Here is a 144179-nt window from a genome sequence, read left to right as displayed (position 1 = left end):
CCTCATTTTCAAATTTCAAGTCCTGCTTCAACCTGGAAACTGCCTTTATTCTATGAGACACATTTGAGTTCATTCTATGCTTCCTGGTCCTATACAGGAAGTTAAGGATAAGTTCGGTACATTGACAAAAGTTGTTGCTTTTTCTATGAAAGCAGCTCAGCAGAGCCATGCAAACCATTGATGCACTCCTTCAAAGATGCTCTTGAATTCCTTCAGAACTGCTGGCTCCTCATGGGAATTAACCCCTGATGGGCTATATCCTTATAATTTAAGGTAAACAGATGTTGCACACATCCTGTCTTTGGAAAGTTAGCTTTTATTCTTGTTTGTGTGGACACTGACTTCTCATTGTTATTTATGCCTCTTTCCAACCTGGGGAAATGTTCAAATATATGATACAGTATTTTTTATGTTTTTATAATCTTGGAAATGCCGAGGGGTTAATAAAAATGTCCTTGTTTATAGTTCAAAACCTTTTAAAAGTTGGTAGTCGACTTTTAAAACCTCACACTCCACTGATATTCCTTACAGTTCACAGAGACACATTATTGTAGAATAAGCCCATCACACCTTAAAGACATAGACATCTAAGTTACACCATAAAATTATAGTTACTCTTCTGCTTATCATGTTTTACAGAACAGACTATAAGCATCCTTTTTAAAATTTTCAAGCCTCTAATAAAATAAAAGACCCACTACCTGGATAATAAAAGAGACTGGATGTTTTATTCCAAGAGAATCTTTGTACGTTCCCACAGGACACTATAGAGGCCAGGACAGAGACTTCTACACCTGATATTTCCTTCATGCCCACTTGAGCCATCAACAGCTACATGTTCTTCAACTGTGTCACATGCACCATCACAAGAAAACACTGAGGATATGGTTCCTGATACATCTGATTGCACACTAATTCTATGTTGTTCTATACCCAGGTGATACAAGGGATATAAATACTGCTGAATATGGGTCTATGTTTAACTTTTCCTTTAAGAATGTTATCTGATTAATTCTATGAATTCCACTATTTTTCTCATTGTATGTTAGCCACTTTATATTTGTGCTACCTGTTAAATTTTCCCAGCCGTGGTGTAAGTCTCCTGCTGTGGTTTTCATTGGAACAGGCTACTATTTCTCTTTTTTGACCTGGGTGAGATCATCCTAGGCACTACAGTATTTATTGATACAGTAGATCTATTGCAATTTCAGCTGACTCTCAGATCCAACAAATAACCATGCAAATTCATTTACCAAACAGTGTAATTGTTTTAGCACATCTGCAGATTGTCTGGAACAATTCACAACTTGCTATTAACATGTAAACTCACATCCCTAGACATTTCTGCTATTAGCCATTGTATAGTACAGAGATTCTTTGCAGAGGAACTAGCTAACTACATTTCAAGTAAAATTATATATTTGTTTAAAAATCCTTTGTATAAATTTCTTATAAATTATTATAGAATTTACTAATTTGCTTCTGTTTCTTCTTCCAATCATCTTGAAGCACCTAGGATTTGCTATCCTATCTACTCAATAGAGAGATTCAGATTTCATTTCATTTTATTCAAAGGGAGGAGATGTCAGGAGCCATCTAGGAAAGGCTAAAGACAAGCAGGCAACTTCTCTTGAGATGGCCCTCATTTTGCATGACTGCAATGGTTAAATTCTGAATGGCAGAGTCTTCAGAGATCTCATCTTGGGATTGATTTTTGTTGCTGATATGCCTTTCCTGTCATTTTTACATAGTCTAATGATTCCCTGGCAATAGCCCACCCTATTGGGCAGATTTCCTGTAGATATGCATATGACTTCATAATTTCTAATGATTCTATAAATTCGCTCAATTTATACAAGTAATTTTGACCACTCTATATTATAAAAGCTGTAATTAGGGCTCTTTAAACCTTCATGTATCATGGGCTAATTGAACTAAGATAAGAAAGCAGACATGGAACAAATTTATGGTCAAGGAAAACATTCCTTCTACACTAGCTATGAAACCATTATCTGATATCTAAAGGTCATAAACTCTGAATGGGCAATTTATTGTTGATGCAAAGACAATAATATTGACTGGATTTATCTGTACAAAACTTCATAACTAATGAGCCACAAGGCAGATGCTTCTTCTGACCAAACTGTGCTTGTAACAAACATTATTGCTTTAAACTTTTAATGAACTTATGGAGCTAGAAGATAGATGATGAATGTTTAGCTACTTATTAATCTTAATGGAAACAAATATAAACATTTCTGCTGTAACTCCTTATTTGGTATATGATTTGAATTTATATCTCAAAATTGCTATGAACTTTCAGAATGTAATGATGCTTGGAAAACCATGTGATCATTTATCCTGAGAAAGTATCAGAGCTAAGAACAACCATAAAGGAGAGGCTTTTTTCTTTCAGCAATAAAGAGGAAGTGTTTTTTTTCTTTCTTTTGCCAATGGAGAGACAGAGTTCTTTTCTTACTTAGGTGTCTTTTATTACTTTCAGCACTAAAAAGGTAGAAGCTTTGTCCTTCTCTGAGTAATAAGAGTTAGAGCTCCTTTTTCATTCAGAATATAGAGTCCTTTCTGCTCTGGCATTTTCTCAATGGAACTTGTTCATGGTGGCTTTTGCTCCATCCACTATATATATGTAGATATATATATATAGATATATAGAGAGATATAAAGATATAGATATGAATATGTAAATATACATGTATGTAAGTATGCATGAACACCTGGGCAGTTGATGAGACACGTGGTCAGGCCTGACCAGAATGTGTGTATGTGTGTGTAAGAATGTGTGTGTGTGTGTGTGTGTGTGAATGTGTGTATACGTGTGTGTGCATATTGCTGGTGTAAGATTTTAATTCTTTTCTCTCTGGTTCACAAAGAGTTAATGAGTTTCTAGCCTCTCCTCTGGCCAGTAAGGGGTGGGTCCAGGGAGTGGATAAAGTGGGAGTCATAAAGAGGATCATTGCTGGAGGAACATGACATGGATAGTGTGTGGTGGAAAGGGTAGAGGAAACAAAGTGTGATTGGGAAGATCATTGCTGAAAGGAGGGAGTGGAACGAGGGCCTTAAGGGTTAGTTAAGGGTTAGGATATACTAAAGCTTGAGCAAAATAGGGCTATAGGAGTTGAGAGTTGCTAACTGCCTGGCATGGGTACAGTGAGTGTGGGGTAACAAGTCATGCAATGGAGTAGAATGATGTAGGGCAGGGTTTCAGAGTGCTGGGAAGGGAAAGGTGTGTGGAACTGTGTAATGAGAGTTTTGGTTCCTTTAAAAATCCACTTATGTTATGTGATTATGTTTTTGTTTTACTCCCAGGTGTGCAACAAGAAGCTAGTCTACACGGCTATTATGATTTGCCTCATGCAGTAGCAACAACCTTGCTTTTTCAGCTTTGGAATTCTGTGAACTTTGGAGAGGTTGTATAAGGGACAAAGAACATCACAGGGATGCAGGTGGACACTCCAAAAAGACTTCTGTTCTTCCTTGCTGTTATTGCAGTTTGTCAAGGGGTTGTGAGCAGACTAAAAGAGGTTGGAGATAACCTGTTGATGAAGATTGGACTTGCCTCAAGGAACTCATTGTCTGTAATCAGCAAGAACTAGTTTATTTTGTTGACTGAAAAAGGTCTACCCCCTCTTTCCCCCTCTAACCTCATTTCTCTCCTACCAAGTGCTTGTGTATTGGGAGGAATCAGAGTGGAAAAAGGGTTGAAAGGGAGGTAGAGGTATAAAAAACTAAATAAAATAGAACGGAAAACAGTGCCTATAGGACTGGTTTGGCATACGTCCTAGAGACCAAACTATTGAAAACTACTCCAGATACTTAGAATGGAGACAGAGTCTCAAAGGACAGCCCAAACTTTCCTAAGGTGCTGCCCACTGGAAAAATGCCCTGAGTCCTTGGAGCACAGGTATGTGCTCAGTTGAAGCCCGTGGAATAATTTCTGTATCTTGGGAATTTTACAAGCTCTTTCTATTGCCACTGACTACTGCCACTCAGAGTGAAAGGTAAGTCCACTGGTGAAGAAACCATGCACATCAGATGCTGGGTCCAGAAACCTCTGAGCTGAAACTGACCTAAAAGCATTCCCCCTGAGGCCTAGCACTCATGGGACCATAAGGACATGCAAGTTTCCAATGGATAGAAGCAACCAACAGTCCTACCCATTTATGATACCTAAAATTCACACCAATCGGCATGGCATGGTAACCCTAAGGGTATATAGTTTTAATACCAGTCCTTGCAGTAGCTGAGTGCTCTTTAAATGGATTTAAAGACTCATTAAACAAGTGGGAAAGCATGGATGGTACTTTAAACCTAGCCAACTACCAGGTCTAATGGTGCCATGGATCTTGGAGAAAAATCTACAACTTACCAAAATTCATCCCTAATTGCATTCTACATGTTTCTTTTTATGTCCCTAGTTAAATGAAGACTCAAGTTCTCATCTAGAAAACTCCTTGTTAGAGATGGAGACCATTAACACCACAAACAATCAAAATATATATTATTTAATCTGTGTGGGCTAGTTTTATGTCAAATTGACACAAGCTATAGTTATCTGAAAGAAGAAACCTCAACTGAAAAAAATGCATCCACAGATCCAGTTTCAAGGCATTTTCTTAGTGATTTATAGATGAGGGCCCAGTGCATTGTTGGTAGTGCCCTCCCTTGGTTGGTGGTCCTGAGTTTAATAAAGAATTAGACTATTAGACTGAGCAACCCATAGGAAACAAGCCAGTAAGTAGTACCCCTCCATGGCCTCTGTATCAGCTCCTGCTTCCAACTTCCTGTCCTGTCTGAGTTTCCATCCTGACTTCCTTCAATGATGACCAGTGATATAAAAGTGTAAGGCAAATAAACACTTTTCTTCCTAACTTGCTCTTAGTCATGGTGTTTTGTTACATCAATAGAAACTTTAAGCAAGACAAACTAATACCAGGAGTGGGGTGTTTCTGTATCAGATTTGACCAAGTTATTGCCAAGATTCTGGAAAGACTTAGGAATGTTGGGCTATAAAAGCCAGTGAGTATTGAGAGCTTAATGAGATGTTTTCTAGGTTAGAAGATAGGAGTGTTGAGAGCAAAGCAGAAGATATAGGACTAGATTGTGAAGTTTTAGAGGGTAGTTTAAAGACTCTACCAGTCTGTGTGAAGAAACTGTAGTTCTGGGTCACGGGGGTTGAAGAATCAGTTGTGCTGCTAAAGTGAAACCTTGCTTAGCTGAGATATTTATGCTGATCAATTGAGTCTGAGAAATTAATGCTGAGTAAGAGGAGAGCAGAATTGATGAGAGCTAATCATCTGGTGTTTCCTGAGAGTTATCACACAGATGTGTTTGCTGTAGAAGTAGCCAAGATTGTGCCTCATTCTGGCAGCTAAAGTTGATAGTGTAAGAGTCCCTCAGGTGGTACTAATATTGAAGGCATGAAGGGGTCATGGAGAACAGCTGAGGTTTGGCATAGTGAGAGGCCATGGAAGGCCATTGGTGAAGGTGCAGGCTCAGTAGCAGTTGAAGACCCAGGATTGAAGGGGTCATGCAAAAAAAGTTGAAGCTTGGCATCATGAAGAAATCTTATGGCACATTATTGATAAAAGGGCAGGCCAGATGCAGCAAAGGACCCTAGCAATTTTGGAGATGCCTATATCATTGGAGGACCACCAAGAACAGCAGCAGCTGTAGCAGGGAAGTGGAGCCAATGGGAGCCTAGAGGACAAGCTCCTTGTACTACAAAGTGTGGAGTCAGAGCCATGACCCAAGCTCTTTGAGGAACCAAAGGATTGTGAGTGGATCCAAGACATTGGATATTCCATTACTTACACTGTTGGGAGTTTGGTTTTGCTTTGTTCAGATGTGAGTGTGCCCTGATTTTTCCCTCTTGAAATTAGAGAGTATTTAGTTTGCTTTTGAATTTACTGGAGCCCACAGTTGAGCGACTTGAAATTTTATAAGACTTTGTATTTTAAAAGAGATTGGCTATTTGAAAAGCCCTGAAGTTTTAATGTGTTTGAGTTTGTAAATATTGTTTGAAAGTTGTGTTTTTAATTTGAGATATTGGGGACAAATAAGAAGTATTGAGGCTTAATAGTGATGTATTTGTATGTCAAGTTGACAAGGAGTCAGTTGTGTTGACTAGTCATATGTCAACTTGACACAAGCTACACTTATCTGAAAGAAGGGAACCTCAATTGAGAAAATGCCTCGATAAGATCCAAGCTTAAAGGCAATTTCTTAATTAGTACTTAATAGGGAGGGCCCAACTCATTGTGGGAGGTACCTTCCCTGGGTCGGTGGTCACAGATCCTATAAAATGTCGACTGAGTATGCTGCTTTGTCCAGGTTCCTGCCCTGCTTAATTTCCTGTCCCGACACCTTTAGATGACAAACAGCAATATGGAAGCCAAACACACCCTTTCCTCCACAATTTGTTTTGGTCACGGTGTTTTATTGCAACAGTGGGAACTCTAAGACAGGATCTCAGTCCCAGTGAATCCATCAAGAAACCAACTCCCACATCTAAATTTCAGGAAGCATTAGGGAAGAAGGACATGAAAGATTTTAAGAGCCATAAGAATGTAGACTTCATTGTGAGATTGTGTCCCCCTATAATGTTAGAAGCTAAACCCACAAAGTTTCACCAATCTAACTGCTAACAAAAGACCTAAACAAGGAAGTCACCAATGGATGAGCTAATGTGGACAGTGAACACTTAAGTGCGCTCAACTCTTCCCAGAGAACTACAGTCAACAGAGGAATATTGAGAGAGGTCAAATTCCTATTCCCCAGGGAAAAGCACACCATTTGTTTCTGACAAAGCAAATGGTCACCCCTGAAAACATATACTAAGAAGTTACATTAAACAGACAGTAACTCCATTGATGAAAATGGAAAAAAGACAATAGAATCCCTGGGACTCGCTAGACAGTCAATGTAGCCTAATTAATGAAACACAAGTCTCAGGGAGAAACTTCTTTGAAAAAGCCAGGTGGATGGCTCCTGAGGAATAATACTCAGGGTTGTATGTGTATAAACATGTACAAGAATACCTACACACACACACACACACACACACACACACACACACATATATGCTGTTGTGTGTAAATAAACATGCTCCTCCACTTTTATAGACAGACTTGTATACATATTGTACACACAACTTCTGGTGGGAAAAAAGCAAAGGAAAAATGATCAGTTACACAGTGAGTATTTGATTCCTATATTAAGCAGAATCGGTATGTTGTAAGTTTAATTTTCATTTTATTTTTAATGGTAGTTCTTAAATGTTTTAACTTCCTCTTTAGCCCACCACCCGCCAGAAGTGTTGGAACGGAAAGGATAAAGTGGAAGTGGACCTCTTTAGAAAGGGTTCTTTGGAGGAACTCCTGTCTATGATGTCTGGAAGTCAGCAGTTTATTTCAGGCAGGGGCAGCTCTATCCACTGGCAAACACTTCATGGATACACCAGCAGTCCAGTTCCGTAGCAACAGCGATAATTCCACCTAGCAAAGATAGCCAGGCCTCAGCCTCAGCTTAAGTCAGCGTGAGGGACCCAGAGGGCTACCAGGAGAAGTTCTAGGTTGTGCCTCTCTCAGAGAAGTGAAGATCAGCAAGGATGCAAGACCCACAAGCATCGCACAGCTCGCTGAACCATCAAGCCAAGCGCTGTCTCCGTCACTCTGCGGAGTCCTATTTATACCCTCTGAACATCACATGTCCTCCATGTGCCTTACCTCAGCAAAAGTCTTGCCTCAGCACGTGCATCAGCAAATCATCCCAAGCCCTTGGAAGTGGCAGCAAATTGTAGTATACCACCAGAAGTGTTTTAGTGCGCCTGTCTCAATGGAGTTCCAACAAACGCAGTTCAACTATGCAATGTAAGGCAGACCAATATTATTTGTCTGTCGTTAGCAAAGAGTCCTTCATCACGTGTCCTTTCATGTGCTTGCTTTAGCAGAACATCCTCTTTCCTGTGTCTGCTTCGATGAAACATTCCTTCACAAGTCTGTCTTAGCCTTTCACACCTGTGCCCATTTCTAAGGAAACATTCCTTCACGTGTTTGCTCCAGCAAAACACCATCCAACCAACTTTCCAAAGAACTCTTAAGTTTCCACTTTAGTATGCAGTTTTTTTACACTAATATGTTTTCTCAAGCATCTCCAGCTGGCCTGTGAAAAATACTGTATATTATTCTGCCCCGGGAACAGCACACATTACCCGGAAAAAGTAGCACAAAGCACCAAACAATCCTGCCTTGTTTGGTGGCATACTATAATAAATTCGGACACTAGAGGGCAGCAAAGACAATAAGAAAATAAGGGGCAGCCTGTGCTGTATGGCCGGATCTTGTCTACAAAAACAGAACAATCAAAGACCTGTATTTGTAGACTGTATTTGTTCAGAAGTCGGGAGGAGCTTAGTTGGCAGAGTGCTTGGCCAGCATGCACAAAGAACTGAGTTTGATCATTAGTACAGCAGACCACCAGGAAAAGCAGCACCCGGCTTACATCCCTGTCATCCTGGCTGCATTAGCCAAAGGAGACCAAATTTGGGATGGCAAGATGCTGTTTCACAAACCATACAATGGCCATTAAAAAGCAAAAGCAAAAACCCACTTTTTTCTTTTCCTTTTTTTATGAAAAGGAATTTTTATTTAAAAGGATATTTTTTATGTATATTTCAAATGTTATCCCCTTTCCCGGTTTCTCATCCATAAATGCCCCTCCCTCTCCTTCTATGAGGATGTTCCCCCACCCAACCACCCACCCCTTCCTGCCTCACTGCCCTTACATTCCCCTACATTTGGTGGGGTGGGGGGGTCCAGCCTTGTCAGTACTAAAGGCTCCTCTTCCCATTGATGCCCAACAAGGCCATTCTCTGCTACATATGCATCTGGAACCATGGGTCTGTCCATGTGTACTCTTTGGGTTTAGTGGTTTAGTCCCTGGAAGCTCTGGTTGGTTGATATTGCTGTTCTTTATATGGTTGCAAACCCCTTCAGCTCCTTCAGTTCTTTCTCTAATTGCTCCAATAGGGATCCCATTCTCCGTTCAATGGTTGGCTGCTAGCACTCACCTCTGTATTTGTCATGCTCTGGCAGAGCCTCTCAGGAGACAGCTATATCAGGCTCCTGTCAGCAAACACTTCTTGGCATCAGCAATATTGTCTGGGTTTGGTGTCTGTCTGTATATGGGCTGGATCCCCAGGTGGGGCAGGCTCTGGATGGTCTTTCCTTCAGTCTCTGCTCAAACTTTGTCTCCATATCTCCTCCTATGAATATTTTTGTTCCCCCTTCTAAGAAGGACTGAAGCATCAGTGCTTTGGTCTTCCTTCTTCTTGAGTTTCATGTGGTCTGTGGATTATATCTTAAGTAATCCGAGCTTTGGGGCTAATATCCACTCATCAGTGAGTGCATACCATTTGATGTGTCTTTTTTTGTGATTGTGTTACGTCACTCAGGATGATATTTTCTAGTTCCATCCATCTGCCTATGTATTTCACGAAGTCATTGCTTTTGATAGCTGAGTAGTACTCCATTGTGTAGATGTACCACATTTTTTGTATCCATTCCTCTGTTGAAGGGCATCTGGGTTCTTTCTAGCTTCTGGCTTTTATAAATAACGCTGCTATGAACATAGTGGAGCACGTGTCTTTGTTATAGGTTGGGGCATCTTTTGGGTATACGCCCAAGAGAGGTATAGCTGGGTCCTCAGGTAGTTTAATGGCCAATTTTCTGAGGAACCTCCAGACTGATTTCCAGAATGGTTGTACCAGTCTGCAATCCCACCAGCAATGGAGGAGTGTTCCTCTTTCTCCACATCCTCGCCAGCATTTGCTGTCATCTGAGTTTTTTATCTTAGCCATTCTTACTGGTGTGAGGTGAAATCTCAGGGTTGTTTTGATTTGCATTTCCCTTATGACTAAAGATGTTGAACATATCTTTAGGTGTTTCTCAGCCATTCGATATTCCTGTGTTGAGAATTCTCTGTTTAGCTCTGTACGCCATTTTTTAAAATAGGGTAATTCGATTTTCTGGAGTTTATCTTCTTGAGTTCTTTGTATATTTTGGATATAAGCCCTCTATCACATGTAGGATTGGTAAAGATGTTTTCCCAATCTGTAGGTTGCCATTTTGTCCTAATGACTGTGCCCTCTAAGAAGTCTGAGCATTACAAACATGTTGCTGACAGGTTTTGTCCTTTCCCAACTGTCTTAAGTAAAGTTTTTGTTACAGGGATGAGTCCTCATGACCAAAACCAATTGAAAGGAAAGGGTTTATTTGGCTTACTGTTCACCACTGAAGGAAGCCAGGAAAGGAATCCAAATAGAATAGGAACCTGGAGGCGAGATCTAATTCAAAGACCATGAAAAATTGTTGCCTACTAGCTTGCTTATCCTGGCATGCTCAACGTGTTTTCTCATAGAACCCAGGATCAGCAGCCCGGAGTGGCCCCACAGTGGGCTGGCCCTTCACCATCAATCACTTAAGAAAATGCCCTACAAATGGATCTTAGGGAGGTGTCTTCTCAAGTTGACATAAACATTAGCCAATACAAGTCATCCCTGTAATCCTGAGCCTACAACTGCTACTGTCAACAATGGGTTCTCCTGGCCTCCCACAGTGCCAAGCCTTGCCTGCTCTCCATGAACTCTTCATGCCTTCAAAACCAGTACCACGTGGATGACTTACCTATCACTAAGGCAGGCTGCCCGCACTAGAGACAAACTTGCCTGCCACTGGAACACATTTTTCACTGTGCTCTCAAGAAACCTTTTCCAGAATATTTTACCTCAGTGATGCTAAGTTCTCAGTTCCGGCTGATCAGCATCAAGTACCCCAGCAAAGCAAAGGTTTTCCTTTGGTAGTCCGGGTATCTTGTTACTTAAGGCTGATTCTTCAATCACAGCTAACCAGAACCACAGAACCCTTCTAAATGACAAATGTTCCCCCAGAGTCTTTAAATGCCCTTCTGAAACGTCACAGGCCAGGCCTTTATCTTCTGCATTGCCATCCACGATCTTATTTCCCGAGCCTCTAGAGAGCAGCTCAGTTCATAGTAAACACTCAATGGTTTTGCTTGTACAAAGTTTTAAAGTCTTTCCACAATCCTACCCAAAACAACTCGGCCAGGTCTATCACTGCAATACCAACACAAGAGTTGAGGAATCAGGGACTGGAAAGGGAATAGTTCCACTCATTATTACCCCTAGTGATCCACTAAGAAAACATTTGATTTCTGGCCTGGGACCAAGCTTAAGTTTTGCTGGCCTAGAAGTTTTGGTTCAAGGGTGGAATCTCAGCCTTCCCAGTGTCCACTTCCAATGCCCTTAAAACAACAGGCTAAGTAAAGAATAGCAGTGTTAGATGGAGTGGTTGATCCAGGTTAATGTGGGGAACTGGATTGCTTCTCCAAAAAGGAAATAGGAAAATTATATCTGGAGTGTAGGAGACCTTTTAGGCCCTAAAATTCACGGTATCTATTGGTGCTACCATGTCCAGTGACTAAAGTCAAAGGGAAACTACAACAGCCTAATCCAGGCAGGATAACAAAGGGCACAGTCCATTCAGAAATGAATGTATGGTGTATGCTTTCTCCAGTTAGAGAGGAAAGACCTACAGTGATTCTTGCTGAAGGTGGAGGAAATACCACGCCGTCGAGGAAGGCAATTATAATTATCAGCAGTGGTCATGTGACCAGTAACAGAAAGAATAATTACTGTTGACATGAGTGTTTCTGTCATATTTCCGTATGAACACACTTGTGCAGATATTTGTGGTTTCTTTCCTCAATGTCTTTATCATTCGATGTAATATCAATTAAGATAATAATAATGGTTATCGCCTTGAAGTTTGAGATACTAATAGAATGTCCCCCAAAGGACATTTTCACTTATTGTTCACATTTAAAATGTGTTGTGATTGTGTGAGGGATGTTATTATGTTATTACGCTTAGGTATTATTATGACCTGGTTATTGTTTTCATTGAAAATTAATCACAACGTAAGGTATGATTCTATGTCAAGTTGACAAGGGATGGACTTGTGAAAGCAGCTTCCAAGTTGACAAGCAGTTTCCAAGTTGACATTTCACCCTGAAACCTTTGCAGCCTGACTCTGCATTCTACTACTGTGGTTTTTCTTCCTCACCTTAGGTTAAAAGCAATAGATTTAACTCATGTAGAGATAACATCTCTGAAACAATGAAGCAAAGCAAATCTTTCTTCTCTCCCTCCATCCCTTGGTCTCCCTCCCTTCTTCCCCCCTCCCCCTCTCACTTTCTTCTGTACGTACATGTTCGTGGATGTGAAAAATTAAGTATGTGCACATGGAGGTCAAAGATCAACTTTGATTGTTGTTTCTTGGGCCCCATCTGCTTTTTCAAAAGTGGAAAAATACACATGTGGTGATTTCTTTCTTTTAAATTTTGTGACTTTAAATACCAAAAGCTAAATAGGAAATAGCCTCATTTAATGATGTATAATTATTTTTGCATATCCAAATTTTCTTTGAAATAAATGTATCAAATGGCCGTAGTTGCTTGGTGCCCAGGGTTATAATGTATTCTGCATCTATTTTTGGCTGTTACTTTATTGCTCAACCTTTTTGTTTAATTTACTATTATTCATTATAGTCCTAGTACTTGACCCCAAGACTTCTTGAGCGGTAAGCTCAGATTTTCCCACTGTGTTATGTCTACAACTTCCATTTTTCTCATTTAATTTCTCATATAAGAGGTATAATTAAACAAAAAGCATTTAAAAACCAAATAGAGCCCATGAGATATGGCTCAGTGGATCAAGCTTACCACTGCATGTGAAGACTGGAGTGTGGATTCCCCCTGCATAAAGTCGGGATATGCACACTAGCCCATCTGGAATCCCAGCTCTTTAGAGGGAAAGATTAGAGGGCAAACTGGCTGGCTACATTAGCTCAGTCAGAGAGCTCTGCATTCAATGAGAAGCTCTGCTTTAGTAAATAAAATGGGGACGAATCTAGAAAGCCATCTGACAGCCATCACTAGCCTCAGTAGATGATGTACATGGACCAACTAGCGATTTGAAAATGCATATCCACGTTATACACATAGACATGTGACTTAGGGTTTTATTCCTTTGAGTGGACACCGTGGCTAAGACAGCTCTTATAAAGAATAACCTTTAATTGGGATTGGCTTACAGGTTCAGGCGTTCATTGCACTATCACCTCGGTGGGGAACATGGCAGCATCCAGGCAGGCATGGTGCAGGAGGAGCTGAGAGTTCTACATCTTCATCTGAAGGCTGCTAGGAGAATACTGGATTCCAGGCATCGAGGATGAGGGTCTTAAAGCCCACACCCAGAGTGACACACCTACTCCAACAGGGCCACACCTTCTAATAGTGCCACTTCCTGGGCTGAGCATATACAAACAATAACAACACGCAAAAAACAAAAAGTAACTATATTTGTCAGGATGATAACAAGTTCTACCATCTCCAGGAGTGGCATGTTATGCTGGAATGGATAAGGGATTCAATAGAAATAGCTGGGTTTTAGTGTCAACCAGTCCACTCTTAAGGCTGTGGTACATTATTTACCTCCGATTTTCAATTTCCTCATCAATAACTGGCACTAATGGCTACCCTAACGAATTGTTAGGATTAAAGTTAATGCATATAGAAAATTTAGTATGCTACAGGTGCTCATTAAACACCAACTCCTATTATTATTGCTATTATTTATTACTAGCAATATCTTCACCATCCCCTTTATGAACAATCTTACAATCTTATTGTTTCCATGACTCCGGCAGTACACAATTATTCTTTATGAACTTTTAAAGGACAGTTTCAACTACTTGGACATTTTTCCTTGTAAATCTGATGACTATTCCAAACTCCATTCCAGCCTCCATGATATGAGACCTTCTCCTTGTCCAATGGATCTTATTTTGTCCTGTTTGGAGGCCTGCTCTTTTCTGAAGAGGAAATGAAGGGTGTGTGGGGGTGGGGACAAGGTGAGGTAGGGGTGGATCTGGGAGGATTTGGGGGAGGGAAAACTGTGCTTAAACGACAGGAATCTATTTTCAAAAAATAAATCACATATATCCAGGAATCAGATAACTCCCACTGTCACTCTCCTGTGCCTAGCCTCTCTCATGATCAGGTCTCCTATCTTCTGTAACATGAACCATTCAAAAAGTCTTCTATGCCTGTGACTCTAGATTGCTCCCACTCCAAATCCTCATCTACATTCCTTTTAGGGTTACACTGTCAAGTTTGTATTGAGTCACATGAAGCCACCAACTTGTAAAGTAAAAATTTGCTATCAGGAATTTAATGTTGATCAACAGACACATATATAAGTACACAAGTTATAAGACTACGATTGTGTGAACCTTCTGATTCTGGTATGGTGATACCTTCCTGAGATCTTAGCATGCCGCTGATGTAAGGCGGGGGCATCAGATGTTTAAAGTGTCAAAGAACTCAGAAGGTGCATGGTGAAATGTAACACAGAGAGTTCAGGAAGTGGAATGTAAAACGTAACGCAGGGGCCTCAAGGAAAATGTGGACAGACTTTTCCTGGTCTGCCTTTTTGGTCTATAAGCTCTGCGTGATGTCATTTCGTCGCATTGCCTTTACTCAAATGTCCTGTCTTCGTTTAGCCTAAACGTACAAACTTTTTGTAGTGGCTTTGTTTCCTTCTTTCTGAAGGCTCTTGACCTTTCTGTCCTGAAACCTGTCTAATTAGAGGAGTGTGATACTGATGATTGATAGGGGCGCCATTCTGACTTTCTTCTTCTGTTTCTCTGTCCCTTTGCTGAGCCACATGGCTATGCTTCCTGTCACAGGTCCCGCAACGAGGATACTTGTACCTTTTTTGTCTACCTCCAGTCAAATCCGTTAATGACACTTTCTAGAAACTTTGACAGTCTGCAATGTTAGAAGGGTAAAAGTCTCTCTGAAGGTTTTAGATAAAATGGAAAATGTAACAAATGTCACATTTCAAATAGTTATTACTTAACAATTTCATTTATTCTCAGGCTTGTTTTTAATACACACACACACTTATCCATACACATAAATTTCCTCTTACTATTTTATGGTTAAATATAAATATATGTCTGGGTTTGATATAGTTATAAAAATAGATTTTGTTAAAAATAATATATAAAGTAATTTTAAGAAAATGAATGGCTGTCTTGAATCTGTCCCTGTGTTTTTATCTGTCTAGTCTGCATCTGTGTCTCTATCTATATCTGTGTCTGTGTCTCTGTGTCTGTTTCCCTTCCTGGCAAATGGCTTTGCTCTGTCTGTATTGAGCAACACAGCAAGGATCACATGGGGGAGAGAATGAGGGACACTTTACAGAAACCTTTGACAGAGTTCCACAAGGGATTAATTCAGTAACTCAAACTGACCCCAACGGAGCTAGATAACAAAATGTATTAAAAACAAAACTTATCAAGCACTAGCTAAATGTGGTGTCCAACCTTCAGAGTGGATGTTCATGTGGAATATTGCTTTTCTAAGCAAATGCCATGCATGTATAACTCTGAGTCAAGGGCCTGAAAGGGTACACGACTTAAGATTACAGTAATGCCTTAGCTTCACTTGTAACATTCGATTACATGGGAAATCAACCGCAAACAAGATTAGCTGTTACAATGCTCTCTTAAAGGCAGGTTAAATAAACAAGCTGAATCCATGGTATGATGTCTGTCTTATGTCGTAAGTAACTTCAAAACAGTACTATTATTAACTTTGTGAGGTCCACCAAAATTTCCAGTGTTTTAGAGTGTAAAAAAAATCTTTTATATTATTGAAGCATACACACTGACACACAGACATACAGTCTCACATACAGACATACACAACACATGCACGCATGCACGCACACATGCACACACAGGAAATTCATTAGTCTTGAATACAATATTGAATCTATGGTTGACATCAGGTGTTAGCTTTCTTTTATCTAACTCTTCCTTCCTTGCCTCTTTCTTTCTTTCCTTCTTTCTTTCTTCCTTCCTTCCTTCCTTCCTTCCTTCCTTCCTTCCTTTCTTTCTTTCTTTCTTTCTTTCTTTCTTTCTTTCCTTCTTTCCTTCTTTCCTTCTTTCCTTCTTTCCTTCTTTCCTTCTTTTGACAGGGTCCCATGTAGCCCAGCAAGGTCTCACATTTGTTACACAAGCAAATCTGACTTGGCATTCCTGGTCTTCCTGCCTCTAGCTTCCAAATGCTGGCAGTAAAACCGTGAGCTACTTTATCTTGTTTATTTGGTGCTGAGGACAGAACCCAGGGTTTCAGGCATGCTATGCAGACACTCTACCAACTGAGATATACTCCTGGCCTGGCGATGAAGAATCTACTTGTAAAATTAAGACATTAGACAAAGTAGTACGTGTCTGTAAACCTAGGATGCAGGAGGCTAACAGAGGCAGGAGGATCAGAAGTTTGAAGGTCAGTTTGGGTTATATAGCAAGTTGCAGGCTATATTCATCCCCATACTGCCTCAAACAAACAAACCTCGAAAGAAACAAACCTAAACTATAAACAAGCACACTGATGAAGTTGGATAATTTAAAACATCATCAACTTGGCTTTAGATATCATCGTGGATTTAACACTTGAACCTGAAAAATATACAGCTTCATCATATGCAAGCTTCATGATTACAATACATACAACTGTAGGTCTGGGAGACATTGAAAATGGCCTTGTGATAGAAACCTAAAGCAGGAATTATGCACCAAATAAGGCTACAAATTCACCTCAAGTTTGTCGTAAATGCCTTTGACTGTGCTTCTCTTTGTGTGCTGGGGTGACTAAGACCCCCTCACAACAAAATGCTTTACCCAAAGTAACATCTCCACTTCCAACTTATATTTAAAGGGTATTTTGTACTTTTAAAAGAAATAATTTAGGAAAATATTTTAATTTAAATTTCTTTCAAATGGAGGTGTACTGAAAATTGGTTTTAATTACATTACCAAATGATATGAGTATACACTACAATGTGAATCTTAAGAAACCATGTCTTTTAATATATGTGCATTTGGATAATTCAAGTCTACAAATTTGGATTGTTCACTAAAAGTAATTCTGTTTTCCAGAGCTCCTTTTCGTTCAATTCCTTATTGTTGTACATGAAGTAGGCCTTACTCACAAATGAAACTAATAATTATAAAATGGTTCAAAACTTTCCCATGGGAAAAAAAAGTCCAAACATGGTTCAATTCAACTCTGCCATTTTAGGGATCTAAAAAGTGGCTTCAGATCTGAATTAGAATCTTTTTTGCTGAGACCTATCTACATATTGGTAGAAAGGAGAGTAGGGCACCTGGGTCTGCGGGCACATTGCTCAAGGGGCCTCCGCTATTGAATTTAAAAAAATAAATTAACTTACACAGTTTTGTTTTTCCTGGAGCAGAATATAATTTATTGCAGGCTATTTCAGACAGGAGTGTGAAAACGGGAGACAAAAATTAACTACAATGCAAGAAGTGTCTAAGAATGAAATATAGCCCCTTCATAATAATGATTACCTCTAAGTGGAAGGGGAGAAGGTGTGTCTTTAAAGAGAATGTAAGGAGAAAGCGACACACAGGTACCTTCAAAAGTGTTGATAACATTGCATTTCATTGGTTTTGATTCGGTTTTTCTTCCTCTCTCCCCACCAGTCGTCTTCTTCTTCTTCTTCTTCTTCTTCTTCTTCTTCTTCTTCTTCTTCTTCTTCTTCTTCTTCTTCTTCTTCTTCTTCTTCTTCTTCTTCTTCTTCTTATTTTCCTGTTCCTTCTGGTTCCCTCCTCCATTTCTCCCCACCAGTCGTCATCTTCTTCTTCTTCTTCTTCTTCTTCTTCTTCTTCTTCTTCTTCTTCTTCTTCTTCTTCTTCTTCTTCTTCTTCTTCTTCTTCTTCTTCTTCTTCCTCCTCCTCCTCCTCCTCCTCCTCCTCCTCCTCCTCCTCCTCCTCCTCCTCCTCCTCCTCCTCTTTTAATTTTCCTGTTCCTTCCGGTTCCCTCCTCCTTTTCTCCCCACCAGTGGCCGTCGTCGTCGTGGTCCTCCTCCTCCTCCTCTTCTTCTTTTCTTCTTCTTCTACTTTTTTTAATTTTCCTGTTCCTTCTGGTTCCCTCCTCCTTCCCCTACCCTTCAAATTACTTTCTGGATGGAGTTTTGCTACCCCAAATAGGCTAGATTAGAAAGTACTATATGCATTTAAAATGAAAGAAGAAGGACATGGACGATTGCTAGAGTTTGGAGAAAATTTTGTTTTCTAAATTGTAGATACAAGGGAGAAATCAGGCAGTGAAAAGAGTCCAGACTGAACATAGCTGGCTGACTAAACCAGACCGTGAGAGGAAAGATGTGGAGGGAGAGTGAGAGAGGAGCCAAGGACAAAGGCCACCTGGGCCAAGAGGTCAAGAAACCAGCATAGATAAAATGACTGAATTATGTAGAGATTCGGCTGGGGAAAGAGAAGCAGAAACCCATCCCCTGGCAAAGAGGTGTTTGGGGTAGGGGGCTGGGTGAGAAGTGCTGGGAGGAGCCACAGGTAGAGACTGGTGTCAAATAGCTGGCTTTCTACTGCTTTGGTATGTTAATAGGCACTACATTGTTAGGTCTCAAACCCAGGGCAAAGGGCGGAGGTGCCTATTTACCAGATCAAAGTGGATTTAGCTGGCAGGTTCTCTCAGCATTCCTCAACCACTACTTGTTACAGAGTATGGCTGCCTCTCAATCTAACTTAATCTAAACTTCTACTGCCCCGAGGCTGTTCTGCCCTTCCCGGAGCACCCTTCCATATATAATCCAACTATTTTTGGTTAGTTGGCCTTTTCCTCTACTTTTTACCCTCTGGCCTCTTGGTCTGGCCCTTCTACCCCCACCTGTCTTTCACATGGTTCAGGGTACAGGTCCACTGTGGACTCTCCCAGATGTCCCTGTGTTTGACTGTATTCTCTCTTTTACCTACAATAAACTTTCTCTTCCACCATTCCTAGGAGCAGTCACATCCTTTCCTTTCCCTCCCTCCCTCCCTCCCTCCCTCCCTCCCTTCCTTCCTTCCTTCTTTCTTTCTTTATTTTTTTTGTTCATTCACGCAGCCATTTCTTCCGGGCTTCTGTGACCTAACGCCCAGTAACTCAGGCTGGCCTCAAAGTTATTGTGATTCTCCTGTTTGAGCGTCGCCAGCGCTGTGATTACAAGCATATGCCACCATTTCCCAGTTTACTCTTTTTCTCTGATATGTTGTTAGTGTGCCTGATACAATATTTAAAAAATTGTTTTAAAAGCGAGCAAAAGAAAATCAAATAAACTGTTCCAAAGAAGTCAGCCGTTTGCTCTGTAATATTCGACTAGGAACGGTTTGAATAGGACAAGAGAACTGATTTTCTGAGTCCCATTCAATTGCCTTTCAAAGAATCCTTGCGGGAGACAGCTGATGGGTTTGGCTATTTTCACTTTTTAATTTAATTAACTTTATAATGCCTATTGCGATCATCTTAAATGTTGTAAAATGTATCTAAGGAATTTTACTTTCAGATGAAAAATTTGCTATGATTTTGGACTAAGTGCTTTCAAATAAATGAGAGAAGTCATAAGTGTATAAAAGCATGAACTGGGCAAACAACAACTTATGCTTATTTTTACTATGCCTGATATTGATTTGGAACATTAAAATATGCATATCTAAGACTTGGCCTAAGCCTGACTTGAGCAACATGCTTTACATGTTCTTATCTGTCCCAGCGATTGTCTTTGAGTCTCTGCTGTTTCCACTACATTGGACACAGGACTTTGATCCTCCAGTGTCTCTGACCCTGGGCTTTTTCTTTTACTTTTTTCCCATTAGGGTTGCCAGGTTAATGAGTTCCATTATCGAAGCTTACACAGAGAGAAGAGATGTAATTGAGGTCCGTCGTAGAGCGGTCCTTCATCTTTTTCATGAAATGAGTAAGCACAGTTTGTGGCAGAATCCCACTGTGTACACACGCTCTCATGTGCTGCTGGTGAACTGTTTAGCCCTCAGTTAGTAGCCTCGTAGGCATCAACCAGCAGACCTTAGGTCTGCCATCCTGGTGCTGTCATAGCTGTGAGTCACACAGCTCAATGAGGAGAGTGAGAAGAGAGCTAAACTTTAATAAGACTTTACTTACTGTAATAAGACTTAGTCTAGTTCCTTTGTAGGATCACTCTGTTATTTGTAGGAAATGTTACAGTTTAATTATCCACCTAACTCCAGCTGCTGTTCTGTTAATCAGTTAATGAATTGAATTAATCCACTTAGAAGAGAATGTAAACTATCACAGGAAACATATTTTTGAACTTTTTTTTGGCCTTTAGACAACACTATCAAACACTCACATATTCTCTTGCCCTCTCTACATATGCTACTGGAGGACAATAGCTTGCTAAAGATGATAATACACAAAATGTACTACATGCTGAAATGTCAAGAAAGCTTAAGTTTTGTTGCACACATTAATCCAAGAAAGCAGCATAGTTTTAGAATATGTTTTTACCTAATAAAAACTTGAGCAAAAGTAATTCATCTCAGACTGAATTTAATCAGAAAATCAATGAGGTTAAGACATCTTCTTCTCTGTATATTTTGCAATATATTATTTATCCACAAAGTTCCATTAGACATGGTATCTAAATAACTTCATTTCTGTTGAATTGAAAAAACATTTTTGAATATAAGATAATGATTAGTTCCATCATATTTTTTTATTGTGATAGCAAACACCCTGTGTTTGCTGGATTAAGAATAAGCACACATTCCTGTTGGAGTGTTACAGCCCTCCTTACTGTGACCACTCCATTATCTGGGCTGAATTCTGTCTATTGCTCTCTTATAGACAAGTATTAAGGTAAATTCTGTGCTTTTCTTCAACGAGGCCTTAATGTCTGTATGTTTAGGTATATTCAGTGACTGATATTTTCTTAAGAATAAATGAGCTCTTTCTAGACTGGTGGGGGGAGGGCGGCAATGGGGGGAGGGTTGGGAGGGGAACACCCATAAGGAAGGGGAGGGGGGCGGGGGATGTTTGCCCGGATACCGGGAAAGGGAATAACACTCGAAATGTATATAAGAAATACTCAAGTTAATAAAAAAAAATAAATTAAAAAAATAGGCTACGACTGTGAGGCAGGAATGTGTGGGTGGGGAATTACCCTCAAAGGAGAAGGTAGAATGGTTGGAAGATAGGGTATTTGTGAAGAGGAAAATGGGAAGTGGACTAACATTTGAAATGTAAATAAATAAAATAGCCAATAAATGATTTTTTAAAAAGAAAAAAAAAAGAATAAATGAGCTCTATCCTTCTTAGGACCCTTCTGGAAAAATCCAAGAGGGAACACTTTGTGGTTTCCCTGCTATTATATAAGGTACCACATAATACTAATAACAATTATCTTCATTCTTTAATTAAACATCCCACTGAAAAGCCATTCATGCTTAAAGTGCCTTTGTTAAGTAACATTCACCATTTGTTCTGATTTTAGTACAAGGGTTTTGCTATAATTACAGTCTTATACTGTGCAGATATTTTCAAATAGATGCAGGATCTGGTGATTTTAGTATTTCAGACCTTCAAAAAGAAGTAAAAATAAGTGAACAAGACTAGTTCCAAATCTAGCAATGATATGTCTTTAGCTTTTGAATGTAATTTTAAGCTCCTTTGGTTTTATTCTTTCCTTCTGAATGAACTGGTGCTTGCCTCCCTCCATAATGTCATCTCTTCAGGTTTCTGAGTCAATAACTCTACAGTTGCATGGTTATTGCTCTCTACATATGGACTTTAGTGATGTTACTTGGATACGGAAAGTTAACTCCTCCTGGAATTTTCATGCAAGCTTCCCTTCTCTCATAAGAATTGATAAAGTGTTTATATAGTTATCTCAATTGATTTTGTGCTGAAGGTGGGGGTGTATCTAACGCTATATGAGTTTGAGCTCTCTATGACTCATATACTCAATTTGAAATTGAGTGTTCCTTTTGTATTCAAATAAAAAATCCCTGCCATGTATACATATGCACAACCTCTATGCACATGAAGTTCTTTAGTGAAAAAAATTAACAATAGAACTGCATACCTGATGAAAAGAAGTTGGGCTTTGCTTTGGTTATATTTTCATAACAATGTCAAATATCCAATGTCAAAACCTTCAGAGAATTCAATCCTTCCATGGTCCCTTGATCCATGGGCTTTGACAAAATATCATGGTGTTGGGAATATGTAGTGGATGATCTTTATTGTTTTATGAGAAAACACCAGAGCTTATCCCTTCCATGCTTACCCACATCTAGGTACTCTGTTTTTGAGATGGTGCCACCCACATTTATGGTGAGGAATCCACTTTGGTTAATCTACCTTAGAAACACCCTCATAGACATAACCAAAAATTACTAGCCTCCTAACCACTTCTCAAAACAGTCATGTTGGCAGTTAAGATTAAACCTCAGAGACTCACAGATTTCATATTTTCTCTAGATCCTGGAGACAACAGAGTGAGGTTCTCAGGTTGTGGATGCTTAGGGATAAGAAACTAGCATTGCACTGAAGGTATGGTTACATAGTTTATTTAATCTGTTATTACAATAAAAGGGTAAAATGTGAAAGTAATAAGAGGCTAAAAACACACACTCTGGTTGTGTCTATGATGGTGATTCTAAGGGAGATGAAGCAAGGTGTGGACTCACCATATCGACATAGATAAAAACATGCAGATTTCCACCAGGAGCAAATGCATGGAGTGAGTGACCACTGTACTTAGTGTCTAATTAACATTTCAATTGTGCTGAAATTGTTACAAATGTTTAGATCATTTTCAGGATTATGTTTAAGGACAATGCTTGATGCCTCTCACTAGCAGGGTGCATGCTTAATATGTGGGAAGCTCTGGGTTCAACCTATAGCATCAATGTGGTGGAAACATGTTAGGCCGAGGGGTAACCAGAAAGAATAATCTAGAAAATGTTAGCTTCGTAATATGTAGTAAGTCATTTAGCCACAAGCACACATATGGATGTGTGCACACACAACACAGCATGCACACATATGGAAGAGAGAGGAGAGGAGGGGAAGGGAGGGGGAGGGGGAGGGGGAGGGGGAGGGAGGGAAGGAGAGGAGAGAGAGAGAGAGAGAGAGAGAGAGAGAGAGAGAGAGAGAGAGAGAGAGAGAGAGAGAGAGAACTATGTTCCGGGCTAGAAGCATCATATCCCAAACCTCATTCACTCAGCCATCTAATACTGAGCCAGGTTCTAGGTCATTTGGATACTGCAATGAATAAAAAGCAAAAAATTATCTGTCCTGAACCTTTCATTGTAGGTAGAGGAGACAAATTAATCATAAAATACATAGTAAAATAATAATAAATACTGTGTAGAAAATAGCAGTGAAGGGGGAAAATACATCTGTGGAATAGAGAGGTTCTAGTCTCAAACTTAGAGGGGATGGTCAGGGAAGAACTTGATAAGGAGTACATTTGCCAAGTGCTGAAAGAGGTAAGGATATCGGCTGTAGAGAAATTTGATAGAAGAGTCTCACCACAGCTCCTGAGAAGAAAGGAAGAAACATCTAGTGATTCAGGAAGGGAATTGAAGATGGGTCAAAGTAAGAACACCAGCAAAGTCCAATGTAGCAATACAGTGAATTATACTGGGATTGTTTCAGGAGAGTTGGTGAAAGTTACTATCAGGTGCACAGGGAATTCCAAGATAGCTGCACCACCAAAAGCCTTCTCAGCATGGGTGATGGCTTTCTGCATGGCATTCAGGTGTCTCAACAGGATAAGGAGTTGTAGCAGGAATGAGGCCACCTCTATGTAAGTGTTAGGGGCTGGCGAAGTCATAAAGGCATTTCCTGCAGAAGGACCTAACTGAGGACTGCCTGAGAGACCAAGGATTGCTGGTGCAGACAATGCCGGCCAATTGGGAACTGCTGTTTAGAAGAGATGCTTTCTTCGGACCAATGGGGCACTGGTGGAGGTTATTGCAGCAGTGTTCAAACTTGCGGCTTGTTGCATCTGCATTGCTTCTCTCCTGCTCCTGGGAGTCTGTGTAGTTGATTCCACATCCCGTCTCCTCAAACCCGAGTAGTCCAGGGCACAGGCAGCAGGGAGTGCCTCTAACAGGGAGTTTAGCTAGCTTATCTGAGAGTCTTCTGGGTAACAAAGCTTTTCAGCTCGTAACTATAAACAGTAATAAGGGCTTATATATACTTGGGAAGTCAGGGGCCTAATGAATCTGGTCAGTTTCAGGAACTCCATGAGTCATTTGAATCGTTACTTCCTGAGATTAAGCTCTTCCCTGCAGGAAGTAATGTTCTACCACCCTTTAGAATGTTGTGTGTCTTAATAAGCATCCCTCACTGCAGAGAGGGGTATGAGGCCAGAATTTTAAGTGGGAAAAGAAACAGGAATAGTTAAAACTTTATTTATTTATGTATTTATATATTTGGTCTAGGGAATGAGTGTTATAGCATGCCGTGGTGCTGAAGTATAATCTGTGGGAATCAGTTCTCCATTTCCAACATGTAAGTCTTGGTGATCAAACTCAAGTTATCAAGCCTGGTGGCGATACCATTATGTGCTGAATTATCATGCCAGCCCCATCTGGACATACAAACAGAAGAGTGACATGATTTAACTTCTTTTATTTTGTTCCTAATTTTTCCAACATGGGATCTCACTATGTTGCCCAGGCTAGCATAGACTGCTGAGTACAAACTATCCACCTGCCTTGGCCTCCTGTGTAGCTGGGAATACAAATGAGTAGCGCCACACTTGCCTTGGACTTACATTTTATTTTACTATTTAATTTAACTTTATCACGATGAGTGTAGAATCTAGGCTTTGGGGTATACTAGAAAGGCCCTCTATCACTCACCCACACACTGAGCCTTATGTCTTAAGTGAATTATGACGACTGAAATCTTGAGAAAAAAGTGAAGCGGGCAAGAGTGGACAAGTGTCATAGGTCAGTTATGCACCATTTTGATAATGCAGGCAAGAGACGAGAGTAACTTGTAAATAATGAGAAGTGGTTCTATTTGGAATATTTTGAAGAAGCACAATTGGCTATAGAACTTCACCAAAAAAAATCCCAGAAAGAATCATCAATGTGATATGTATGTATGTATGTATGTATGTATGTATGTATGTATGTATGCGTGCATGTATGTGTATAGCTTATTTTTATTTATGTGTATATGTTTGTATTTGTGTGATTACAGGTGCCCTGGGAGGTGAAAGGAGGGCAAAGATTCCCTGGAGCTGGAGTTACAGGTAATTGTAAGTTGCCCAGTGAGTGGACCTGGAAGCCAAACTCGGGTCCTTTGCAAGAAAATATGCACTCTTAACTGCTGAAGCATCTCTTCAACTCAGCAGGCTAAAATTTTAAGGTTATTCTTTAAGAATTAGAAACTATTTTGGAAGTACTTTTAACTGGTTCACACTTAAAAGTTGCAGAAGCAATTTGTTATTTAAGAGAAACACACAGTGAATCCAGTCAGTCAAAGGTTTTTAAAATAAGCTCTTTTTAAGATTTTTTATTCTATGTATGAGTACGCTGTTGCTATATTCAGATACATCAGAAGAGGGCATCAGATACCATTGTAGATGGTTGTGAGCCACCATGTGGTTGCTGCGAATTGAACTTAGGGCCTCTAGAACAGCAACCAGTGAACCGAGGAGCCATCTCTCCAGCCTCAAGCTATTGACTTTTTAATTCCTGTATTCTCTGTGTTTTTTGAAAAGCAGAATATGTCTGATTTTACATAAACTCCTCTTGACGTCTACACTAACTTTTATAAAGCAGAAACTTTTTAATGAGAGAGAGACTCACTGTTGTTAACTGTCTGAGACTAGCCTTGAATTCCTGATCCTCCTGCTTCAGGCTCTAGAGTACTTGGGATTATAGGTGCCAAGGTAGGAGCATTTTTGAGAACGGAATTGTAGAAGTCTATATTTGGAAGTAGTGCAGCCCTTAACATATATCATTTTACGTAAAATGGCATCCAAAGAGCCTAACTGGCTGCTTATGCTATAACTTACGAGCAGTTAGTCAGACAACATACAGGGTGTGGTTATCAGAGATTTTTGTGTCAGTGCTTACAGTGAAAAGTATTACTGACAGGAAAAAACACTCCCTGAATATAGACTGAACAGTGTAGTGCATGATCTTAACGGGCAGGTACAATCCAAGGACAATTAGTGCATCCACTGCTTCTTTTGGAGATGCCAGGAACAGAATCCTTTCTCTTGTATGTCACTGGAGAAAATGGATATTTTGTTACTTTCAGTCCCTTTAAAACATCTCTTAGACATAAAAACTATTTTCCAGTTCAATTCTCCATAATTTATGTTGATTATAGAGCATTGCTGTAGTTAAAATTGATATATTCTTCTATATTTATGCTTTTTAAGACAGTGCTTCTGACATAAAGAATCCATAGTTCAGTGATAGTGTACTTGGAAACCATGCTTTACATTGGCTACTTTCCTGGGAATATTTGGCCAGATGACTATTTTTCTTTGTCTTGCCATTTTTTTAAAAGTACAGACCATCATGTATCCCAGTCCTACTTCCAACTTGCTTTGAAGCTAGTTGAGGATGATCTTGAATTTCATATTCTCCTGCCTCTACCTTCTAGTGCAGGCTTCATGCATGCTAGGCAAGTAGTCTACCGACTAAGCTATTACACCTTCATAGCAATCCAATTTTGTTTGCGACTTTTCATTTTCCAATTCAGACTGTGATATGTTCTGACCTTATCTAAACATTCTGAACATACATTTTATCTTTCTATCTATCTGTCTGTCTGCCTGCCTGCCTGCCTGTCGGTCTGTCTGTCTGTCATCCAGTTCTTTTAACTGAGTACAGTTTACATGAAGACATCTATTCTTTCATGATCTTTGCAAAATTCATTTGAAAGCAGTGAAAGATTCAGACTTTCATATTCTCACTTGGAGTTAAATACAGCCTGAATTTCTGCCGGGTCACACCCACAGGAGGTTATATTGTCAGAGGCTGTTGATCTGGGATTAGTCTCAGCTCACTGACTTTACTTACTGATTAACAAATGCATAAGGGTCGATGACTTTCAGGCAACCAATCAGGTCTTTCCATACGTTTAACCCACTTCTCAAATTGTTAATCTTAAATCTGCCACAGAACGGTCCTTAACAGGAACCAACATAGATTTTCCATGGTTTCAATCCACAAAATTAAATCTTGTCCTACCTCAGTCTAGCCATTTTCTTAATTCTGAAAGGATAAGTAAAAATATATTTTTAAAATACAGCGATACTGTTACTTGAAAATATCGGTAATGCTCTCCCCTTTTTCTTTATTCATATTTTTGTTACAGTGAAATATACTGATATGTTTGAAACTATTTTGCAAATGCTTCTATGTTCTTCCTGTTGTGCTATATTACTTTGTAGTGCCTGAACAATTATAACGTCACAGATTACCTTATTCTGGCTAGTTTATATGTATAAAAGTTCTCTGACAATATGGTGCCAAAATGTAAAATGGTTTAAACTTGTTTGGCAGTTCAGAAACCTAGCTTTGCCTAAGTACTGCGGCTGGTCCCCCATTATATTTTAACGTGCAAGCCTTTTAATGACGAACCTCCAAGCCACTCTATGGGAGTTACCATGGACACTAAGAGGCACTCTACATCCAAATCAAGTGGAGAGAAAAACATAGTTCTTTTCACATATTTCAGGTATCTGCAGACTTTCAAACTGGCTCTACCACTGAATAGAGGGCATTTAGCCTTAATTTATCAGAGATTTTTTTGACAGCATTCCAGCCACACAGTTTTATTTTATTCTTTTCTGTTCTCGACCACTGTCTGCATTTCATCTCTGTGAAAGACCTTATAGTGCAGATACCTGATAATTTCCTAGATGTTAGTTAGCTCTGGCTGTAAAGCCTGTATTGGACTGATTGAAACGGCAGATAAGGAGAGATCTGCTTAGAGTACCTCTCCCTCAACAAGATCCATTAAGTCTAGAGGAGAAAGATTTATTTCTGTCTACACCCTTTTATTTGGTAAGTACAATCTTGCTTGTGTTTTTCTTGCATTTTATGTTTGTTGTTATACATACTTATATCCAGTTCTTGAGGGGATCTTCCTTTATAGAGATTTATTATACTCTGTTGATGGACTTTTGAGAGCTAGTTTTCTATGAGAGGTTTAATGTACTTGGGGAACACATGATTATGTGTTTACTATAACATATTTAATCCTCTAAAACATTTTAATTAAGGGGTATTGTTGGTCTAGTTTTATGGTGAGGGCAGAATTAGGGAGAGTAAAATCTTTATAAATCTATAATAATTTTGTTTTTTTTTAATTTCTCAAACATGTAGGTAAATGTATCTTCATGTGTTACAAATTTGCATATTTAAAAGACTTTCCTCAGGCATCAACCAACCAAGATATTGTAAAAAATGGAAAAAAAACATGAAAGCAGATCTTTTCCTTATTCTAGTCATATATGCCCTTACCTTTGAGCAAATTAAAAATTTTACCAGTAGAAGGCCTACATAAATTCAACTCTCCCTCATATAACCTTCTCTATGTCTTTTTAATATATTGTCATTAAATATGCATAACCAGCAACATGCTGTATGATATTATCATTGTCTTCCTATATTAATTACTTTCATTCAAGCCTGTTAAAGACTATTATTCATTTTCAACTGGAGAGCAAATGCTCAACAGATACATTAGGAAAATAGGTAGACAGGTGGTAAACAGACTGAGTGTCTGCCTCAGGGCTTGCAAAGTAGTCCCCCCAGTCCATCTTTCCCTCCTTCATTTCCTACCATCCAAATCTGCAATCTTCCGTTTTTGTGTTGGAAGTGTTTGAATGTCTCAATTGTTAAAGATGAAGCCAAAGTTACTCTTCATCAGCTTTTGAATTAGTTAGCAGGTTTTCTTTTATTGAATTGTGTAGTAGGAATTCTTTTTAATCTGTCAGAATGAAAAACTGTAACTAGCAATAGTGTCAAGTTTATGGAGTACAATGTAATGATATTTTCAAATATGTATATATTTTGATTTTGATGTGTCTGAACCAGGTCAAATAATATATTTGTGACCTCATATTCTTGCTTTTTTTGTTGTGCGATTTCCTAAAAACCACTAAGATTTAATTGGTTTGCCTTTTATTTTATTTTTTTAAAATGAATACAGTTGTTTATTGGTTTGCCTTTTATTTTATTTTATTTTATTTTTAAAAATGAATACAGTTGTTTTATTGGGGGTTATTGACAGGAAAGGAAACATAAAACAGTGAGCACTAAGGACCAGTTTAGTCAGTATTCACCAAATGCAAAGAAAGTTCCTGTTTACCGATCGCAGAGCTAAGCAGTGGAAGGCAGTGAAAGGTTATGATGAAATTGTAACTAGAGAGTACATAAGTATATTCAGTTAAGAGTTATAAAACATGCAATACGTATTGTATGCTTGATGTTAGCCATGGCTCCAGCCACTTTCTGCATTACTGGCGTTGGGTAAACCATCCACTACTTTATACTTCAACCGTGTTTTGTTCCCTGGAGTCTCTCACTTACACACTTATTGATACATTACCTTTCACTACCACTAATTTACCAAGTACTCACCAGGTATTTCAAACTTGTCAGAATTACTTTGGTATTCTTTTTTTTTTTTTTTTATTAACTTGAGTGTTTCTTATTTACATTTCGAGTGTTATTCCCTTTCCCGGTTTCCGGGCAAACATCCCCCTCCCCCTCCCCTTCTTTATGGGTGTTCCCCTCCTCATCCTCCCCCCATTGCCGCTCTCCCCCCACCAGTCTAGTTCACTGGGGGTTCAGTCTTAGCAGGACCCAGGGCTTCCCCTTCCACTGGTGCTCTTACTAGGATATTCATTGCTACCTATGGGGTCAGAGTCCAGGGTCAGTCCATGTATAGTCTTTAGGTAGTGGCTTAGTCCCTGGAAGCTCTGGTTGCTTGGCATTGTTGTACATATGGGGTCTCGAGCCCCTTCAAGCTCTTCCAGTTCTTTCTCTGATTCCTTCAACGGGGGACCTATTCTCAGTTCAGTGGTTTGCTGCTTTGCCTTTTATTTTTAATTTAATGACATCATTTTTAAACACCATCGTGTTTGCTAGCACACTGAATTATGGTTTCCAGCACTTAATTTCAGTGTAATTTTGGAATTTTGGCAATGACCGTTCTGGATATTCCTCCCTTGAATCCCCTCCCATTTTTGCATATTCATTCTCACTTTTCCATAATAAATCTATATTTATTATGTTAAAACTGCATTTCTACTATTGGTTCGGGATAAAGCATAATAGTTCTAAAAACTGAAGCGGTTTTCAAACTTCTTTCAACCAGTAAGTGAGGGACAATTTCTTTATGCAAGGAGAAGGCCGGAGCCAGCAATGTCCATGCAGGACTATGAACTAGAAAGCTTTTCATATTGGGAGATCAGGTGACAGTCTCTAACGAAAAACTATAAGGCATTATGAAGATAAAGAAGGCCACTATTTGTGGGTCCTCATAGTGTTTGAACCACTGTATAAAGGGAGTAAACAGCATTCTAAGGCACTGCTGTCAGTTGAAGCAATTGACTTTTCTATACACCAAGCAAATTATCAGAAAGAAACCATTTATTTTTCCTAAGCTGTGCTCCTCGGTTAAATAACAAGGCTCTTTTCGAATTGCAAGCCTCAAAGCCACTTTTGATTCTGATCTCATTGCCTGTTATATCGAATTTCTTCCTAATCATATTGATGATAGCTTTTTAATTTTTCACGTAATTCATTTCTTTCACTATTTAATGCCCTTCCATGTGTAGTTTTTTTCTTTTACAATTTGGGAATTTAATCATTATAATTTGTTCTTATAAACCTCGGTGAAAGTCAGTTATGGTTAGGCATGCATACCATACCAGTACTTGGGAGGTTGAGGCCGGAAGATCAGGAGTTTCAATCTGGCCTTTGTACTTAGTGATTTCGAGGTCAGCCTTGGGTAAGTAAGACACTGTCTGATAAAATTCCTCCCTGGAAAACACCCAAAAACATTTGGTAGAACCAAATGTGGTGACACACACATGTAATAGCAAGACTTGGAAGATTAAGGCAGGAAGATAGTTCCAGGGCAGCGGGGTATAAGTAATCTCTCCCTCTGTCTCTATCTCTGTCTCTGTCTCTCTCACACACAAATAATGAGATAAACTACAACCCATTAATGGAGTGGACATTTCCCTTAATATCAAATCCAAAGTGTTTATTTTGATCGCTGTGAGTAAGGGTTTTTTTTTTTCATACTTTTTACTGTTTTGACCTCATTTGGTGTCTCCCGGCACTTTTGTTCTGGTTGTTATAAGGTTCTTTCATTTATTTGAATGAGTGGGTTTGTCTGCAGCCTTTATTCAAGTCCCTCATTCTTTTTGCCTTGCTAGCACCTGCTCACTTTTTAGTTCTCAGTACACATAATTCCTTTCTCAAGAGAGCTTTCTTTGATTCCACATCTAGTTAGGCCTGCTTGTCGCTGTATTCCCTTATAGTCCCTCAATAATTCCCAGCATTCTGCAATTGTGCTTAACCCATTCTGCCCACGACAATATGAATTCGATGACAGGAACACTATTGTTGTGATAATTGTTTCTCGCTCAAGTTTCCCGGAGTGCAGCACACTGTAGTTGTCTACAAATGTATGCTAATTAAAGGAAATATCAAATCAATGAGGATTATTAAGCTTTGTAAATCATGGAATGACTTATCAATGTGAAGTTCAGGGGATAAAATCTTCAGATATGAATGTTAGAAGGAATTCAAGAAGCCAGTTATACTGACCTTCTGTATCACGTTAGAATCCCTACTACATCCCTTCCCATGAAGCCCTCTGTTCTCTTTACGAAAAATTCGAGGGCATATTCTTTTAAACCTTTTATTCTGATGTCTCAACATATAATCATTTATTTATTTATTTTTGTGCTGTGGTTAAATATCGGGTTAAATCTGTGTTCAACCAGTGGGTTTTATCTCAAGCTCGAGTGTGTGTGTGTGTGTGTGTGTGTGTGTGTGAATGTATGCATATGTATGTATATGCATATACATGTCAGTCATATTTTCAATAATATAAAGAGATTGTTATGTCATTTTGCCTTTTTACATTTCATTGACATTTACACAACCATTTCTCACAACCATTTTTAGAAGACATCAAACATTATCGTCTCTTTGGTGTGTGTGTGTGTGTGTGTGTGTGTGTGTGTGTGTGTGTTGACCTTCTGGATTGAATCCAGGGTTCAAACAGCTGCAACCCCAGCCTTTGTGATTGTACTGTTAAGTAAAACCTGGTAGTACAAGAATATACGATTCGAAAGGCATCACCCCAAGCTTACCAATAAGCAAGTGAGAACGAATGGGATGAAATAACACTTTCTGTAGGCATATCCCCCTGAGGAACAGCAATGTGTCCCAGGCCTACCACGCATCCTTCTCAATATCTCACTACTATTCATTTGTGTGAACTGTTGCTCGCTGTCACCAATTGCTCTTCTCTCTGAAGTAGAAAAATAATACATTTCACCACTTATTAGGAATATGGTTGACTTGCTTCCTGGCCCCTTAAGCTGCAATGAGAATCAGCATTCATGGGTTAGAGAGATGGCACAGTGGTTAGGAACCCTGGGTACTTTTTCTAATAGGACTTGGGTTCAGTTCCCAGCAACCACATGACAGCTCACAATTATTCATAAGTACCAGTTCTAGGGGAATTTACACCCTCGCATAGACACAAATGCAGACAAAACACCAATGCCCATAAAATAAAATAAATAAAAAAAACACACCTAGAATTCTATAATCAGCCCTTCCCTGCTTCAGCTGCTGTCAGGAGTTGGGACCTTAGCGTCCTTTGAAAATGTTTCTGTTCTTCAACAGATGATCGAGGATAATCTCAAACTCTGAAAATTATTACTGATGCAATCCTTCCACATGCATATAATTTGAATAGGTCTGGCGTGATGCATTTAAGCTCATAAAAGTGTCACTGAGTGTTATGCATTGGCTTAACATGCTTCAGTACAGCCAGTATACAGATTAGCACTTTCTATTATAACACCCAGACTCTGCCCTTGACTACCAACAGCAGGAAAAATTGATGAGCCAGAAAACCTTTCTTGGATTTTGCCTCAGGGAAGGAAAGAATGAAATTAATTTGTTCATAGGATGGGAGTATGAATCTCTTAGGAATCAGGGGTAGAGGAGAGGGCAGCCATGCTGAGTGGAAATACAGTTGATGAATTTCGTTCTTAGGATCTTTAAATGGAATTACCAGTCTTGAGAAGAGAGTCAAGGTTGCAAATAAAACTTTGAAACATATAAGCTTTGTATTCAATTACAGGAGAGAGCGATGGTCTCTGCTATGATAGGAACAGAAGGGAATTTACAATGTGGTGCTGAGAAAGACGGATCATGCTTTGGTGTATTTTCGAATTAAATGAGTTCATTTTGTACATACATTATTGACTCAAACACTGTCTCTAGGAACAAAATATATAATGGAGCAACCCTGGAGCTTTGATATAAGTTACCATTTCATATCTATTTAAGAAAACTATATTTTCAGTATCATATGTATACCAGAACATAGAAACAAATTTGATGCTGTATGTGCCTTCCACGGTTCCCATTCAAGGGAGAACATACAGGACAAAAGAAAGGTGGAAATAGCAGAGTGTGGTAGCAGTCACTTGAAAACAGCACGTGGGAGGCAGAAGCAACAGAATCACAAATTTATGCGCAGCTGTGCTGCACAGGGAGACCGTGTCTCAACAAAACAAAACAAACAAACAAAAAGGATAATGATAGAATCTGTTAGAGATAAGCACAGGGTATTTTTAAGGAACACACTGATTTTTGAGGGGAGCCAACCAATGAGAATTTCATGAAAGGCTTTTGGAGGTAATGACATATGTCTTGAATCCTGAAAGACCCCACAGAATGGGGAATTCCATAATGGAAAGACTCTGTGGAGGTCATTTGGAAGAACAGTAGGATGTATAATTAATGCGGTATGGTGCTACCTGGCAGAGGGAACAAAGCAGATGTATGGTAGATGAGATCGGATCAAACGGGCCTCAGCAGCACCGTGGAAGGCCCCCATGCCATGCTAATGTAGTCAGACTTTCTAAGCAGTAGGAGGAAAGAAGTCACCATTTGTGGTAAGTCAGTTGGCAGCAGCATGACATCAGGTACTGCCAGAAGAAGGGAGACTAGTTAAAAGCTCTTTAATAACTCAAGAGATATTTAAAAGTTCTTAGCAAAGGTAATAAAAGGATCGTGCCAGTGAATGAATTTGAGAACGATGGGAAACATTGTTCTTTTTGTCATTATTTTGTTTTACTTTAACCCAAATTTTATGTAACCAGGAACTCCAAATATTTGATAAGACAGCATCTGACACAGTGGAATGGAAAAAGCTTGGGGTGGTTGTTAGTGTTCCTAATCCCAGCTGTTGGGAGGCTAAAGAAGGAATTTACCATAAGTCTTATTTTTTTGCCAATGTGAAGTAAGCTTTATTAAATACTGACCAAGATGGACTTAGACAAGGACAAGACATGTTTTTCAGGTGCTTAGAAGAACAAACCCACAAGCCATTGTACTTTCCTGTGTGGCTTTATCTTCCTCCTCTTCTTCTTCTTCTTCTTCCTCTTCTTCTTCTTCTTCTTCTTCTTCTTCTTCTTCTTCTTCTTCTTCTTCTTCTTCTTCTTCTTCTTCTTCTTCTTCTTCTTCTTCTTCTTCTTCTTCTTCTTCCTCCTCCTCCTCCTCCTCCTCCTCCTCCTCCCCCTCCCCCTCCTCCTCCTCCTCCTCCTCCTCCTCCTCCTCCTCCTCCTCCTCCTCCTCTTCTTCTTCTTCTTCTTCTTCTTCTTCTTCTTCTTCTTCTTCTTCTTCTTCTTCTTCTTCTTCTTCTTCTTCTTCTTCTTTTATTTACATCCAAAATGTTGCCTCCCTCCTGATCACCCCTCACGGAGTTCTTCCTCTCATCCCCTCTCCTCTTTGCCTCTGGGAGGGTGTTCCCCACTCCTGTTACTCCCCCCTGTTACCCCCCTCCATGGGGCATTAATTCTCTACAGGATTAGGTGTGTCCTCTCCTACTGAAGCTAGACAAAGTAGTTGTCTACTACATGTGTATGAGGAGGCCAAGGTCCAGTCTGTGTATATTCTTGGTTGGTGGTTCAGCCTTTGAGAGCCCCCAGGGTCCAGGTTAGTTGACTTTGTTGGAATTCCTATCTGCTTCAGGGTCCTAAATCCTTCCCCTAATTCTTCCATAAAAGTCCCTAAGCTCCATCCACTGTTTGTCTGTGGTTATCTGCATCTGTTTCAGTCAGCTGCTGGTGGAGACTCTCAGACAACAGCCATGCTAGGCTTCTGTCTGGAAGCACAACATAGTACCAGTAATAATTTACCATAAATTTGAAGCTAGCTTGGACTACATATAGAGAATATGAAGCAAAACTGAGCTACACCATGAGATTTTTCTTTAAAAAGAAAACATACACAGTGGAATTTTATTCAGTCATGAGGAACAATGAAATTTGAATAAAATGGATGGATCTAGAAATTCTAATATAGCATAAGGTAACCCAGGCTTAGAAGGACAAAACTGCATATTCTCACGCATATGCAGACCTGTGTGTGTGTGTGTGTGTGTGTGTGTGTGAAAGAGAAAGTGAGAGACAGACAGAGAGAGAGAGAGAGAGAGAGAGAGAGAGAGAGAGAGAGAGAGAGAGAGGAGAAGGAGAAGAAGGAGAAGAGGGAGAAAAGAGAAAATATGTGTGTATGTGTACTAGATATTGTTTCAGATAATTTTTCTTATATTAACAAATTTGAATATTCCTAAAATTACTCTTAGAAGTAGTATTGCTTATTTATTTATGTATATGAATGTATGTGTGTGGAGTATCTGTAATGTGTGAGTGCAAAGAATAGAAGAAGTCATGGAGTGCCTTCCTCGGTCACACAAAAACTATACATTTGAGGCCAGGTTTCTTGCTAATCCTGGGTTTCCTGTTTTGTTTCCTTGATTATATGGGAAACCAGCAATGTTCCCTTGTGTCGTTTGACTAGGTAGCCCCCAAAGAGTCATGTGTTTGAATGCTTGGCCAGAAGGAGTGCCACTATTAGGAAGTGTGGCTTTAATTGAGGAAGTGACTTCTTAGATGAAGTGTGTCATTGTGGAACCTGGGGCTTGAGATCTTAAATGCTTAAGCTATGCCCAGTGTGAAACACTTCTAGTCTCCTATTGCCTCTGGATCAAGATATAGAACTCTTGGTTCCCCCAACACCATGTTTTCTGCACCGTGCCATGTTTCTTTCCATAATAGTGGAATTAACCTCTGAAACTGTAAGCCAGACCCCGTTAAGTGCTCTTTTTAAGAGTTGTCTTGGTCATGGTGTCTCTTCACAGCAACGGAAACCATAACTAAGGCAGATGTTGGGGTATTGCTTTGATACGGCTAACCATGCTTTTGTTTGGGTCAGTGTGGATTTTGGGACTTTGGATTAGCAAAGCAGTGTAATGCTTCATGTGGGGCTTAATGGGCCATACTAGTAGAAGCAAAGAAGAGAGTGGTGCTGAAGTTGACTTGTATTGTGGGTGCCTGACTCTAGGGGTTTCAGAGGAGAAGAATGTTAGTATGTTGCCTACAGATCATTCTTGTGATATTTTGGTGAAGAATATGACTGCTTCTTGCCCTTGAATGAGGATTCTGCCTGAGGCTAAGGTGAAGAGATTTAGATTAATTTCATTGGCAAAGGAAGTCTCTAAACAGCCTAGGATACTCTCTCTCTCTCTTGTAGTTCACTCTTAGGAAGAACATTTTGATCAAACTTAGCAAACTGAGAAGGAAAAGTGCAAAATATATGGTTCTAGGATTAAAAAGGCACCAGGAAGTAGAATGGAGTGAAATCCTGTGTTCAAAGAAATAAAGATTAGAGATACTAAATGGCGTTAAGCTGCAATATAACTATTAAAGATTAAAGATATTAACTGCTCCTAGGAACTAAGCCACCAACCACAAAGTACACATGAAGGGACCCAAGACTTCAGCAGTATATATAGTAGAGGATGGCATTGTTGGACATCAATGGGAGGAGAAGCCCTTGGTCCTGGGAAGGCTCGATGCCCCAGTGTTGGGAAATGCCAGGGTGAGGAGGTGAGAGGTAGTTGGGGAGCACCCTCATAGAAGCAGTGGGAGGGAGGATGGGTTGGGGGTTTTCCAGAGGGGAAACCAGGAAAGGGGATAACATTTGAAACGTAAATAAATAAAATGTCCAATTAAAAATATTAAATGGATCTTGTGGCAAGATCCCACCCTCCTAAGTTTCCATATTATGAAAAGAATGTTACCCAAGGGACAGTGCCACCTATTCTAAATTTACAATGTGTTTGTGGTTATACAAGGGATAGTTATATCATGTTAGGTGTTATTATGATCTGGTCATTGTTTTCATTTAGACGTAAAGAAATCTGATTGTGTGTCAAGTAGTAGATTTTAGTGGTCAATTGGAATTTCAACATTTATTTTATACGCTGACTTTGGGTCAAATCTTTTTTATCTTGTTTTAGTTAATAAATTATCGATTTCATGCCCTTTTGGTACATGTATTTCTCCTATGATTTTCATGCTATTATTATTATAATATTATAATTCTTTTAATGTATTTTACTGAGATTCTACTAATGCCTCTGTCTCACAGATACAGCTTGTTTAAAGGTAACATAGTTTTCATGGTCATCATAGAAATTAAGATTTTGCATAAAAAGAGTATTTTGGTCTTCCAATGTCATATTAAAAAGGAAGAAAAATATGAAATAAGCTTGTCTTAAAAGGTATTGCACAAATTTGAAACATTCTAGAAGAATCCTAAAGAACGCTAAAAATCTTCCTTAGTCTTCATTACATAATCCAACCACGCATGTTTAAAATGTGTGGTTTTTTTTATCCCACAATGTCTTATCTGGTTTTATTTGTTTTTTAAAGGCTACATTGACAAAATCAGTGTAAGCAATGTAGGTATGTGGCAGCATATTCAAAGTCATGGCTTAGATACCCACCACTCTCTTATATATATTAAAATAAAGTGAACTTCCAGTAGTTGCCTTTTCACTCTTTTGACATGGTGTCATGTATTCTAGGTTGACCTCAAAGTCATAGTGGCTACAAGATTACCTTGATTTCCTGACCCTCCATCCTCCACCTCTAGAGAACTAGGATTACAGGCAAGTATTAGTGTGTCCAATTTAGTAATGTGCATGTTTTACTTACTACTTTTCTAAGAGATTTATTCAGAACCTGTAACAAACTAATGTTACTCACAGAAAAAACAGACATATCAAATGTAGACTATTAAGTGTTTTGCATTTCATTCTGTATATAGTTATGTAGACACACTTGTGTGTGAGAAATGTACTGGAATTTACACCTAAAGTATAGAGCAAGTGCTAGAAATGTGCTCTAGCACTCAACTATAACTATAGCCCCCCTAAATATTTATTTTTATATTTATATTTATAGCTGTATTTTTCAAGTTTCTGGTGTGTTATGACTGGGTTGAATGGTAATAGTCTTTTTTCCTAAATAAAGAATTCATAACTATTTTTAAATAGGTGCATATGGAACTATTTTAAAACATAGACTTAGAGTCCAGTTAACATGTAGCACATGAATCCATGGTGTTTTTCTTAAAGGTGAGTTTAGAACAGATATTTTAATGGTTTCTTCACATCAGATTGACATTCTAAAAAGTGAGAGATCACCATTTGGAGGCAGAGACGAAAAATTTGAGTTTTTGAGAAAACAGAGGGTATGAAAACAAATTTGTGACATTGAGAGCAGCATGGAGAAAGGTGCCATGAGTACCGGGAACATAATAGTCTAAAAGAACGTAAGGTTCATTCACCACATAGGTGGCTCCTTATCCTCTCAGCTCAGTGTTCGTTTTGGCAATGTGAACCTAGTACAAATGAGACAAATAATTGTAACAAACTAAACATATAGTTTTATTTCATTATCCTCGTTGCCATCCTACGATATCTATATTATGATCTCCAATTTATAGGTGAGGAAGGTAACATTTTTTGAGAGTTTAAAAAGATTCACGGAAGTTGTTACATTTGGTAAGTGGCACAAGACAGATGCTAAGCCTGATAGAATGCGATCGTGCTGGCTAATAGCAACAATAAAGACGAGGCACGTACAAGCTTCCTTCTGGTGGTCACTATTGATTCATTTCTCCAACTCTCATTTGAGTCCTTCAATGTTTACTTCAGAATTAATGACTTGTTTAAAGCAGTGCCAAGGGATTCTTGCAAGGACAGAGTCAAAGAGGTGAGGGACAATCACGGAATAAGAAATATGTTTATAAGAAATATACTGTCAATAAATTAATTCTATTAAAACAAACCTGTGAGAGCCCTATGCAGAAAAAGGGTACCTGGACATTCTCTCCCTCCCTCCCTCCCTCCCTCCCTCCCTCCCTCCCTCCCTCCCTCCCTCCCTCCTTCCCTCCCTCCCCCCTCCTCCTCTTCCTTCTCCTCCTCTCTCTCTGTCTGTCTCTGTCTCTGTCTCTGTCTCTCTCTCTCTCTCTCTCTCTCTCTCTCTCTCACACACACACACACACACACACACACACACACACACACACACACACAACTTTTCTCCTCCTCCTCCTTCTTGTGTTTTCTAGGCAGGGTTTCTCTCTGTAGCTCTGACTGTCCTGGAACTCACTGTGCAGACAAGTGCCTCTGTCTTCTAAGTGGTGGGATTAAAGGTGTATGGTACCACCACCCAGCACCTTTTAATGTTTCATCTATCAATATTTTCCTAATGCATATTTATTATCCTAAAGAACATGGAAGGGATGAAAATATAGTGCAGCAATCAAGTGACTGCTTAGCACTATGCAAGGCCCAATTGCCAAGCCTCCGCATTGCAAGAAATAATCTCAGCTTCCAATTCACCCTTTACTTCAGCCTGGTGACTCATGAATGTAGTCCCTGAATTCAGAAGGCAGAAGCAGGGATACCATCACAAGTTTATAGTCAATTCCTACTACATAGTCAGATCTTGCCTCAACACCAAGCACCATGAATGTACCTGTGTGCACGCACACACACACACACACACACACACACACACACACACACACACACTCCATCCCCCCAAATCTGTATAATTTGTAGCAACAATAATAAGCTATAGCTGGTTGTCCATGATTGTAATCTTAGTATTTTGGAGAGTGAGGCTGTTGGATTATGAATCTGAGACTAACTCTTCCTCAGCTGGCCCTTTTTACCCTTAAACAAAAGGAAACCAAGGGCTGGCAAGATAGCACAGGAAGAAGGCTCTTGCTATGCAAGCCTGATAAGTTGTGTTCAATCTCTGGAGCTCAAGTGAAGGTGAAAGAGATGTCACAAAGTTGTTCCTTGATCTCCATGTGCATCCTGTGTATCCCACATGCCTACCCTACTCTTAAGCATGCTCATGAATTTAACTAAAACAAAAAGAACAAGAAGAACAAAAGAGCGAAACCGAAACCAATCAACCCCCCAAAACATGTGATACTGTTATTAACACGTATGAAAAGTTAATAATGTCTAATCCAATGTTCATCATTTCTTAATAGCTTTGATTTCTGGACCTGCTCAAATCTCATGAGTTAAAATATCTAGGGTAGAAATTTTGAATGAACTACTATGGATGCTACTCTCAGACCCTTCCTTTGTCATCTTTAGCCAACACCTTTAAAGTATTCTATAACTTCTTGGTCACTCTTGAGGAAGAGGGCTCCCTGGAGCAGCCTGATATTCAGGTTACCATATGTAAGTTGACCATGTGTTGTGGTTTGCCTTGGAGTTCTCTCTGAATTTGTAAAATAAAGGCAAGAGCCTGAGATTTGGGCAGAGGGAGGAGTCGGGAGAGGGGAGGAGTCAGGAGGGGGAGGAGTCAGGGGAGGAGAAAGGAAGGAAGGAGAGAGTCGTTCTCATGGGAGAAGGAGAAGCTGGAGACCTGGCAAATAAAAGGTGCAAGGGATGAGGGATTTGGGAGCTAGGAATAGGACAGTGTAGGGTGGATCTGCCCAATCTAGACACTAGATTGTTTTCATATTGAGTTGCGTTTTCTTTGTATGGGCCGATTCGGGTTGGAGAGGATACTGCAACAACCATGCAACTTTCTTCCTTTCCCAAGTCTCTAATCATTAGACATGCACTTCGAGATTTCTCTGATTCGGACTTGTTGCTGAGAGACTAGAGGGATCATAAGTGCTCATAATATTTCAGTTGCAGGTGCAAAATATTTCAGTATAGGTTAATTAATATTAGGTTTCTGATATACATCTTAATGTAACACATTCAATTCATTGACTTAAACCCAGGGTCTCATACATGTGAGGCAAGTGTTCTACCACTGACACACACTCCTAGCCTTTTCCTCTGATTTTAAAATGTGAGTTGATCTCTTTGAGAAATGGAATAGCGGTTCCTTTCTGCAAATCTAATTAGTGTTTTAAAAATATTTTTTATTATGTTTTGAACTTTTATTTTATTGCTTTGTTCTAGATTCTAGATCAAAACTTATCTTATGTTTTCTATTTACACATTAGTAAGAACATTCTGTATTCTGGCTCACCTTCCTCTTTAACAGATATTTAGTGGAAAAATTTGTGGCTTTGGAAGAAAAAAAAGTGCTCCTATTTTACTCGGTTTTATTTATTAACTGTTGAGTAAGTACTAATTTGGAAGAGTGGTGACTATAAAGTGCCTAGTATTTCAAATGTCTTTTGAACAGAAGTTGCATTTGTATCCATCCAGTGCTCGAGAGAGTACATGTTTTGCGGAAAATTCCCCTCATTGTTTTCCTTGTTTAATCTTTAAAATGTGTCATTTAGTCTTAGTGATTTATTAGCATTCATTTCATAAGTCTGGCTTGAATTATTTTGCATATTGTTCTTAATTATCCTGTTACCAGTGTGTCATTTCAGGAATAAAATCAAAATATTAAACATTATATCTTGTTACAGACTTGAAGTAAAAAAAAACATGCAATGTGTTAGACATTTCTTTACTTACTACTATGTATGAATTAACTAACATTACTCTTAGATTTCTACATTTTGTATATTGTTGGTAATTTCATTGTTGCTACATACAGTATATGTGGAGAATAGTTTTCACACAGAAAAATTTCTCCATATATACTTATTGCATGAATGAGTGAATGTTTGGTTTTGTTCTTCCACTTTTTACATATGTGACCTTATTCATTCTGATAACAAAATGAAGCAGAGCATGAACTATCTCCTATAACCTGTAAAATATGAGATATTACCAGTTCATGGGATTAATAGGAAGATCAAATAATAACTTCAGCTATTCCTGGCTGCTGTCTTGATTTTTTTCCTTGGAAGAATTTAAACCAGCATCTACGCTTAGGCATGGCACTAATGACAAGCCAAAGGTTTCTATCCAAGTTTCTCTTGGTCAACCAATGAGTGTATTGGACTTAGCCACATCACTAAATATTTCACCACAGCATAGTTGATACTGTTCGCACAGCTGTGCAGATGATGCTCCCCCTTCAATTAACATTCAACCTTTTTTACATAGTTGTCTAGTGCCTCTCTGAGACCATGTACAGTTTGGGAAAGAATTACATATAACTAGAACTGGGACACAGGAAATAGCAGTAGGAACCTAGGATGAAGATCTAATGACTCTTCTTGCTCCTTCCTTATGTGAGGGAGGATCAACACGCTGGGGTCTTGGAAACTTCTTGTGGGTAACTACTGCTACTCCAATTAAGATGGAAATGGTTAGTATACCAATATTTCCCAACTGTAGCAAATGCTATTAAATTCTTATTAAATACTATTATGATCTCGTGTTATATAGGGAACTGAAATACGGAGATTTCTTTTGTTTTTCCAAGTGTTATACAGGAGGTTAAGGGATTGCAACAATTTTCACAACTCCATAACCTCTGTTCTAAATCTAACCTCCCTTTGAACTTGGAGTTCTTGCTAGAAAGCTTTACAGGCATTGCTGCATGTTATTCACAGCACATTGTATGTATATTATATTTCTTACTTAGATGGTTTTTGGTAATTCTTTGGAAGATTATTATCCTTCTTAAATTTGTTTGCACATTTTCCTTTACACTTAAGAATTTTTATCCTCAGGCTGGAGAGATGGCTCAGTGGTTAAGAGCACTGACTGTTCTTCCAGAGGTCCTGAGTTCAAATCCTGAGTTCAATTCCCAGCAACCACATGGTGGCTCAGTGTACTTATAGATAATAAATAAATAAATCTTTAAAAAGAGTTTATTAAAAAAGAATTTTTATCCTCAGACCATCTTTATATTGGAGCATAAACAGTGTTTTAAAAATAAATTCAAATATTCTTAGTTTGTAAATATCTTTTATGCATTTATTTTGCAATTCTAGGAATGAAACCTGGGGTCTTCCACATGCTCAGGAAGGACTCTACCACTGAACTAGCCCACGAGTGATTCTTAAAATAGTTCCTTTCCTAATTTTTCTTACTAATGAATTCAGTTTCATTCTTCATCCTTCTTAATCATGGAACGTCTCAATTAGTACATTGTGTGATTTGAAACATAAGGGATGGGAATTATAAGATGGAATATTTCTTTGTGGTAGGAGTGGGGTTTAGTGACTTATTTGGGAGAAAACAGACTTACTGAGCACTGGATGGCAGTCTGGGTAGTGACCAAATCCAACCCAAGTTTTACAAATGGGCACGCTGTTTGGGGACCTTCTTTTGTCCAGTACTGGTGGGCAAATCCAGGACCTTGCAAATGCTCTATACTGATCTAAATTCCCCCTCCTACCAGTGTATTTAATAAACCATTTTCACTTGCTAATTACCAGTATAACGTTCAGTTTAAGTCCTATTCTGTGATTCCTGTTCCGAGGTGAGTGCAATTTTCTCTTACATTCATTTCAGCTAGCCCTCTATGGCCACCAAGCCACTGAGCCAGATTGTTTTTCTTTCCTATATTATTTTTCAAAGTATATAGCCAATGGCAGATCATTTTTCTTGGTGCAGTCTTCTCTGAGACTGTGGTACATTGTTCAAATTCACAAAGATGTGAGTAATGTGCACACGTTTTTTGAATTAATGATAAAGAGACGTGCCAAAGCATTCTGATTGTTTTCCCCAATAACTTCATTGAGTAGTAGAGAATGGAGTTGAAGACTCATTGGGAGATAAGTAGACAGTGGGAATCAGAGAAGCAGCTGAAAGGGCTCACTACCTATCTGCCTAAAAAGATTGTGGTCAGATTACGGAGGCACCACGATGTCTTATAAACGACTTTCAACTTTCTTTGGCCTCTACATTAACCATCTCTTTAAGTTGTAAGAAGGAACTTCTAAATCCCAAGATTGATTGGCTTCAAATTCCCAGCATCAAATCGTCAGAATTCCATTTAAACCAAAACCTGTATTTCAAAAATACTTTCTAAGGTTGTTTGATGATCAAAGCGCCTTTATCATCCAATGCTGACGTGATGAGAAGAAACTGGAGATATTTTGGAGTTCTTGGAACAACTTCAAAGAGTAATGGAACAGAATGTGGAGACCTGTTTTTCCAAGTTTGGAAAGCAGCAGTTTGGCTGAGACTCACTGTAAGGAGAGGCTTCCTTGAAGACATCTAAGGTCTCTTCCTACTTTGGGTTTCTAAAGGCTAGCAGAATGGAAGTTATGATTCATTCTCAATACTGTTCTCGGTTTCCTTCCCAATACTTCTTTTAGTATATTTGCACTAAAAGATGATTCTTGAAATATTTGTAGTATCTCAGCCAGTTACCTCCTAATTCTCCCAAGAGCTGTGTCTATACATTTTGAAAGGAGTCATTTTATCCCCACCTCACATTTTTTGTTTTGTTTTTGTTTTGCAGAACGAAAAGGCAAAGCACTCTGAGAGACTTGGGGGAAGGGGGAGGAGGCACAGAGCCCAAGAGACCTCCAGTTAACCTGGTACCTCTTCGCGGAGACTTTGGTACCCAAAGCAGCGGACCCCGGATTTAGCATCCTTCCTTGGATCCTTGGTTTTCTTTTAACAAGCGTTGAGCACGTTCCAAGGTCCTCTGTGTGGGCGACACCTCCTAGCCACTAGTCCGGGGTTCCTTCCCACCATCTCCCTCGCCCCCCTCCCACCCCCAGCCTGCGCATGCGTCCTAAGAACCCCCTCCACTCGCGGCCCAGGCTCCGAGTATTGTCGGGGGCTATTCTCTCTCCCAGGAACATGGCGGCGAGTCAGGGAGGCGGTGGGAACAGTGGGGGCGGCGGCTGCGGTGGAGGTGGAAGTGGCGGTGGCAGTGGCGCGGCTGGAGGAGGAGGAGGTGGTGGTGGAGGAGGAGGTGGCGGGGCCGGGGCGGGAGGAGGTGGCGGCTGTGGCGGGACCGTGGCGGTGCCCATCCCGGTACCGACTCTTTTCGGTCAGCCGTTCCCCAATGGGCCGCAGTGGCACTCGGGGAGCTTGCAGCCTCAGCACACAGTGAGGAGCCTGGACCGGGCCCTGGAGGAGGCGGGGAACTCTGGCATCCTGAGCCTCAGTGGCAGGAAACTCAGAGAGTTCCCGGGCAGCGGTTACGACCTGACGGACACCACCCAAGCAGGTGACAGGCTGGGGGGAGGGGAAACGGGGCCTGGAAGGAGGATGGGGAGTGGGTGGCTGCGTGGCTGCCTTGTTAGAGTCTGCTGGGCCGGCGCGCAGAGGCGGCGGGAGTCCCGGAATCCTAGCAGCCTCCTGTGACCGCAAAGGGGCAATGCAGGCAGCGGGAAAGAGGGGCGCCAGTAACCTAGGGATGATGGGGAAGGTGCTGTGGCGTTAGGGGCATTATTGTTAAAGAGAGTCGCACGCATGCAGGCAGAAGGGACTTATTGACACCTTCCTCAATGCACTTCTTTGAACTCTTGGTCTTATCTTTCCCTACCTCAACACTGAGTAGGTGGGAAGCTGTGAGGGGAGTTGAGAACAGACAATGCAAAATATCATAATCCCCACATATTCCTTGAAGGCATCCTTGCCTGCACGAATGGCATAGCCCTTTTCAGAGTAAGGCTTGCTGTTTGTCTGTGGTCTCATGGTGGATTTCTTTAATCATCCTAGGATATTTTTGGCTTCCTTCTTCTCGTGTGTGCCTTATAGAGTGGATTTTATTTTATCTTATTTTATTTGTTCATTTCCTGGTGTCGAGAGGTGATGGTGGTTAGATTAATATTTGTTGTACTAGTAAATTAAATCATCAATCACTTAAGTGTTTGGTTATTGGGTGAAAGGTAGTCTGGATTTGAGTGATGCTAGTTTTAATTTGTATAGCCGAAAACAAAACAAAAATATGTTTGGGCATTTTTGAGAAAAAAATTATTCCATTTCTTATGGAGTTGATGGTTAATGGATTAGCCTATACCCTGTGTTAGTCTTTGTTGTGGCTGGTATTTTTGCTGTTGTTACGAATTCGCTCTCCTCCTAAACCCGTGAGGCTTATTTTAGCTTTGTTTAGGTTTGCTGAAAGTTTCTTTTCTCACAATTTTTAATTCTTTATTTATGTACCCCATATACTCTGCTGAAATAAATTATGCACCAAAATATTTGAACCGATGGAGTGGTTTTGAAGCAACATAGTAAGGAAATTCATGCATGGTGGGAAACAGTAAACAACCTTATTTACAAACCAGACAATTTGAGTGCATTCAGTTTCTAGACATCAAATCAAGATGCATGCACTGGCAGAGGATAGAAGAGGAAGAAAATCTCATATTGAAGCTTCCTATTCAATAATCCTCTCAGGCATCAGCCTAAAGAATGCATAATCAAGATCTGATTTTGTATTTTGGAAAGCACGTTTGGATGTTTACACCTATATGGAGAACAGATTTGCCCAAACACTCTATTCACATACTCATGGCTTGGTATTGGCAATCTGTGCTCCTTGCTGTGTTTTTTTTTTTTTCAAAAGCTTCAAGAAAAAAATGGCTCCACAATGCATGATTGTAGGGATTTGTTTTTCCGACCTTCATTATAACCGTAATGGTTCCTTCTACCTGTAGGAGAAAGTTAAAGCATCTTAGCCGTCACTGTCTCATTCCAGGTTAATGACTGCAACCTTATCTTCACAAATGTTCCTGCCTTCTCTTCCAACTAGGTCAGCTTTTTGCCCCTCAAATGTGTTTTGTGTGATCCTGCCTCATCTTCGTTGCAAGATTCTTGGCATGCAGGAGCTTTTCCAAGAAGCTGGTTTTAGAATCCATAGCAGTATTCTGTTGCTTTGAATTCCTGGGTACTTATTGTCTTTGCTACTTATTGGACAGTGCTGGCTTTATTTTCCCTTTATGTTTGTGCCTTGTTCTCCCTGAGGAGATGGAGAGCCACTTGAAAGGTATATACACTCCTTTAGTGTTCCCATTCTATATTGCCTCCTCCTCCTCCTCTTCCTCCTCCTATTCTTCCCCCTCCTATTCTTCCTCCTCTTCTTCCTCCTCCCCCTTCTCCTTCCCCTCCTTCTTTTCTTTGTATAGTGACATTTCTCACAAACATGTGTACCATTTTATTCACTTAGAACCATTTGCTCTTAAACCTTTGGTTGGTTTTCTGGGGCAAACTTCAGCACAGCACAGAACCCTATTTGTCCGTTTTGTTGGTGCTGATTCTGAAGACTCAGGATTCTGCACATGCTATTTAGGCGCTCTGTGTACCCAGATCGCTTACCTCTTAGTCTTTACTAGTGTCTCTCTGGTATACCTTTTGGTGTGTGTACTAGTGCAAACATGTACTAGGGTGCCTAGGAAAATATGGACATGAGTGTGAAGGCCAGAGGTCAACCTGAGGTGCAGCGCATTTTATTTTCTTTGAGAGGGACTCTCACTGCTCTGAAGTTGTCAAGTAGGCTAGGCTGACTGGAATGAGAACACTGAGGATACATCTGTGATCTCTGGGTTCAAACAAAAAAAGTGCCCATCTATCTTCTTTTTTATGTAGATTCTGGGAATTAAATTTAGATACACATGCTTGCCTGACAAACACGTTACCTGCTGAGTAAGGTGTTTTCATTTGTGTGTTTTCTTCCTTTTCTTTTTCATTCTCTTCTTGATTCACACACTTTGTGTATGATACTCCTGTGTGTAAATATTCGCTTATGGATGGATGAAGACATATGGGTTCTATGGACAGCATGTGCTCATCAAAGGAGTTCCTTGTGTATCCGTTCTTACTGTCTACCTAAAGATAGGAGTATCCTGGACTCTGAGTAGTCCAGGCTCGCTGACCCGTGATCTCCCAGGGGTTCTGCTGCCTTTCCTCTTATCTTCCTAATGGAGTGCTGGGATTATAAATACCTGAGCTACTGTGCCTGTTCTTCACAGGGGTTCTGGGGATTTGGATTCCAATTGTCATTCTGTTCACAGGACTTTATTTACCCTTTGTCATTTTCCCAGCTCCCCTTACCCACACCTTTGAAACAGAGTCTCAGTATTTCTGGCTAGCTTGGAAGAATTCACTTTGTATCCCAGGTTGGCCTTGAATTTGAGATAACCCGTCTGACTCAGTCTCACCCAATTATAGGCATGAGCAACCACCCGATAGGACTTTTCAAACTACCTCGGCTTTACTATAAGCTCTGATGCACATTTGAGGGGGAATAGGCAGGTTTTCTCTTTCTCACTTTGGGCTATCTTTGCTTAAGACTGTGCTTTCTAAACCTACCTGCCCATTTGCCTGTTAATTTCATTTCCATGAACAGCTGAACAACATTCTATTTTGTGTGCGTAGTACATTTACGTTATCTACTCATTTGTAAGTTGATGTCAATGTTCATTCCATTTCATTGTTATTGTAAATACAGGAGCAATAAATATTGATGTGCAACTCTACCTGATTTGGAGAGTTCTTTGAGGAGTATAGCTGGCTCATACGGTTGGGGTTCTTTTGTTTCATTTTTGGAGGAAATTCCAAATTAGTCTCCATACCTGCTGTCTTAATGTGAATTCTACCAGCGATGAGTAAGGATCACTTCCCCCCATTGTCCCCCCACAACCCTATTCTCTCCAACATTTGCTGTTAGATTTCTTGATGATAGGCATTGTGACCAGGTTACGGTGAAGTCGCAAAGTAGTTTAATACGCATTTATCCAATGACTACCAATGTTAAGTATTTAAAAAAAATACATACTATTTGGGTTTCTTCTTTTGAAAAGTGTCTGCAGATTTAATTAGCACATTTGTTGATTAGCAGTTTTATTTCCTAGCCTACAGTGTGAATGTGTATGTGTGTAATATATTTATATATATATATATATAATGTATATATACTGCTATTAGTGTGGGTGTAGTTATAACATTTGGAAAGGCAACTGAGAGGATGCTATTAGGTGATGAGGAAGGATGGGATATAGGTAAAAGGACATGTGAATTATGAAAAGGACATAAAGACACTTTTTTCTCTCTTGATTTTAACTCTTTCATAGTTTTGTAAATTTTTGTAGCAGACAATTGAAGAAAAATGTAATTGATAGTAAAAGTGTAAAACCCTAAGAGAAGCTCTGTCTCTTTAGAATGGCATTGTATAGAATTAGAATTCTAATTGTATAGCAGTTCACTGAGATGGATAGGGTTGGGCCTGGACAAGTGTTTGAGTGGCCTCCTTAAATCAGCTGTGTGTATAAAAAATGTTTTTATTTGTGAGCTGATTAGAAAAAAGTGATTTTATTTAAAAATCAATAATGTGATTTTATTTAAAAAATAATAAAACAACAAATTAAAAAAGGAATGAAATGCCAGACAATTTTTTTCCAATGTACGTTCTTTGAGAGACCATATCACAGTCAGGTAGAGTAAAATAGATCTTGTCGTATTCTCTTTTTCATTTAAATGAGATAGCAGTATGTGAGCCACTTGACAAAATTCATCCATCTACTAATTAGGAGCAATGTTTGTGGATACAGATATCATGTTCATTTTATGTAAATAAAAGTAGGCACCTCAGAATTGAAGGCAAATGGAGCATATGTGAGGTTATATATGTACACAAACATACATAGATGCGTACTATCTTCCTAAAGATGATACTGTTCAATGGCATTGTTACAGTATATTTACAATGTCTCTTAGTTGGTTAATGTTTCAGAACCAAACTGATTATTTAGACAAGCATGAGGTGGTTTATTGAATGGAAGTAGGACTGGAAGAAATGAAGTTAGCTAAGATACTATTCTGCTAATTAAACAGTGGTTGGAAAGTGAATTAAAAACAGCAGACAGGCTATTCTGCTAATTAAGTGGTTGTTGGAAAATGAGCTAAAACAATATTGACCTAAGGGAAATCGACAAATTTCCAAAGGAGAAGGAAGGGAAGGCTTTCTGTGTTATTTTACTCTCCCTCATACATGCATAAGATGAACTATACCAGTGTTTCCTGCTTTGGCTAGACATTAAAATCACAAGGGATTTTTTTTAATGCCAAAGCCTTACCCCAGACCAATTAAGTTAGGGTCTCAGTGGCCAAGATACTTAAACAAAATCTTCCCACGTGAATTCAATGTACAGTCAAGGTTGTATAAATGCAAACAATTCCGGCTGGAGTGAATGAAAATTCAGACAGAAGTTTAGTGGTGAACCTAAGGTTAACCTACTTGTCCAGAAGTTCCAAACCCAAACTAGGAAGTGTTCAGGTTCTAGTGCAGTGTTATTTTGCATCTGCTCTATAAAATGTGCTTACTAGGAACCGAAGGTTTTCTTTAGTGTTCTTGGGTATCCTAGCCTTATAGCTCCTCCTGTGTGCAAACTTTACAAATTAGGTAGCCATGAAGCCCTGTTGCCTCTAAAAGGCCTGGTAAGATGGGAGATGGCAAGACGACAGCTGTTGGCACAGTGTATCTCTGGTGACATTTTCCATTTTTCTCTGCACTTACGGTGTCCCTTATTCATGTATCCCAGCTCTTTTGTCCCTCTTGTACTTCAGGCTCACTTTTCTCCTTTCCTGGGATGGAGCTCAAAGCTACATGATTATGACAGCCTCTTGAGAAGATTAACATTCAACAGGCATTTATACCTTTCCTAGAGAACTCACTTAATGGTTGGTCCTTGTGATTCTTTTGAGTATATCCACTTTCTCAACTCTTGATGGTGGTGGTGGTGGTGGTGATGATGATGATGATGATGATGATGATGATGACGACGACGGTGATGATACAACCTCTCACCCAAAAACGATATAAAAAGAAGGATCCAAAAGTTGTTATCCATTCTGGGAAAGCCACTTATTCTCTTCTTTCATGTGGCCTGCTTATAGACTTAGTATGAACTTTTTGGATACTGTGCCTGAAAATAAATTTATTGCACTGGGCAAAAGTGGTACATACTTTTAATCCCAGCACTTGGAAAGCAGAGGCATGCAGATACCAGAGTTTGAATTAGCCTGGTCTACAGAATGAGTTCCAGGACAGCCAGGGCCACACAAAGAAACCCTGTCTTGAAAAACCAACAAACCAACCAACAAAGAAAACCAACAAAGAATTTACTGGTTACCCAAACATATTCAAGCATTTTCACAACTTCCTCTTCCCTCCTGCTGCGACTAAGTGGATGTGTTTGAGCCTACTTGCAGCTAGCTACTCACTCTGATGCATTGTACAGTAACGTTTCTGTCCATGAGCACTATGTCTGTAAAACAGTTTAGGCATTCTTTTGCCAGATTGTGCTGTGCCTCAGATAATCACATGTTTTCCTGTAAACCAGGAATTGACTCTAGGATTTCCTACATGTGTTGGCTCACCTCTTCAACTGTAGGATATGGTACATTGTATTCAATTGTAAAATGGAGCCAGGTAAAAACAACTTCTGACTTGGTCTCATAGTTGGAGGTCTTGCTAGTGCATTCAGTGGAACAAATTTGTGATTTAATTTTTTGACCTGAATCAAGTATCTGCCTTTCCTTATGGAGTGTCTTCCTAAGAAAGGAATGTAAAACACATTTTTCAGAGTTGACTCACATTTTAATAGCTGTAGATTATATCTGAGCTGCTAAACCTTGAACGGATTTGCTTTGGAACTAATCCTATAGTGATCCCATAATTTCTTTTACGTTTTTATTTCACGTTTGCAGAGTAAAATAAAATTTTAGCTTGAATTGGGAGGAAAGTCATTGTTAAAGTATTTTGATTTGTGCCTCTTCATATATAATGCGTATGTATTCTAATTTATCCTCTTAAACAATGCTTTGATAATGTTAGAATACATAGTACTTAATATAAGGGAGTTTCTGTGATTGCTGGGGAGTATAGGGCAAAGTATTGATTAAGAATTACACAGTGCTATATCCACTGGGAATGCTTTCTGATTATTATAAAACAGTTAATACAAATATAGAAGTTACTTCTTGTGAAAATACACACTTATTCAACTCCATGCCTATCATCTATGTCATGCCGTCTTTTATTTACTCACATAGCTTTTCATGCATTTATGTAAACTAGAAAGAAAGGAAGCTATCATGTATGTAGATGTACATCTATAATACCAACCATCTGAAGGCTAAGAGAGTAATGCATTCTTTCTTCTTTTGGGGGGATTATAATATAATTACACCTCTTGCTTCTTTATCCTCCCTCCCTCCAAATCCTCCCATGAACCACTCCCTACTCTCCTTTAAATTCATGGCCTTCTTTTTTTCACTGTTACTAATGTTTGAATGTATGTATATGAATATACATATACTCCTAAATATAACCTATTTAGTTCATATAATGTTTCATGTGTGTGTGTGTGGGGGGGGCGTCGCGTATGTGCATGTGTGAGTGAAGGTGTACTAAGGTCCATAAGAGAGTGTTGGATTCCCTCAGGCTGGAGTTTTAGGTAGTTGTGAAGTACCAAACTCAGGTTCTGGGAAACAGCACCTTTGTCCTCTTTTACAAAGGCAGTGGCCACTCTGAACTATGGATCCATCTTTCTAGCCCCTAGACAGTAATATTTTGAACTTAAGGCTAACTACAAGGTACATAAGAAACAGTGTCAAACCAAAAAAAAAGGCTCTAGAGAGATATGTAGCTCAGTATTAGATCAGGATTAGAATCCTTGTCTAGCACACGTGAAGGAAGACCTGTGTTTGATTCTGATGCAAGAAAACAAAGGTAGGCTACATATTTGAAGTACAGCAAAAATACACACAGAAATGGATAGTTGGGATGCCATATATTTGGATGGAATGTGTTGCTTAACGTTTACATTTTTATATTTCAATTTAAATTAGTTATAATTAGTTAGGGTTCTCTAGAGGAATAGAACCGATAGAATAAATGAATATATCTCTATGGATTATATATACTATTATATAGATGTTATAACTATATAAGTAACTATATAATTATAACTAATGTATATCTATATTTCTTTATATTATCATCTATTTATATACTTATATCTATCTATCTATATATATTTTTATCTATATCTCTGTATCTGTCTGTCTATCTATCTCTCTGAGTGTATTGCAGCTATGTGTGGTCTTGCAAGTCCAACAGTGGCTGCTTACCAACAGAAAGTCCCAGAATCCAATAGTATTTTGGTCCATGAGGCTGGTTATCTCAGATGACCTTCAGTATGTGCCAGAATCCCAAAGAAGTGGGTTCTCATGCCTGTGAAAGAACTTGCCAGTGAGAGTGAGGGCCAGCAGGCAAAGAGCAAGCACTTTTCTTCTTCTGTGTCCATCATATAGACTGACACCCAAAAGTGTGGCCCAGAATTACATTGCATCTTCCCTCCTCAAAAGACCCAGATGTAGTTTGAGTCTTCCCACATCAAATAATTAAACCAAGAACACTCTCTCACACATATACTAGACACTCAGGTTTTGGTTCATCCCAGATATAGTCAAGTGAGTAGCCAGGACACTTGGGATCATTTATATGGCATTAGAAATAGGTGATCAAGACCATTGACAACAAAAATAATGTTGGGAATACTTTTTACAAGTACCAAGTATTTAAGGATTATAGCATACTGACTTTCTGGGATGTAGTATTCAAACTCTAGTGGAATTGAGTGAAAATGGACATTCTCCCTAATCGACCCAGTAGCTCACTCAGAATGATGCTTAAACTGAGTGATAACTAACCTCATGCCTTGGAGATTCGTTATCAGCGTGGCACAGGAGATGAAATCTTGGCCTTGGGATGTAAATCAGTTGATACAATGGCTGCTTCGAATCCCTAAAGCCCTAGGTTCATTCCTTAGCACCACACAAACCAGTTATTGTAGAGCATGTTTGTAACCCTATCATTTGGACAGGAAACAGGACGGTCTGAATTTCAATCTTCCTAATTGACCAGATAGGGAATAGGAGGCCAGCCTCTGTTACAGGAGAGCTAGTTTCAAAATGGAAACAAGCAAGCAGAGCAAAATAAGCAATGCCACTAAGAGATTCAAATTATAACTGTTTCTCTCTTTCCTCATGCTTGGGTGTGCTCAGATAATTAATGGAGCATTGTAATACTCTTGTAGAGTCAGTACTCTGAAAATTTTAGAGATTTCTCTACATCTCCTTTATAGGACAAAAATCCACACCTTACATTCCAGAGTACCATTTAATGTATTGAAAGAAAATGGTATGGGATAATTTATAACGATTCAACTTTAAGTGTCAACTTCAGCTAATTCACTGAATGTACTAAAGGTCAAACTTTAATTGCTTTTGATGTGGGGTACTATGTATTAAACTCAGGGCTTTGTACCATTGTTTTTTACTTTCAGTCCCAAACATTAAGTCTTTGTTTAATCCATTTCAAAGAGATTTAAATTTATAGAATTTCACTTACATTAAACCAGTGTATGGACTATAATAGATAACACTTGTATGTTTCCTAATGTTATCTGAGGTCATGTGAAAGAAAAGTTTTCATATGGGAGTTTTAAAACATTTTTTTCCTAAACAAGATTTACAGGCTGAGCAGGTTGTAATTATGTATGCTCTGTGTGTGTGTGTGTGTGTGTGTGTGTGTGTGTGTGTGTGTGTGTATGTATACACTAAAATCAAACGAACAACCAGATGAATCTCAGAAACTTAATACTGGGGAAGAAAATATAAAAAAGTTACTATAGTTAAAGAAAACATAGTGTAATATCGGGTTTCACTTTTTAAACCTTTGAAACAAAAAATAAGAAAATGGGATTCTGCAATGTTTTGTTAAGACACAGCTAATTGGTTTGAATGTGTTTTAGCAACCACTGACAATCAGAGTTACACAACACAAAGCATAGTCGAACAAGGACTGGAAAGACTTCACTGTAATAATTTGGGGGTGGTGCTGATAATTTTAGTAAGCAGAGATGAGGAATGTCGCCGTGCATCTTTCAGTGAAAAGAACAATCCCCACAACGAAGAAAAAAAAATGAAGATTTTTTTCTTTCGCAAAGCATCAATGGTAACCATCATTTCAGAAATTTAACTTTGAAGAAGGTTAAGGTGTTGTAAGTAAAAAGAGTGTGCATTGCCTGCTTAGAGGTTGGGATGACATTTGATTGGACTAGAGGAACATCACAGGGACTTTTAGTGAGAATAGTTTGACTTAGAAAGAGGATCACATAGAACGTTACAAATACGGTCATCTCAAGGTTTCCCCAAACTCAGCTTATCAGATAATGAGCTCTTGTCGATGACTCTTGTCTTGTTACTCAGATCAGGATGTGGGGCTTGTTCCAACTTCTTTTCTTTCTCTCTCCATCAGTTAGAAATTGGTGCCTGTTCACCAGAGACTTTTGAATAACTTTCCTTCCTGTCTGTCCTCACTGCCACTGTTTTCTGGCTCTTCTCTTCCTTGCCTTGAACTGGTCCTATCAACAGTGTCTCACAGTTTCTGATCTGTCTACCTCATCTTTGCTTCAAGGTCAGTTTGTTTCTCCACACTTGTTCGACTATGCTTTGGGTTGAGAAACTCTGATTGTCACTGGTTGCTAAAACACATTCAAGCCAGTTAGCTGTAGTCCCATTCTCTTATTTTTTGTCTCAAAGCTTTAAAATAAAAAACCCAACATTACACCAGGTTTTCGTTAACTAGTAACTTTTATATTTTCTTACTCGAAGTTAAGTTTCCGAGATTTATTTGTTTTTGTTTTTTTGTTTGTTTGTTTTCGGTGTGAAGTATAATTCATTCTTTTGAGTTGCTACACTGTTACTCACTTTCTCTCTGACTTTTTATGCTACCCCCTTCTCTCCTGCAGGCAATCAACCTGTAAACATTAAGCATAGCTCTTGTATACGTGAAACCTGTTTTCTTTTATATACTTTGAAATGGAATTGCTAGGTTGTATATCAAACTTCAAATTAGTTTACAATTTATATTTTCATGGAAATCTCGTGTGTGTGTGCGTGTGTGCGTGTGTGTGTGTGTGTGTGTGTGTGTGTCTGTGTGCGCGCGCACACACGTTTTCATGTGCTTCCTGTACACAGACTAGAAATCAGGCTTAGTTTGTGGGTCATGCTGGACAAGATGTCTCCTTTTGCTCCTCCATAGACATTTCTAAGAGGGTTTATGAACACCAGTCCTCTATATTTTAGTATTTTCTAATTTAAAATGGTATTTTTGCAAGTCTTTTAAAAAACTTTTATTGCTCTGTTGTAAATTTCACGTCATCTACCCAATCCCACCCATCTCCCCATCCATTCATATCCATTCTTGCAACCTTCCTCCCAAAAGAAAACAAAACAAATAAAAAAACTCCTCACCATGGGCACTGCAGTGTGTCAGTGTCATGGTGTACCACACACTAAAATCCCTATTGCCCAGATAGCTTTATTTGCAAATGCTCACTGCAATGAGTCATTGGTCTGGTTTGAGGCCTCTGGCTTCTGCTTCACTATCAATACTGAATCCTCACCAGGACTCCTCTGGCATATCCTTTTTTGTCCTGTGTGTTGGAGATTCTGCAGGTTTGGATCTCTAGAACCAGCCTCTTCATGCACTGCAGCAGTTCCTAGATGGGGTAGATGTTGGGGTGGGCCACATTGGGTGTGGTAGCCCACCAGCTCTCTTGCACCCCTACCACCAGGGTCAGCTTTCCAGCGCTGCCTCATAGCTTACCTAAGAGGCTTGGCCAGCTCTCCTGCTCTCCTGCTCTTGGGACTGACTCACCCTAGCCTCTGCCACCAGGTGCTGCCCTAGTGCTTCAGGGTTCTTTATCCTGAATGCCATAGCCATCGTGGTGTGGGACTGGCTATCTTGCTTTCATGACTTTGCGGCCAGATCTGCTCTAGGTGACTGGGACGAGAGGGTGACAGAAGGCATCTCTCCTGAGCCCAGATCACCTCATGGCAGAAGAGGGCTTTTGTTCTTAGGGTAGCCCACCCCCTGTACCCCATACCCCCTGCCAGCTCTACTGTGCTGGCCAGGTGAGGTGTGTGTGTGGCTGGGGCATTCTCTCCCCAGTGTTACAACCAGTGAGGGACGGGGCCAGTTCTGTACTGTCCTTGGACACCAATCTGGTCCCAGGCAGCAGCCCTCACAAGGGACATGAGCAAGATATTTGGTGGTAACCTGGGCCATGGATATAGACACAGACCTTTGCTGCTGTGTTTCCACCAGCCCAGGCATGACCCCTAGTGGCAGGATGGGCTGGGACTTCACCATTGCTTCCAGTAGCAGTGCTGACTGCTCACATCAGGCTGTTCCTCACAACCTTGAATTTCCAGTTTCACCCCCCTTCATTGTGCTCAAACCATTCTGCTTGTCTTTCTCTCTCATCTCTCCACCACGTACTTGCACATTTAGTAGTACCAAGGTGAGCTGGCCAAGCAGTGAACAGCATTACACTATTTGAGAACATCATGAATGCATGTCATGTGTTTTGATCAAATCAATATCCCTCATTCCTTCCTGTTGAGGTCGTCTTTTAGCTCTTCCTACCACCTTTTCCTCCCACCTCCATGTACTTATTTTGTTTTAGTCCAGAATCCATTTCATGCTGTGTGTATATACTTGGGTGTGGGACCATCTACTGGAGCCTGGGTGCCCTCAGAATCTGAATCCCTGAAGAAAACTTAGTCTTAATTTTGCATTATGATGCATTTCATTTCTGTTTCTTACCTAGTTGTCCTGAATATGAATTATGGTACAATATTTAGTAGATATAGTGAGAAAGGGCCTTTCTTGGCTGTGTTTGGAAGGGTATAACACTTTCAGTATTTTCCCAATAGATATGATATTAACTTTGGTATTTGAGCATAGCATTTATTAGGTATCTTAGTTAGGCTTTCCATTGCTGTAAAGAGACACCATTCCCAAGGCAACTCTTATAAAAGAAAGCATTTAGTTGGGGCTGGCATACAGTTTCAGAGGTTCAGTCTATTATAGCATCATGGCAGGGAGGATGGCAGTTTGCAGGCAGACATGGTGCTGGAGACGTTGAGAGTTCTACATCTAGATCTGCAGGGAGCACGATGAGAGAGATACACTGGACCATGCTTGGGCTCTTGAAATCTCAAAGGCCACTCCACGTCCTCTAACAAGACTGCACCTACTTCACAAAGTTCATTTGTCCTAATTTTTCTAAGAAGTTCCACTCCTTGATAACTTAAGCATTCTTACATATGAGACTATGGGAGCCATTCTTATTCGAACCACCACATCAGGTTGAAGAAATTTCTTTCTAGAACTAGTTTATAATATTTTAATTTTTAAAAGGCAATGGGTTTTGGCATATGATTTGCCTATGCATTGAGATAATCATTGCATTTTTGTCCTTTATTGCATTCATATGGGATGTTATACGATTTATTTTCTTAAGGAACGCATCTTGTTTTACTGAGCTCCCATGCCTTTATTCAGTCCCAGAGTACCAAACTATGTTTTGCTTCTCTAAAGTATCCAACTTCCCATCTTTGAATGTTTCTTGTTCTGTAGTCACTCCATGCTAATCCTTCTGTCACCTGCCTTTTGGTCATCCTCCTTTGATTTCGTCCTTCACATGCAGCAGTGATTATTTTAGACCCCTTTTATAGTAGCAGTGATATTTTATTGCAGTTCGTAGCTTTCCTCCATTGTACCATTTAATAACTTTATTATAATCTTTTGAGTCTGAGTCTTGTTATATAACTCGGGCTTATCGAGTACTAAGTGTGCAGTTCAATTTGGCATTAAACTTCCAATAATTCTGCCTTTTGAGTGCTACAATTACAAGGGTGTGCTACCACACTGAGCTATATATAATTTTTTAATTTTATTTAATCTTCTCTCATACAATACATCCTGAGTGTTGCTTCTCCGCCCTCCACAATTCCCAGTGCCCCCATCCCCCTAGATCCATTTGCCCCTCCATTTCCCTTCAGAAAAGAGCAGGCCTCCCAGTGTTATTAACATGACATGACATAACAAGATGCAGTCAGACTAGGCACAAACCTTCATGCCAAGGCTGGATGTGGCAACCCAATATGAGGAAAAGGGTTCTAAAGAATAGGTAAAAGAGTCAGAGACATTCTCACTCCCACAAACTGCACCAGCTACACATGCACATCATCTATGCTGAGGACATAGGTCAGTCCCATTCAGTCTCTGTGAGCTTCTATGAGCTGTGTTTAGTTGATTATATAAGTCATATTCTTTGGTGTCCTCTGGATGCTATACTGTCCCTCTGTCCACAAAGATTCCCAAGCTTCACACAATGTTTGGTTGTATGTTGCTGTACCTGCTAGCATCAGCTGTTGGAGGAATCCATTCTGATGGTTATTGGGTTAGGTACCAATTTATGAGTATAGCACAATCGCTAAAATCATTTCCCTAACGTTTTTGTTAGTTATCTTCGGTTCTACCCTAGGTCTTTGAGCCATTCAGTGTCCAGTTCCTGGCCATCTAGGCAGTGTCAGGCACAGGCTCTTTCTCCTGTCTTCAGTCTCAATTTAGACCAGCCATTGGTTGGCCATTCTCATAAATTCTGAACCAGAATTACCGCAGCACACCTTGCAGACAAGACAGGTGAGGTCCTGAAGGTTGATATCTCAGTCCCACCCCTGGGAGCCTTGCCTGGTTATAGAAAGTGGCCAGTTCAGGCTCAGTACCCTCCATTACTAGGAATCCTTGCTGAGGCTACCCTCAGCAAGGTTATTATTTTTAACTGAAAAAAGAAAAGGAACAGGAAGATTTCTCTGGAGATAATAGAGTGCTTGCCGTGGAAGCATTGGGACCTGAGTTTGGATCCCCAGGACTCATGTGAAACTGACTGTGGTCTACTGCAGATCTGCAATTCTGAAAATCTTAGGTGAGATGGGAGGCAGAGACAAGAGAATTCTCAGTAGTTTGTAGGCCAGATAGCCTGTGGTAAGCCACAGGGACTACAAGTGATCTTGTCTTAAATGAGGGGACAAGTGTGCCACAACGTGAGATTGTCCTGTGTCCTACTCTCACACATGTGTGCCTCAACTCACATGAAAATGTACACACACACACACACACACAATACTTGGAATATAAAAACAAAACAAAATTAAAATAGGTGCTAGAAAGAAAAAAAGGATTATATTACTGCTTCACACCGCATATTTATAGAGGGCTTATATCCAAAATATACAAAGAACTCACAAAGTTAGACCGCAGGGAGACAAATAACCCTATAAAAAATGGGGTTCAGAGCTAAACAAAGAATTCACAGCTGAAGAATGCCGAATGGCTGAGAAACACCTAAAGAAATATTCAACATCTTTAGTCATAGGGGAAATGCAAATCAAAATAACCCTGAGATTTCACCTCACACCAGTGAGAATGGCTAAGATCAAAAACTCAGGTGACAGCAGATGCTGGCGAGGATGCGGAGAAAGAGGAACACTCCTCCATTGCTGGTGGGGTTGCAGACTGGTACAACCATTCTGGAAATCAGTCTGGAGGTTCCTCAGAAAATTGGACATTGAACTACCTGAGGATCCAGCTATACCTCTCTTGGGCATATACCCAAAAGATGCCCCAACATATAAAAAAGACATGTGCTCCACTATGTTCATAGCAGCCTTATTGATAATAGCCAGAAGCTGGAAAGAACCCAGATGCCCTTCAACAGAGGAATGAATACAGAAAATGTGGTACATCTACACAATGGAATATTGCTCAGCTATCAAAAACAATGACTTAATGAAATTCATAGGCAAATGGATAAAAGTGGAAAATATTATCCTGAGTGAGGTAATCCAATCGCAGAAAAACACCCATGGTATGCACTCATTGATAAGTGGATATTAGCCCAAATGCTCTAATTACCCTAGATGCACAGAACACATGAAACTGCAGAAGAATGACAAAAATGCAGATGCTTCACTCCTTCCTTAAAAGGGGAACAAGAATACCCTTGTGAGGGAATAGCGAGGCAGTTTAGAACAGAGACTAAAGGAACGCCCATTCAGAGCCTGCCCCACATGTGGCCCATACATAAACAGCCACCAAAGTAGATAAGATGGATGAAGCAAAGAAGTGCAGGCTGACAGGAATCGGATGTAGATCTCTCCTGAGAGACACAGCCAGAATATGGCAAATACATAGGCGAATGCCAGCAATAAACCATTGAACTGAGATCGGGACCCCCGTTGAAGGAATCAGAGAAAGGACTGAAAGAGCTGAAGGGGCTCGAGACTCCATATGAACAACAATGCCAACTAACCAGAGCTTCCAGGGACTAAGCCACTACCCAAAGACTATACATGGACTGACCCTGGGCTCCAACTGCATAGGTAGCAATGAATGGCCTAGTAAGAGCACCAGTGGAAGGGGAAACCCATGGTCCTGCCAAGACTGAACCCCCAGTGAACGTGATTGTTGCGGGGAGGGTGGTAATGGGGGGAAGATGGGGAGGGGAACACCCATATAGAATGGGATGGGGAGGGGTTAAGGGGATGTTGGCGAATAACATTTGAAATGTCCATGATTAAATAAAATGTGGGCCATAGTATAGTGGAGGGAAGGGAGTAGCTTGTAGATATTTGATGAAAATGCAGAAAAATTGCTTGAAAGTCAACATGTAGTAGAATCAACTAGATTTCACTGGACAGCAAGAAACAGTGAGGGAAACTCTTGCAAGCACAGGCACGTTGAAAAGCAAGGGTACCAACAAAGGCAGATACTGCAAGAAGAAACCACAGCTGCTAACCAGAGGGGCACATTACATCCGTGCTCTATGAGGAAAAGACTGTGAGTCATGCATCAGTTAAATCATATGGAAGGTTGAGACTTTATTAAAAGTGGGAAGAGGGGCTACACGCAGAGCCGTCTCTAAGAATTTCAGTAACATTCTTCAGTTTCACCATGAATTAATGTCTAAGGAATCAGAGTAATGGCATCAACATCAAAGTGATGTTTAAGAATGGCACTACCCTTCAACCCATATAAATTGTACAGGCTGCAAATTTGCCATTTTGAACCAGTGTCATGTTATTTATGAAGTGACTATTGACTTAACTTTTTATTTTTAAAGACAAACCGTAGAACTTTATCACAAACTTCTAAAGTAAAATAAACATGAAAAGAGAAGATGAACATGAAAAACACTGGAATTTTAGAATGGGGAAATTTTTTTCAAAGTATCACATTAAGAAATAAATCAAATAAAACAAATGGTTTCTTGGCTTAGACCCATCTGAAGGCAAGTATAAGTCTATGAAGGAACAATAATTAATGTAATCTAATAAAAATAGCACCACAACTCCATTGATTATATCAATAATCAACATTCATATAATATAGTGAAACAAATTTGTAAATAATTTAAACTGAGGTACCAAAACTCATAAGTTATTAAATAAAAACCAAGTTACAGGTATGGGATTCCTCCCTTAAGTGCTGTTGAACAAAGAGGCCCAAAATGTTTCTACTTCTCCCAAAAGCAACTCAGACTTTTCAAATTGCTCTTTGATAAACTACCATAACTACATGGTAAGAACGTACTGCTGAAGATATTATATACTCTGTTTGCAGAACATAGAGAAATGAGGCTAGATCTGAGCTGGAACGTTCCTCCTTGTGAGTTAGATTTCACAGTACTGGAAGGTTCTATGAAGGCTGCTAGGGTAGAAAACTAATGGTCCTACTCAGCTTTAAGCCCTGCAAGCCACAATACCAACATGTCAATTATACACACACACACACACACACACACACACACACACACACACACACATATATATATATATATACGCTTGTACAATGGCAAGTTTGTTATTGGGTGGCCAATTGCTTTCTGATTGGATGTGAGGACAAATCTACAAGAGGGGGATTCACACCTGGTACTGTAAACCTGTTCAAAAGGCCATAGATGGCAAATGTCATAGGCTCTAGAGGAGAACTTTCTACTATAGTTTAGTTGAATGAACACTGTGTGAAGTTGCCATCAAAATATCTATGTTTATATCATTAGATTAGTGCTACTGTCAATATTGGTTAGAAAAGCTAGTTTTTGCAGTGGTCAACAGTTAATGCAGAGATTCATAGATAGTCAAAGTGTGAGAATAAATGGTGGGGTGATAACTCAGACACTTTTGGCAAGAAAGAAAAGATTTCATACTACCTCAGAAGGGCAGTTCCCTTTGGTTTCTCATTTAGCAAATGCCGTAGCCCTAGTTTTGCCCAAACTTTCATTGAATTAATTAACCACCAGGGACCCTGGCTTAATGCTCTAAGAAGGAATCTTTGGACCCCCTTACACAGACGCTGAAAGACTGCGTATGCCATTGTGGAGTCTCCAAGCATCTAGGACCTAGGTGTTGTCTTATAGTATGACCTGGCCTTTATTCATCTTGGATGTCTAGGAAGTCTGGCCTGAAAACGGTTCTCTTAATCACAGCACCTTCTTCCAATTCCATCTTTACTGCCGCTTGGGTTGAAGTTGGTCTTGTGCTCTCTTATTCAGTACTTCTTCTAACTTGCTCACTTATGTTCGTAAGTGCCCTACCTGCAGGTATGCCCTTTCTTTCTCCTCAATTCATCTCCCTTCCCCTTTCAACTCCTACTGACCCCCACTCTCACTATGACTATGCTAGTCAGGTGTATTGGCTGCATTTTAACCCTAAACCCCTCTGACCCCTCACTAAAGCCCATTCCACTCTCCTCGCTCCATACCGGCTCCGGCCACTGCTCTCAGGCTCCTGGTTTTGGAACTACCTGCTGCTCTAAGAAGTACCTGAAGGCAAAGGCATTGTCCACACCTGTGTGTCGTTACGTCCTTTCCCAAATTAAGAGTCAAGTTGTACAATTCTTTCACAAGTCACAAAAGAATTTGAGTTCTTAATATCTTATGCTCTAACTAGGATGAATATATATTCTAGTGTGTGTGTGTGTGTGTGTGTGTGTGTGTGTGTGTGTCTACAAGAGAGTAATATCACATTTAGGATCAAACAACAGAATATGCTAATAATGTAAGCTTCAGAGAGCTCGGCCCTAGGTTACTGGAAACACTGTAATTTTAAAGTGCGATCTGACATGGAACTACTAGCACACTTCCTCAAATAATGCTAAAGGGGACTAGACGCCTCCTTGCCTGATAGAAGACAGGGTTTCTCCTCATCAATTAATAATGATCAAATTAGATAAAATCCTGCATCAGTCAAATGAAAAGCTTGCCCTTTTTCTTACCCATCCTTCAGAAACTCTTCAAAAAACACCCAGTCTTCATCCAGACTCCCCTGAAAAGATACCAATCCTGGTGATGAATTCCATCCCTCAGTCAGCACGGGTATTAGAAATATATTAGAAAATACTAGAAAGGTCTTCACAGAATGAAATCTTAGACAGTCCTCTGGGGATTTAACAATCAGCAAGCACATGAGACAGAAGATAAAGATTAATTCCCAAGATCCCAGATGAACAAATAAGCCTGTTAACCTCTTGCTTCACTATTCGTGGGGGGCGTTTGAGGGGTGTCCCTTAGTTTCTGATTTAGGTATAATCAGGCTGGCCATTGCAGTAAAATTTGCCTCCCAAATGAGGCTTCCACCTAGTCTATCTAGACAAACTTGTAAACAGATCAGACACAGCAAGAACAATTCTCTCTCTCTCTCTCTCTCTCTCTCTCTCTCTCTCTCTCTCTCTCACACACACACACACACACACACACACACCCACACACACATGAAGAGGATGTCAAACTTACCAAAGTCTGACCTAAGGCTCAAGAGGCTGACGTTTCTACAATGAAGGATCTTCTTTCTAGGCTTTGGGCAACAGACTGACTGAAATAAGTCAAGGTCAAAATAGACCCTATCTTAGATTACCAAATTCCCTAAACCCAGTGTACTGTTCACTATCCAAATAAGGGTATCATTTTCTCTTAGATGAAGACCCTGAATTGACAAGCTGTATCATTCTCGTTTCTCTCTTGATAGTTGAAGTGAATGGCATTTTCCAACCAATGGCCACTGCTCTATTGTGCTGTTTTCTTGGAGATCAGACTTGACTTCCTAATCTGGTCCTCTTAACCAAGTTTTTTTTTTATTAGGAAGAAATGTTATATACAATCTGGGGACCAAACTACATCTGCACCCTATTTAACCTCAAACATGCTTCCCTAAACAATGGAAGTTCACCAGGACCATCCAGCGTTTCTGTTCCAATATTTCCCATTTCATAACCAGTCAGCTGTTCCTCTCCACTTGAAACACATCAAAACCAGGCAAAGTCTCATGTTTTCCTCCCATTTTCATCAACTTTAAAGACCCTTCCTATTTCCTATATAAGTTTCAAAGCCTCAAAAACACTGTAACACATTTCTACAAATTCCTAAATGTTACTTTCTTTAGTCCCAACTGAATTTCCATGTAAAATTCCCATTCTCCCTGTCACAAAGCCAGATTGTTCTTAAGATACATTTTAAGATCTTAGTGTTATTGATGAGTTTTCTGTTCCCCTACATCCTATCACCAACCCACACACTCTCTCAGTAGTATTATTCATATTTCTTAATCAACATTTCATTTTTAGATATTGACAATGTTTTGTTCAATACCACACTGCCACCTGTATCTCAAAAACATTTTACTTTCAACTACACTAACCCTGACAGCCATTATTATCAGCAATTCACTTGTTATTTCTTCTTCATGGATTTTAAAACAGCCTAAACTTATTTGGGCAAGCTCTTGCTCAAGATCTTTCTTCTTTCCTTCTGTTAAATCTAGGATATATGATAACCAGTCAATGTCCAACATAAGAATAACATTAATTTGTAGTCTTTCCTAACAATCACTCCATTGCACCATCTCTCTCCTAAATTTTCTAGAAAAAAATGGCTGCAGAGGAACTTCAGCTGAGGCCCAACTCAGTCAATAATCTGTTACTCAGTTAATTCAAAAGGGTAAAAGCTGATAGGAGTGGGCAAGTCATCTGGATGATTGAAAACAGACTCCACACTGGACAACCCTAGTTACACTCTAGATGACCCTGTTCATAGTGCTGTTCTTCTCACTCAGAACCTACCACGAATGCCTATCCAATGAATCAGCTAAAAGCTTCTCATTACTTCCTATACAAGGCTTCTGATTGGTCTTTATGTGAGCTTAAAAACTGTGACCAGCAAACCATGCTCTGGGCTTATAGAATTACACTTGGACCACAAGTACGCCACATCCATGTCCTAGCTATATAAGCAAGCAGCTTTTCAATCTTCTGGGGTCAGGCCCAAGGCTTTTCTTATGATATAGTCCATTAAAACCTCAGTTAAGGTCATAAAAAATGCTGGGTGTTTTCCATAAATGGTCCTCATCATGGGCAAAGCAGTCTAAGCTGGATGCTTCAAAGTTCAGAGATGTAGCACTAGGCGACAGTGGAAGAGTTCTAGAGAGAAACTAAGGGCTGAATGTGCAAGAAGCTAAGAATAATGGATGTATTAGAAGGTGAGTGATGGCCAAGACGCAGAGGCAGAAAAGTTGAGTATACAGAAGACAAGAAACTGTGGAGAGCCCAAGACAGGAGCTGAACTTCAAGAACTGAAAGCTCTGGCTGCTAGAAGAGTTTGAAAAAGCCACTGAGTAAAGAAGCCCCAAAATTTCTAATACCCATATCATAATCTATAACTTTAGCCACTGGTTTTGAGTTCCTACAACTTGGGCAATAAGCCTATGCATCCAACATCGAGAGCAATATATGTCGAGCTTTCACACTTGTAAGCCTCTAGTTCTCTGCGCTTAAAGCTAAATGAGACAGACAGTCTGAAAGTCCAGGCTATACGCCTCTGTAATGCAGGGCTACCAATATTAAGGATCTTCTTTGTTGATTCTGCTTTGGTTCTTATGTTTATAGATCAAAGGAAACATGAAATTCATGAGAGCAGAATTGTATAAATAAGGGTGAGAAAACCTCAGCCATTAGGTTTTGATGAACCTGGAAGAGGAGAAGCAATGAACAGGAAGAACTGTTCTTTGAGAGCACTTATACTTTCAATCTGCCTACAGATGACAGCTCTTTGTAGCTTAGAGACTGTTGATCTTATCTGTACTCATAGCCAGGGAGGACAGCAGGCCAAAGCATGAAGAGTAAACTAGAGCACACTATGCTACGAACAAACAGGAAATAATTCTAAACAAAACTCAAGTGCTCGTTTGACTCTCAGGTTTTCCTGGTCATCATCTTTATGTAATTATGACTTTGAAGACTGAGTCTGTGACCCTGCCAGTCTTGGTGGATCAAATTATAATCCTCGCATTTGTGAGGGTGAGGCAGAAGGACTGTTGTGGATTTGAGGACAGCCTGTGCCACAGAATGAGTTCCAGGCTATATCATACTCATGAAATAAAAAAAGATGATTGAATTTCTTAAAAAATATATTAATAACAAAAATATACTATACTTTACGATTTTCGATGCCATCCTTACTTTTTAGTGAAATATCATGAATAATGAAAATATCATGACAAAATATTTTAACAATTTGGAAATACATTACTGTTTATACATGTTTTATTTTTTGTTTTTTTTTTTACATATTTTTATATTGTGTAACGGGATGTTTTATAAAGTGAGTTAGACTATTTAAATAATTAGGTTAATGTGCTCTAATTGTCTGTTCGTGCTTGCATTACAATCCCCCTTCCCCCATTGCCACGAGTGCAGTTAAGATCTCCTACTTCTAATATATAACTTAAATCAATTATAATGAATATTTAACCTAAATATTTTAAATTATCTAACTCCTTTTCAAAAAACACCCCATTGTGCAATATAGGAAAATGTAAAAACCAAAAATAGACATGGAAAAAAAGTTACATATCCGTAAACTCTTTTTTTACTCTCCAGTCACATTCCTCTTATGATATGATGTACCAGAATACACACACCTACATTGGCTCAGAAGGATTTTAAGGGCAAGGGGAACAAAGATGACTATTCTGTTCATTCACGTTATTGGCTGTGCATTCTAAAGTCTTTTATTTCTCACACAGGAGTCTCATATCCTATTCTAGCATCTATACACAGCTTTAAACTAACTTACAAGTAGCTTAAAATTTCAGACACTTTGTGGTCCCTTCAATAAACTCAATATTTTTTATCTATTGTGTGATACTCCTTTAAAATAAGTTGGTATACTTAGTTTTCTTTAATCCTTATTTAATGAATTAATTAAAAATATTGAAACACTAATAAAGGCTCATTCATTTTAAGGAGCTAACAAAGCTATATCTTATCTCAGAGCAAACAATTGTGTATTGATAAAATCAGGAACAGCTGAGGGCTTTATAATACTGTTGGTTAATTTCTGGGCCTGAATTTGGGACTTAACTAATATTTGTGTTCAGTTTCCTGTTACAGGAATCAGTCTTTGGTGTATATATGTTTAGGAGAGTAATCGTTTCTCTGACCCTGGTTTGTGGTTGGAATCAGAATATTTGAAAATGTGAGACAGGAGGTTCTATTAGTGGAGGAAAGGAAAATTACATAGAGAGCATGGGCTTTGAAGCCTACTTGAGTTCAGGAGCCCAGTGCTGTCATGTTTTTTTTTCCTGTATTGGACATGTCATTCAATGTGCCTTTGCTTCATAATTATAATAAGGAATGATAGCTACTGCATAAAATTAGCATAAGTATTAGAGATAAGCTATGGCAAGTGCATGGATTCTGATGTAATGTGTGGTGTGTGTGCAGTTCAGTCCTATGATATGAATTTTGAATTCTGATTTCAAATAATTTATACATTAATCTATGTTCCTTTAAGCAGAAAATCCTTTTCCTTCTTTCTACCTCCCGCCTACCTTTCTGTCTGTCTCATGTCAGTATGTTGCTTGGGTTTGCCTTTAGACCTTATGAGCTGAAAATTTATGATATTATGGTTTCTAATAATGAAGATATGTTCCAACAATTTACATAAATATTAGAACATTTACTAGAGTGAAACATGATCTGGGCTTCGTATATTAATAAGGTACTGTGGTAATCTGTATCCCTAGATAGCATTAGACTAAAAATTACTCATTTCTCTTAGTTTACAGTTTGACAATTTGTACATTTCCACTAAAAATATCAGACTATAAGTAGCATGATTAGTGTGATATTGGGATAATTTCTGAAAATCTTTTTCTGTACTTTGGCAAAACTGCTGCTGCTGGGCCAGGCATTACATTGGGCAGCAGATGGACCCATCTGTGGTGCTTATGGCTGCAGCTTGGAAGACGGCTGACAGACTTCCATTCCATCTGACTTCCTCCTCCTTTCTTCAATTTTCTTGGTCTTTGAAGCTAACAGTGATTCAGAACACCATTTCGATTAGATTATTTCAGAGGCTCGATTAGCATCTCTAAAAGGCTGTCAGCATTTTGTAAAGAGTGTCTTGTAGGAAGGCAGGAAATAGTAAACTACAATCTGTCTGCTGCTGACTTACAGCCAGTAATGGTTGGTATGATTTATGTTCAGAAATGAGACAAAGGAAAGACTGTGTAGTTGTTATAATGCGATTATGCCTAAGGATATTAATTAAATGAAGTGTCACCTTGAGACACAAGAAAAAATACATAGCTATGTGTTATTTTTTATTATATGTGCTGCCAAATACCACAGTACATAGCTATTAAGTATTTAAAGGCATTTACCCAATAATTATAGTAAACGAGTAATGTGAGATCTGTTCTTGTACTGTGGTTTCTATAAAAATTATCATCATCTTGGTTCACAGTAGTAGAACCTAATTCGGCATTAGTTATGGAGATCAAAAGTCTGAAGTGAGTTTTATGAGATGATGATCGAGGTTTCAGCGAGAACCTCTAGGAGGCTGGAGGGGCCATTCCATGTCTTGTCTTCTAACCTCCGGTGCCTTCTGAAAAAGAAACTATCTGCACACATTACTCCAATGTTGACTTCTCTCTCTATGTGGCTTTCCTTTCGATGTATCTGTTTAGTTTCCTTCTGCTTTCCCCCTTTCCCATTTCTGTGGGTAGTAGTGACAATATGTAGTTCAGGGTGGTCTCCAATGTGTGCCATTGTTCTCTGCTTGGTCTGCCCTTTTCCTTACAGGGACACATGTAATCATATATAGGTCTCACCTAGATGATCCAAGATATGGCTATATGGCAAAATTCTTAATTATATTTGCCAAATACTTACCTTTTAAGGTAATGCAGGTTCTAGTAATTTGACCTGATTAGGTGTGAAGGCCACCATTAAGTCTACAATAGAAAGATGACTTTTAATCATGAAAAGATGAACATCTTTGTAATTGTATTTTCCCAAGTCCTTACTGCTCCCTGGGGAGGTAGGTTTTGAGACTTTTGAAATGAATCCCAACAAGGAATATAACAGTTTATATTCTTGGTCTTGATGAAAAATTCATTTTTCTGTTTATTTTCTACTGGTGCTATGTTGAAACACCAACTTTATGGATATTTCTTGAAAATCATATGTGCACTATTATGTTATTCCAGTTTCCTGAGTATAAATGGTGATTAAATAGTTTTTACTGTTCTAAAGCTCTTTTAGTAGGTATATATCACAAGATAAAATTTTAAAATCACTTTAGTTTCACGTATTACATCTCTGTAAGTCAGCCTTTACTCTTGTCAGGGTAAAGATGATAAGTGGCTAAGTGGAACTAGTTCACAAAATTAAGACCTAAATGATTTTGTGTTCCTTCTGTGTTTCCTTAGTGGTTTAGCATTGTTTTGTCAGTGTTATTTTCTCACCCAGTGCTTAGAAAGGATGTTTATATTAATTTACAATAGGAAACACCCTAGAACTAGATTTCCTTAATTAGGGCCTATGCCATAGATGTGGTTTTAATTTTGACTTCGGTATGCTTTGTTATAATTCCATTCAGTTAGAATAATCCTATAATTTAATTGTCTTTTAGTAAATAAACAGGAATTCATTCAGAAAATAATTTATGAATATAAACGTAATTAAAATCCAGAGCTTATATTATTACTTTGTAATTTAACAGCCTTTGAAAGAAAACAAACAAAATACATTATCTAAAATGATATTAAAATGTGTAAAATAAAATGTGTTGATATCATTTAAATTATCTTAACAAAATCATTTTATTAGTGTTTGTCCTTGTTACATCTAAGATATTTCTCATGAGAATGTTTTTTCAGTATTCTTTGCTTTTTTGTTATTTATTTTTTATTCATTAATTTATTGTTTGTTGAGAAAACTTTCTCCATTTAGTACTGGTTGTACAACCCATCTGATGGCCATTGTTGATCTATCTTAGTATTTCGAGGCTAAGTGATATTTTCCATTTCTATGATTTGTTGCATTAATGTTATTCAAATTATTTCAAAATTTATCCACCTACTCATCATGATTGACACTGATAATCATAAAATAAATTACATCTTTTCTTTAAAGAGAGAAAAGATCCCACCTATAGCAGCACAGCAATAGAAATCTGATACCAGTTCCAATCCTTTATTGGTTAGCATCGACCAAATCCTAGGCTAGAATCCTCTGGCAGCCTTTGATTCTTTTTTTTATTCCAAGATTTTTTTCTTTTTTTTTTTAAACTGGATTTTTTTTTAAATTGACATTTTAAATGTTATCTCGTTCCCAGGTTTCCAGTCCCTAAGACTCCCATCCCATCCCATTACCCCTCCTATGAGTGTATTCCCCCACCCAACCACCCACCCCTTCCCGCCTCCCCGCCCTGACATTTGCATATGCTGGTGTGGGGGGAAGGGTTCAGCCAGAGCAGGACCAAGGGCTTCTTCTCCCATTGGTGCTCAACAACGCCATGTTCTGCTCCATAGGCAGCTAGAGCCATGGGTCTGTCTATGTGTACTCTTTGGGTAGTGGTTTAGTCCCTGGGAGCTCTGGTTGGTTGCTGTTGTTGTTCTTATGGGGTTGCAAACCCATTCAGCTCCTTCAGTCCTTTCTCTAACTCCTCCAATTGGGAACCCATTCTCAGTCAAATGGTTGGCTGCTAGCACTCACCTCTGTATTTGTCATGCTCTGGCAGAGCCTCTCAGGAGACAGCTATATCAGGCTCCTATCAGCATGCACTTCTTGGCATCAGCAATATTGTCTGGGTTTGGTGTCTGTATGTATATGGGCTGGATCCCCAGGTGGGACAGGCTCTGAATGGCCATTCCTTCAGTCTCTGCTCCAAACTTTGTCTCTGTAACCTTTCCTATGAATATTTTTATTCCTCCTTCTAAGAAGGACTGAAGCATCCGCACTTTGGTCTTCTTTCTTGAGCTTTATGTGGTCTGTGGCAATCATCTTGGGTATTCTGAGCTTTTGGGCTAATATCCACTTATCAGTGAGTGCATACAACTTGTAGTATTTTTTTTGTGATTGGGTTACTTCAGAGGTACTCAGGATGATATTTTTTAGTTACATCCGTTTGCCTCTGAATTTCATGAAGTATTTTGTTTTTAATAGATGAGTAGTACTCCATTGTGTAGATATATCAATTTTCTGTATTCATTTCTCTGTTGAGGGACATCTGGGTTCTTTCCAGGTTCTGGCTCTTATAAATAAGGCTGCTATGAACATAGTGGAGCATGTGTATTTGTTGTGTGTTGGAGCATCTTTTGGGTATATGCCCAGGAGTGGTATAGCTAGGTCTTCAGATAGTACTATGCCCAATTTTCTGAGGAACCTCCAGACTGATTTCCAGAATGGTTGTACCAGTCTGCAATCCCACCAACAATGGAGGAGTGTTCCTTTTTCTTCACATCTGCTGTCACCTGAGTTTTTATCTTAGCCATTCTGACTGGTGTGAGGTGGAATCTCAGGGTTTTTTTGATTTGCATTTCCCTGATGACTAAAGATGTCGAACATTTCTTTAGGTGTTTCTCAGCCATTCGATATTCCTCAGCTGAGAATTCTTTGTTTAGCTGTGAGCCCCATTTTTTAATAGGGTTATTTGATTCTCGGGTGTCTAGCTTCTTGAGTTCTTTGTACTTATTAGATATTATCCTTCTATCGGATGTAGGATTGATAAAGATCTTTTCCCAATCTGTTGGTTGTTGTTTTGTCCTAACAACAGTGTCCTTTGCCTTATAGAAACTTTACAGTTTTATGAGGTCCCATTTGTTGATTCTTGATCTTAAAGCAGAAGCCATTGGTGTTTTGTTCAGGAAATTTTCTCCAGTGCCCATGTGTTCAAGATTCTTCCCTACTTCTTTTTTTTTATTAGTTTTAGTGTATCTGGTTTGATGTGGAGGTCCTTGATCCACTTGGACTTAAGCTTTGTACAGGGTGATAAGCATGGATCGATCTGCATTCTTCTACATGTTGACCTCCAGTTGAACCAGCACCATTTGCTGAAAATGCTATCTTTTTTCCATTTGATGGTTTTGGCTCCTTTGTCAAAAATCAAGTGACCATAGGTGTGTGGGTTCATTTCTGGGTCTTCAATTCTATTCCACTGGTCTATCTGTCTGTCTCTGTACCAATACCATACAGTTTTTATCACTATTGCGCTGTAATACTGCTTGAGTTCAGGGATAGTGATTCCCCTGGAAGTCCTTTTATTGTTGAGGATAGTTTTAGCTATCCTGGGTTTTTTGTTATTCCAGATGAATTTGCAAATTGTTCTAATTCTATGAAGAATTGGATTGGAATTTTGATGGGGATTGCATTGAATCTGTAGATCGTTTTTAGTAAAATGGCCATTTTTACTAAATTAATCCTGCCAATCCATGAGCATGGGAGATCTTTCCATCTTCTGAGATCTTTAATTTCTTTCTTCCAGAGACTTGAAGATCTTGTCATACAGATCTTTCACTTGCTTGGCTAGTGTCACACTGAGGTATTTTATGTTATTTGTGACTATCGTGAAGGAAGTCATTTCCCTAATTTCTTTTTCAGTCTGTTTTTCTTTGAGTAGAGGAAAGTTACTGATTTGTTTGAGCTTATTCTATATCCAGCCACTTTGCTGAAGGTGTTTATCAGCAGTAGGAATCCTCTGGTATAATTTGGGGGTTCACATAAATATACTATCATGTCATCTGCAAATAGTGATATTTTGACTTCTTCCTTTCCTATTTGTATTTCTTTGACCTTCTTTTGTTGTCTGATTGTTCTGGCTAGAACTTCGAGTACTATACTGAGTAGGTATGGAGAGAGTGGGCAGCCTTGTCTAGTCCCTGATTTTAGTGGGATTGCATCAAGTTTCTCTCCATTTAGTTTAATGTTAGCAACTGGTTTGCTGTATATGGCTTTTACTATGTTTAGGTATTAGCATTGAATTCCTGATCTTTCCATGATTTTTATCACAAGGGGTGTTGAATTTTGTCAAATGCTTTCTCAGTATCTAATGAGATGATCATGTGGGTTTTTTCCCCTTGAGTTTATTTATATAGTGGATTATGTTGATAGATTTCTGTATATTGAACCATCCCTACATCCCTGGTATGAAGCCTACTTGATCATTATGTATGACCATTTTTATGTGTTCTTGGAATCGGTTTGTGACAATTTTTTGAGCATATTTGCATCAATATTCATAAAGAAAATTGGTATGAAGTCTCTTTCTTTGTGTGTTTTGGGTATAAACCTAATTGTGGAGTCATAAAATAAATTGCTTTATGTCCCTTCTGTTTCTGTTTTGTGGAATGTTTTGGACAGTGTTGGTTTTAGGTCTTCTATGAATGTCTGATAGAATGCTTACTAAACCCATCTGGTCTTGGTCTTTTTTTGGTTGTGAGACTTTTAATGATGGCTTCTATTTCGTTAGGAGTTATGGGGTTGTTTAAATGGTTTTTCTGATCCTGATTTAACTTTGGTACCTGGTAATTGTGTAGAAAATTGCCCATTTCCTCATGATTTTCTAGTTTTATTGAGTGTAGGCTTTTGTAGTAGGATTTGATATTTTTTTTTAAATTTCCTCAGTTTTTGTTCTTCTATCTTCCTTTTCATTTCTGATTTTGTTAATTTGTGTATTCTCTCTGTGCCCTCTGATTAGTCTCTGTAAAAGCTTATCTTCATGTTGATTTTCTGAAAGAGTCAGCTCCTGGTTTTGTTTTATCTTTTACAGTTCTTTTTGTTTCTACTTGGTTATTTTCAGCCCCAAGTTTGATTATTTCCTGCCATTTGCTCCTCTTGGGTGCGTTTGTTTCTCTTTGTTCTAGAGGTTTTAAGTGTGCTTTCAAGCTGCTAGTGCATGCTCTCTCCAGTTTCTCTTTGGAACCACTCAGAGCTCTGAGTTTTCTTAGCACTGCTTTCATTGTGTCCTAAAGTTTGCATATGTTGTGCTTTAATTTTCATGAAATTCTAAAAAAGTCTTTAATTTCTTTCTTTCTTTCTTATATGATTAAGTTATCATTGAGTACAGCATTATTCAGCTTCCATGTTTACATGGGCTTACTGTCACTCTTGTTCTTATTGAAAACCAGCATTTGACCATGGTAATCTGATATGGTGCATGGAATTATTATAGTCATCTTGTATCTGTTGAGGCTTGTTTTTGCCTGATTAAATGGTTACTTTTGGAGACGGTACCATGAGGTACTGAGAAGAAGGTATATTCTTTTGTATTTGTATGAAATATTCTGTAGATATCTGTTAAATGCTTTTGCTTCCTAACTACTTTTAGTTTCTCTTTGTCTCAGATTAGTTTCTGTTTCCATGATCTGTCCATTGATGAGAGTGGGGTGTTGTAGTCTCCCACTATTATTGTGTGGGTGCAATGTGTACTTTAAGCTTTAATAAGATTTCTTTTATGTATGTAGGTGCCCTTGTATTTGGAACATGGTATTCAGGATTTTATTTGATATTAGAATGCCTACTCCAGCTTGTTTCTTGGAACCATTTGCCTGGAAAATTGATTGCCAGCCTTTTACTCCTAGGTAGTGTCTGTCTTTGTCACTGAGGTGCATTTCCTGTATGCTGCAAAATGCTCTTTCTGTAATCAGTCTGATATATTCTTTGTCTTTTTATTAGAGAATTGTGTTAATTGATGTTAAAAGTTATTAGGGACCAATGATTGCAGATTCCTTTTATTTTTATTTTTAGATGTGGAATTATGTTTGTGTGGCTATCTTCTTTGTTGTTTGTTGAAATTAGACCACTTACTTGCCTTTTCTATGGTGTAGTTTCACTCCTTCTGTCGGAGTTTACCATTCTTTGTAGTGCTGGATTTGTGGAAAGATATTGTGTAAATTTGGTTCTGTCATGGTGTAGCTTGGTTTCTACATTTATGTTAATTGGGAGTTTTACTGGATACAGTAACCTGGGCTGGCATTTGTGTTCTCTTAGGGTCTGTATGACATCAATCCAGGATCTTCTGGCTTTCATAGTCTCTGGTGAGAAGTCTGGTGTAATTCTGATAGGTCTGCCTTTATATGTTACTTGACCTTTTTCCCTTACTGCTTTTAATATTCTTTCTTTATTTTGTGCGTTTGGTGTTTTGACTAGCACTTTTCTGGTCCAATCTATTTGGAGTTCTGGAGACTTCTTGTATGTTTATGGGCATCTCTTTCTTTAGTTTAGGGAAGTTTTCTTCTATAATTTTGTTGAAGATATTTACTGGATGTTTAAGTTGGGAGTCTTCACTCTTTTCTATACCTATTTCCTTAGGTTTGATCTTCTCATTATGTCCTGGATTTCCTGGATGTTTTGTGTTGTGTTATTGTTTTCTATGGTATCTTCTGCCCCTGAGATTCTCTATCTCTTGTATTCTGTTGGTGATGCTTGAGTCTATGACTCCTGATCGCTTTCCCAGTTTTTCTCTTTCCAGGGTTGTCTCTCTTTGTGATTTCTTTATTGTTTCTATTTCCATTTTTAAATCCTGGATGGTTTTGTTCAATTCCTTCACCTGTTTGCTTGTGTTTTCCTGTAATTCTTTAAGGGATTTTTGTCTTTCCTCTTTAAGAGCTTCTATCTGTTTTCTTGTGTTGTCCTCTATTTCTTTATGGGAGTTATTTGTGTCCTTGTTAAAGTCCTCTAACATCATCATGAGTTGTGAATTTAAGTAAAAAATTTGCTCTTCCTGTGTGTTCGCATATCCAGGGCTTGTTGTGGTTGGGGAACTGAGTTTTGATGATGACACATGGTCTCCGATTAGCTTGTTGTTTAGCTTCTTGCCCTAGTGTCTCGCCATTTGCTTATTTCTGGTACTAGCTGGTCTTGCTGACTCTTGACAGTGACCTGAGCCTCCTGTAAGCCCATGTTTCAACCCTACTCAGATACCAGCTGTCTCCCTGAGGGTTCTTGGTATAGAGAGCTGAATTACAGATTCAAGTGATGGCGCAGACAGGAATTGGAAGTATCTTCTGCCATACTGCCCATCAGATCCTGTGTCCTGAGGACTCCAGGTGGGTTTCTCTTGGACCAGGAATTTGAGCAGAAATGGTGGTCTCACCTGTGCTCTCAGGATTGCCAGCACTTCTGAGATTCCAGCTCTCTCCCAGCGGGATTTGGCAACAGAGACCTGTGGCTCAGGGTCAGCTCTGTGTGCAAGGGGAAACCAGAAGGATCCTGTCCCAGAGTGCTCCTTGGTTCTTGTGTTTTAAGGGCTCCAGTCGGGTTCCTCTTGGGTCAGGAGTGTGAGCAGAAGTGGTGTTCTCACTTGTCCTCTCAGGAGGGTCAGCACTTCTGCAAGTCTCATTCTCTACCTGCAGGATCTGTGTTCAGAGAAATGTGGCACAAGGTCCCAGTCTTTTTTAAAAAGATTTGTTTATTTATTATATATGAATACAATGTAGCTCTTTTCGGGCACAGGGGAAGAAGGTATCAGATCTTATTTACAGATGGTTGTGAGCCACCATGTGGTTGCTGGGATTTGAACTCAGGACCTCTGGAAGAGCAATCAGTGCTCTTAACCACTGAGTCATCTCTCCAGTCCAGGGTCCCAATCTTTAATTCTTAATTCTTACTTATTTCACATGGCTCCTTTTTGTGCCAATACTAAATACATTTCAAGGTCCATTCATTTTCTCTTTTCTACTGTTTTTTTTTTTTTAGCCTTATTTAAAAAACCATCATTTCTTTCTGGGATCATTGAATTATTTATTAGTAATTCATATAAGATGCTGTGTAGAAAACTATAATAGACATAATTCTATCCTTAGAATTTCAAATTAGTTGTTATGAGTACCTTTGATTCCTAAGATCCCAAATTTATAAGAATAAGAGGGAAAACCATAAAATGTAGAAGAAAAATTATTTCTTTTTTTCCTCTTTGATTCACAGTTTGGGATTCTGGTTAGTGTTCAAATTTTGGTTTTTAGTAATCCTGTAACTTCATTATGTTATTAAAAATCTTATGGCGAGGTTATTCTAAATTATTTTTCATATTATATGGATAGGAAATTGTTGTTCAAGTCTTCTTTAGCCATTCATCGTCTTTTACATTAGATGGATCTCACAGCCAGCTGTTTACCTGTGCCTCCAATTTCAGTGTCCATATGTAGTAATGCATACATATTAATTCCTGAAGAAGGAATTGACTCCATTGATAAGTATGTTTTCCCCTTGCACTGAGGATGTTAAACATCACTGATAGGACATTGGTTTTTCTTTTGAGGACAGAACAGATGCTAGGCCAGGTTGGACTGTAGTTGTTCTCCCTGATGAAGTTAATCCTTTTCTAATGATTCATATACTTTAGGCCAATTAAGTACAATAAACTAGTTCAAGCAATGATATTTCCATGATAATTGTTTAGATATTTGAGATTCGCTAGTATTTTGTGGGGTTTTTGTTTCTTTGGCAGTCAAGGCTAGAAAGTGGATAGGTGCTGTTACAGTGTTCAATATACTTTCCAACAACTGCTATTTAGCAAAAAGTACATGTTGTTATTGATTAGAAGAAATTAAATATTTATTTTGGGTTAAAATTTTTAGTTCATTGTGTATTGTCCTGATTTTATTCAAAATTTTATTTAACAAGTAAAATATAGTAAAAGTAATGGTTAAGTGATAGATACTATTATAGTTTTATTTTTGTGAAAACTTGAGGAAAACATGCTTACAGAAATTTAGGGCAAGAAGGAATAAAGTATGAATATGAGTGTTCTTTTTGAAATTACTTACCAAGATGATGTTGGTGACACTGTCTGAGAGTAAAGAATTAGGGGCTTATAGAAAACTATCTTCAGTTTAGATATTTACAATTGTAGAATTAGAGATGGTTGGAATATATCAAAGGGATTCCTCAACACGAAAACACAGTTATTTAAAATCAAACCTGATGATCCATACCTATAATTCTGAACCAGGGGAAAGATGAAAGTGGTCATAAGCTCAAGGATAGGGTGAACTACATAGTGAAGTCCAGTTCAGACAGAGTTTCCTGACAAGACCTCATCTTTGAAAACACAGCACAACAAAATAAAGAGGCGAAGATAGTATTAAGACCTATTTAATTTCTATTTTGTTAGTATATAAATGTAATTTGCTCATGGAGTAGGCTTTACTCTCCCAGGAAGATTCTTATCTTAAGAAGGCAAGACTGCTTTATATGACAGTCCTCGGGAAGACCAACATTCATTACTCAGGTAGAGGAAATAGAGTCAAAGATACTGAGATGTGATGGAGATTAGTAGACATTCAGAAAGGTATTCTTCTAGATCAAGGGATGAAAATCTTTCCAGATAGATGGAGACGTTAATGATGTGGAGGCTGTTGGTAAACTTGTAAGATGTGAGAATGTATAGAAACTTAGGTGTAGGTTGAAAAATCCATTGTAAATTGAGTTGTATAGTGGATTTGGGTAATATTTGATCATGAAGGAAGAGGAGAGAGACTGAAAGTAATGAGGACTCAGGGGATGGTTAGAGAGGCTTTCTTATTATTACTATATATTTAGGTGTTTACTTGTTACTCAAACATTGTTTTTATTTTTCAGATCTTTCCAGAAATCGTTTTACAGAAATTCCTTCAGATGTGTGGTTATTCGCACCACTCGAAACTTTAAACCTATATCATAACTGCATCAAAACCATTCCCGAAGCCATTAAGAATTTGCAGATGTTAACATACCTTAACATTAGGTAAGTAAATCTTGTAGGTGCTGAAGATATAGCTCAGCAGTTCAGAGAATAGCCTTCTTGTTTCAGAGGACCAGGGTGTGAGACCCAGAACACATATGTTGGATCATAACCATAAGATCAGTTTTGGAGGAGCCAATGATTCCTTTTGACTTCTTCAGGCACTAGGAATACACATGACACATGTAGATGCATGCATGGAAAATACTCATATCAACAACAACAACAGCAAAAAACAATAAAATAAATATGATACATTTTATTATATTTAACTAATAATATAAATAATATAAATATTATATACCACATTAACTATAATACAAAATATATTATTCTATAATAAATATTATATATTATATACTAACATAGTATATGATATACTAAAATATATATTATGTAAATGTATTTGTATATAATAATTATTATTTTATAAGTAAATAAAACAAATTTTGGAATAGTATACATCATTTTTAGTAGTAAAGGAATATTCTTTGTTTATTCTTATGTTATTTTGTAGGCTTTTAGTATTGTTCTTTAAGGCAATGTTTCTCAAAGTTTCACACCCAGGAATTGTCTGGGGATCTTGTTAAAAGATCCTGTTAGACCTGCTGTGGGAACTGCATTTTCAAAAAGGTCCCTTGATAATTCCTTTGGCAGCATGTGTGTTTGTAATTAGATCTCACTTTGAGAGGAAGGCTTTAGAATATGAATATTTTTATCATTTGTTGTCCAGTCCTCCCCAAAACATGGTCAGATTGTCACAGGAATACTCTACTATGTTGACACCAATTTGTCTTAGTCAGGGTTCCTACTCCTTCACAAACATGACCAAGAAGCAAGTTGGAGAGAAAAGGGTTTATTCAGCTTACTTCCGCGTTGCTGTTCTTCACTAAAGGAAGTCAGGACTGGAACTCAAGCAGGTCAGGAAGCAGGAGCTGATGGCCATGGAGGGATGTTACTTACTGGCTTGCTTCCCCTGGCTTGCTCAGCTTGCTTTCTTATAGAATCCAAGACTACCAGCCCAGGGATGGCACCACCCACAATGGGCTGGGTCCTCTCCCTTGATTACTAATTGAGAAAATGCCTTACAGCTGGGTCTCCTGGAGGCATTTATTCAACTGAGGCTCCTTTTTCTGTGATAACTCCAGTTTATGTCAAGTTGACGCACAAAACCAACCAGTACATCCTCTTTGTAGTTTATTTTTCTTTTCAAAATGGGGCTCATGATGATTGTCTTCCTAAATTAATTTGTTGTGATGAACAGTTATTTCATATGAGTTAATCTGAAAATTTACTGGGTTATAGTAAGTATTCAATAAATGTTGTTAGCAAATTTCCCTTAGAGCCTTTCCATTGTTAGGGTTATGGAGGCACTGAGTGTGCTAAAAGTTATTCTCCAGAAGGTTCTGACATTCTCCACCTTTTGACTGAATCCTTGCTATAACTAGGCAGCTTACTTCGTGCTCTTCTGCCTTCAATGTCCATTTTTCTATCTTGAAGCTGAGATTCTCTATTTTGTTGACTTAACGAGCAGATTAGACAGAGTAAGAAAGAAATTTGCCTGCTCTGGTTTTAAGGAAACGCTGAGTAAATGTCACTAAAAGCTCATGATTTACAATTAACTTGCTTTTGTATTTTCTTAGATTACATTGAGAACCAGACATATTTTTCACAATGACATTTTCTTTTTTTTTTTTTCTTTTTTAGTCGAAATCTTCTATCAACATTGCCAAAATACCTATTTGACCTTCCCCTTAAAGTTTTGGTTGTCAGCAATAATAAACTCGTATCCATTCCAGAAGAAATTGGAAAATTAAAAGATTTGATGGAATTGGTGAGTTAAATATTATATTAAATTATATATATCATGTGTACTTTTTTTGTAATTGTACACATTTCTTTGTGGAATTTCACTGATTATTTTTAAAAAGGCATAACTTGGTATATGCCTAAATATAGTTGGACAGCAGTCTCAGCTACAGTTCTTTATGTCTGATTTTAGCTTGCAGCCAACAATAACAGCAATGGAAGTTGAGTGATTTCTCAGTATTAGAGACTTTAGGGGCTTTGTTATAAGGTTTTAGACATATACTCCAGGTGACTCATTATTTGTTCATTCACTTTGTAAACAGAGAAACTATTTTAATTGTATATTTTATTTATTTACATTTCAAATGTTATCCCATTTCCCCTTTCCCCTCTGGAAACCCCCTATCCTAACTCCCATCCCCCACTCACACTCTACTCCCCCACCTACTCCTGACTCCCCTCCCTGGCATTCCCCTACATGGGGAGTTGAGCCTTGGCAGGACCAAGAGCCTCTCCTCCCATTGTTGCCCAACAAAGCCATCCTCTGCTACATATGCAGCTGGAGCCATGGGTACATCCATGTGTACTCTTTGGTTGGTGGTTTAGTCTCTGGGAGCTCTGGGGGTCTTTTTGTTTAATACTGTTGTTCTTCCTATGTGGTTGCAAACCCATTCAGCTCCTTCAGGCCATTTTTAACTCCTCCATCGGGAAACCCGTTCTCAGTTCAATGGTTGGCTGTGAGCTTTCGCTTCTGTATTTGTCATACTCTGGAAGAACCTCTCAGGAGACAGCTATATCAAGCTCCTGTCAGCATGCACTTCTTGGCATCAGCAATATTGTCTGGGTTTGGTGGATGTATGCATATGGGCTGGATCCCCAGGTGTGGCAGGCTCTGATTGGCCATTCCTTCAGTCTGTGCTCCAAACTTTGTCTCCATAACTCTTCCTATGAATATTTTATTCCCCCTTCTAAGAAGGACTGAAGTATCCTCACTTTGGTCACCCTTCTTCCTGAGTTTCATGTGGTCTGTGGATTATATCTTGGGTAATCCAAGCTTTTGTCTAATGTCCACTTATCAGTGAGTTTACACCATGTGATTTTTTTTTTGTGATTGAGGATGATATTTTCTAGTTCCATCCATTTGCCTGCGAATTTCTTGAAGTCATTGTTTTTAATAGCTGAGTAGTACTTTATTGTGTAAATGTACCACATTTTCTATATCCATTCCTCTGTTGGATCTGAAGTGGTTTGCAATCCCATAAGAACAACAACACTGACAACCAGAGCTCCCAGGGACTAAACCACAAGCCAAAGGGTACGCATGGACTGACCCATGGCTCCAGCTCCACATGTAGCAGAGGGTGGCCTTGTTGGGCACTAATAGAAGGAAAAGCCCTTGGTCCTGCCAAGGCTGGATCCCCCCAAAGTAGGGGATGTCAGGGCAGGGAGGCCTGAGGGGTGGGTGGATGGGTGGTGGAACACCCTCATAGAAGAAAGGGGAAGAGGAATGGAATAGGGGCTTTATGGACAGGAAACTGGAAAAGGGGATAACATTTGAAATATAAATAAAAAATAGGCAATAAAACAATTCAATAAAAAAGGAAAGACTTCAGGAATCTAAATATAATAAAAGCAAACTTAATTAGCCCTCTCTGTGTAAATTTTTAGTCAAACATTAATATAAATACATATTCATCTTTTTTCTTTATGTAGGAATAACACAGGATGCATAGAATAAAGAGACTGGAAAAATGAGAGATGCTAAAAATTCTCAAGCTTAACAGATTGAATGGATATATTTCAACAACAACATTCTACATGCATACACACCCCTGATTTAGTTCCATGATTTTATCGTGCCAGAATTATGATTTCTCTTAATTTATTACATTGGTTTATAAATATTTAAGGCATTTTATACACAGTAACATTTTGGAAAAAAATTTATATTGATTTATAAAATAGTGCTTTAAACTTTAAGCCTTTCCTGTATAAGAAAACAACTGTATACATTTAAATGTTTCCTTCTAAGATGTTGTCTTTCTACGATGACACCTGGCATTTGCAGTTTCTAGTAATAAGTTCTTTCATTTGTTGCACAATACACATTGTGCTATTATGCAAAATTACATTAATACCCAGTAGTTCATAAACAATGTTACAAACAGACATACGAATTCTTCATCAATATTGTTTATGAACTACTGGGTATTCACAGACTAGCAGTAGTAGCTTCTATCCTAGGATCTGCACAGCCACAAGTTATTTGTCTGATAATGGTGCCAGGTATGGGTTTGATCTTGTGAATCACACATTAAATTAAGTAGTTGGTATCTTAAAAATTGGGGTCTCACTGTCTGTGTTTGGAGGGTAACCAACAGCAATAGCAAGAACCTATAATAGTTAATGTTTTTGGGTCTGCAGAGCCTCATTGGCCAAATTCTCTCAAAGTAAACCATTCTGGGCATGAGCTTTTAATTTGATAATATATACTGCCTACTATTGGCATTGTTGCAGTATTATTGGGTTACTCCACTTCTAAACTTTCTATATATGCATGTGTATTTTTTTTTTTTTTTTGGAGCTGGGGACCGAATCCAGGGCCTTGCGCTTGCTAGGCAAGTGCTCTACCACTGAGCTAAATCCCCAACCCCATGCATGTGTATTTATCTATACCTATCTATATTTAAAGAAGCTTCTACAATTGTGGATTTCCATATGATTTTTCCCCAGAAGATCTTTCAGTGAATGCCCTTTCAATCAAGGTTACATCTGTATAACCTTGAGAGACTTCAGACTCTGCTTTGAGTGGGATTTGGGCTACTCATAGATGTGGTTGTAACTTTCATATTCATATCATTTTTGAGAAAGTTATTTATTTAAACTTACCTTGACTGTGGTGTCTAGTTCTCTAGCTCACATCTCTGAATGCTTCACTTTTTGAGGTTTTTATCCTCCTATATAGTCAAAAATGAACTACATTAATTGACAAACTATTTTAGTTTGTTGATAGTTATGTATAGTATTTTATCTCACCTTGAACATTTGGCTTATTGTTATTTTAGTGGTGAAATTTGCTCCTTAGCTGAGAGTATTACCCATGTACTTACTCAATTTAATCTCAGATTTTGCACAGAACATTTTTTATTGGTGGTGGTTTATTAACTTATGATCCAACACAGATATAAATCTGCCAGAGAAGGAAATTAGAAGTAACTTTACTAGCCATTTGAACATGTGCTTAAAGTTTATAATTGAAAGAACGTTTGTACTTCTCAACTTTGTTACATTTTGTTTTCTTGTTTTCCTTAGGACATTAGCTGCAATGAGATTCAGGTCCTTCCTCAACAAATGGGAAAATTGCATTCACTTAAAGAGTTAAATATAAGAAGAAATAATCTTCATGTTTTGCCAGATGGTAAGATCGTCACTGTTTTCACTCACTTGAGTAATAGAGTTACCATACAACATTTAACTTAATGTTTTTCATTTCTGAACAGAATTAGGAGATCTCCCCTTAGTGAAGTTGGATTTCTCCTGTAATAAAGTGACTGAAATTCCTGTTTGCTATAGGAAATTGCATCAGTTACAAGTAATAATTTTGGATAACAATCCATTGCAAGTACCACCAGCACAGGTTTGTAATACGTATATGATACTTATTTTCTCAAATGTTTGTGATTTTATCTGTTTATTAAAATTTATAGTATCTTATGAGTCAATTTTATTTTTTTTCTTTTTTTCGGAGCTGGGGACTGAACCCAGGGCCTTGCGCTTGCTAGACAAGCACTCTACCACTGAGCTAAATCCCCAACCCTCAATTTTATTTTTTATGTAGCATTATCTAGCATTTTTATAAGAACTGAAATTTTACATTTTGTTTTCTTTTATTTTTTAAAAAAATTATTAATTATTTTATTCATTTACATTCTAAATGTTACCCTTCCCAGGCTTTCCTCTGCAACCCCCCCAACCACATACTCCCTCCCCTTTGTCTCTAAGAGGGTGCTCCCCCACCCACCCATCCACTTCTGCCTCATGCCAAGATCTCATCTATCTTTGGTCTCTAACTCTATAAATGGTGGATGAGTATAAATTTTGCTCCTCCTGCTTCAACCTGTCAAACAATGGACTTGGAAGCCTGTGTCCCATGCCCTGCTAGATGTGGCTTTTTTAAATTTTAATTTGGTAGTAGTTTCAGTGTAGATTACAGACAAGCATTTGGAAAAGCTAGAATCACCCTTTGTGTGACTTTGTAGTTTTGATTGTAAATACTATTTTAAGAAGAAAGATTCTAACTGAATACTCCCAGATATATATTTGCTTGATATTTATTGTTGGAGTGATGTAATAATGGGGATGTTGGTTGGAATTTGAGTTCATCTAGGAAAATTCCATGTTGGTAGTTAAGATGGGCTGTCTGGAGACGAAGAGTACTTTGCCTGAGGTAAGGTATCTCTCATAAAGAAGACTAGTCTCATATGGCTTTCAGCATATTCTTGAAACTGAGAAAGAATTCATACAGATAGAAAAAATACAAATGGAAAACATTAAATTTAGCTTTTAATATAATGAGTATTAAAGGCAGAAGGAATCCACTAAAACAATAAAGAATAACCTAAGATATGCACCCAGAAGGGCAAAGAGAATTCATGAGAAGAAGACAGCAGCAATCTGAAAATGTACAATAGGTGAAATAGTGCTAACTCATGCCCCCACTCAGAAGGCTGAGATTTGCCTGAGGAGCACAATAATTCCTACTCCCTCCACGCTTGGCTCCCTGGCATATGAAGAACTGTCTTTGTTGGTTTGTTCTTTTAATCTTTCAATAATGATTTATTGCATTCATTACAAAGGGGGTATTTTTAAACATATTTATCAAATTTTAGAAAACTTCATACAATGTGTCTTGATCATATTTACATTCACTCTCCCTCCTCACTCTCTTCTTTCTGATCTACCTGCTCCCCATCATGGTTGCTGCTGCTGCTGCTCCTCCCCCTCCTCCTCCTCCTCCTCCCCCCTCCTCCTCCTCCTCACCTTCCTCCTCCTCCTCCTCCTCCCCATCCTCCTCCCCTTCCTCCTCCTCCTCCTCCTCTTCCTCCCCCTCCTTCTCCTCCTCCCCCTCCTCCTCCTCCTCCTCTTCCTCCCCCTCTTCTTCCTGCTCCTCCTCCTCCTCCTGCCCCTCCTGCTCCCCTTCTTTCTTCTTTCTTCTTCTGCTTTCTCTCCTCCTCCTTCTGCTTGCTTTTTATTCGAAGAGACTCTCTCCAAGCTGATGTCTGTGTCCTCTCCAGTCGTTTAGTGCACTCTTCTATAATGTTCCTGTGCTTTAAGAATGACAGTATATCTGTTAGGGCTGGTCTCCTATTGGTCAGATGACCTCTACATTTTGGGTAGTTGGTGGTTTCTCTCTCTCTCTCTCTCTCTCTCTCTCTCTCTCTCTCTCTCTCTCTCTCTTTCTCTCACACACACACACACTCTCTCTCTCTCTCTCTCTCTCTCTCTCTCCCTCCCTCTCTCTCCTTTTTTATTTTTATTGAAAGTATGAAAACATATTTAACATAACATATTGTGATTATGTTTCTTCCCTTAACTCCTCCCAATCCTTCTCACCTCTCCATCACTGAAATCCACATTCTTTTTGCTCTCATTAGAATACAAAGAGGCATCTAAAATAATAAAACAGGTTAAAATTAAAATAAAAAATCTGGGTAGGGCCAATCAAACAAGCAGATAAACAAAGAATCAAAGAAAAAGCACAAGAAATATACATAAATGTAAAGATATATACATTAACACACAGAGAAATAACCTCACATTACAAAAGCAGAAACTATGATATATAATTAAAGGACTGTACAATAAGAAACAAAAAATGAAAAAATCTTAGGCCAAGAATTATGAAATAAACCCCCCTAAAAATACTATTGAACTGATTTCGTGTTGGTGTCTACTTCTGGGCATACGGTCTGGCCTTCAGAGTGGTTTGTATATCCAGTGAGACTCCATTAGAGAAACTAAGTTTTCATCTGTGAGTAGTTATCAATTTAAGATATCTTCTGGGTTAGTGATGGGGGCTTGTGTGTACTTCCCTTTTCAGCTCTGGAACTTTGCCTGGCTCAGAAACGTGCAGCCCTGTGCATGCTAACATAATCTTTTTGAGTTCATATGTGTATTGCTCCAAGTGTGCTTAGAAGGCCATGTTTCCTTGGTGTCCCCCCATCCCCTCTGGGTCTTATAATCTTCCCACCTCCTCTTCCACATGGGTTCCTGTAGTTGTGACTTTCTTTAATCATCTCCAACAACTGCAAAAGGCTTTTCATTGAGGGCTGAGAGCTAACCTCTGTGAATCTAAGGATACATAGTTATAATGCTGTTGGTATTTATACCCATTTAGGTAACTTGAAATAATTGTTTCTCCTTTACATTCCAAGTCCCCCGTCTTCGTCATGAATAATTGGCTATAATTACAGTGCCGAGCAAGTATACCTCCTATGACGTGACTGTTTTTTACCCCTCAAAGGCCACAGATTATCTAACAAACCCGTTTCAGGCATGGGAAACCTCCTTTCAAGTTTCTGGTTAGGGGCAACAAAAGGACCCCCCAAAACAATATACACTGTGGCTAATGCCCTTAGTGCCTTGCAGAAAAAGAAGGTAAGATTCATTGTTGAAGACATCCCATCATCATACACTGGATTTAGAGGAGTCCATCTGAAAGGGAACCGGAAGCCTCAGTGAGGACTTGCAATCAGAGTTTCACAAGAAACCATACTTGCAAGCTGTCAATAGATGAAAACCGTAACAATGACCAGCATTGCAAGGCATTCTTAAAGGTGCACTAACATCTTGGGGCACTAATGCTAACAATTAATAAATGGGACTTCATGAAATAGAATTTCATGTACAGCAAAAGACAGCATCACTTGAGTAGAGAGCCAGCACATAGAGTGGGAAAACATCTTCATAAGCGTTTCCTCTGTGAGAAGGTCAGCCTCTAGAATATTAAAACAGCTTAAACAGGAACCTGCCCATCATGGATACACAGGAACAAGTAAAATCGAGGCAACATAAGTTTTGAAATGTAAGTTTCAAAAGAAGAGATACAAATACCTGAGAAATATTTTAAGAATGTTCACCATCCTCAACTATCAGGGGGATGAAAAGTAAAACTAGTTTGATACTTCATCCTACTTGTTAGAATGGTTATTAAAACAAATCAAAACAAAGCAAACCCCCAAGGACCGTCAACAGCAAGTGAGCACCAGACGCTTGCAAGAACGTGCATGGAGGAAACACATATAAACTCTTAGTGCAAGGAAACAATGATGCCACCACTATGGGAATTGGTGTCTTGATTCCTCAAAAAGCTAGAAATAGACCTGTCACACAACTGAGCCATACCGCTCTGGCATCTATGCCCTTTGACACAGATATTTGGCCTCCCATGTTCACTGGAAAAGGAAAGCAGCCTAGATGTCTATCAACTGAAGAATGGATAATGAAAATGTGTCACATGTACTCAATGAACATTCACTTAAAGAAAAATGAAATTTCTCAGAGAAGTGGTTGGAACCGGAAATAATTATCCCTGCTGAGGTAGTCCAGACCCAGACAAAGAATTGCCACGTGTTTTCTCTCACATGTGAATGACTATTTCGATGTGTATGTTCTAATTGGAGTACCCTGAGAAGTCAGGAAACCAGTAAGGACTACTAAGAGACTAGTAAGGGGCCATAGGAAGACATTTTCAAGGAATCAAGAATAGAACACAGGTGGGAGGAGACAGGGAATCAAAAATTATGGGTTAAGTGTTAAATGAAGGGGCTGGAGACATGGTTCAGTGGTTAGAGTACAGCCTGCTCTTTCCAGAGGTCCTGGGTTCAATTCCTAGCTACATGGTGACCTCAAAACCATCTGTAATGAGGTCTGATGCCCTCCTCTGTTGTGTCTGAGGACAGCTACAGTGTACTCATACAAGCCTGGGTTTATGCATATCATCTTTTCTGTTGATCAACAGGTCGGTTTCTATACAAGTAATATACTGTTTTATTACTAGAACTTAATAATATAAATTGAAATCAGAGATAGTGATACCTCCGGCACGGTTTTCATTGTTGAGGGTTGTTTTGGGTGTCTTAGCTCTTTTTTTTTATTTACTATACTTACTTTACAATAGTGCTTAGTCTCTCTCCTTTTAAATGCACCCCCATCTCGCTCTCCCTCTCTCCCTTGTCTTCTTCTCTCCCTATCTCTCTGTGTGTATGTAATTGTAAGTGTGGGTGTGCACATGCCATAGTACCAATGTAGTGGTCAGAGGACGACCTCATGTGCTCAGGTGTTGTTCTGTATCGTCCCCTTTGTTTGAAGAATGATCTCTTGCTCTGTCTCTGCAAATGTGAGGTGAGTTTTAAGGTAGCTTCCTCTTCCCCATTCTGTCTTGCCATTCGAGGATACTATATTTTGTTGTTGTTGTTGTTTTCTACTGTGGATCTAAGGAATCAACCATAGGTCTTTACACCTTTGTGGCAAGTGCTTTACTGGGTGAGTCATATCTTCAAGCAGCATACCTTCTTCTGTGTAGTTTTTCCCTCTGAACATTGCTTTTCTGTATGAGCAAAGGACATTTTCTCTGAACATTTTCCTAGTTGAACTTTATTCTGACTGCATTGCTATTATGATTTTTTGTTTGTATATTGTTTTTGTTCATTTGTTTTTGAGACATGGTTCCCTTGTGTAGCCCCGGATGTCCTGGAAATTGCTCTGTGCTCAGTACTGGAATTAAATGTGTATGCCACCACTGCCTAGCACTTCTATTTTTTTTAAAATTGATTTATTTTCTACTTATGCAGTCATTATTAGTCTTTTTTAAATTTTACATTAATTTTGTTTTGCATCAGATTATATATGTATATACTTTCCCTCTCACTAATCCAGTGAATAGTATATTTCTAATTTTTCTAAGAAAGGCTTTGTCCATGATACAGATCTTTTAGCATTCATTAGTTTGTCCATTTTACTTTTAACAAGAAAATGGGAGTGAAATAGAGACAAAACGGGCTAGAGATCTAGATCAGCAGCTAAGTACCATTTCTGCTTATCCAGAGGACCAAGATTCAGTTTCCAGGATTTCCCACATCCTGTTCTGGTTTCCATGGTCATCAGCTATACACGTGGTACATTTACATACATGCAGACAAACATAGATATACATAAAGTAAAAATAAATAAATCTCTATAAAAGGAAACCGATTATTTGAAAAAGAAATATATACAGGGATTTCAGAGGTCTGAGCGAGATGGGACTTGTGGAGACAGGATCTAGATACACGCCCCATCGCTAACTCAGAAGCTATTTCCAACTGACAATCACTTGCAAAGGAGGATTTACTTTGTACCAATGGATTCTCACTGGGTATGCAAACCACAAGGACAAGTCTCATGCTCAAAAGTAGATGTCCAAAATAAAATGAACTCAATTGTATTTTTGAAAGATTTTTTTCTTGTCTCACATTGATTTGTCTGAGCTAATTTTTTTAAATCTTATAGAAATTTATTTATATATTATGGTTTCCAATTTTGATTTTATTGTTTTTTATGACAATGAAGTATGTATTTTAACATCTTTATGTGGGTTTTGTGAATTTTCTTTGTTCTTTTTGTTTTACTCTATTTAGTTTATACATTTTCTTTATAATAATAATAATAATAATAATAATAATAATAATAATAATAATGACAATAATAAAACATAGAAAGGCTATGCATTTGGGTGGGTTTGGAAGTAGAGAGGATCTGGTGTCAGTTAGGGAAAACTATAATCAGAATATATTTTATGACAAGATCGATCTATTTTCAGTTAGAAGAAATGAAAAAATAACCCTATTATTAAATAAGAAAAAATAATATAGAACACTTTTTTGATAAGATGATAGTAGCTTTTTATTGTAACAGTATTGTCACATTTTCCTATCTTGCTTTACATACAAAATTTATTAAAATACTGGTTGTGATACCTCAGCATAATTTGAGGTTATTTCAATATATAAATTAGTAGATAGTGTTTCAGTATATTTGCAATTAGTGGACAGAGAGATCACTCAGCAGTTAAGTGCATTTCCTCTTTTTGAAGAGTACCTGAGTTTGTTTTCCAGCACCCACAAAGTGGCTCATTACCATCTATAACTCTAATTCCAGGGATCCTATGTCCTTTTCTGGACTCTGCCATATGGCACGCACATGGTGCACATTCCTACAGGCAAAGCATTCATTCACATAAAATAAATAGATATTTGAATTTAAAGTTGTTATTAAATACTTCATTTTTGTTTACAGATATGCTTAAAGGGTAAAGTACACATATTTAAGTACTTAAATATACAAGCCTGTTGTAGAATGGATAAGAAACCAGACTCCCTGGATCTCCCATCACTGAATAAAAGAATGCCTTCTCAGCCTCTTACAGACAGGTAATGTAAATAGTCTTACAGCTTCAGACAATGATTGTCCTCCATTGATATAAGAGAAATGTATCATCATGGGTATATTCAATCTATTTACTGATCAAACCAGTGTTTAAAAAACTCCATTGAATTTTTTCATTAAATAACCTCTGATATTGAACTAAATGTGAGGTTTTTCTTTAGGTAGTTATTATTTTAGCACAGAAAAAGTCAATATCTTACAGTATGAGTTACAGCATTGACTCTCTTTACAACTGTTAATCTACTTTTGATCACCATATTAATATTTTTAATAGCTAGTTGAATTTGACTTTCAACTAACTTTGGGGGAAGAGGAAGACATTTTGGAGGTGCCTCTGGTCTTTATGCTAATGTTCTTTTTTTTCTAATGTTGAGTCTTCAATCTAAGCAAGTGCTTTATTACTGAACTCCTCCCCAGTCATTTGTGTGTGTGTGTGTGTGTGTGTGTGTGTGTGCGCGCGCGCGCACGTGCGCGCGAGAGTGTGTTCATTTTCAGAAGTATGGGGAGTTCAATGCAGAGCCTGTTTTATACTAGACAAGTGGTCTACCATTCAGCTATACCTCCTCATCTCCTGATCAAAAATGATATATTATTGGTCTTTGATTGTGCTGTCCTCTTTATGACATTGTAATATGTTAGATATGTAGATACTTTAAGATATAGATTGGTTTGAAAGAATCTTTCAAAATACAATTCCATCCAGAAATATGGAAAATAACTTAGAGTGGGGTAAGTCTACAGAAAAGGTGACTGTGACCACTTGAAATATTTAAAGGTTTGTCATTGAATTACATGATAAATTTGATTCTTTTAGATGGCATTGTAGTAAGTACTACTGTTAAGAGTAAAGACCTTGAATTTCCAAATACCTGTCCCATAAAGCTTTCTTTTGCTTCCATGACAAATTTAATTATATTAATTCCTAAATTGTATTTTGTTTAATATTAGTAGTGCAGCAACATTATATTCTATTGAAGTTAGGATTAATATCTAAAGTAATCTCTATTAATATGCTTATTTTTGCAAGTGAGATACCTCATGATTAATGGTGTTCATTTTCCCCAGTCATTTCTGGTAGACATAGCTGTTGAAAGCCTACTGTTAGACTCAGGATCTATTGTGTTGAAAGCTGTACATGTTTGTCTTGGCATCTCGTGGAACTCCCAGTCTAGGTGGAAGGATCAGTGAACAAAGAAGACAAGGAAACACATAAGAGTTTGCTTCCTTTTGTACTGCTATAATTTTAAGTAGTAGACATGTTTGTGGCTCCTAGTTTGGGAGACTGATTAAGTCCAAGATAGGGAAGGAATATTCAGTGACATGTCAAAGGTAAGATAGGGAAAAGAACTTGAGAGATATGAACATGGTGTCAAATTTACTCCTGTGGCAAATCTATTTCCTGGACAAGAAAGTAACTACTACAGTAGAAAGGTTAATGTCTTCAAAGACTTCACTCTTATAGCCAAAACCCCTACCAGATCCCACAAGGCAATGCTTTTGCATTAGGAATTAATTTTACAACACATTCAGACAACAGCATGCCTATTTTCCCCCTTAATCTCCCGCTCCCCTTCGCCCTCTCCTTCTCCCTCCCCTCCTTTCCTGTCTGTCACACATCGTCACGAATGTTGCCTGGCATATATTACCATTTTCCAAGTATTCCATGGTACTTGAGTTACATGCCATCAGCAGAAACTAATTCTCCTCTTTTCCGGGGACACCCATGTATAGTATGAGTATAACCTTTTACTGCTGTGCACAAGCAATACTCAGGAGTAGACAAGCAATGCTCTACAGTGGACTGACTGTTGCTAAATTATGTTGTTTAAGATGCATGGTGAATGCATTTTAATTTGAAATATTTTTTCAACTTATGATGAATTTATTGAAACATTTTACATGTATGCAAAATTTGAAATTGTGACATACTTTGAAAGAAATATCTCTAGTCATATTTCATGGCTTTCCTCAAAGAATATCTTGTTGGGGTGTTGAATAATAATAAAAATAAATTGATTAATTAACATTCAATGATATAATAATAATTATTGTTATTGGTTCTTCAAGACAAGGTTTCAATTTGTAGCCTTTGACTGTGCTGGAACTCACTCTGTAGACAAGGTTCCAACTCACAGAGATCTTTCTTTCTCTGCTTCCTGAGTGCTAGAATTAAAGGCACATGCCACCACACCTTGCAAAGTTGAAGAGTTTTAGTGTGTTTTGTTTTGTCGTGACAAAGTTTCACTGTCTCGCCTGGATGTAAGCCAGTATGGTCTGTTATTCTGAGGTCCTCCAGCTATGTCTTTCAAGTTATAGGTTGGTGCCACCAGACTTGCAATCACGCTTAAATGACATGAATAAAATATTTTATAGGAAAATTTCTGGTATTTCCTCCTTTAAGAATGTTTAACATCAAAAGTATGTTTTTTGCATTATCTAGGGACAGTTCAGCTTAAATTGCATTGTGTATTTAAGAAAAAAAAATTCAGCTGCTCTAAGGATTTCTCTTTCTGCAGCATGGAAGATTTTTATCCAAATAAAAACCATGGCCCTGACTCTGGAATCGGAAGTGATAATGGAGAGAAGCGATTGTCTACAACGGAAGTGAGTTTTTTTTCTCTTGCTAGTCCATGTTGTGTTGCTATTTCTTAGAGCTTTGAAACAGACACACGTAAATGTGTCGGATTTTACTTTTACAAGCAGATATAATTTTTGTTATATTTTATGACTTCAAAAGAAGGAGTACCTACTGATTTTAGAAGCAGAGCTTCCATTTTAACATTGATTTCAGTTGGAAATCTGGAGATATAAAGCAAATGTTCTGTAATTCCTATTTAATCAATGAGACATGTGTTTCAAATTCCCAATTTATACTGTGCTTGTCCCTTTCAGCCATCAGACGATGACACCATCAGCCTTCACTCTCAAGTCTCAGAATCGAATAGAGAGCAAACATCAAGAACTGACAGTCTTGTAACAGGAACCAAGCCTGATTCTCAGAAAGGTAATTCATGGTGTGTCTTCTAGGTCTAACCTTTTACACAGTCCATATTAAAAATATATTTTTATTTAAAATAGACTGAAAGTTTGTAAGATTTTAAGATATGTCTTATATTGAAAAGAGTGAACGTTTATCTTGAGCACTAAAATAATGGGAACATCTGTTATGTTGTATGATATTAATCTGTCCCTAGACCAGGAGGTGTATGATTTTATTGATCCCAACACGGAAGAGGTAGCAGTTCCTGAACAAGGAGATACACATATTGGATCATTTGTTTCTTTCCTTAAGGTAAGTAAGCAAAACTTAAGGAACATCGTTGACATGCACTTCATTCTGATCGTGCAAAAGTATACCATGCAATTTAAAATGATATTTTTCCTTTTTATAAGGGGAAGGAAAAGTGCCCTGAAAAATCTCAGAAAAATGAAGAACTTGGAAATGAAAAAAAGTAAGTTTGCTCTCGTTTTCAAAATACAGTGTGAATTATGAATATTTGGATCATTCATTAAGTATTCCTACTTGAGAGCACTTAAGAGAAATTTTTCACGTGTCATGTTCCTCCCCATATTTAGATAGTTAACTTTCAAATACTTTGATTTCTTTAATCAAATTAATAGTTATAACAGATGTTTGCTTTTTTCCTTGATGTAGAGTAAATATCATGCCTACTATTTTGTTACCTTGAAGGACTGTGTCTTCATTTGAGAAATACCATCGGCCTCATTTTACCAATAAGGAGGCTGAGGCCTAGAGTTCTGAATTTCTGGAACTTGAGCTTTCTGTTTCTTGATTTAACATTTTATGTGATCTACTAAAGACTTTATACTGTATATTAAAAGCTCTTCCCTAGCACCCACTAGTGTCAGAACTGAGTTTTCTCCCAGCTCTCCTAATTTTTTCTGCACATTGTGTTTCCTTCAAGCGACTTTATGGTAACCTTGGTAAGTGTTCGGGGTTGAGCTCCAGGCCTCATGTCTGATAAACACATATTCTCTAAACTACACACCTAGAACTTTGTTAATTTTCTAAACACTTGTTAATAGTCATCTTTCCTACCCAGTAGGGAAGCTTTGTTTTGTAATCTTTTTTGTAATAATAAGGATTGACTAGTCTTCAGCATTCGGACAAGTGCTCTCTACCACTGAGGTATAGACTTAGTCCTACTTTATTAATGAGGTTTTGGACAATACTGCAGATATACACAAGGCGAAGTAGTCATTCTCATCCCCCATGTTGCTATTAGGCCTGTTATCCACACTCTCCACAAACCTTTCTCACACATTGTTCATGCCTATTCATATTGTTTGGTGGCACACTGAAAGTAATTGTCTGTGTCAATTATGGACTTGCAACTATCTGTTGGAACACGGTGACACAGTAACAGATATACAACTAAACATAGTGGCTCACCCTCCCCAAGACTCTACCAACTGCCAGTGGTTCAGTAGTGATGGTATGGTGCCATGAATTGCCTGCTTCCTTGACCTATTGTTGATAGTTCTTGTGTGCCCTTGAAAGAGGCTGCTATGGCTTTTGGGACGTAATTGTTTGCAGACTTTCACCCTACCTTCTGGCTTTTACTTTCCTCTGTGTCTTTTATACTATTCTCAGAGCCTTTCTTAGGGCTTCAGCCCTCTTTTTATTTTGTATTAATTGTATTTTAGATAGGGTTTTGCTACATTGTCAAGGCTAAACTTGAACTCATTCTGTAGTCCTGAGCTGCCTTGAAATTGTTATCCTCCTGCCTTAGGCTCCCAAGATTACAAGCCTGTGGCATCATTGTTGTATTCTTTAGATTTCGTTTTTCTATTAATTTCTTTCCTCATCAAATGAAAAAAGGTCTTTTAATTTCAAGTGGCACCAGTGTCTGTAAGATGTCCTAACATATAATATTTTTGACATCATTGTTTTTTATGCTTATTGTTATTAAATGAAGTGCTTTTGACAAAAAAATAGAATTTAGAGAACTCATTTTTGATTTAGTTTTTCATGTTAAAATGATATTTCTGGAAAATATAATTATTTTTATTATTTGTTAGTAATTCTGTAAACCTTGATCGGGTGAGGGTAGCGGACTCTAGAGGTCAATGCTCAGTACCTCTAGCCAATCAGGATGCAGCCATCCCTGCATTTTTATGTGGATGATGAAAATCTTAATATGAATTATTTAATAAAATAAATTTTATTACTATTTGAATATATTTTAATAATTTCTAGAAAATTTGAAAATGTCATTTGAACCAATTTTACATTTCTCTTATTTAAACTATTTTCTTAGTTTTACATAGGGCATTTTAAAATCCAAATGTGTAAACTTCTAGAAACTGGCAAAATGAAGAATGTTGAAAGAAGTCTTTCTTTATTTCTAAGAGCAGGCCATGTGGAGCTTTCCAGTCCTTTTTATAAATATAGTCAGTATTGAGCAGTGTGTATTGTCCCCTTATTGTGACCATTATTCACTTCAAATTTAGCATCACTTCATAGCTACACTTAAACTGAGTACAGAATACAGATTCATTTTCCTAACATTCCTTATATTCCATTTTAGTATTTTAAATATCAAGTCATATGGATTAGCTTTCATAGGGCATCTAAAATATCTGTATGTTGATGAAGTACAATTGGCTTTATTCTTTGAATAACTGTGTTTGTTTCAGAGTTGACAAAGAGCAGTTGCTGCCAGAAGAAGATGATGATTTGAAAGAAGTAACTGACTTGAGGAAGATAGCTGCTCAGTTACTGAAGCAGGAACAGAAGAACAGGTATTCTTTTCAGTCATGAGATTGGAGTAGTGAGATCTTCTCCTCAGTAAAAGATGATCACCTTAAGGAAGTGAAGGTTCAAGGAAACAGTAGGGGTCTTTGTTTTCAAATGGTTAAGAAAAAGAAGAAAATCCTTAGGAAAGAAATAAGGAACTACATGTATAACTAACGGAGTGTGCTCAGTTTGGCAGTATATTTATTTATCTTGGGGGTGCTGGTGATGAGACTCGGGGCTTTATCTGTGTTGCTCTGCTCTGTAGCTACATCCCAGCCTTAGTTAAGGTTCCCATTTTATTTCTGTGTTAATCATAGTAACTGATTTATCTGCCTATATTCATCATAGCTCATATTAACATTATGTATGCTATAAGCATTTCTTTCTGACTATACTATACTGGTAAGGTTTATTTATTAAATTATTATATCAGATTTTTAATTATTTGGGATACACCATTTCCCAAGAATACAGGTGAATTATTTAATTGTTGCTTAAGTCAGTTCAGGATTTGAGGATCTCAAATTCACACTTGTCTGTTTCTTGGGTAAACCACAAGTTATCTCCCTCTGGTTCAACTTTCTTCAAACACATATCTTTGCTAACAAGCAAGGCGTTGTATTCACAAGTATACAATCAAGTTAAGTTTATTTACCATTTTTTGCGTGTGTGGAGGTTATGAATGTTTGTGTCATACGTGGAGGTCAGAGGTCCAAATCAGATGCCTTCTTCAGTTGCTCTCTACATTCTATTTTGAGACCCAGTCTCCCACTAAACCTAAAGCTCCCTCTTTGGCTAGAGGAGACCATCGAGTCTCCAGGGTCCACCATCCTCACCAGATCAAGGTTTCTACATTCATGGCCCTGGATTTTTATAAGTGCAGAAAATCTGAATGTGAGTCCTCATGCTTGCACATAGCAGGCAATTTACCTACTGAGGCCAAAGCCCAGTTTTAGTAAAAGAAATGGCCCATTTGCTACTCCTGCATGTATCTACATAGTACATACATCATAAGATTACTGAGAATCTTACGTTTATAATTTTGACTGTCGTTTCTGTTTATTTTTCATGAGGAAATTAGTAAGATTATTATGCTATATTTAGGATGTATAAGTAGTATTTATTTTCACTTAATCAAAATACATGTTTATGGTTAAGATGATGACCATGTCTTGAGAAGTTTCATATTTAAAGATGTTGGCATTTGTTTTAAATATTTCATTAAAACTTAGCATCTGGCAGCTGGAGTGATGGATGGCTTAAGAGTTAAGGGAACTCTGCTTTTCTGGAAGACTGGATTTTTTTTCCAGCACTCAACTTGGTTCTTCACTTCCAGGGGATTCAGTTTTCTGACCTCCAAAGGAACCCACACATATGTGGTACAAAGTCATATAGACATATAGTCATACTTAAAAGAATGCTTAGCATCTGGATATAGTGGTGCACGACTCTAATTCCAGACCTAATGAAGCTGAGGGTGACCAGCTGATAGCCAGTCTGGGGCGTATAAAGCTATGTCTCATAGTACAAACCAACCCTGAAAAGATGTAGCAGGTCAGTGTACTAAGTGTATAACTCACTGGTGGAACCACTGCCCAGCATGTATGGGGGTTCAGTTTGAATTTCCAGTACCCCAAAACAAACACCTAAGTCCTTGTGAGATGGCTCAGTGCATAAAGGTGCTTGCGGACAAATCTGACAACCTGAGTTTGATCCCTGGACCCTATATGGTAGAAATAGAAAACCAACTCCCACAGGTTGTTTTCAGAATTCCCACTAATCCTCATGCATGCAAGTGTGCAAAACAGATATGCTCGCACAAAATAAATACATCTATGTAAAACCAGAAAGACAAAATAAGCCAACATATCCAGAGAGAAGTATAGAATCTGCTTTTAGGGAAAGAACTGGACAATTGGTTATATGTAAGTAGCCATTTAGTACTATTTTTGCCCAGCTACTACATTTTCTCTTAAAAATGTCATTATCATTTCTATAGTGAATTCCCATTCTCAGTTTACATTCCTTTTCTTGTATCACTGCTTCATGTAAATGTTTCCATGTGGTTTGCTGTTTAATCTTTTCTAACAATTCATTTCTTATGTACCCTCTAAAAATAACATTTGAAATTATAGTGCGATTGCCTAATTTCTCTTTTCTCCTTTCAAACTCCACATAACTTTCCAGTTCATATTTATGGACTTTTCCCTTTAATTCTTGTTCCATGTCTTTGTGTGTGGATTATGTATATGTCTTACATATACACACATATATGTATATTCTTAAATACATATATACAACGTGCTCAGTCTATATAACTTGTAAGCATATTTTCAGGGTGGATCATTTGGTTTTGGATAACCAATTAGCGTGCTGTTATCTGCCTTTTACAAACTTGTCACAGAAAGGCTTTGTGGATCACCTGGGTGGTTTGACTTAATGAAGCATACTACCACCAGCTCTTGGGACAAAAAATTCCTTGAATTCATGTTTCCTTTAGCTAGCAGATTTGTTTATTTTTCATTATGAAAAGACAAAAGTGATAATTTTAAGACTTTACAGTACTATGCATTTTCCATTTGAGACTTTGGTTTTAGATTCAACCTTGCCACTCATAGTTGTTTCTATATTTTCATCTGTACTTATTATGTTTAGTTTTGTTCTGTCTCTGTTTCTTAATTATTCCCTGTAGTTTAGATTAGGGATCATCTGAGTAGGCCATCTTTTGAAGGGTTTGCTTTGATGGTGCCTTTGTAACTAGTACAAAATGGCACCTAGCATTGTGCCTTCTACGTAGTAAAGAAGACACAGAGTTATACTACTTGTCAACATTGTAAAATTTAAAGCTAACAGAATTTATTAGTTTAGCCAAAATTTCTACATTCTTTGTAAACACTTAAATTTTTCAAGATATATATAAAGCTAATTTTGCCTTTATCTGATTTTCTTCTTCATTACCATTTTTTGGTGTTAACAGATAAAAATATAAGAATTATTTATATTAAGCATCACTATTTTTCACTTTGAGAAAAATAACAAGCAATGTAGAGATATTTTAAAAAATGGTGATCTTTTCCCATAAGGCTAAATGTAACTCTCACTTGCTAGGTAAAGGAGAAATAAATCCACTTTTTAAAAGGTCTACAGAGCAGATGTACAATTTATGTGTTAGGTCTTAATACAATTACTACAGAGTTTTTTTGGTCTTTCTTTTGTGTATTGCTATTCCAGTTTATAACTAAAATAATAATTATTTAAAATAAATAAAAATAATTTATATTATATAAGATTAACAACAGAAAATATTACCCCCAACTGCCAAGGACTCCTGCCTTGATTACCTACTGAACTGTTCTTCCATCATTGCTTGAAATTAAATATAATTTTAGGTTTAGACTAAAAGGAACCATGATTATAGTATCAAAGTAGGCTTGATTGGAATGATGCCTACATTGAGTTCAGTGATGATTTTGTCATAGCTCCTTTGCCACTTGTTTAGCATATACTGGATAGTTACAACCTTTTATTTGTTGAAGTTTGTGCTTTTATTTCATAAATGATACTGTCTTAGGAGATTAACAAAAGATTCCAGACGAGAAAATTGTTAACCAAAAACTCTGGAGCAAGTGATCATTGAATAGGGCGTCATGGAGCTGACTCACAAGGATTCAGATTACAAGCAGCCTCTTACTTCTCTGCTTACAGACTAGGATTCTGTGAAGTTAGTGCAGTAGTGTGTGTCTGTTTTCGAACTACCCAGGGGCTGACATTAGAGGATTTTTGAGCTCAGAATTGGGCTCAAATTGTAGAACATTTTCCTAAAGACAATATGGCTTAAATAAAGTATAAAAACCATCATTCACCAACCAAAACCTCAAACAAAAATACCTTTAAAATTAGTTTTTTAAAATAATTTTATGAGACAAATAGATTGTATATGTCTGCTTATAACACGGTGCCTATAGTTAACAGTGCACTTCACACTTAAAAATGAGTCCTCAATAGATCTCATGTTAATTTAAAAGTACGTTTTATGTCACTGGGGATCAAACTCAGACCTTATGCATATGACATAAGTAAACATTTTCACCACAATTAAATTAAACTTATGTAAATATCAAGCTTTTCAGAATTGGGAATAAAATAAAGAAAAAGAAGCTGAGAAGAAAAATGCTAATATCAGAGTATCATTTTTTGGATGTAGGTGTGATTTATGATAAACAAGAATATTCTTAATATTCAGAAAAGAATAAAAAGGAGTAAATTCTGTTCAGAACACTGATGCTATATAAATTATTTATCTATTTCCTTACATTTTAATCAGCCCTAGTCATTTATTATGTAAGCATTAGAAAAACGATTATCATGCTTTACCTTATACTGATTTTACTGTGGAGTTTAGCTAGCTTATTAATATTTGATTATTATCCTAAAGGAAATATTATTGCATATTTCGACTTTACAATTGCTTCAGTTAACTGATTCCCATCATATAATTACTCTGCTAACTTATTTTATACTATTTTAATATGTTACATTTTTGTAAGTATTTTTAAATACTTATTTTATTTGCTTTTAGGTATGTCCTGACAGCTTTTCTTTATTGTGGAAGGATTTGCTTCTGAATACTTTGGGACATAGTTAGATAACAAAAGAGCAGTTGTTAAAGGTCAAATAATTGAAGTTAATACTAAATGATCAAAGAAATTAAAATTGGGTTTTGAGAAGTTTATTGTTTGTATTTAGAATTATAAAATGTTTTATGACATGGTTCTTGTGATTTTTCTTATCTGATTATATCAACATTTCAATTTAAGCAGCTATTATATTAACTTTCAATTTGTTATAACTACTTGGATACTTCTCTTAACCCTTGAAACCTAGCCATTCTTTCTTTTCTGTTTCCTTTACTAATGACTTCCTTGTCTTCTCCACAACCATCTTCCTTCTCCCATCTTTTGGTTTGGTTGCTATATGTGAAATGTGAATATAGATGGAGGCCTTTAAGTTATAGAACATCATTCAGTGACAAACTCTTCCAGAGGACCAGAGCAGCAGGACGGAAATCAAGGTATCTAGAGTTGGTGGAAGCCATAGCATTAAGGGGCCAGTGTTATGTGGCTGAACTGTCTTAACATTTTGCTTTAAATAAGTACTGGGAACTGTCAGGGAAGTGTCTAAATAATCTGGATTAGACTTTTAGGTAAAATAGATATTTAGTTTTTGTTTATCACATAGTAAAACAAAATTTCTGTGTATATTCCAGAGTTCTACAGAGGTCAAATTTCAAATACATTATACAGTTTTTCATGTATGTGTGCTTCAATTACTTTTTTTCTACTCCATTATACCAGTAAGTGGTTTGGAGAGTAATCATTTTTATCATCGTGAAGATTATAATAGCTCGACCAGTTCCCCCTAACAATAATTCTGACTTTCCTTCATGTATAGTTTTTATTGTCATTTCTCTTTCTTTTATTTTTTAAAAAAATCTATTTCAATCCATTGTTCTTAGCACATGTACATACTTTTTAAAAGTCTGCTTCATTTTGCCATTGTTTGGCTCACAAATACAGTTGTTTGGGTCTAATATTTGACCTTTTTCACATCACTGCATGCTTCTCGTGAGGCTGTGCTAAGAGCCAAACTAGTGAAAATGTGAGCCCGGTACCCCTGACTTCCCTGCAGTCATCACAGAGCCAGAATTAGCAGTGTGTGTTTAGTTCATTTGCAGTGCATTTAAATTGTCTTGTATTCTTTAGATTGTTAATGTATGAAGAATTCTCTTAAAAAGTAGAGACTTTATTTTTTGCAGCATTAATTTTAAAATTAGTTTATATTTATATGTGTAACAATAAAGATGATTAAATATGTTCATTTATTTCTTTTAATTAAGATAATTACTAATTTACCACTTTGGACATTGAGATTAATCCTTAGAATTAGATAAAGCTATGGACAAATATTTCGCTTTTTATAGGGATTCATTTTTTTTAATCTTCTAATACTGTTTCCTATTTAAAGTTTAAGAATTTTGTGATTTTTTTATAAAAGGGTTGTCCTTTAATACTGATTTTTGCATTTAAAATTAATATCTATTATTTGACTTTTGTCAAAATGATTATGAACTACCAACATAACTCATGCTATTTTCTGTGCTGATAAAAAGGAAATGACTCAGAATAGTACCTAAAGTCTTTCTTTATATTCTGTGCAAGTCACACTTAGATATACACAGACAATTCATGCAATGGCCAGATAGTATACAAACTTAGAGAAAGGGTTTCTAAAACAAGATGCAAGACACGTTTGGTGAACTTAACTCTTTCATTAAAGAATGTGTTAAAGCATCTGAATCTAAATAGAATTGAAGGACTATTTTCTAGCAATGATCTTCATGACCTAGATGCAATTTACTTGGGACAAATATGTCATATGTGTGCAATGTTCTCTTCAATATAGTTTGTAATCACTGTGTTGATTTACTTCTAGGATTCTTAATCATTCAACTTCTGTCATGAGAAATAAGCTGAAACAAACTGTGGAATGTGAAAAGAGGTATAAACATATCCTAGTCCTTATATTTGGTCTATTAAAATGAGACTTGCTACTCAGACAGTGATTTCCTTTAAAGGTCTTTTTGCTGGTTATGTGTTGCAGGTTTAATATAAGTAGATAACTTAGAGATCAAGTGTGTCACAACATGTGTTCAGTTTAGCTTTCTATAAGCAAAGCCTTAGGTTCTGATTCTTTTCACTTATGCTTGCCGTTTGTCTTCATTCATTCACAAATATTTATCATAAGGATTTTATCACCAGGTATAACGTAATTCTCCATCATTGGTTTCAGGTTTCTTGTTACCGTTTGCATTTTCATTTCTTCCCGATGTATTTTACTAAATGCTTCATTTTGTTTAATGGCTTAGGCTTAGAAATAAGCCTAATTAAGCAAATTAGAAAGTCTGAAAATTTCTATTTATTGCTCTTTGTGGTATCAAAATTATGTTTCATCTAAGTCCTAGCTCAAGCCTTTCGTAGTGTTAATTTTCAAAGACAGGCATGCAGAGGCACACTGAGAGTTGCTGACTGTTAGATATTAGTATATATGTGCACACTTCTTAGGTCTTTAAATGGATTGCCTTATTCAATCATCACAATACAATTATGAAATGGTTACTGTTGAAATCTTCATTTTACACATGAGCAAACTGAATCTCAGAAATTATCATAGCTTTCTCAAGATCACATAGTAAGTGGGAGAGTCAGGATGCAAACTGATTTGTCTTATTGTGGGACCTGAAGTTTATTTGTTTATGTATTTACTTCTCTGTTTGTCTGTTTCATTCATTTGTTTATATTTTATGTGTATTGTTGTTTTTGCCCAAACACATGTATGTCTATATGAAGGTGTCCGATGATCTGGAACTGAAATTACAGATATTTATGAGCAGACATGTGGGTGCTGAGAATTGAACCCAGGTCCTCCTCTTTAGCAGTAGCCAGTTTTCTTAACCACTGAGTTATCTGGGCTTCAGTCCCAGAATCTGAAGTCTTAATGTACAGTAACAGTATTGACAACAATGAGTTTACTTCAGATCTATGCATCTTACTGAAATATTTCCGTTGATAGTACACAGATCCTTGTAGGTTTCTATCTGCAACTTCACCTTTTCTTGTATGGTCCATCTACCCTAGTGAATGTGAAACTTATGTAGTCTCCCAAGTCAGCAACTTTTCAGATACCTCACTATTATGTCTTCTTCCTAATACACTCATGCAAAATTACCATCACCGTAGCCGTCTTTCCATCCACTCTTACTGTCGCAGTCATGTTGGTTCAGCTCCCATTGTCTTCCACTTGAGTTACTGTTTCAATCTCCACACATAAATTCTCTCTTCAGTTTTGCTTAGTTTTAAATTTATTTTCTGTATTACTCAAGAATAGAGGTTGGAGAACACAAATCCAACATGCAACACCCATTTATCACCTTCTGATGGGTACTCATGACTTTTGTGATAAAGGTTAGAATATTGAGGTCAATCATAAAGTTAAAATGAGCTTTCTGCTTCTCTTCAACCTCGGATCAGAGCCTCATTTCCTGCACTCTCTTGAGTGTCAGCCTTTGAGTTTAGGATCATAATTCCTCGATTGATTTCGGTTCGATGTCTATATTCTATATACTGGTCTGGTTTCCATGTTGCTTACATTTCTTTCTGTCTTTGCATAATCTCTTAGAAGTCAGCTCAGTTCTGGATGGTTGTGGTGAGGGCTTCATAGTAGCCAGCCTCACCATGGTGGAAGCGTGTATAAAAGTTCACACAGTAAAACAGAAAGTCAGAGAGTAATAAAGTTAACTTTTAGGTTTCTTATGTAATGCAACTTATTCTCATAGGAAGCAACTGTAGCTCCCATAAAAGTACATTAATCCTTTCCAAAAATAGTCTCTCCGTTGAGCAGTAATAGTGTACTAAGTTCCACTCACAAGATTTCACCAGTTCCACACCACAATGCTGAAGTTCAAGCTCTCAGCAAACATGAATCTTGTGGGAAACACACTATATTCAAGAAACAGCTATCCCCTCTTCAAAATGTGTTTAAATGGTTATCTGATCATGATTTAACTTTGGTACCTGGTATCTGTCTAAAAATTGTCCATTTCATTCAGTTTTGTTGAGTATAGGGTTTTGTAGTAGGATCTGATGTTTTTTTTTTTCATTTCCTCAGGTTCTGTTGCTATGTCTCCCTTTTCATTTCTGATTTTGTTAATTTGGATACTGTCTCTGTGCCCTCTGGTTAGTCTGGCTAAGGGTTTATCTATCTTGTTGATTTTCTCAAAGAACCAGCTCCTGGTTCTGTTGATTCTTTCTATGGTCCTTTTTGTTTCTACTTGGTTGATTTCAGCCCTGAGTTTGATTGTTTCCTGCCTTCTACTCCTCCTGGGTGTATTTGTTTCTTTTTGTTCTCAAGCTTTTAGGTGTGCTGTCAAGCTGCTGGTGTATCCTCTCTCCAGTTTCTTTTAGGAGGCACTCAGAGCTGTGAGTTTTCCTCTTAGCACAGCTTTCATTGTGTCCCATAAGTTTGGGTATGTTGTGCCTTCATTTTCATTAAATTCTAAAAAGTCTTTGTTTTCTTTATTTCTTCCTTGACCAAGTTATCATTGGGTAGAGCGTTGTGCAGCTTCCATGTATAAGTGTTGTTTCTGTCATTTCTGTTGTTATTGAAGACCAGCCTTAGTCCATGGTGATCTGATAGGAAGCATGGGATAATGTCTTTCTTTTTGTACCTGCTGAGCCTGTTTTATTGTCAGTTTTGGCGAAGGTACCATGACGTGCTGAGAAGAAGGTATAGTTTTTGTTTAAGGATGAAATGTTGTATAGATAGCTGTTAAATCCATTTAGTTCATAATTTCTGTTAGTTTCATCGTGTCTCTGTTTAGTTTCTGTTTCCATGGTCTCTCAGCTACCTCAATTCTTATTGTGAAGCAAATGAAAAACCCTTCATTCATTTAGTCATTTTCTCTCAAACTGCATAGTTAATTTGTTACCAAATTGTGTCGACTATTGGGAATATTTCTAGAATCTGATAACATTTTATTGACTCCACTTCTGCCAACCTTGTTGTATACACCCCCAACAGTGCTCAGTCTTGTTAGCAAATGAACAATTTCCATACAAAACTTCCCTGAGGAATGCAGTTTTGTTTTACTGTACAGGTACTCAAGAATCATTTCATGTCAGACCAGACCTTTAGAACTTCGGTTGAAAAACAAATTGGAAATATATTTGAAGAGAGATTATCCTCATCTTCATATTACTAGGAGAGTAGAACGATATTCCATTGTTCAGAGGGGTGTGTGTGTGTGTGTGTGTGTGTGTGTGTGTGTGTGTGTGCGCGCGCGCGCGCGCGCGCGCGCGCTACTCTATATCCTTGCTTGCCTCATTTTTATATTTTCCTGTGGACTATATGTTTCCCTTTGATGCCTAAATGTAGGGACTGTCTGGACTCTACCTTACTTCTTTCTCTCTGCTCTGTGGAGTGGAAATGCTCTCTGTGGAACAACCTGGGCCAAACATAACATTCATCTCTTGTTATCCATTTCTAGGATTCTTTATATTTAAAATAAGTTTGTTTGGTTCATAGATTTCTAAATTTGATAAGACGTAAGGAATATACGTTTGTTGTCTCTCTACCCTTTCTCCTTTTTCTCACCCATCTTTTGCTGCTCTTTCTTTCTTCCTTCCTTTCTTTCTTTCTATATTTTATAGTCATCCAATTGTTTACTTATTATTTGTTACATATTCTACAATTTCTATGAATTTAAACCTCATTCGTACTTCTCAGTTACTGTACTGAACATTTTGTACTTTATTTCTCACTGGAAAAATCTATAAATTATGGAATTATTATATTTTCATATTTGTATATATTTTATTATGCCCTAGGAATAGAGATGCCCCTTGTACTCTTATTAAATTTTTTAAATTGGATCCTCTCTTCTTATTCTTTCTTCATCTATTCCTCCTTCTGTTCATCCTCTCTCTGTTGGTTTGAAACAAGTTCTTACTCTGTAGCCCAGGCTTACTCTGTGGCCCAGGATTGCCCAGCCAGGTGTCCAACTCATAGTGATACTGCAGCCTTGTGAGTGCTGAGATGACCACTATGACCTACCGCGCCCAGATTTACCCTGTTTCTTTTAGAATTTGAAACCTTTTGCATGGGTTTGTGTGTGTATATGTCTGTATCTGTCTATGTATGAGTGTATGCCACATGTGTGTGGGTGCCCACAGAGGCCCAAAGTAGAGAATGTTGGATCTCTTGAAGCTGGAACAGGTCCTGACATAATAGTCTCTGTTATGTCATAGATGAACCTCATAATCAGTGATTCAATAGACAGTCAAGTATTTGTCTTCTCAATTCTTTGGCATTTAGGAAAGGATTTATGTGTTTATTTAATGTGTGTGTGCAGGTGTATATATGTGCGTGTGTGCTATGGCACAGGTGTGGAGGTCAGAGGAGAGCTTTCAAGGAATCAAGAAATTACTTCTCCCCTTCCAATATCTGGAACCCAGGGTTCTATCTAACTCAGGTTGTCAGGCTTGATGTTAAGCTAGTACCTTTATTTGCCCACTCACCTCACTGATCCTATTACTTGATTTTAAAAAAGGTAACTTGTTTTCAGTAATATTCTGTGTACTTACTGTGTATTTGTACATATTATACTCAATTTATACAGTACAGATTAGGTCAGCCTCTGTGTAAGGCTAATATACAATAAACCCATTTAGATGTTTCTCTTGGAACAATAGTTAGTAGGCATTTACAATTGGTTGGTTTCATCAACTTCAATTTATATAATATGACTAACCCACGTGGTGGTTACCACTTCTCATTGCAGCCCTTGGAAGGCTGAGTCAGGAGTAGTGCCGTGACCTCTTGGCTAGCCTGGGCTACAATATTGAGTACCAGGCCATCCAGAGCTACATAGAAAGTCCCAATCTCAACATAACACAACACAACATAACACAAAACAACACAACAAAATGAAACATAGGTATTGGTACTTTTTACATTGCTGCCTTAAAGCAATGATTAGACAAATTTGTTTATAAAGTATGTGAAATGATTTTAAAAAATACCTTGAGAAATATTAAAGCATCTTTAATTTTTTAGTGTCTCAGCAGATGAAGGGAATTCACCATTATCACCTCTTGCATGGCAGGTAAGGGGAAATAACAATAATACATGTATTATTTCATTGTCATTTGTTGAATTAGTAAAAGACTTTTCTCATTATAGCCATTAGAAAATCAGAAGGATCAAATAGTTGATCAACAGTGGCCAGAATCCCAGCCTATAATCTGGCAAAATGAAGAGAGGAGGCGGAGTAAGCAGATCAGAAAAGAATATTTCAAGGTAAATTATTAAATCTAAAATTTTGTTTTTCTTTCATACTTAACTACTTTTTACTTTTGACACTTTGCTTTAAATTAATAATATCTAACTCTCCAGTTAAATGCCACAACTGTGTTTGTGCTGATTGCGCTTGTGTGAGGGGTAAAGATATGCTATATAAATAAACCCAGAAAATTTTAGTAATTCAAATTATGGATATACACTGTGATTATTTTCAGATAGTTAAAAAGATGAATGTTCGTGTGTTGCACTGCTAATTGTGGCGATTAATTTTATCTTTTTCTTTTTTCTTTTGTGATAGATTTTCACAATGTAGCCCAGGTTAGCCTCAAATCAGTATCCTCCTACCTCTTTCTCTTATATGCTGGTATTCCAGAAGTAAACCACTAAGCCTGCCTACAAAAAGACTCTCACTGAATTGGTTTTAGCAAGTAGTTCAGAAGTATTTTCAGTTAGCATTTAATCATGTCTGTATACATAAGTAATTGAAGACTTGTCCATACTTTCTTGTTGTATCTTGGACCTGAGACATCTGGTCCTGAGTGTCTTGGACCCCTCTATGTAGACCATGCTGGCTTCAAACTCACCAAGATCCATGTGCCTCTGCCTCCCAAGTGCTGAGAGTAAAGGTGTGCATCAGTACACTCGACGCAGTAGATTTCTTAAGATGGTCTTTTAGTAAAGATAAATTAAAATAATAGGGCATATGAATTAGCCAAAATTTCTGTTGCATTATTATTTCTTTGCATTTTAACGCTGCTATATTTGCAGGTGTCAGTCATCATGATTTAGAATCATTTTTAATATTAGTGAGCGCTTACTCTTGGAGTCATTGCAATTGAGTCATATCTGCAGTACGAACTTGGTCCTGCACCCCAAAGAGTAAACTGTGCTGTCCTGTGCCTCCCTAAACCCTCTTCTCACAAAATAATCACTTTATCCGAACATATAGTCCTAAGCAACATTACACATGATTTCAAGTTCCTGCCACTAATATATAGTATTTATTTTATATTTTTATATTTGGTAGAATTTGGTCCTTCCATTTATATTAATGCCTTTCCATATATTGGAAAGCAACATGTGTTTGAAGTTAGCAAATCATCAAAATAAAAGTGTATGCTTTAGCAAATGCCTTAATACATTAAACTTTGAACGAATAATTATGGATTATTTCTAAGCCTTGGTTTTTGGTTCAGTGGACAATATGAGGGATAATCACACATGAAGAAGACACAGGAAGGAATGAACAGTCATCCCAGTGAGCACGCTTTTTACCAGAACCATTTGCAGTTCTGCAGATAGGTTTACAGCCTGGCCTTTGTCTCAGTTTCCCCCTTTTTGATTCAGGAAGCCTAAAACCAAAGCACTGAATAAAAATATGTTTGTATGTGAACCTTGATGAATTATTTTTCATGTTGTATTCCTGAGCAGTATTTGACATTTCTTTGATTTCCTTTATCCCAACATAACCAAACCAAACTGATTATATTTATCCAAACACTTGTATTGGAATTATCACATGCCAGGTACTGTCAAGAACATTTACACATATTAGCCAATTTACCCTTTAGAACACTTAAGTAAAACAAATGAAGTTTTCATTTCCATTGCATACAGGTATATTCCGGCCCCAAACCAAGTAGTTTGTTAATCATACAGTTGAAATTAGAGTTGTAGAGAGCTTTGTATAAAATGAACAAACACTAATATTTAAACAGTTTCATTGTTTTAAAAAATAATTTGTACCTATTAAAGTTAAGGACTTAGTGAGTCTTTATAACAGACACTTGTTTCTTACTTTCAAAGCATCATTTGTTGATTAAATAGTTTCTTCTGCTGTATCAATTATATTATGAAGTTGCTAAGGGATAAAATAGGATAACATCTGAAATGTCTGTTATAGAACCATCACTCAGTAAATGTTCATTTCTTTCATATGCAATAAAGTAGGTGTAAACACGGTCATCAGTCACTGAGAAATGCTTTAAGGGCATGTGTAGTTCTTCCCAATTGTCAGAAGATGTCACTATTAGGACATTGCATAAAAATAACTATCAACAAATTATTCTTCAGTTGTCAGGAAAATAAAACATTGTTATAGGGCCGTGAGTATAATTCACTGATACCTTGCTTAGTATGCTCGAGGTTACAGATTCAACCTTCGGTATCAAAACAGAAAGAAAGATATAACATGCAGCTTGTGGTCTGTTATTAATCATAGCCGTAAAATACATTAGAGTAACACGTCTCCTTTCTGTAATTCCTAAAACACCTCAGTTTGGGACTGAAATACTAGGTAAGTCAGACATTTTTCCAAGGGATATCAAACACAGAGTTACATAAGAGGAACAATTAAATAGAACCCTGAATGTCAGGGGAAACATTGGGGACATGATCTGAGAGTTAATAATTTTGAAGATAGAACTTCTGTGAGCTCCTGTCTCTACCACTGACTAGTGGACTTCAATGTATTTTGGTAATGAATCAGAAAATACACATTCTAATGATTGACACAGTATGATTTTGCTTCTAAGCATCACTTTGTCACATAGTCAGATAATTTACATTATATATTTCACAATAAATTGGGGGTAATAGTACATATATATATATATATATATATATATATATATATATATATATATATATATATACCATATGCAGTTGTTATAAAGATTAAACTTCTCAATACATATAATGCAGTCATTACTGATGTACAGTAAGCAGTAGTTATAAATGTTAGCTCTTAGCACTATTACTATCATTGGGAAGTTGGCATATGCATTTAATGTAGTTTAAGTCTGAGATCAATAGATTACTTCTTCTGTTGTGCTGACGATTGAACCCAGAGTTTCAGAGATAGTAAGAATCACATCTCTAGCCCAGCATCTTAAAACAATTGCTCCTCTGGTAGTTTTAAGAATTCAGAAGAAGTTAGCTGAAATAGTTGACTGGATGACTTGTTGAACACAATGAACTTAGAAAAAGCAAGACTCTACAACCTTCCTAGTTCCGCGACACTTTTATACAGTTCCTCACGCTGTGGTGACCCAACCATAAGATTATTTTGTTGCTATTTCTTAATTGTAATTCTGCTGCTGTTATCAATTGTAATGTACATACCTGGTATGCAGGATATCTGATATGTGACCTCCAAGCCCTTCACAACCCACAGGATGACATCTGCTGTTCTAAAATAGCCCCGAGATTGCAAACCTGAAAGAATGGGAAATGAGTCTGGCTTAGGAAGGAAACCCTGCTTGACATATTTTGAGGCCTTGAAATAGTGTAATTTACGGCACTCTATGTTTGAATAGGAAGGCTGTTAAAACTGACTGTGCCCATGTGTTTAAATGCAGATAAGTTCATAAAAGTACCAATGTGGCAATAAGCCTTAAGTGTCATTATGAACAAAAGTTTCACATGATCAAGGAAAAATAAAACCATGCATTTGAATTGTTTTTCAGTACAAATCAACAAGGAAGAATTCAAGTGGCAATGAGAATGAGGAGGTGAGACAAAGGGTCATATTGATTTGAAAGATTTCCTTTCATATTTAGTTGACTCAATGGTACTTACAGGAGCCCAGCTATCAACTGTTTTGCTATTGATTTAAAGCACGCATTTCCTACAATTATGACAATTTCTAAGCATTTTCATATGGTTACTAATTTAATCATTGTGTTACTGGTGTATTCTGGAACACGATTTCTATAGCAGTTTTAGAGCTTTATCGTTTGCTGTGAATCTCTCACCCTTTGGTTTATGTTCGTAATCGTCTTCCACTTTTACTTTCCTAAACGGCTCGTTAGTCAGTTGAGACTTTATCTATTTCAAAACTGTGCATGTGTCTGTGGGATGTGTGGGCGCTGGAGTGGGTGTGTCTGTTCCAGAGCTTGCATGTGGACATCAGAATCTGTTCTCTCCTTTCACCTTTGATTCTAGTTATTGAACTTGAAGTCATGTCAGTTTTTGGAAGAAGCACTTTTACCTTTTGGCAATTCAGATCTGTCTAAGATTTTAAAAGAACTTTCTTTACAAATCTCTTCAGATGTTTTACATTTTAAAATTATTTTTATACATTTCACATTTTTGTATGGTTTCTGATGTACCACTGCTGAAACAATATTTCATAACCAAAATCCCCAAGTTTTGTGCATATTTGGTTGGGGAAATTGATGCTTAGAACTTGGCAGGGCATCTGAAATTTATTGTTCGGAAATAAACTTACAGTAGGCAAAATAGCTATATGAATTACCTCTGCCAAACTCAAAAACTGTATTCTTTCCATGTCCTATCAAATAGTATTTATGGATACGTCAAAAAAAATAAATTGTTTCCAAAGCTCCCCACTATCTCTCACTTAGTATTTATGGTTGTCTGAAGGCAGGTTTCGTATGTAGGTATGTTCCCTAATATGTTGCTACACGTGATGCCATACCTGATGCTGGCTTTCCACTGAACTTTACAATACCAGTTTGAGCCTTACATCTTATTTCTCCCATTGTCATAATCCACTGTCTGCACTCTAAAGTGCCGTCATCAGTGCTCAGAGTTTTGATGACTAATGCTAGTATACCCGAGGAACACATGTAGTTTATATTTCTAGGCCACACTTGAGCATTAGGCTTTGGCAGTAATGTGTTCCTCTTTTGTAGTTGCTTGAAATCTAACTTGCTCACCTAAGGGTTCAATATTCATCTTTTTTTTCAACATTTGCTTCAAACAAGTTTGCTTTTTAAATCGATACACTCGTTTTTAACCTAGGTTGCACGTTGGAAGCCCTGATAAGTTTTTAAAGAATACTGATGGCTGGATCTTACTCTCAGAAGTGTGTGATGACATGTTCAAGAGTTTTCTATTTGAGTTCACTGCTGGCAAAATTGATAACTCCTTTATGAAATCAGTATCTCCCTTCCAACCCTGCTTCCTTGCTATGCTTGTAATAGAACTGTAAATACAAACTATCTGCAACCACTTACCCATAGACACTTTCCCATTCTAATGGCTGTAAGGCAGGTACCACCAAATCTAAAATGCCTACTACTTGGCCTTCCACTGAAAACAGTCTGTGAACTCCATGCTGTAGGTTCAACTTGGCTGTCCCCCCCTGCCTTCTCCCACTCACTTTTCTCCCACCTGGTTCAATATCCAACCCATTACTGAAACCTACTAATTCTCTTCCTTTTAGTCACTGAAATACTTTGCCTATACCCTTCAACTTCTTTTCCACCTTGATTCCTTGACATAGATCTTTGGTCTTTTTTTTTTTTTTGCTTGTTTCCTATAGTAGCTACTTTTTCTTTCTGTCTTTATATTATCTGTCTGTCTGTCTGTCTACCTATGTCTTCCTTGCTTTTTGTCTCTATATCTATCTATCTATCTATCTATCTATCTATCTATCTATCTATCTATCTATCTATCTATCTATATCTATGTATAATCATCTGTCTGCCCATCCATCCCTCCCTCCCTCCTTCCTTCCATCCATTCATCTGTGTGTGTGCCCTTTGTCACCTTCCAGTGTATTCCTTAGTCCTTTTCAAGCTCCTTTTTTTGAGACAGTGTCTGTTAGTGAATCTGAATCTCCCTGACTCAGCCAGGCTTGCTGGTCTGTGAGATCAAAGATTCCCTTCTCTCTGCCTTCTCATCCCCGGGGTCACAGGACATGCTATAAGTTCGCAACTGTAAGTGGGTACCGAGTCTCCCATCTCATGTCCCTATGCTATACTACAAACACTTTATCAACTCAACGTATCTCTCTCACTTTTCTTGCTTTAGTCTAGTCTCCTGTGGTTTCAGACTGCAAATTCACGAAAATACAAGAAGGCCATTCCTTTGTTTAGAAACCTTCAGATTCATCCATGCCTTAAAAGTAAATTCTTTGTCATTTTAAAATAAAGTTGTGGTAGCCATGGTAGCAGAAACTCACAGCTTGCCTCCCTTTCACCTTTGTCATTGGCAGGAGCAGGTTTACTTTGCAGTCATCTTTTTAAAAATTGATTGCTCTGTGTCTTTGTTCTTATCTTTTTGCTTTACCTAGCTTTTACTGACTTATTACTTTATCAAGGAATTTACGCTTTTCTCAGCATCCCTTCCTTTACTCCACAGTCTCTTTATGACTCCCTACTAGGCCCTACATATACTGGGAATGTTCTAGTAACTGTTCACGAGTTCATGTGAATTTTTCTTCCCTATACATAGACAGGGAATGTTCTAATAACTATTCACATGTTCACATGTATCTTTCTTCCCTCAAAACTGAGACTTTCTCTATGGATAATATTTTACCAAATTTGCTTATTCTTAGTATCTAGAACATTATCTGACGTTGTAGGTGGCCAATTATCATTTGTCAAATGACTATTTGTTTTATGTTGTATTCATCTTCCATGTTAAATGTCAAGATTTTTACATTACTTTAGCATTAGAATATTTATTAAAAAACCATGTGTTATTTTTTCAATTAGATTCTTTGTAAACATTTGTCCACTTATACCAATACACATTATCTTCCAAATAGTTTCTTCTTAATTATGATGAACTCTTGCCAGCTTTCACTGATGAGTCTCAGATGGTTATACATCTTATCTACTGGGTATAGATTGTAGTTCTGATTCTATAAAATACTTATAAATCACTAGGGTTTCTTATCTAGAATCTGATTATTAGTTGGAGCCAGAGGCCATTCATGTCTGACAAACTCCCCGAGAATACTTATACTGTAGTTCACCAGCAACATTTAAGCGGCAAGGTTCTAGATTGTACATTGTCAATTCCTCCTTGGACATTTTATAGGAACAATCTTCCATTGTCCTTTTGTGTGTTAAAATCATCATTGTGTATTTTAATTTCATCTTTCATGTTTTTATTTTTATATTTTAGCAAGAGAGTGATAATGCTCATATGTCACCACAGTCTCCGGTATCATCTGAGGTACAAGTTGTTTTAATGATTTGTATCTTTTCTTTGATTTACAAAGAGTTATTCCTTGCTTTCCTTCTCAAAAAAATCGTATTTAATTTTTATACAGTAATTTATTCACTTTAAAAAATCTGTGGTTGGTTATTTTGTACAAGTCTTATCTGTAAAAAATTATGAGTATTATTTCTTTGTATGAATATTCCTAGTAAATTGCACCAATTTGTGGTTTTCTGTGGAACACAAATCTACATCACAGAATGCAAGTCACTTTATAAGATGTATGCTTTCTTATCTCTACATTTTAAAATAAATGATAGCTCTTAACAATGCCATTTTCCCTTAAGCATTGGGCAATGGCCTTTGGTTTTCCTTGTAACCAATTAGGTCTGAAAACAATGCAAGAGAAATGTCCTTTTTCCACGAGAAACTATCCTGCAGTGGGTTGTTCCTATCGACAGGAGGTTACACTTTTGCTGGCATATTATATCTAAAGAACAAGGGAAGAACTAGTATATGGAAATCTTAACTTACAATATTTTGTTCAAATGCTCTGGTGGTTTGAATAACAAGTTCTTTTAACTTAATCTATTGCTTTGCAACAGTAAACTTAAAGCATTTTAAATAGTATCTCAGTTTATTTACGATTCTACAATCGATAGCCATTAGCAAGAGAATGACCATTCATTTGGTGAATTTAGGCCTTAAAGTGATGGATTGATCTAAATTCATTGTATAAATTTGATTCTATATGTTTTATCTCATTTTATGTAAGTGGATTTATATTTTTAGAAAGCTGGGATTCATTCTGTATTAGTTTATGTGATTTGTATTATAAAACTTTTATATAGCTATGAGCATGCATTTAATAAATGTATTTCTAAATTATATGGAAAGTAAAATGATACATATGGCATTTACGGAATAATTTAAATTAGGATATCCTAAAATTAGTCGTAGTTGCATGCTGTTGTCTATCATTTCTTTGTACGTTATGGCAAATGTAGGGGTATACATGACTACCACTGGGATAACATTGTTGATTTATGATACTATGGTCTGTATCTACCAGGTGGTGTATTAATGTCATTTTTTCCAGATAAGTTATATTAACTTTTAATTCCGCTTGTGTTTGAATGAATGGAATTCTTTTTGAGTAATTTATAATATTTTAAGCAAACTAATGGGGACAGCACAGAAGGCTGTAGGTGGAAAGGATGGTGGTCGTCTGTATTGTAACTCCAGATATATTCACAGTGAGCTGTCTATAGCATATTTAGGGAAGATTCAGACACCCTGTAAAAATTCTCACTGCTTCAATTTCATGTGAAAAAGGAAATGGTAAAGCCTGTTTGTATATCACATTAAGAGAGTCCCTATGTTTCATTTGAACATAAATATAGTCCCATTTTGTGTGCTCTTATGATTTTAAAGTGAAAGAAACCAGTTGCTTTACCAATTAGCATAGTCAATAAATGACAGAAGTAACTGAGGTTTTGGTCCTACTTGCTTCCCAGAATTGTCACCCAGAGTAATAAGTCACTCCCTTGCACTATAGTTATTTATTTCATAAATTATAAAATTATTAAAGCACTTTCAGTGTTCTCATTTAATTTTTATAACAATCTCATTTGAATTGCATGGAATTTACCACATTAAAATCAAATGTTTCCACAACTACACCTTAAGCTTTTCACTCCAATAGCCAATTTATTTACAGCTGTCTTTCCATAGCTCACCACAGCTTGCAGAAGCACGATGAAGTAATGTGCATTCAGATGGATGACAGTAATTTATGCTCATATATTCTGAAACCCCTGTTCTTATAAATTTGAAGCTTGGCCTCAAGTTTTCAACTGCTATGTGTCAAGACAGTGTAGATACAGTCCATGTTGATAAATCTTTTAATTGAAGTGTGCTTCATTATTTAGAGACTAAATGGATTCTTTTTATAACCTATCATACCTTGTTAATGGTTTTCTTTTCCATTTTTGTTTGTTTTGTTTTTGTTTTTGTTTTTTGTTTTTTCTTTCTTTCTAGAAGAATCTAGTCTGGTGAGCTACTTCACCGAGTAAGGGCTTTTGGCACCAAACTGAAGCAACTGAGTTTGGTTACAAGGACTCACATGGATAAAGGACAGAAGTGACTCCCCCAGTTGTCTTCTGATTTCCTCTGTCCATCACCCTCTCCCCAACACACACACTCTCTCTCTCTCTCTCTCTCTCTCTCTCTCTCTCTCTTTCTTTCTTTCTTTCTCTCTCTCTCACTCTCTCTCTGTCTCTCTCTCTCTCACACGCACACACACAAAAACACACACACCCCTTATTTTTAAAAATTAAAGGAAAATTAAAAATCCATACCTAAGTAACTTTGCAATATTTACTGACTTTTTAAAAAGTTAACACATCAGCTTGAATTGAAATTGAGGTTGACTTTATTTATGTAAATATCAGAAATACATCTCAAAATTGGAACTAGTATGAATAGGCAACTGGATGGTCTTGGAACAATAAAGGTTTTCTTCTTTTGTTTTTAGGACTATGACAGGTCTGATGGCTTTTCACACGGTCCCTTTGGCTTGAAGCCTAGATCAGGTAAATGTATAGTATGGTCTTTAAATAACATTTGTTATCTATGTTGAATCTAGAGTTTCCAAGTTTAAATGCATCAGAATCCATAATTTTGTATACTCAAAGCTTCTCTTCCCTCTTCTAATAGCAGTTTTCTCTTGGACTTCTTTGCCTTTACAGTTCCCATCATCATTTCTTTCTTATTCTCTCCATGCTCTGGTAACCTCCTTTCTGCCTTAGGTATCCTGCAGTCTTATTTCTACTCTACTGTGACTGCTCTTAGAATGAGCCCTCTGCCAGCAAAGCACTCTTTGCAATTATAACACTCCATTATATTGTGGTTTAACCCAGGGATCTTTTGCATTTGGCATGCTCAAAAGAAAATGGATCCATTTTACTTGGCAAGGTACTGAATCATGGTTTTCTTCCCAAATAACCCTCTTGACCTTCCAGAATAATTTCCTTTTTGTCTTTAGAGGTAGAAGGGATAGGTTCAACTATCCCTTTTAACCTGGTTCATAAGATTCCTATAACATATGGTTAAATAAGAACATATGTAAGTGGTAGAAGTCACTGCAATTTTGTTGCCTGTTGATTTTTGTACTATTTAGCTAAAATCATTTAAATATAATTAAGATATTTGAATACATTATTAATAACATCTTTTGTAATTCTATATTCATGCTTTTGATCACGCCTCTTTCTCCATGGATGGCTGGTCTTTGTATTATCTTTATAAAAAGCTAGGGAATTTCTATTTGTATACAGCCTTCAGTCGTGCATCTCGTCAAGAATATGGGGCAGCAGATCCAGGATTTACAATGAGAAGAAAGATGGAGCATTTACGGGAAGAGCGTGAACAGATTCGGCAGCTTCGCAATGTGAGTCACATTGACCATGTGGTTCTCCTTTTACAGAAGTGGGTTTAATTCAGCAAATTCAAAAAGTATATTGATTTTATTCTTAATGCTCTTTCAATTTTTGATCACATAATAATATGAATGCATACCATGTTTACATAAGACATCTGCAATTTATCTTCATTTCTTTATAGAATCTTGAATCCAGATTAAAAGTCATTCTGCCTGATGACATAGGAGCTGCACTGATGGATGGAGTTGTTCTTTGCCATTTGGCCAATCACATAAGGCCACGCTCCGTAGCTAGTATTCATGTGCCATCACCAGCAGTGGTAAGTAGTGTCAATAGATTACCGACTTTCCAAAGACAATACAAATTTTTAAAAATGTCTTTAAATAATGCCCGTAAACAAAGAGTTTTTAATATCAACTAAGTTCTCTTAGAAGAGTACTTATACTGTGTGTCTTTCTTCTGCCTCATAGCCCAAGCTGAGCATGGCAAAATGTCGAAGAAATGTAGAAAATTTTCTTGATGCTTGCAAAAAGTTGGGTGTTTCACAGGTAATTATCTGACAAAGTTGTCATTTAACTATTAATCTGTTACAAGGAAAGTAGAATCATCTTCATAGTAAGGGATGAATAACATTTTGTGAACACAAATTTATTTTTTTTCTTTTTATCATGTACATATATGTAATTGGTTTTTTTAAGATCTTTTGAAGGCCTTTCTAAAGCATCTACCTATATGTAAAATGGTTGCTAATCCATCTGTGTGTAAACACAATGTAGCTGTGCGAACTGAAGCTTAAGTGTGACACCATTGCTGTTGGTATTTAGCTGCTGGTGGTGGTGGTGGTGGGGTTCCGCTGAAGGATGTTTAGACCCCTTGTTGTTCTTTAGTGTTATGCTGGAGACTAAAGCCAAGGCCTCATACATGCACAGCACACATTCCACCACTGAGCTACATGCCAGCTCTTATCTGTAACTTCATGAGGAAATTCTGAATTCTGTCTAATATACTTATACAGTAGTATAACTATATAGAAACAATGAAACGGTCCAATTAAAATTTTTGGTACCGGACTGGAGAGATGGCTCAGTGCACAACAGCACTGGTTGCTCCTCCTGGAGACCTCCTGGAACTGTGTTCAGTTCTCAGAACACAGATGGCAGCTCACATCTGTTTGTCACTACAATTCTAGGGGATCTGACACCCTCACACAGACATACATGTAGGAAAAATGCAAGTAAAACTTTAAAAGGTAGGTAAATATCTACATATACATACATACATACATATAGATATATATGATAATATCTATAATGGAGAAACTTTGAAATAAATGTGCATTGGTTTGTATTTTATAAAATAATTGCTATATTACAAAATCAAATCAGTATTGTTGATAGATTAAAATGTCTAATAAAAATGTTGTCAATCTTGAGGACTTTATAAAACTAATGTTACCATGACTACTGAGGAAAGAGACACTCTGAAATTTCCATTACTTTGTGTTCAGCTCTCTTTTAAATGGTAACGTCATTGACTCGCCATCAGATCAGATTTTACCTCAACTGAATAGACACTATTTTTAAAGAAAAAAAAATGAATCCATGTATGCTTTGCTAATTAAATGCTTTTTGTTTTCTTACTGTGATTTCTATATGATGCCTTAAAATTATATTTCATAAAAAGTTTACTTTTGAAGTTTTCCCTAGTTGTTATTATTACATGATATTACATGATTTTTCAAAAACATTTTTGTTTTAGGAATTTGAGAGTTTTACATTTAGTTTCCACTTACTTTTATCCTGAACTTGGAAGATAATAATGTGTTATTATTTTACTATTTCTTTACTCTAGGGTGTTTCCTAATTTTTCAACAACTTTATTGGGGTGATATCAATACCTAATAAACCACATATAAATAAATAAAAACATGAAATTTGATACTTTTTAAAAATTCTGAAATTCTAACTTAATGGTCCATTTCTGGTAGCCAAACACTTTCACACTGGCCTACATCTCCAGCCTTTAAAATATTGATCTAACCATGCATTGTTGAAAACATCAGCAAAATTTTGATCCCAAACATTCCTCATGTCTTTCTGGAGTCCATGCTTCCTGAGATAACCACCAATCTGCTTTCTATCAGTATGATCGACTTCACATTTCAGGGGTTCTTGTAAATGGAACCAGCCAATATGATTGATCCTCGCATTCCCAGTTCTCATTTAGTATAGCCATTTTTCTTCCATTAATTAATTAATTTATTCATTTTACATCTCAAAATCACAGCACTCTCTGTCTTCCCAGTTCCCACTAATATACATAGCTCATCCCTCACCGCCTCCAAGAAGAGGGAGTGCCTCCCCCAGGTATCATTCTACCCTGATATATCAAGTCACTGCAGGATTAGGCACATGCTCTCCTGCTGAGGCCACAGAGAAAGCAGCACAGTTAGGGGAACAGGATCCACAGACAAGCATCAGAGTCAGGGACAGCTCCTATTATAATTGTTGGGAACCTACATGAAGACCAAGCTGCATATCTGTTACATATATGTTTGTCTGTAGGGGGTGATGCTTGGTTCAGCCAATACTTACTTTTAGGTAATGCTATTATTTGAAGTACAGCTCCCTACCTCACTAATCCCCTCTTGGCTCATTTCTTGGTCATTTTCTTCTTGTTTCACATTGATTATTTTCTTAGTTAGGGTTTTACTGCTGTGACTAGACATCACGACCAAGGCAAGTCTTATAAAGGACAACATTTAATTGGGCTGAACTTAGAGCTTCAGAGGTTCACTCCATTATCATTAAGGCAGGAACGTGACAGCATCCAGACAGATATGGTGCATGTGGAGCTGAGGGTTTTACATCTTCATCTGAAGGCTGCCTAGAAGACTGGCTTCCAGGAAGCTAGGATGAGGGTTTTAAGCCGACTCCCACAGTAACACACCTACTCCAAGAAGACCACACCTCCTACTGGTGCCACACCGCCAAACAGTGTCAATCCCTGGGCCAAATATGCAAACCATCACAATTATGATTTGCTCTTTTTGCAGTTTCTGACGCAAGAACTGTTGTCCTTGCTTTGAAATTTACTTACTTTTATGATACCAACCTAATTGATTAGTTAAACATTTGCATAAAATACTTCAGGAGCACCAAATGTAGCAATGAATACTAAAATGCAAAAGTCATTTTTAGGGTATCCTTAGGTATTTTCAGTATTATTCAGTGAATGCTAATTTGCTTACAGAAGTAAAGAAGGTGAAGGCTGTTAAACTTCTTAATTTTGTATCAATGTAATTTGAAAAAAGACTGAGATACAAAATCCAGAAGTTCAACTTTCCTTATAAAAGCCGTTCTGTCATGGACATGTGGATTTTGATGTATCCCTATCAGTTACAGTTGGCCATGACTCTCTGGAATTTGCCTGATGTGCTATTAGGGGAAATAAAGACATGGAATTCAGGGCAGAAGTGAGATTTTTAAAATGATCACAGAGAATACTAAGGAGTACTGTACTTAAAAAAAGAGAAGAATGAGTAGTATTCTTGGAAATATTTCCCACATTAGAAGAGGATTGATACAGACTACTGCAATTTAAAGACCACTTGCTGTAGGTTTAGTGGAAGAACCAAGCAAATTTGTATCATTGAAATCAAAACAGGTAGAAGGTTTCAAGTAAGGCACTGTTTAAAGATCAATGCGACAGAGTAGTCAAATATGTATGTGGACCATTTGATTAGAACAACTTCAGTGGGAAGATACATGAGAGGCGCTCCTGAGATAGTAGACTGGATACTGGTGGTCTGTTCCTTAACTCTGTGTAGGGAAAGATATTTCTGTGGAAAACCCTGGTATTAATGACCAAGCTAATCTCTATAGTCCCTTGCTTACTATAAGGTATGAGTCTAACAACAGTTTATATTATTTAAAAAGAAAAAGTAGAATTTTGTATTGTTTATCTGAATTTGAAGAGAAAGAATATTTAAAAGATCTGGCTTTTGGGCCTACAGAGATAGCTTAGCCGTTAAAAACACTGGCTACTTTTCTAGAGATCCTGAGTTCAATTTCCAGCACTCACATGCCAGCTCACAGCCATTTATAACTGTAGTCCCATGGGATCTGATGCCCTCTTTTGCTCTGCAGATATACACACAGACAAAACATCCATATACATAAAATACATAAATAAATAAATCATTTTTATTAATCTGATTCTTTGTGTGGGGTTGAAGTGGGGTATATGAGTGGGTTTGAAGGGAGGAATGAGAATGGGGAAACGGTGCAGTAATTTCAAAACAGGAAAGAAATAATTTAAAAATTAAATAATTTTAAAATCTGTTTCTGACTCAACATTTTATTCCACTGCTAAAAATTATGAACATTCAAATACCTTTTGCTCTTTCCCCAGGAGAGACTCTGCTTGCCTCACCATATTTTGGAAGAACGAGGTCTTGTGAAAGTTGGTGTCACAGTTCAGGCCCTCCTTGAATTACCTACTACAAAGGCATCTCAGCTTTCTATGGCTTGATGTGACATTGAAAGCATTATACGTGTATAATTTCATGTATTTGAAATGATTTCCGGTATCTCAAAATCATGAAGAATGTCCAGTAACAACAGTTTGCCTTAGGTTTCTTTCTTTTAGATTCACATAAGATATCAGATATGAACTCTGAGTTTTCCAAGCAATTTTTGGAAGAAAATTGGATTAATTTAATAAGAGTTTTTGATAAATTAAAATTCTTTTATTTTGTGACTCAGTAACCTTGATGAATTTCCAGAATGCAAATTCGTACAAAATTGAAAACATACTTTCAATTTAACAATCACATTAAGTTGAATATTTTTACATCACTGTATACTAGTGAACATCTAGGTCACGTAATCATGTTTTAGGAAAAAAATTCTATATTTGAGTTACTTCATATACTTCTAGCTTATACACAATCTCTTCAATATTTTGTCTTTGTTTCCTAGCAAAAATGAGTAGAAAAATCAAAACCCTGGCATTATTCAATTCTTTTAGTACTATCAGTTGGTGCCAAAATATTTTCAGTTATACTGTAGGTTGTTTACATGTGAAGTGCCTGTGTAATTGATGAATCTTAAATAGTCTTAAGCATTTTTGCAATTTCTTTTTATGTATTAATAGAATCAATGGAATTTTTAAATATTTTGGTAGGTTTTGTATGGTCAGTAATATGTGAGGATTTAAGTGTGCCTCACATTGGTGGTTTCTTAGTTAATGCATTGCAGTTTCCCTTGAATTGGTTATTTCATGTTGTCAAAAAATGTTAATATGCTTAATTTATGCTATTTAATTTTGCAAAACCGTAGTCATTATTTTAATCATTTTTTCGGAAGAGTATTTTATTTCTGTGTTGAGAACGTTACACAAAGCAGTAAGGCTTTGGAAAGCTAGGGAAGTACTATTGTCAAGGACATTTGGATGCAACTGCTATGTTTGGGTTCGTATCTCACCTTACAGAAGCATTCAGTACATAAGTGCTGCCTTCAATTTTCAGAGAGTGGCCATTAAGAAACAGGTTTTGATTCAAAAAATCTGTCCCTTTCTGGAGCATGTATACCTTATGATCCTCAAGTAACTTGATGTTGAATTAAACACAGTCTGGTTCATGGAATAGAATGTTCAGTAAAGTCCTTGCTTGATTTGGAGATGTATAAACTTACAGTGATACTAGGGCAGGAATTTTTCCAAAACATTACTGTGATAGCTAACTCAGTTTCCTATAGAAGAGCCTTCATATTCACTTTTGTAGTAACCAAGCTAGTATCATTTCTTAACTGTGTGATTATTTGCACTTATTACCTCTTAATATGGATGCAACTTAGTAAAAACGTTGGTCTAGGATATTTCAAAGGGCATTTATAAAATGTAAAATGTCATGTGCCAAATACTATGGTAAGGATTGGGTTTAGGAATAAATCTACATTTTTTGTCAGTCATTATGAAGCCATACATTTCAATCTTGGCTTCAGAATACAGATGTGTTTTTACATTCCCAAGAAGTCAAATTCGAACTATTAAAGAGTCAAGCTTTTTATACTGTAAGTTTTAAGAATTAAATTATTAATAATTTATTATTTAAATATTTGATCAAATTAGTTATGACTAAATAGTTGGATCTGAAAATATCCCCAATGACATAGGTAATTTAGTAAGTACCTTAGTCGATGAGTTTTTAACCTTGACAGTTGACAGCATTACAGACTTAAAAACTTTTAACAACCAAAACAATCATTCATAATTCTCTCATGGTTATTGTGCTATAGAATTGCTCTTATTACTTAATGTTGTATTATTTTCCTAGTAGTTTTGTGCTTTGTTATTATTGAAATAGTTGTGACTTTTTAGACAATTCTTTTGCTACATTTCACTTGTCAGTTAACTATTACCTTAAAGAGAAAGCACACCAGAACTTCGGTGCTCTGTCGTCTTTATAGCTAATACAAATTGTTTTCAAGATGGGTCCCTTTGAGGTCCTTAATTATTATTGTGCCAAAAGGCAATAACAACATCACTTCTAAGGCAGTTTTTCAGCATAGTCCACAATGACAAACTTATTCCAAGACCCTGACATATTTATGTTAGTAGTTTTTAAGTATAAATTTTATGCTAAATATTTTTATGACATATATTTACTTCAATTATTGATTTAAGAATCATCATTATTTGGATTTTTTTTATTTGAGGAGGATTGAATAATCAAAGAATATTTTATTGGGCCCAAATATCATTAGGTAGCTACTTCTATTAAACTTTATGACCATATGGCACAAGAAAGAAGTGATGTTGGATATGTTTGAATTGAAATGAGTAAAAATGCATAACCATTTGTTTAATAATTATCTTTATAGAATGCTAGTTTAATGACTTTTCTAACTGAATTTTTTGAAGAATTCAGAAATGTTTGTATTAGTCACAGATTTATCATAATTGATTTTCTGATGCATTTAAAAAATAAATGGAACACTAAATGTATATTACCGATGCAAACTGTGGATAAAATTGAATGAAAAAAATCTCAGCCTGGTTCTCATTTTCTCTTTCCTATCATCCCTCTCACTATTGCTATTCCCCCTGACAGTTTGTGTCTGTGGTGCCCACTGTGGAAGAATAGTTAAACCTCGAGTGCTGGCGATATTGCTCAGTGAGGAAAGGTGCTTGCTGTGGAGCCTGCTAACCATTCCCAAGACCCACATGGTGGCAAATCCTGCAGTGCCGATTCCTGGAAAGGGTCCTGAGATTTGTGGATTCTTGAGTAGTTCAGCTCCATGAGTGCACTTTGGCATAGTATTGCCACACACAAAATAATAAGCTTAAAAAAGAGAAAACAACAGGACCCCAGTTGGAAGAATTAGAGAAAGGATTGAAAGAGCTGAAGGGGCTTGCAAGCCCATAAGAACAACAATGCCAACCAACCAGAGCTTCCAGGGACTAAACCACTAGCCAATGACTATACATGGACAGACCCTGGGCTCTAACTGCATAGGTAGCAGAGAATAGCCTTGTTGGGCACCAATGGGAGGAGAAGCCCTTGGTCCTGCCAGGACTGGACCCCCGGTGTAGGAGAATGTCCGGGGCGTGGGAAAGAGTGTGGTTGGGGAGGGGGATGGGATAGGGGGCTTATGAATGGGAAACTGGGAAAGGGAATAACATTTGAAATGTAAATAAAAGGATCCAATAAAAAGAAGAACATTTAAAAAAAGAAAACATTTAATAAGATATACCTAGTAACTGTTTTAGTTAGGCATGTTGACACAAGAATCTAGCCTCCTAGGGAGTCAGAAGTGAGAGCATTTCTTGAACCTGGCAGTTTAAGGATAGCTTGACAGAAAATGAGATTACATCTGAAAAACAAAAGAACAATGGAAACAAACTCAACAAACGCTGAAGTTAGATTGTTCTGAGCCCGATTCCCTTTATACTATTTTCAATTTTGTTTTGAAAGTATTAAATTTTGTCTAAAACGTGTTAAACTAAGTTAACATTGCAAACATGTTCTCAGTGTATGATGTAAGTAAGCTGTCCGTATGACAAACTATAAGAGAAAACGTTATTTAAAACTATATAGTGTAGGCCAATAAGCAATAATTCTATTGTATGTTTTAGTCCCTTCAAATATGAACGAAGTGCCTTTGGCCTGTGTGATAGCAAATTTATTCTTTCACATTCAATTGTAAGTTTTCTAAAAAACGCTTATATTTAATTGGGCATCATTGCTCATTGGTGTAATTAACTCATACATTTATGTATTGCCAAGTGCTATTGAAGACAATGTTGTCACAGTTATCTTAAACATGCACATTTCAATGAGTACTTGTAAGTCGATATTTGATAGGTTTTTAAAGGAATTCCAAGTTCACCACAGGATTTTGAATGAACTTTAGCAGCAGGCTTGCTTTCTACGTAGTTTTAATATTCTATATTGAATGGCCCTAGAAGAAATACTCAAGTATCAGTGTATGGAAAACTCGAAAGGACATATGTTATTGTCATAAGATTATTGTTGTACATAAGGTTGATGTGTAAATGCCCAGAAAGCTGCTATAATTGATAAAATGGGAAGTATTAAAACCCTGTGTTTTAAGGTATATATTCCTTTTCTGTATTTTAAACATAGAAGTTATGCTTATGATTTTAGATAACTTAATTTTTGCATAATAGAAAATATAAGTAGGTGTTTAATATAAGGCCCAGGGTTAAAGTTTTGTAGCATAATAAAATCTTGCTGTTTTGGAAAAATCTAGAGATTGGAATGAGAATTCCATACATGAACAGTTTATAAGTTATGGCAATTCTAACAAAAGTAGTTAAGGATAGAAGTTTGATAAAAATCATTTGAAAATTACTACAATGAAATCTGATTCATTAAAAAGTGATTATTTTTACATACTAAGTTGATCCATAATATTTGTCGCTCAAATATATAAATCTAACTACTCTGCCACTTAATGGTAGGAAAATTGATTTATTTTGACTGTATTCTAATGATACACATTAGTTACATGTCTACAAAAGTAGTTGGTAAATATGATTTTACATATGCAAATAAACATTTTCAATCTCAAAGGGAATTTGCTTAAAGTCCTACTCAGATCACTCAAAAAATTTATTGTAAACAAATTCAAAGAAATTCATTATAATTTATGTTAAAGTAATTAAAATTACACCTTTCAATAGTGTTCCATAGGCCTGAATGTGTATCTGGGGTCTTTATTTGTTGGCCTGTGTTGTGGAGTAAGGGTAATGCCAACCGGTTGTAGGGTAATTCTATTTAAATTCTTTTTTCAAATATGTTTATGGATGTATTTTAGGAGGCTTTTACACTATTAGCTTTCTATATGAGTGTTTTTCAAAGCCTTACTGGTATGATCTCCCCACTTTCTCTTCTACCCTGCTGAGCAGGCTCTACTCCAATTTTTCCCCTTGCTGATCCATTATTCCAATTGAACCCTTTAACCCTTGTGTTCTATAACTATCAATTTGAAGTGCCCCATGTGCTGCTTTGCTAACTAATTGACCTCTATGAGTACCCAGATGAAAGATCTAAGGATTAACAGGAAACATTTACAACAAATGAGAAACCATGTGGTACTTGTGTTTCTGAGTCAGGCTTTCTTTCCTCACAATGATTACTCCATCCATTTAGCTTCAGTGTCATAATTAAGCCAACACTTTAACAGCCACTGATTATTGTCCAAGAGGCATACAGTACATTTTGGAAAAAAAAAGATGATTATCTTCAACGAGTGGTATTAGCTAAATTGGCAGCTAAATGCAGAAGAATATAACCAAATCTTCATCACTCACGCTGCACAAAGTACAACTCCAAATGGATCAAGGATGTTGACATAAGACCTAATACTGTGAAATTGATCAAGGAGAAAGAGAAAATGCTGGAGCTCCCTAGCACAGGAAAAGACAGCAGTAGTGTAGCCAACCTGGGAGCTCCCAGTGACTAAGCCACCAAGCAAAGAGCATACACACTGGCTGGTCTGTGGTCCCCCAGCACATATGCAGCAGAGGCCTGCCTTGTCTGGCCTCAGTATGCAAAGAGGCACCTAATCCTGTAGAGACTTGATACCCCAGGGAAGGGGGATGGGGGGATACGTTGGGGCAGGGTGAGTGGGGAAGTACCCTCCCAGAGGGGAGGGTGATGAGATGAAGAATTCTTGGAGTGAGGACCAGGAATGGGGGCAACATTTGGAATGTAAATAAATAAAACAATAAACAATTCAAAATGATCAACAATTAATAAATGGGGTCTCCTAAAACTTAAAGGCTTTTTGTTCAGTAAGACATGAAGATATCATAATTCTAGTCAAGAAAGTATGCGCAGAATAGGACACAGACTTTTCCAGCTACACAACTGATACTTTTGTTTTGTAGAATATACAAAAACGACAAAAACCCAAATCCATGAATATTGCAAAAACAACCCAGTTACGCACACATACTGCCTTTCACAGTACCCAGGGTCAAGTTCCAGCACCCACGTCAAGCAGCTCACGACTGTCTAACTCTTTTCAGGAGGATCTGACATCTCTAACCTCTGAAGGCTTCTGTAATTACATGTACCTCCACAACACAAACAGTATGCAATTTAAAAAAATAAATATTTAAACATCTTAAAGAAACTCAAAATAGAAGGAACTTGTCTTAACATAAAGATTATATATGGCAAAGCTATGGCCAACGTATTAAATGGGAAAGAACTTCAAGCCTTTTCATTTCAAAAAGGAACAAGGTGGGAGTGATACTTTCTACATTTAATAAAATACTTCAAGGGCATTAAGACAAGAAAAATGAAAGAGAAATGAAAACAAAATGGGGGAGGAAGAATTCAAAGTAGCTCATTCTGTAGACAATTTGTACAACATGGCAGGATAGAAAACTTACATTAAAACCAATGGCCTTCCAGTACACTGATGAAAACCATACTTTATACAAGAAATCACACCAGCAATCTCCTTCACGATAGCCTCAAAAGATACCTTGGGATAGATCAAGGATTAAGGGCCTCCACATTGAAGGAAAGATTGAGGAAAATAAGAGGCAACAGACAAACCTCCCAGGATCATTGGCTGGAAGAATCCATGTGAAAAAAGCTGTCTTGTCAAAACTTGTACAGGTTCAGTGCAATCCTGAGCAACAGAATTCCTCTGGTGACATGCCCATACTTTATTGCTATGACTTTGTAGTATTACTTGAAATCAAATATGGTAGTGTTATCAGTGGTATTCTGTTTGCTCAGAAATGCTTCCTTGTGGATTTTTAAATACTTTTTCATGGTTATAAAAAACATCATTGTAAGGTCCCTCCCTTTGAGAGTCTCTTACCTCTCAGGTCTCTGGTACATTATGGAGGGTTCCTCCAACCTCCTACCTCCCGAGGTTGCCTGTTTTCATTCTTTCTGCTGGTCCTGAGGGCTTCCATCCTTTTTTCCCACCCAAAACCAGATTATGTTCCCCCCTCCCCCAACCCCTTTTCCTTCCCTGTCTTTCCCTCCCACTTTGTGGTTGCTTTCTGCCCCCTTCCAAGTGGGGCTGAGGTGTTCTGAGTTCTGTGTACTGTATCTTGGGTATTCTGTGCTTATTTTCTTTGGCTAATATCCATCTATTAGTGGGTGCATACCATGCATGTTTTATTGGGTCTGAGTTTCTAGTTCCAACCATTTGCTTGCAAAATTCAGGGTGTCCTCATTCTTAATAGCTGAGTAGTATTTCATTATTTTAAAAAAAAAACACATTTTTTTGTATCCATTCTTCTGTTGTGGGACATCTGGGTTGTTTCTTGCTTGTGGCTATCACAAACAAGGCCTCTAAGTATACAGTAGAACACTTGCCCCTGTGGCATTGTGGGACATCTTTTGGGTATATTCCCAAGAGTGGTACTTCTGGTTTTCAGGTAGTTCTACTTCCAATTTCCTGAGGAACCTTCAGATTGATTTTGAGAGTGGTTGTACCAGTTTGCAATCCCACCAGCAATAGAGGAGTGTTCCTCTTTCTCCACATCCTCACCAGCATCTGTAATCACCTAAGTTTTTTTTATCTTAGCCATTCTGTTGTAAGGTGGAATCTCAGGATCGTTTTGATTTGCATTTCTCTGATAACTGAGGAATTTGAACTTTTCTTTAGGTGCTTCTCAGCCATTCGCTATTCTTCTGTTGTGAATTCTTGGTTTAATTTATTACCCCATTTTTATTGGATTGTTTGGGGTTTTTTTGTTGGCTAGCTTCCTGAGTTCTTTGTATAAGCCCTACAGTGGGGAGAGGGAACTTGTCGAGGTCATCTCCAGCAGAAAGACAGGGAATCAAGTGAGGGATAGGGTTGCCATCCCATAGTCAAAACTTAGACCCATAATTGTTCTTGTTTGAAAGAACTACAGGGAATCTACTGACCTCTGTGGTTGAATTAGTGAAAAGTTGGAAGAAGCTGAGGAGGAGAGCCACCCTGTAGGAGGACCAGCCCTCTCAGTTAACCAGGAACCCCTAGATTTCTCAGATACTGGACCACCTACCAGACAGCATACACCAGCTGATATGAGGCCACCAACACATATACAGCAGAGAAGGGTTCAGTCAGAGAAGATGCACCTACCCCTCAGGAGACTGGAGGCCCCAGGGAGTTTAGAGGTCTGGTGAGGTAGGTGGGGTGGGAACATCCTTGTGGAGACAGGGTGGGGAAGAGGTATGGGATGTGGAATAGTTGGAGGTTAGACTAGGAGGGGAATAAAATCTGGCGTGTAAAAAAAAGATTTAAATAAAAAGAAGGAAAAAAGAAAAGCATCATTGTGTTTGTGAGAATATACATGAAGCAACTCCTATTTCTGGGTACCTGGTGCAAGGTTGGAGGAGATAAAGGAAAACTGAGGGTCAAAGATGACATGTGTTGGATCTTAAGCCTAAGTGAAAGGTGATGAGGAAGAGAACGAGGAGAAAACAAGCAAGCACACAAGCAAACAAATCACTATTCTTCAACGATGAAAGCCGAAGTGTTGATACTTAACTAGAAGTAGAAGTAGATGACCAAAGATGAAGTTGGAAATATACACTAGTTTAGATTGTAAAATATTGAATATCATACTAGTAAGCTTAGCTATAATTTTGTACATAATAAATGACAATGGATGATTCAAAGTGAAGATCCATGTAAATTATGTTTGTGTATAGATAAGTAGACAGTAGTGTGGTAGATTTAAAACAAAAGAGACAATCAAAATCTGAGTGACTAAGAACTTTGGCAGTGAATTATGAGGTGACGGGTTGGAGTGAGAGATTTTTGAAGGTGGTAATCACGGATCTTTACAGACAGGATTTAGGAGAGACATAAAAATTGCTCTCCCACTCCACCTCTACAGAAAAGATTTACCACACCCAACAAAAAAGAAAGAAATGAAAAGAAGGAAACACACAGAGGAGAGAGAGACACCCCAAACAACAACAAAATAACTAGAATCAACAAGCACTACTAACTGAAAATCTCCACATGAATGTCCTCATTTCTCTGAATAAAAAGATATAGACTAATAGAATAATGAAAACACAGGATCCATTCTTTTGCTACACCAAAGAAACACATCAAGGGAAGACATCATCTCAGGTTAAAAGGATGGAAAAAAGATATTCCAAGCAAATGGACCTAAGAACAACTAGGACACTCATTTTAATATTTAGCAAATATAACCTTCAAAACAAAACTAATCAGAAGAACTGGGGAAAGACACTGCATACTCATTAAAAGAAAAGTCTAAGAGGGCATTACAATTCCTAACACCTATGCACCAAATACAACGTGTCTTCCAGTTCATAAAAGAAACCCTACTACAGGTTAAGTTACATATTGACACACAATGTTAGAGACTCAAGATCAATAACAGAAACAACAGAAAGGTTACAAACTCATGGAAACTAATCAACTCTTGCTGAATGAAAGGTAGGTCAAGAAAGAAATTAAGAAATAAAGAGCATGGAGTTGAAAGAATACAAATATAGCATATGCAAACTTATATGCATAATAAAGGAATTCTAAGGGCAACTTCATAGCAATAGTGCCTATATGAAAAGAACTGGAGAGATCTCATATTCATAACTGAAAACTATAGAACAAAATGAAGGAATCATATCCAAACAAGTGGATGGGAAGAAATAAATGCAACAGAAACAAACCAATATAAATAATCAGTAAAACAAAGACTATATTCTTTGAGAAAATCAATAGTGTTGCCACACTCTCATCCAAATTAAATAAAAGGTAAAAGAGAAGATTCAAATTTAAAAATTGGAGATGAAAAGAGGAACATAGCAACAAACAGGAAGAAAATCCAGAGAATTATAAGGACATACTTTAAAAACCTATAATCCAACAATTTGGAAAATCTAAAAGAAATGAATGATGTTTTCAATACATAATTTTACCATGGTTAACTTAAGGCCAGATAAGCAATTTAAACAGACCTATAACCCCTAGTGAAATAGAAACAGCCATTAAAAGGATCCCACCAAAAAAGCCCTTGCCCAATGATTTTAGTGCAGATTTCTACCAGATGTTTTAATGCCAACACTCCCTCAATTATTCAATGAAATAGGAACAGAAAGAACACTGTCTGACTCATTTTCTGAGGCCAAAGTTACCCTGATACCCATACCACATGAATGCACAAAACGAAAGAGAATTTCAGACCAAATTTACTTAGGGTGAAAATTTTTCAATCAAATACTGAGAAACTGAATCCAAGGAAACATCAAAAAACATCATCTACCATGATCAAGTAGACATCATCCCAGAGATGCTGGGATAGCACAACATACACAAACCTAGACATAATCCATCATATAAACAATCTGAAAAAATGATGATCCTCTTGTTACATGCAGAAAATATCTTTAACAAAATATAACACCTCTTCATAATAAAATTCTCGGAGGTATTATGGACAGAAGGCACATATCTCAACATAATAAAGGCAGTTTACAGCAAACCCATCGCCAACATCAACTTAAATGGAGTGAAATCAAAAGCAATTCAACTAAAATCAAGAACAAAAGAAGGTTGCTATTTTCCTCATGCCTATTTAACATAGTATTTGAAATTTTAGCTAGACCAAGAAGCGAACCAAAGGAGACTAATGGGATAAAATTGGAAAAGAAGAAGTCAATGTTTCTTTAACTGCCGATGATAATGATAGTATACATAAGTTATAAAAAACATTTCACCATGAATCTCCTTCAGCTAATAAACAGTTTCAGCACAACATCTGGACACAAACACAAAAATGGCTAACTTTCTTATATATAAATGACAAATTGAAAGAAATCAGGGAAACATATTCCATGATAATAGAAAAAATATAAAATTTCTTGGAATAATTCTAACCAAGCTAATAGAACACTTATATGATTAAAACCTTAAGACATTGAAGAAATAAAATAAATTGAAGAATGTGTCAAAAGATGGGAAGGTTGTCCATGCTCATGGATAGGTAGAATCAATATAGTAAAACTGGCAGTCCTAGGCAAAGCAATCTACAGATTCAATGAAACCCTCATCAAAACTTCCACCCCAATCTTTCCCAGATCTTGAAAGAACAATTTTGAGCGTCATATGGAAACACACATACATAATGAGAGAGTCAGAGAGAGAGAGAGAGAGAGAGAGAGAGAGAGAGACAGAGACAGAGACAGAGACAGAGACAGAGAGAGACAGAGACAGAGACAGAGAAAAAGAAACAGAGACAGACAGAGACAGACAGACAGACAGATAGACAGAGACAGAGACAGAGAACAGAATAGTTAAAATAATCTTGAATATCAAAAGAACTGCTGGAGATATCTCCATCCCCAGCCTCAAATTGGACCATAGATCTATATAGTAATAAAATAAAGTGGTATTGGCACCGAAAATAGACATGCTGTTCAATGGAATCAAACTGAACTCCCACTCATAAATTCACACATTAGAAACTTCCTATAAATTATACATATATGGAGGAGATCTCAATGAAATCTCTTGTCACCAAATGATGTTTTCAGTGTTAGGATTGGGATACATCTAATTGAGTTGTTGGCCAAAGGAGTCCCATGGGAATCCCCAAACAACCCAGGCTGTTGCCCTCATCCCTAACCCAGAAGCTATCTCCGAGGGAGTCTCAGGAAACTACTTTAAAGTGTTGGCCTCATGCCTAGGAGTAAATGGGCAAGCGAAGATAAACTCAACTTGGGAGTTTCTTTTCTCATAAAGTTGTGTCAGCATAAAGTTGTGTCAGAGCTTGTTTTTGTCATTTAAATATATCTATATGTTACACACACACACACACACACACACACACACACACACACACACTTATCCCCCTCTCTCTTTTATCACACTGTTGTAAAAAATAAAATGGCTTCCACTTTCGTGTTTTATGGGATTAATAAGCATGTGATTGAGAGGGTCTCTACTGATATCTGTATCTTCTGCATTTTCTTGGGTACTTTTCCTTTTCTATGCTTGTATTCTCCTATTCTGATGTGTTGGTTCTTGTCATATTGTATTTTATTTCATTTTATTATTATTCCTTAAAAGGCTATTTGGTTTTTTTTAATGAGAGACAGGAAGTGTTTGGTTGAATCCAGGTGAGAGGGGACATATGGAGAAAATGGAACGAAGAAATGGAGTAGAAGCTGTAATCAGAATATATTATATGAGAAACAAATCAATTGTCAATAAAAGGGAAATATTCTGTGTTTTAACTTCATGAAAGATGACACTGATTAGTAATGGAAGGAAACACCTCATGCATCTCAAATCAAATATAGTAAAATAGAACAGCATGAGCAACCCAGAAACTCCAGATGAGGGTGAGGGAAAAATATTGTAACCTAACAGTCACTAATAACCAGTCACTTCCAGGACTACAGTTTGAAATATCTGAGCAAAAATTGTGTGAAAATTAGATGGAAGATGTGTTCCAGGTCAACATGTCTATGCATTCTTTTATACATTCTAGGACCTGAGTTGCCTAAACAAATAAAGATAGTTTACTCACTGGTTACCTTCACCATTGTAACAATTTACAAGGGCTAATTAGGTAGGATGTTTGTCTTTCTGTAAAAAACCGTTTTCTTATAGTAGTTCCAATAGCAACAAATCAAGAATTTTCTTTTTTTTTAATTTCTTTGTTTCCATGTCAAAGCTGTTTATACTTATTATACCCAATTCCACTGAACTCTTTAATTTCAATAGATTCTAAAAATAAATCATGGAGCAGAGAAAAACATAATAAGGAACAAACAGAGAAAACAGCCAACAATATGACATGGACCAGCATGTACAGCTGGCCACACGCTAGTAAACAACACCCAAGGAAACTCTGGGTTCCGAGGAACATTTCCTCAATTATGGTCACGATCTGTGCCTTCCAAGAATAATACAACTTGTGCAGTATTTTAACAAGCCTAGAGAAGACAACAGTAAGAAGATCTGTATTTTTACCAGGGTCCTTCATGTCACAATATATAAATAAAGCTGTCTGTCTTGCCTATTACTAGAAAAGTTCGGAAAGTTTTAAGCCACAAAGTGTTAATCGTTTTCATTTTTTTTAACAGTTGTTAGGTTCATGACACATTAAAACTTCAAGAGTTCTAAGATATTCAGGAGTTTCAAGGTTCACTCCCTTGTAATACAAACAAATTCCTTTTAGAGATTGCACAGTCTAGTTCCGCTGTGTAGATCATGGAGAGGCCAGAGCTGCTAGCCAAACATTTTAGATGCTATCATTTTGTGCTCTCCCTTAGACTACCTCCTTGTTTCCTCCTGTTCTATAGCTCCTCTAATCTAATTTGGGTTTTGAACCTTTATTTTAGTTATAAAACAAGTGTAAAAGCATGGAGAGACATAACAGATCTTTACCTGTATGTCCTTTGTTTACTTTCCACACTTGCATAGGTCTTATATTTATGTCCAGATGTCATACTGATTCCTTATTGAAATTGCTGGGACATCCTTGGGTCTGGATGGAAGTAAAAAAATATAATATGTGTAGCAAGCATAATATGTGGAAGTTGAAGAAGAGAAAAAGTAAGCCAACAAGCAAGAAAATGGAAAGGAAGGAAGAAGAGAAACAAAGAAACAAAATGAAAGAACCAAAGAAGCAAAGGTAGAAACCAAGATCTGAGTGTTGAGACCGTGAAATTCAAGGTGATATCAATTATAACCTCTTAAAAACAAACAAACAAACAATAATAACAAAAACAAACAGAATCTTGCCAAATTTTCCAGACCAGTACTTAATTTGCAATCTTTCTGAGCAGTCTTCCCAAGAGCTCAGAAGACAGGCTTATGCTATTACATTCTACTCCAAATCATAGTCTTTGACCTTTTGTTCTTCAACCTGTACCATCCCACTGAAGATCTTTTCTTAGCTTCATGCAGAGCCTGTTTTTTTCCCCTTAAGTAATGTTCTGCTTTGTGGTCTTATTTTCTCTGAAAGACTAAATAGAGCACTCATCCAAACTTTTTGTCCTCCCCAAAGGGCATTTGAAGTCTTCTGAAAGTCTATCATGGACTGGAGTAATTTTTAACAGATAAACAAATTCCTAATGGTTTCATGGAATGTACTTCCCTAAGTTCATAAGGGATATCTGTGCGCCTACCTCCCTACCTTCATTGTGCTTCCTTCCACACATTATTCTGCCAAAAGCCTCCCTGGGTTAATCAGGCCCTGTTTTTGGTGATCACTTTGCAGATGATACCAGTTTTTTTCACCATGACAGCCAAGTAAAGAGTGGTGGATAGATCCAGGAAGGCATATGTCCAAAATATATACACATACATGCTTTCAAGTGCAGGTGGAAAGAGTGGAGTGCCATGACTCCTGTGTTAGAGTGATGTAGACTCTTTTAATTGATACAAACAACAAAAATCCCCTCTCACAGGGGAAATGTGCTTTTGGGGAAAGAGAACTTCCTTTCCTGTTTGTTGAAATTCTTCTCGTATCTATCATCCTTTGATTGGTAGCATACCTTCAAATGCTTTTCAGGGAAATATGGTTATGTGACCTATGGAACATAGTCTGGAAAAAAACAGGGTTTTTTTTCCATTAAAGTCAACAAATCAATGTCCCTCCCCAACACGTGTGTGTTTGTGTGTGTGTGTGTGTGTGTGTGTGTGTGTGTGTGTGTGTGTGTCTGTGTGCATGTCTACTTTAAGTGCCATGTCTTGTCCATTTTGCAAATTCTTCTGTACTGTTGCTATATAGACTATGGGTAGTTCCAGTATAGTTTTGGAAAATTTGAGAGCTGAGAGAGAAATCATAGAGGCTTTATTTGTTTTATTTATTTATTTATTTTTGTGTTTAAAGGCCACCTGCTGTGAGTAAATGCCCTCCAAGCCAAGCAAACACTACCCTGGGGAGTTCAGCTATGCCCCCTTGCAAAAGAGGTTACCCTGGTTCTGTTTGTTGACTGTTTACACCCCTGATGAAGATATGAGTAAGTTCATAAAATCCCCACCTGAGTATCTAGTGGCTCCCTACAAGTTGTATACAACTCTGCCTTACTTTCTCATGGTTTGGGGAAAGATTCTGTAACCTAGAATTTCTAGAAGTGGGGGCTCCACTTAAGTGTCTATAACAAAGACACTATCATCTATGAGAGGTATAGATTTCCCAAGTGTGGCCTTCTGACTGACTTTCCTCTGAGTGACGCAATTGTCATCTAGGCACATTCGTTACAAAAAGTCGTCTTCTCTGGAGTTGTGGTTATGTCTCCAACCTCCTTCCCTCCCAAAATACAACTGCTCTTTACCGACTGTCAGCTCTGCAGGTGACTTCAGGTTGGAAGTAGATGTGTATCCTCCCTTTTTGCTGCAACACAGGAGTCTTCATCCCTGCTGCGTAAGGCTCTCTAGTGTAGACATTTAGTGGAGGAGTGTCCACACTTTTGTAAATATCTCCTCACCTATGTTCTGTAAGAAAAGTCAATAAAGTTGATTCTCCAGAAACATCTTTGGTGAGAACTTTTGGTGCCTGTTTGTTGTTATGGCCTTTGCAGGGTCAGGTTAAACAGGGGTTACTTAAATTTCCCCTGGGAAGGAATGTAAGCATCAGGAACCAAAATCTGGAGAGGAGCCTATGGAAGATGGGGAGAGAGGACAGGGAAGAGAGAAAAGGAACTAGGGAGGGAGGGAGGAGAAAATGAGAGACTTTTCCATGCCATGAGAAATGAAAGCGTCTAAGGTGCTTCCCTGATACCTTTGGAAAAGAACAAGTTAAATGAATAAATGTATAGATGGGGCTCTAAAAAGTTCAAAGACATGCAACGCCATACTGTGATTGGTTTTGGGCTTTTCCCTCAGCAGTAGGCATGTGAAAAATCCCCCTCAGCCTTTGATAATCCATTTCCCCAGGTGTGCCTTCTTGATCTCCTTGCATTTAAAATCCATTGCTGATTGATAACTGTCTACCTGCTATCTTCCCTTCTTGACATTCACCTAAACTGTACTTTTCAGCCTCCTTTGACATTAGACTTGTCAGTGGACTTTGCATCAATTTAAGGTGGTAGAAGTTATATTTGCTATTGACTTGCATATAGAACTCCCAAGCGTGCCTTTCTAACCTCTATTTACCACTCAGTAGCAGACAATGGTGACAATTGAAGGAACATTGGAAAAAGTATGGCTAAATATTGACCTCAGCATACCCAGAATCTTCATCATAAACAAGAATTGCCATGCTGTTTCATTTAAACCAACACATGATAGATCATACGTTGTAGTAGTGAACCTTTTTACCTTCTGAGGAGCAAGATATTTCCCAAAGTATGTGTCACAATGCTCAGAATAAATCACTGTATTGACTTATTCTGAGCATTGTTAGTTTCTTTCAGTAGTAGAGGCATCAAAATATCTTATTATTATTATTATCAATAATAGAAACAAAATTAACCATTAGTAAAATAACTAAAATTATTTAATGAATTAATGCTATAGATCATTGATGGAAGATCTCCATTATAATGTCGCATGAAATCATAACATTGCTCCATTTCCACATAACTTTATTTGTTTTTTCTTCTCTTTAGATGGGGCTATCATTAGTCAAAGATGATCTCAAGTTCTCTACTTAGCCAAGAGTGACCTTTGGATAAGTGATCCTTCCGCTTTGACCTCCCAGCTGCTGTAGTTATAGAACATGTATGTCACAGCACTCTCTTTATGAGGTGCTTGGGGATTAAGTTTGGGGCTTCCAACATGATTGGCAGAAACTCTCCTAAATGAGTTATGTCTCTATCCAACTCCAATCATTTAATTGATAACTGTCATTCACTTATTAAGCACCTGGATTGTTATATAGAAGTGAAGACTGAAAGGGTAAAGTTGCCTTCTTATGGATACAGTTGCTATGTAACAAGGTCAGAATTCACAGTGAAGCCTATCTGATGCTAAAGCTTTCTAATACAGATTGTCCCCTAAAAGCAAAGTTTTGGTCATAACACCTGTGTTCTACTATCCTCCTCACTGAAGTTCCTTTTTCTACTATTATCATGGCTCTTTTTTACTTTGATGATTTCTGTGGGGAAATAGAAAAAACTCTCTCTCTCTGTCTCTCTCTCTCTATCTCTGTCTTTCTCTTCTGTGCCTGTGCCTCTGTCTGTCTGTCTGTGTGTGTGTGTGTGTGTGTGTGTGTGTGTGTGTGTGTGTGTGTATTTAACTGCAAAAGAAAGACCAATATGGAAGGGAAGTGAATGAGGAGAGCTCAATAAGATTAAGAATGTGTGAAAAAGCCATAATGAAGCATATATTTACTTAAATATTATATATAATAAATAATTATATAATAAATTATCTCTATCTATCTACTTATCTATCCAATGAGGTTATACACTTGTGGTGTTACTACTCTCCTTAAGGATCACAGACTAGCTAACAAAAATCTCAGTGTTGTTGGCTTTGACTGCCTACCAGAAGTTAATACCCTATTCCTGATGTCATTGCATACTTTCCACACAGACGTCAAAGAATCAATCTGGGACTAATCTGGATACCTCTTCTGCAAAGCCTGGACCACACGGTATTAACGTGCTATGCAGTCTGCCAATGGAAGAAAAGCAATCAATAGTCTGCCCCATTTATAAAGCCTTGGAACAGTAACAATGACCACTTTGGTACGGTGTTCACAAGGGTGCAGTAGTAGTACTTATTTCTTTTTTGGGGAGGGGTAATTACCACCCACCTAATTGTACGTAAGGTTCACTCAATAGGAAGGAATCAATTTCTGGTACTGTAAACCCAGTCAACTACCCATGCTATTGAGGCCACGAATCCTAGAGAACAAGATACTACTGCCACTTTGATAATTCATTATGATTAAAAAAACTATTTTCAATTCAGAGAAATCCATCTTGCACCCTTCTTCCAAGAAGCATTTTTTTGTTGCAGCATCTGGAAAACACCATTGAGACACATAACTGGTCAAAATGCCAAGAACTGACCATGATATATCCAGCCTAAACTGGTACATCTCATCTGTAAAACAATCCCTATACCTTAGGCTCTTAGGGCAGAAAGATTTTCACAGCAAGAACATTGGGTAATCTACTGTGAGAAGATATCTCCTTTGTAAGAGAAGTAGCACTAAAAAATGAATTCTCACAAATGTGATCGCCCAAGCAAGATCTGAAATAAGACAACTGTTGACATACCAGTACGGATTGGCAAGTTTCTCAGATCTATTTCATGAAGTGCTGTAGGCAATTAATGACTTCCAAAAGAAGAATACTCAAGTCTTCTCTAAAGAGGAGCCCCTTGATATATTATACAGTATCAAGTGATCACCCCTAAATATATACATATATAAATACTAACTGGACTCAATAGCATATACTGAGAAATACCTAGTGTATATTCATGTATATCTGTGTATGTGGGAATGGGAGTGCATATGTAATGAAGAGGTTATGAATTTGAGAGGACATGTGGAAGACAAGGGAGGAATTGGATAGGAGAGCGATGAGTCAAATTATATAAATAAATTACTCATGTATGGTATTTTGACAAAAATCAAATTAAACTATTTCCTTTAATATGTCATGATTGTTGTTCAGATTTCTAAGCTTGAGGTTATGAATCAGAGCAAAGAGTAGTCACTTGAAACCGAGTAAATCCCTCAATGAAGTTACCAAGAGTTGTGCAACATTAGTTAACTTGGAACCATGTCCTCTGGCCAGTAACTCATAAACTCCCCTTATATTCTTTCAGTGAGATGCTTAAAAATATAGAGGAAACATGATCAAGCTCCGCTAAACAGCTTGGTGAGTCAAGTTCAGATGCCATGGATACATGAGTTTCTGGTTAAGGAGCAGAAAGTAACGGAAATCCATGTTAT

The 144179-nt window shown here is 37.6% G+C and overlaps 1 protein-coding gene and 1 non-coding gene across 7 annotated transcripts; both read left to right on the top strand.

The window, feature by feature from the left end:
• Nucleotides 1-45271: 45271 nt before the first annotated feature.
• On the top strand, nucleotides 45272-127834 carry Lrch2 (leucine rich repeats and calponin homology domain containing 2). 6 transcript variants are annotated; one of them, XM_087600703.1, is made up of 22 exons: nucleotides 45272-45697; nucleotides 80309-80453; nucleotides 82158-82284; nucleotides 85572-85677; nucleotides 85760-85896; nucleotides 92595-92728; nucleotides 95261-95348; nucleotides 95637-95748; nucleotides 95939-96036; nucleotides 96138-96196; nucleotides 98406-98510; nucleotides 103499-103576; nucleotides 104998-105063; nucleotides 110176-110224; nucleotides 110302-110418; nucleotides 113889-113933; nucleotides 117307-117357; nucleotides 119879-119936; nucleotides 120681-120793; nucleotides 120967-121104; nucleotides 121256-121333; nucleotides 125199-127757. In XM_087600703.1, exons 1-22 carry the CDS (start codon nucleotides 45325-45327, stop codon nucleotides 125316-125318), a joined length of 2397 nt encoding a protein of 798 aa, XP_087456829.1. In that variant the 5' UTR covers nucleotides 45272-45324; the 3' UTR covers nucleotides 125319-127757.
• Nucleotides 117687-117815, top strand: Snora35b (small nucleolar RNA, H/ACA box 35B). Its single transcript, XR_015647199.1, has one exon. It is a non-coding gene; the product is annotated as a small nucleolar RNA SNORA35 (small nucleolar RNA).
• Nucleotides 127835-144179: the final 16345 nt, after the last annotated feature.

Source organism: Rattus norvegicus, chromosome X, assembly GCF_021556685.1.
Source record: "Rattus norvegicus strain SHRSP/BbbUtx chromosome X, alternate assembly SHRSP_T2T, whole genome shotgun sequence".
Taxonomy (NCBI): Eukaryota; Metazoa; Chordata; class Mammalia; order Rodentia; family Muridae; genus Rattus; species Rattus norvegicus.
The sequence above is the reverse complement of the archived record's forward strand: the minus strand, read 5'-3'. Positions and strand labels throughout refer to the sequence as shown.

Bases quoted from the DNA above. Each gene is read 5' to 3' on its own strand.
- Lrch2 (XM_087600703.1), top strand. From the start codon at position 45,325: ATGGCGGCGAGTCAGGGAGGCGGTGGGAACAGTGGGGGCGGCGGCTGC. The intron at 85,897-92,594 runs GTTTGTAATACG...TTTTGTTTACAG, and splicing joins TGCAAGTACCACCAGCACAG to ATATGCTTAAAGGGTAAAGT. The intron at 110,225-110,301 runs GTAAGGGGAAAT...TTCTCATTATAG, and splicing joins TATCACCTCTTGCATGGCAG to CCATTAGAAAATCAGAAGGA.